General features: G+C 35.2%; 1 protein-coding gene across 2 annotated transcripts; it reads right to left on the reverse strand.

Moving 5' to 3' along the window:
* Positions 1-29,766: 29,766 nt before the first annotated feature.
* Positions 29,767-120,608, reverse strand: hsd17b4 (hydroxysteroid (17-beta) dehydrogenase 4). 2 transcript variants are annotated; one of them, XM_015367376.2, is made up of 24 exons: positions 120,473-120,608; positions 118,317-118,370; positions 116,394-116,501; positions 115,832-115,891; positions 114,212-114,233; positions 110,761-110,807; positions 107,626-107,710; positions 106,503-106,690; positions 88,845-88,936; positions 82,686-82,710; positions 81,435-81,563; positions 74,199-74,305; positions 72,432-72,668; positions 70,735-70,786; positions 70,102-70,173; positions 67,602-67,705; positions 61,062-61,127; positions 52,864-52,933; positions 51,570-51,676; positions 48,892-48,978; positions 48,158-48,241; positions 45,356-45,494; positions 32,897-33,024; positions 29,767-32,331 (listed from the first exon to the last, which is right to left on the reverse strand). In XM_015367376.2, the coding sequence occupies exons 1-24, from the start codon at positions 120,525-120,527 to the stop codon at positions 32,242-32,244; spliced, it is 2,208 nt and encodes a 735-aa protein (XP_015222862.1). In that variant the 5' UTR covers positions 120,528-120,608; the 3' UTR covers positions 29,767-32,241. The 2 variants fall into 2 exon arrangements, with proteins under 2 accessions (XP_015222862.1, XP_015222853.1); XM_015367367.2 differs by lacking the exon at positions 120,473-120,608 and adding an exon at positions 119,898-120,428.
* Between the last annotated feature and the right edge of the window lie 1,288 nt (positions 120,609-121,896).

Genomic DNA, 121,896 nt, shown 5'->3' on the forward strand with positions numbered 1-121,896 from the left:
TCTGAATTCTAAAACTTTACTAGTTACAGGCAGGAGGAAGGTTTTTCTGTCCCATCTGACTTTTCATTGAATGACCACTGTGCTTTACATCATTCATGTGGGTCAAAATCATATCTTGTTTTGTTGTGTAGCTCTAATTTCTTGAGGATTCTGTTACATTTTGTAATGAGAGTGAAATTGTGAACATCTCACTTTGATTAAAATGCAATCTATTTCTCATTTATTTTGCTCATTCATCCACCCGATATACAAATGCTGCAGTCTATGAACATAGCGGGGTGGTGACTTGAGCGCACGCAGGGGGAGAGAGTGCCAACTGTTCAATTACAGTTTTGTGACCATGAGCAGTTCCATAGGGATGCTCTAAAGGCTGCCAGATATCCTTTTTTTAGTTTTATCAAGAAGGGTCTCAATAATCTTAGTCTTTTTTCCAGCATTTATATAATGCTTAAGCCAGTTAATAAGTCTTACTACCTCCCCCCCTCCCCCCAACTGTAGTGTTGATGCATTTTTTTCACAGCAAAATGTACAATATTAATAATCAGCTGCTGAGCTCACCTTCTGCAATCATGTCAGCTACACCCACGCACACTTCTTTGAGCACACAGGTCTGAGCTTTTTTTTTATTTTATTGCCGTAGATGCTATTTATGTGACTGAGCAGGTAGCTAAAATGAGACCTAGAACCTGTGATTTGGACTGCTTTCCTATCGTCCTACTCAAATCTGGTTTCTCAGCTGTTTGTCTTTTTGTTACAAACCTCATCAATGGGTCCATGAAGTCTAGCCTTGTACCATTTAGCTTAAGATCTGCAGCTAAACATAAAGATCTACAGCTATATAAAAATATAGGCTTGACCCTAAAAAACTGATCAATGCAGTCCTATTTTCAACTAATAAACATTACCACTTAATGTTTTTACAAAGACAAGACAAGATGTTTGTTTGTGCCTTGCGATAGAGTGGCATCCCAACCAGGGTATATCCTGCCATACACCCATAGCTTGCCAGGAAAGGCTCCATATCCCCTGGGACCTGTGTATTGGATAAAGCAGTAAGAAAATGAATGGATAGATTCTGCCTTGAGGGCACAGTGATGTTGTTAACATTGCGGCCCTGGGTTCAATTACAAACTTGAAGTGCTATCTGTGTGAGTTGGTCCTGGTGGGAGTGTGTGCATGTCTCTGTCCATATGTGCCCTGCGATGGACTAGCCTCCTATTCAGATGCCACCTCGTATCCATTGCTTGCCTGTAGAGGCTCTGGCTCCCCATGCAACCCTGTGTTGAATAATGCCGTTAGAAGATGGAAGGATGTTGCCTCTTGTCAGTTTTTTTTTGCCAGTATGGAGTGTGTTTTACTTTTATAATGGTAGCACAGTCATTATTTCATTGTACATAATATTAGATTTCTGCTCTTTACAGTTGTCTTCTACTTATTAAGATAGGGATGCAACAGAAGCTACACTGTGATGAGACTGAAAGAGATGGTTTCAGATCCATCTGGGATTCTTAACTCCCCAAATGAACAGATATACAAGAGTAAGTTCTGAGGATCCAGGGTCTTTCCCCTTTTTAACTTGCTATTCCCCTCCAGGAATAGAGCATTAATTCACAGATAAAAAGAAAATATCTTCCTCAGACTGCAAAATAAAAACAGACAAAGTCAATTAATATCTTTCTTCTTTTGCAGCATTCCAGTTCGGCTCTCTTTTCGGCAACTGACTAAAAAAGAAATGTTCTTATACAGTTCCCTTCAGAAATGTTGGGACAGCAAAGCCAAACTTATTAGCTTTGCCTTACAGTCAAGTATATTGATTCTTACATTGAGAGTATATGATAAATACATACATGTGATGACATTATAATCCACTGATTTCAAATGACAGTAAGTCAATTAAGAGTGTAGAGTCTGTATTTATCTGTATGTCACAATGAGGCAATAACTACAGTACATGAAGTCTGCAACCAACTGAATTTTCCAAACTCTTTGTACATGTCACGCCCGACATCCCTCCCTAGAGGGCGCTCCACTGCTCTCATTATTGTTCGTGTTATTTAGCTCTCCAGGTGTACCCTTTTAGTCTTATTATTTAAAGACCAGCTCCTCCAGTCCTCGGGGCTCATCATTAGGGAAAGATGTCGCGAGGCCCGCCTAGCACCAGGAAACCCTACGTCCGTCTCCTGAGGGCTTAGGCCTCATCCCTGACACCTCCCGCTTCCTGAGCCCGGGGTCTGGAGGATCTCGCCCCGTCACCCTTGGACCTCCATGTTTCGTTTGTCTGTGTGCTCCCCGTTCCCGGGGATTTTAACTTTGTCGCGTTCTAGGATGGATTTCCAGTTGATGGACTTTTGGACCGTGTTTTGACCTGCCCTTGGACCCGTTTGGATTTGGATGCTGTTTTGTCTTCCCCGTACACTGTCTCACTGACTGTCACTATTATTTTGTGCACTATTAAACCCCTGTGTGTTCCTTTTTACCACGCCTCCTGTTTTCTCCAGCTCTTACCGCATCGCATAGGGTCTTCTACAATATCTGACACGGATTCCAGTCCGTGTCCGTTACAGTACAGCTATTTGAGATACATTGCAGCAGCCACTTTGACTTATTGTTTATTCTTGGGGTGACTCTTCTTCTTCAGCGTGTACAACACAATCAATATGATTTAAATCTGGAGATTGACTTGTCAATAGAACACTAGACTTAAGATTCCACTTGTTTTCCCCCTGATGGACACCTTGGCTTAATTGGTCTAATGTTTGATTTCCTTGTCATGTGGCATGTTGAAGTGCTGCCCAGTAGGTACAGTATGGAAGTATTTTCTTCTACATACTCTAAGCAGAAAGAATGTAAACTTAATCATTGATTCTTAAATCCTCCTAACATCAGGTTCATCAACAAAAAAAGAAGTGTCAGTCCTTTCTACAGGTAACCATGAATAGTCAGGCCATGACTCTCAGGTGAAGTGGTGTTATTTGAAGCATCAAGTTTCCTTTCCACTACTTTTGGTACAGTATATTTGTATCCTGTTCTCATCTGTCTAGAAAGCTTTTTGCAAAAATCTCTTTAGTTCTCTTTGCACATTCAAACAAGTTCCGAAGTATAGTGGAAAGAGCTACATAGTTCAATGCCTGAGAGGGAAGAAAATGTCCAGGAGTCCGGACTGCATAGCAGTGCGGCAAAAAGGAAGCTATTACTGAAAAAATCCCAGGCAAATATGGGAAAGAGTTTGCAAAGGAACATCAAAGCATTTAAGTGATACTGCAAGCAAGGAAAAGGATATCGTTTCATCTGAAACAAAATTGGATTTTGTTGGTAAAGTGTTACTTCTGGCACAAATCCAAAACATGACTCAGTCAATACCATCCTTATAAACATGCTAGTGGCAACATTATGAAATCGGGCTACTTCTCATCAACAATGACAGGGAAACCTGTCAAGATTAAGGTGGAAATGGATGGAGCAGAGTACTGGCAAATCTTAGAGAAAAACTTGCTTCAGTCTGCTAAAACTTAAAAGAGAATAAAATTCACCTTTCTTCAGGAAAGTAGAAGTCCATAGCTACATTAAATAAGAGAAAAGTGAATGTGCTTGAGTGGTGAAGTCATAGTCCATGACTTGAATCCAATAGAAAATCTTTGGCGGGATTTGAAAATTGCTGTTCATCAATATTCCCAATCATACATAATTGAGTTTGAGCATATTTGCAAAGAAGAATGAGTGAAAATTGGCACATCCCAGTACAAAGTCGATAGACACATATCGTAAAAGAATTTTAATTGCAATTGTTGCCTAAGGTGCTGACTTACCTGTAGGTGTGTAAATGCTTACAGTATGCAATTGAATTTATATGTTTTGATTTTTGTTTTTGCAGGCATATAACTGCTTTCACCCACAAATGGGTTCTCTTTAAAATAATGTACTGTACACCTGTAGAAATGATTTATAACTCAGATTATTAACAAAGGATAGTACAAGAAAAACAGGACAAGTAGGGTAGCAGGCAGCAGGAATTCTAAACATGAACTTCTGTTCTCATATAGTGGTCAAGTAATCCCCCAATTATTAGATGCAGAATAAAAAAGTATCCATACATCCATTTTCTGACCATACATCCAATTGTGTGTTGCAGGGAAGCTGGAGCCTATCCTGGAAAGCAATGGTTGTAAGGCAGGATTCACTCTGGATAGGACACCTGTAGCGGCAAGGCTTATTAATAAGGCAGAATTAAGTGTTTCTGAGCTTTCCCAAATGAGGCCCCATTTCTCTGTTCATCTCTGTGGTGCAGCCACAGAGAAACTATTCCTGCAGGCTGATTTAAGGTTCCTTCGATAAGGTTTCCTAGGACAGCTCCCAAAGGGGGATGCACTTAGCTAAGCCTGGCTATCATGATCAATGGTCATCCATTGGTGCCTATCTGTCTAGGGAGTGCCAGTTGGACATCTGGACTGCATTCCTAAGTGTAAGGAGTAAGTGACTCATATCTCACCTTGATCAACCAATCAGGGACTTGTAGGGCCAAGTAACCCACGTGGGACTCTGATGCCCATGGAACTTTCAGCCAATCAATGAGCTGAAGTTCCTCCAGGTAAAAACAGGCAACACAGAGAGCCTGTGAGATTCAGAAGGGATTCAGTGGAGAATTCTATGGACTGTTCTAAAGGGAATTCAAAGGAGAATTCCAGGGAAGGACGGCCAAGGAGCAGAAGGCCAGAGGGCCAGAACTTTCCTTTGTTCTAAGAGTCTAGAGCGGAGGTTGCCAGAGAGTAACCAGAGGATCCACCCGAGGTTAGCACCAGCAGCAGACCTCGTGAACAGGTTGGAACTGTGGACAGCTGAATCACTATTCAGAACTAGCTCTTCATCAGGAACAAACTGGTCCTCTTCCTGACTTCCTGGGACCCACAGTCATCTTTTGTCCTGTGCACAAACTTTGCTAGTTAAAGCCAACACTAACTAGCCGGTCAGTGAGCATCAGCAGCGCACCGTCGCAAGCCGCACAGCACAGCCTGGCACGGAGCCAGAGAGCGCGGATTGGACAGCAACAAGCCTGCAACTGTTTCTTTGAGTCCGCAGGAGATCTGAATCCCCAGAGATTGGATGAGTATTCAACTTCAATGCATTACAGATCGAGAATTCAATTGTTATCCCAACCAGTTGATATCAATTTAATTCCTAAGAGTTATGTACTTGTTTTGAGTATCTAATGTAGAAGTTATAACCAAGTTCATTTATGAAACGGTCTAAATGAATGATATACTGAACGTATGTCCTCTTGATGTGTGTAACACTTCGTAACTGACTGAATAAATATCTTTTGTTTTCTGATAACCCTCTCGATAAGATCTGTTAGTTTATATGCATATTCTATGTATTAATAAATGTATCCTCATGTGTTAGTACCTGTGTGTTTGCGTTTGAGTTATATCGCATGGTTGGATTCTAAAGCCATCAAAAGAATCAACTTTGTGATTTACTGCTACAATTAATAATTGTCCCAGTAAATGCCCAAACCCTACAGAACTGGTGCCTTCAGAGAGCACACTACATTACATTTTGGCTATGGCAACGTTACACACCTGTCCATCTCAGAGCACACAGACAGACATAAACACACTCACACTAGGACAGGTATTTCCCAGAAGCCTACCAGTATGTGTTTGGACTATGGGAGTAAACTAGAGTGCAAGGAAGAAACCCATGCAGAAAAACCCTGCCCTAAACACAGCGAGAACATGCAAACCCCATGCAGTAAAAAGTAACAGGATTTATTAAAGTATTTTCTTTTTATTGCATGACACTGGTATCAATTCTGCTAATCTAATTAAGATGACCATTCTTTAAAAATAAGTACAGAGTGTACTGAGTTTGGTTTCTGTTTTTTCCACCAATCAGGAAGAATAACATTGTATTTAGTGCATTACTTTAAAACCTGGAGACAGCGCCTTCATTCACTTTAGAATAAATCAACCGATTTCTGCTCCAATTAGTAGTTCAAGGCAAGTTAAATCAATTTCATACTTTGCTGTTCAGTTTAATTCTTCCTCTGGTCCTTCCACTCACATTTAGCACCAGCATTTTTTTTTCTTTCATGCCCAACTCTTGTCAAGCAAAATAAATGGGTATTCAGAAAAGTTCACTTAACCCATTAATTGAATGTCTGCTCACCCTGCAACTATCCTTAAATCCTAGATTTAAATTCACACACTTTCTTCTGCATCAGCAGCACTAATTGTCAGCCCTACTTTCTTTTTAATTTGCTGAATAGACTATAGGGACTGTTGGATTTTTCATTAATATTGTCATTTTATGTTACACAATCTTGTACTTCTTACACTAATAGTAGTTACCTTATTCTAATAAGTACTATTTAATGTTTGCATTTGGAACTGACACACAATTGTGACCCATATTTTGTCTACATTGAGTTTATAATCGGCTACGGACATTTTTATCCTTTTGAAAAAGAATGTTGCAAATGAATATTTTTAATGTTTCAAAGTATTTTTATTATTGTTTTATTATTTTTTTATTTGATTATTGTGATTGCTGTGATACATTATGATCATTTAACTTCTTAAAGTGAATTACAGTTACATGAAGGGTTTAGAAAAGGAGGACCTTCTTTGTTCAAAGATCTGATTTCCTGGATGATAATCTGGATATATAGCATCAATACATGGTATGATCTAAATTGAGAGGAGTTCAATACTGTTGATAATAGTGGTTTTGCTATTTAAGAAAATCTTACAAAGTTTGCGAAAAACAAGCCTTGCCTTTATTAGGAAGCTAATAAAATGGGTAAAATGTGTACACTCCATCATAGCTACAGTAGTAATGAAATACACCTGGTAGCACCTACTATCCGTACATAATTTGTTGCTAGAACGATGCCAGTATTTAACAAAATAAACTACAGCTTTTAAAACCATCTGTGCAGTGTTCTATTACTAATGAAGTAACAGTAGAAATTTCCAATCCTGGTCCTGGAGGTTCCCACACTTCTTTTTAGCTATTTATATCACAGCTGTGCTCTCAGTTACATAGTCAAATGCTTAATTAAACAAATAATGTGGTTAATTTAAATTATTTGTTTTCATCTCTAAAACATTTTGGATGTTGCTTATTGCCTTTAATGGGTGAATTAAAATCTTCCACATTCAATTATGTTTTGAGCAAGTTCAATTAAGTAATATCCTCAGCTCGAGCAACAACCAGGAACCCCTGATTTACAGGGCCATTTGGCATGAGGCTTTGAGGATTACAGTGTGAAATAAGGACAAGTAATTACACATATCCTGAATTTACATTGGTTTTGGTTTCTGGCACTTTATACAAAGCAAATTTCTGAATAAAGGAAGACACAAAATAATGGATATTTTTCAGTTCCGAATGTATTAGAAAGAATTCAATAGATACTTTTATTAACATGCAACAGAATATCTTTAAACACTATTAAAGAAGCTTTACAGTACAGTTAATTTCACTGTTTCTAACACCATCATCACTAAGTTAAAGAATTTTTGCCTTCAAACCTAAATTCAGTGACTGTCAAAACCTTTTCTCATTGCTATTAATATCAGCCAATATAAACAAAAATAATTTCTGGTAATAGAAAAAAACTAAAAAACAATTTAAATCACTGTAGAATGATCCTCCATTGACGAAAGACATACAGTAACCGACATATAACCAAGCACTTCAATATAACTCTGGTGTATTTGTTCTGTACTTGTTATGACGCGGTTTGCTGCAGCCGAACAGAGAATCCACAAGCTGGGACTCTGTGGTTTACAGAGGGTGATGGAGTTTGCTGAGGAGTAGAGAGAACTGCTTGACCGACAGGATCTGGAGACAGGGTGGGAACAGGCAGTGAAGGACACCACAGGAAAAGTGCTGGCAGGACAGGATTCATGCAGGATTCTGACTTACAGTAGGGACATTTGGTCATAATCCTACAGATGGTAGTTTTGCACCATTAGCTCCTGTCAGAATTGCAGGAACACGTCATCAAGAGGGTAAAACGTACTTGTATCCAGACAGTCTAAACCCAGCTCATATTTCCTATTACCAGTAGGGTGAGTCACCACCCCATTTCAAAGTGAGAGACATTTTTTCTCAGTTTTTAGTTGGTAGAGGAGGATCTCAATATAGTTTTATGTTTATTATTATTATTGTTTTTTTTACATCTGTCTTTGTTTCTGTATAGGACATACAGTATAACCTTATTTCATTTGATATTCATCTGTTTATGCATATGTATAACATCAATTCCACTGGAATGTTGAGAGAGAAAGATATATTTTATGTTCCATTTGTCTAATATCAACATTGTACAGTATATTCATATTGTATGTTTTTTGTAAAAATATAAAGGTCTAAACTACACCAGAACCTCAAGCAGCAGATGGAGCCCTTATTGAACCCCCTTCAGCCAGAAAACAACTTCTTCAATGAAGAATACTTTTGAGCTTCTATGACATCATCTTGCACACAAGAAAGTGGCAAACAGCTCAAGGGATATTTGAGTTGTACGCCAGGCAACTTGGATCTGCTAAGGTCCTTATCCACAATCAGGGAGGTGTCTATCAGGGCCAATACTCCTCTATCTCCCTAAGATGGATGTGAGAGTAACTTCAGTGTGGCTGGACTCCTTTAGCTCAAGGAGAACAATACTAGACTCTGATAATTTTGAAACACATTGGCTACTGAAGCTGAATAATAGGTTTTGAAATTAACACTGTAAATAATACATGCTTTTGACTGTAAAAACAATAAAGATGAAAGTCAATTTACATACCTGTTAATTGCGGTTTGTCTACTTCAAATATACTGTATAGGATACCTTTAGTAGTTTAGAGGAAATATAAAAATCAGAAAATTGGAAACTAAAAAGCATTTTTCAAACAAGATTTCGCATTCATAAGATGTGATCTTTGTTTGTTATATGGCTTCTTGTGCTGTTATATTTATGGACAAAGGCTGTGAGAGGGTAAGTTTCCTGACATGTCTATTCCACTATCTCCACAAACCTTTGGTGAATGAGCTGTCTCTGGGCTCAATCACCTAACCAGTTGTAGGAAAATAATTGATCAGGTGAATGTTTAAAAAGCAAGAAACACCTGGGTCAGTCAGTTATAAGACATCTGGATACCAGAGAACCGCTACTCTATTTGAAATCACCAATCAGCCAAACGTTTCCGGAAAAAAATTCATATAGGAGCAAAAAATCACTCATCCTAAAGCTGTCTTGGGCCCCAGAATCCGGTGCTGAGTGTAAAAATTAACCTTTGAGGAAAGCTCTTTCAAATTTATTATATTCAATAACGTTTTGTTCCCACCTATGATCTGACCAGCTCAGTTTTGTGATACTATTACCGACACCAAGGCACCATCCGAGCAGCCAAAAGTTTCCATAAAAAATAAATTCATATAGGAGCAACAAATCACTCATCCTAAAGGTGTCTTGGGACCCAGAATCCAGCACTGAGCGTTAGAATTGCCAAAGTAGTTTGTGAATGCTAACCTTAACCCTAGCTGGGGCTTAAACTGAGAAGTCTCGCAATCTGACTATGAAGCCCTCCATTTATCGCATTTTCACATGTTCCCCAAATGAAATTGGATGAATGCACGGCCTGTGTATGGTGCACGGCGCCTTCCAGGCAGCCAAAAGTTTCTGAAAAAAATAATTCCGATAGGAGCAAAAATTCACTCATCAGAATGCTGTCTTGGACTCCAAAATCCGATGCTGAGCATTAAAATTGGCTAAGTAGTGCGTACTGTAAATGCTAACCCTAGCTGGGGCTTCAACTGAGCAGTATCGCAATCTGTCTGTGAAGTCCTCCAGTCTTTGGATTGTCCCCAAAATGAAATTTTATGAGTGACAAACACTTTAAACCATTGAGAAAACCGCTATAAAATGTATTAGATTCAATAAAGTTTTATTCCACATTTTGATCCAACCAAGTCAGTTTTGCGATACAATTTCTGAACAGTGCACAGCACCATCCAGGCAGCCAAAAGTTTCCCCCATCCTAAAGCTGTCTGTCTTTAGTTTGTATTTTGTCTGCCACAAAATCCGGAGCTGTGGGTAAAAATTGTCAAAGTAGTGTATGATTTCTAAACCTAACCCTAGCTGGGGGTTCAACTGAGCAGTTTCATATCTGCTAAATCTGTCAATTTAGCCGAGAAGTCATCTGATTTGACATGTTCCCCAAACGAAATTGTATGAAGAAAGATCTCTCAAATGTATTAGATTTAATAACATTTTATTCCAGGTTTTAATCCGACCGAGTTGGTTTGTTGATACAATTACTGAAATGTGCACTGTGCCATCCAGGCAGCCAAACGTTTCTGGAAAAAAAATTCAGATAGGAGCAAAAAATCACCCATCCTAAAGCTGTTTTGGGCCTCAAAATCTGGTGTACAGTATCTCGAATGATAACCCTAACCCTAGCTCCAGTCAACAAATTTAATATGTTCCTCAAGACAAACAATATGTTTCTAAATCAATTAAATCCATTTATAATAGCTCTTGGAAATGTATCCTCTTCAATTATCTCTCTTCTTTAGGGAAATGTTGAGTCGAGTGAAAAATGCTCTATTAAAAGTTTTTAAATCAGTTTACATATTATGCCAAAGTAGGGATAGAGTTACAAGAACCATTGAATGTTGACAGCAGTTATACTTCTAGTTGCACTTTATATGACAAAATTAAGAGTTTTTACCTATTAGAAGAGGTTTTCTTAAATCATTTGATTTGGCTCAGTTTTGGAATACAATTATTAAATAGTAGAATATATACAATATATATACAAGCAGCCAAAAGACTTCGAAAAATAAAATTGCTGATAGGACCAAATTATCACTCTAAAGCTATCTTGGGCTATCCAAAATACAGCATTAAGCATCAAAAATGTCTAAGTAGTGTGGAAATGCTAAACCTAAACCTAGCTGGGATTTCAACTAAGCATTTCTGCCATCTGTCTCTGAAGCCCTCAATTCATCAGATTTGAAATGTTCCTCAAGCCAAGATCATTTGGGTATCAAAATCCAGCACTGAGTATAAAAAGTATCTATGGAGTATCTATGGAGTATGGGAATGCTAACCCTAACAGAAATTCTGCAATCTAGTTCAATTAGGTAGCTGTGTGAGCATACGTAGGCTGTAAAGGAACAAGTAAAGTTTTATTCCATGCTGAAAACAGAAGACAAAAAACAACATTTCAGCTGTCTTCGGCTGTCTCTGAAGCTCTCTAGTCATCAGGTTTGAAATGTTCCTCAAGCCAAACTACGTCTGTAAAACAATCAAATCCATTTTTAAAAGCTCTTGGCAATTTATCTTCTTCCATTATCTATCTGCTTTAGGCAAACATTTGGGTGAAAAATTTTGTATAAAAGGCACTTACAGTACATAAAAGATAAACATAACTTTGTGGGCATTTCTTTGAGTTTTTTTCATTTTATTTTTATTTTTTTCATTTTATTTTATTTCATTTTCATTTTACTTGTCGATACTTTTAAATCAGAGATAATTTTATAGAATCCATGCAGAACAGATGTATCAATTTGAAAATATTCTAAATAATCGTGTCTTCATAAACGAGGAATAAAGAGAGGTATTCTTTAGGTTCCCCTAATTCCTCCATATTCAAAAATATTAATCTCATGGATGAGAGAGAATCATAATTTACTGTAGCTGTTGTGTGTTATACTGTATATCTATTAATAGACTGTTGGTCTTATTTCATGCTGTGTTTTGATCTGAACACTTGTTTTGTAAGCCTCTCTGCTACTGTACAGTATATCGATAATATTTTTTTTCAAGTTTTTAACGATGTATGCTACTTTAATCTTTTATTACAAACTCACTCTAAGGCTACTTCATCAAATACAATGTGAATATTACACAACATGATTTCAATGTTATATTCTAGGTTGGAGTTTGTTAGGAGTTTCCGATGACATGTAACACATAAAAGTGTTCATTTTGAGCATTGATGTGTTTATTAAAATATATGTTTTAGAAATCTGTTTACATCATTTGTATACAACAAGATGGGACATTATTAAAAGGGGTTGAATACTCATACAACTCACTATGTATACTTTACAAACAATGTACAATGTAAAACTAATTGATGCATTTGATACTTTGTCAGGATGGTTTTATTTTTTTGACCTGTTAATCATTCCATCGAGTTTTACTTCCATATGGTTTCCCTTGTTTCTCCTGTTCTATATTCAGAAAGAGAGCAAGTCAAGCATATAGGTGAAGCTTCATTTTCCAAGCAAATGGACAGCGTAGGAAGAAACAGTAACTATGGAGTTCATTTGTGAGACCATCTGCATTAAGCCAACATTAAGATATTGCAAAGCTCTGAGTTCATTTAATAAAAGATTTAAAGCACAGCAAAGTTACCTCTGCAGGCACAGCAGCTATTGGTTTCAAAACTGAGTGTAGCTAGATGGGGAAAAATGTGTCTGCTCTCTATAAAAAATGACATTTTACAGTAGGTACACAATAACATAATTCAACTATTAAGAAAATATTTTTTCATCTGTACTTTGTATTAATTTTCTACTGTGAAGCAGGGAAAGTGTAGAGAATAACTGGTTACAATTATTGCAAAAGAGGGCAAAGAGACTGTGACTGTTCACAAAAACCTGAAAAGGCTTGACTATTTGATTCCAGGTAATTTTAATGTAATGTGAACCACTAATATATACTGTAGCTGTTTCAATCACTCATTAATTCAGAGCAGATTTTTTTATTGACCAAACAATTGCTAATTTATTATTATTTGCTAATGAGTTCCTTTAATTCAAAACTCCACAGTATTGTATGTTGAAATATAATAAAACACTGTGCTATATATCCACTTCTCCAAGATAATGTTTTCACGTTATCCAATGTTTTCCACAGATGGAACTTTTAGCAGGCAGAAAGGCATTACTTTTAAATCTTTTTTACTAATTTTACTATGTGATTATAGAGAATTTAAAAATATAATTTAGTGCTCAGCATGATCTTTGATTTAAATTGATTAAAAATAAATTATCTGAGTGTGTTTGACATGGAGTTTCTTAACTAACGTTTGGGAGGAATAACAACAGGCTATTTCACTCAGCTGTTTTAAATCACAATCATTACTGACTTTTGTTGCTGTATATTCAGCTCACAAACACCATTTCTTGCATTTGTGTTGCAGTCATTTTATATGGTGACTATGCTTCAAATAGTAAAGAAGAAAAGAGAAAATAAAATGTACGAAAAGAAATATTCTACATCTCTTGCTTGTTTCACACATTTTTCTTTTATACATAGACCATATTCCAAACTACAAAAACAGAAAGATATTTTGTCTTGTGCTTAATCCAACATGTGGACCATGCTCCTTCCTTAAAAACATCTGCTTGTGTCTTTGTGTAACTTTTCAAACTGAATGAAAAAACAACCCAAGACAGAATGAAACTTAGCTGTGTCCTCTTTAAAACATATTGCTCTTCACTAAAAATGAGCAGATCTCTTCAAAGAACTTGCAGACTTGAACAACAATCTCTCAGCAGCAGAATTAGCCCGTTGTTTTGTCTTCCTCAGCTCCCACATTGTTCCCACTGCATTTCCCATTACTGCAATCCCCGACATCAAAAACTGGAATCTAGCTAGGTTGCAAAGGACTTTCTCCAATCGTGGCATTCTCTTCCCAAAAGGAATGCACTGAAATTATTCTATCTCTCTGAGGTCCATAACAAACAAGCCCTGTCATCCAGTATGCTTTCACCTCCTTTGATGTCATCCAGAATGCCAATTACTAAAAGGATGCGTGGGTTGTTCTTTCTGCCACCCCCAGGACCTTCCATCCAAACTTGCCCACCCTGTTTCTGTTCCTCTTCACAGTGTAGCACCGTTTATCAAAAGATTTCTCTTCTATCCCTACTGCTTCCACTGTTCCTGCTACTGTACCTCTTGTTTTGCTCATTCTCCTGTTCATTAATTTAATCTATACTTTCTTTTGCTTGTTTCTTTGGCATTTTCTTTCAGTCCCTTCTGGCCCCTTCTGCACCTGAAGTCATCATTTTGGAACCTGATCTGTCTGGCGTCCTAACTCTGACTCAGTAATCCGGCGTCCTAAGCTTTAAATGTCTGCCTTCTCTTTTTAACATAATGTCAGCATTTCCTCCTGGAACCATACCTGGTATCCAGCATGGTCTAACACCTTTGGTGTCTTCAGCTCCGAGCTTCCTGCTGTTCCTGATGCCACCTCCTCGGCCCTGGGTCTGTCCGGGATTCTACCTCAGGCTCTGTCAACATTAGTTCAACTACAAATATTTTCTTTTTTTGAATTTGCCATTGTCACTGCTTTTGTTTGGAGGGACAGGGTGTCAATGAGAAACAAAAGAACATTATCAAAAGGCTTTATATCACAATATTTCATCATTATAGTTCATATTCCATTCTATTTGAATATTGGTGGTGCTCTGTCTTCAACAAAAATCTGGATTCCCAAATGAACAATTTCTTGTCACTTATTTGGTGCTGTCTTCTCAGCAGCTCACAAAGGTATTCTTTAACACTTTAGAAAATGTCACTGGTCTTCAGAAGCATACATCTGATGCATTTCTGGCATCCTTATGCAAGCATGCAGCTTTCATACTGCGCCTGTATGTTCCATCTGTCTCTGCTTCTGCATCAGTGGTTTAAAGGTTTCTTTTTGTTTGTTTTGGAGATTCTGAGCCACCCTGAAACTAAATAGGTAAAGCAAAAACCTATTCTAGTTAAATACTCATTATACACTTAGCAATATCTTTATTTTGCATGAAATGATAGTTAAAAACATCTTTCAAATATATATTTAGTTCCCTGCAGTGTCATATCACTATAGACATGAAATATATAATTATGAAATCTATTATCACTGTATGCCATTTCAGAATAATTGAAAATGAAACAATTACACCTAAGCATAACACACAAACTTTCAGATCCCAAACTATTCAAATAATTGAGCTATTTCAACATCACCCATATTCTGGGTGTTTTGCCTAGTCAATGCACAAAGATAAGTTGCCAATAAAAAGTTGAGAGCCTCTATCCATTTCTTGCTGAAGATTTGAGGATGTATTCATGATGGCACCATGAATTAGTGATGGCCACAGATGGCACAAGTAATATATGTTTCCGTATAGTTAATACTGAATTGACAAAGTAATGCTTTTAATAGAATATAAAATATAATCAGGATATGGACTGCTCTTATCACTTTTTTCTGTTTTGTGTCATAAATGTCTCACTCCTTATGTCTCAGATGACTTCACACATTTGGATTTTGCATTACAATATTCATCAAGATTGTTTCATAATAAAACTGAATTCAGGTTTGAAATCCATTTCAAATATTAACTAGTTAGAACATAATGCTGCGTCTCACTTTTCCATTTTTCATTTATTATTAATTTTGAGTTTTTTTATAATTATAATAATTTTGTTGTTTCACACAAGAGCAATGTGGTATGCATGAAGGGATGTGCACTATGACATTTTCTACATGTTGTTCTAGACAAATTGCAATCTCTTAATGATACTCAAACATAAGTATCACTTAGCATTATGCAAAAAATAATATTTAGGAGAGTTTCGGTATATTGCTTAACAGATCTAAAGGTAACCTTCATAGTAATTGTTACACTTTAGGAATAATAACCATACATGAAGTCACTGAAAAGAACAGTTTTGCATTCCCTCATAACATTTTCATCTGGTAAGTTTTGTAAATTTTCTCTCAGATTTGTTGATTTATGACAATACATTTCTACTTAATGTACTTTAGGACACAGAGCACCAAATAATTTATCTCAACTTACTGTATCTGGAGTGGTTACGGCAGGATGAAAATATCAGAGTTTTAGGAATAACAGTTGATCCATTATTCTGCTTCACTTGAGGGGGTGCGCCTAGGCAGCCTTTAACAATTATAGACAGTAGTGGAAATGTTGAGAAAGCACTCACAAAGGACTGAACAATGTATTGTGTTACAAGTCGGCTTGGTCAAGCAAAACAGTTACACTTTGAAAATGGAAGGCTTAATTCTTAATATTTAAAGAGTACATTTGCCATTGGTGCCTCCAGAGTATTTTCTAAAATAGATGACAGCTTACCATCTTAAACAGGAGTGTGACATAATCCAAAAGTTGATTTTGAAAACGTTGTGTACATTTGGGCTGATGGAAAGTATTGTCTGCAGACTTTATCTGCAAAAGGCATGTTTTCAAATTATTACAGAGAGGAGGTACTTTCTTGTCAAAATCTCGCCTAGTCTTAATGCTAAAATAAATGATTAATCAAGGCGTTTGAAATGCATCTTTAATATTGTAACCTCTATTAGAATTGTTAAAAACTTCTCTTGGGGGAACTTTTTTTAATATGCAACTTTTTATCACTAGCAAGCACTAAAATAATTTTGCCTCTGAAACTCATTTCTATACAGTACCTCACAGCACACACCATTACCTACATCAATCATGGTATGTTACTTCGCTAATCGAACTGTTAACTGACATTACCATCATATTAGTGTAGCTTGCTGAAAAAGAAATTTAGTGCTATTGTACAGACATATGTCTATGACTTCAACATTGTCTATATGAAAAAGAGCCTCATTAATCAAAGAAAAGCAGTAATTAAAAGAGGATATAAAAACGATTCCACAATTTACTGTAAAAGCAAATCAAGCTGAGTACTTAAGATAATAATAATTTCTTTCTTACTACTGTATATATTTATTGGTCAGCATGGTAACATGGAAATTGGTACTACTAGGACAAAGATATTGGATATTTTTTCTTTTCAAAGGACATTTTTGATACACTGACAGCTTCAAAACAAGCATCTTATTCTTTCTTTACTTTTTCTGTACGTACAAAGTTTTTATTTTGGGAACTTATTTTTCTTAATGTATAAATGGTGATTGAATATGTTTTGAATTTTTAATGCTTAAGCAATATTCTCAAAGGGAAACTGTTACAGGTCTCCAGGAGTAAGAGGATGATCCTCTGCAGAGCGGGTGCCCGTGTCTGTAAGTCATAAATCCAAAGTCCAAGCCAAAAGTCCAAAAAAAGCAACAATCCAAAACACCCGAGCCGGAACCTGATCCAAAGTCGTAAACCAAGAGCAAAAAGAAGTTCAGAAGGTCCATGGTCTATGCCTTCTTAAAGGAGCTGTGAGGGAAGCCTGACATATAACAGAAACTTTGTGAATAGATGATACTAATAGCAGTTTTGCCATCTACTATATTTAATAACTGAGTGTTTGTGCTACTGTTACACTTCAAGTGGCAAGTTGGAAGTGGACAGCAGAAGACAGTTTGTGGAAGAATGTTGGGTAGGCCTTTAGACAGTAATGAATTAAAAACACTTTTATTTAAATCATGTATTATTAATGCATGAAAAATAAAATGTTATTTAATTATTATCAAAATGGTTTGAGCAGACCTATCCTTATAGTTGTCTTTTCAATGAAATCTTTTGAAAACAAAATCTTATTTATATTGGTACTAATTATATCATATGGCATGATGGGTCTTGTGCATACTGATGTGAGATATCACCATGCTTCAACTATCATCAACCAGTCCAGCATATTACAAGATCATGGACCTAGGGCACCATGTTGTTTTGGTTAATGCTCGATTTTTAAAAAAAGCTTCAAAGAGAGGAAAGGAAAAAAAATGTTAATCAACCTGGTTTACCAATAAAATGTATGTATTATTGCTGAGGGATAAAAGTAATATAATTTCCTTTGAAATGTACTGATATCACCAATCTGCTATTTTTATACTGTGGGCCCCACAGTGTTTGAACAGCAAAATTACAGTAACAAAGGAATGATCTTACTATCATTTAAACTATTGAGGTCCCTATCCATTCACCCAGTAAGTACCAGGGATTGTTGTGCAGCAAGCTGAGTATATACCCATCTGTCCCACTCTTGGTACAATTTTGGAAAATACCAGTAAAAGTTGAAGACATTTGCCTCAATTGCATTACTGATTGTGGACTATGGGGCATGCTGTGGGGTATGACAAAAGTCCTTTACCATTTCAGCCACAGCCACCCAGGAGTCTCACAAGTTTTCAAATATAAACTTAAAATAATCCTTTTGATAACGTTTAATGATGAGTTAGTGAGTTGCTCTGCCTAATGTTTTCAGGAGATTAAATCTGCATTTTCAATTTCTGTTTTTCTAGAATAGAAAGACAGGCGTTTTGTTTAGTCTGATGATTGCTGATATAATGGGACATGATCAATGAAATAGAATGTCTTTCTCCATCTGTCCATTTCCTAACCACTTCTTCCTACTCAGGGTTGCAGGGGAGTCGAAGGCTATTTTGGGGAGTAATGGGAACAAGGCAGGGTACGCTCTGGATGGGACACCATTCCATTAAAGGGCAGACACACAGACAGCTAACTAATTGCAATGTGATTTGTCAAAACTAAAAATATACTTTATAGGCAGCAAATCTTACAAGGAGTATCCATCTGCAGCTTGAACATGAAGGTATGTTGTCCTGTACTTCTAGATGTCATTGCAGGATATACACAGACAGAAACATGCACATATTCACACAAGGGCCAAACTATCCAAAAGCCAATTAGCATACCAGTATGTGGAAGGAAGCCCCCATGAACATAGCGAGAATATACAAAGTCCACACAACTAGCAGCCGAGGCCTGGAACTGAACAACCGCTGCACCATGCTGCCTGGTGGGTCTTTTTATTCTTTAAAAACCACTATCATTAAGTAGTTAAACATTTTTTAAATTCTACATAATTCAATAAATGACCTTAAATTAATACTTCAGTGCTGTTTAATTACCCACTTAAGAACATCAATAAAAGTTACTGACTTTGAGGATTTTGTTTTAAAAAAAGGATCCTTTTCATGAATACAGAAAAAAAATGTTTCTATTAAGATAATGAGATCATGGGTTTCAGGGCTATGCCCTCTGATCTTAGATCTTGATCATCCAAACATAAGTAATCTACCTTTTTAAACGATTCAAATACAAAGGTATATGAAACAGGCAGTACAACTGAAAGTAATCATTTTAGACACTTGAAATGCCAATTTTGGAAAAGCAGACATACAGTAATATTAGAAAGTAGCATTGTACTGTAAGTAGCAGCAGGTAGACGTTTAGAAATTTGAACTTTAAATGTCAAGCAGCTTTAGTGAAGACAGAACATTTGAACTTTTTGGCAACTTCAAGCAATAAATATGTCATTAATTTTAATCAAACCTAGTGAGTGAAGTATTAAATAAGTTTAAATTGTATTGCAAATTACTATAAAGATACAAACTACCTTACGTTTAAAAAATGGAATGTTAATGGGAGAAAAAAATGGTTTTTAATATCATCTATGGATACCCAACCATCTACGGAGACCCTAATTACTGAGAATTGAGAATATTTGACCCTTAAATCAAATATGAAGGATGGCTGTGTGTCTGTGTCTTTGGTCATTGTGTTTTAAAAATACAGTTTGGAATTAGTGTGAACATTATATTCTACAATATGATTATGAACTAGTAATGAATTATCCCTGGCCCTGTCCTTCTTTCATAACCACTTATGCATTCAAGTTAAACCCAGACATAAGCAGAAGATTAGTATTTGAATAAAACATGCACAGTTATATGTCTCTCAGATGAAACACATTTAGAAAGCATCTGGAAGTGCTGGAGTAGCATTAATATCATAAGCTAAGAAGCTGCATTGTCAGCTACGTTTTGTTTTTTTAAATAGCCCTAAACACGTAGATTATGTTCAGACAAACACATCTACTGTACGTATGGTGTCTTATAGCTTAGAGCACTACTGTTTCTCTCTATACATAGAGGAAGTATGATATACTTTACATTTATAACAATATTATAATCTACAGTATAATTTGGTTTTATTTAGAAACAAAAACAATGCTTCATATATTCTAAATCTGAGAAAATCTGTGTTTTTTGTTATGATATTCATCATTTAGATTTTCTTTATTATGGCAGTACAGCTTTACGGGCTTCATTGCTAAGATGTTTATTCTATGGGCATGTATTTAAATTGCAGGATTTAGGTGGGGGTACATATTTGCTTCAGGCAAGGATCTACAGAGAAATTCAAAAAACATTTGAACTACAATGAAAACCACAAGAATCCAAAACTGCAAGGGAAATAATTAAGGAGTAAAAAAGAGAGCCCAAGGGAAAAACAAAATTCAAAGGACTGCGAAATAAAGTGCCTGTACCTAAATGCCAGGGGTGTTCAGTATAAAATGCAGGAAATAGAACGTGCCACATTAGCATGTGACTATGATATTAATTGAAGTCACAGAAACATGTACAGTAAGTGAAAGTCATGGTGAACAGTACAGCATTAGGGGGTATGCAATTATATATTCAGGAGAGACAGGAATGCGGGGGTGGGGGTGTAGTGCTGTATGTACATCAGTAAATATTCAGTCTTGTGGGTGAATGAAGGGTAGGAGGATCTATACAGGTCAGATTTATAAAAAAAGACATAGTTATTGTCATCAGTTAATTTGACTGGGGCTTGCATTCACACAGACATTTGTCATCATTGTTTTCATTTTAGTGAAGCAACCTGGGTAAAGTGCCTTTCCCAATGTTTCGCAGCAGGATTTCAAACCACAAACTTCCAGAGCCCTAACCAAGACTCACACTGCTGCCTCAGTTTTAATGTTAGTAGTGTGCTACAGACCAACACGTTATAATGCAGCCTTATGCCTTGATATTAGGAATGGGAAAAGGCAGTTATGAGATGTTTTAATTTGTATCACATATATTAGGGAATGGACATCAAAAGCTGAAAATGAAATGTGAGACATGGTAAATGATTCTATTTGTCAGGGCACAGACAAGATGGAATGCCTGCTAGTCAAAACTCTTCAGACTCACATGGTAATAAATAATAAGGAACAGAGGTTTGAGAAAGCCAATGATTAGAATACTGTATTTACTGAAATATATTTAGAAGCTGTATAGTTAGAAAGCAAAAAAAGGTTATACGGTAATTTCAGGAAAGCAGACCTTAAAGGAATGAAAGGTTTCGGAAGAGCAGAATGGGACACAATAAATATAGAATCAGTAAAGATTAAATAGGAACATTGTAAAGAACCAAAGGACAGAAAAGATTTATTCCAAAAGTAAATTACAGTCTAGAAAGCAGTGATCCAAATGGTTTAAGAGATCAATAAAAATAGAGGGAAAATTGATTATTAACTATAAATAGAACAACAAATAAAAAAGGAGTACAAGACTTTGCAAGCACGTCAAAGTCATTAATAAAGGCATAAAGAAAGGAAATTCTATTGCAGTTTGAGCACAGTGTTAAAATAGTTAGCTCTTGTTTATGTACTACAAGAAGAAAATGAATAGTAAAGAAAAATAGTCTCACGGCATAGAGTCTTAGAGGTCTTAATGAATTCTAAATCCATTTTGTCTTCTAAAATAATTTTTTACAAGAATTAAATGGAAAAGGAAATGTCTATTAATGGTATGCAATGAGTCATTGTATTTACTTAGGAAGAAAAAGGCAACATGCCTGAGGAATTAGCAAGTATAGTTATTAGTATAGAAGTAGTAGTAGTGTCTATACCCATTATTATAGAGAGAGAAAAGCAAATAATTAGTGGAAGAACAGTTAACATTTATCACATTTATAAACAATTCTGTTGTCTAATCATATTAAGACGATTATTTAATTATGTCTCCTCTTAGATGTTAGTTCCATCAACACATAAATCCCTGTTCAGAAAATTGGCTGAATGAAGTACAGGGTAATTATTGTTATGAAAGATGCATTCATTGTTCAAATATATATATATGCACTAACACTTTTCCATCAGCTCAGCCTCAGGTCAAACGTATTCAGTACTGTCAACTATTTCTTTGTTATTTACAATATACAGTGTATACTTTCAGTAAATGTCAGTCCTAAGTAGCAATAATAATATGAATTAAGCAATATATAGACATTATAAAGTAATGGATTATGGCTCTGCTTCAAGTTTGAAATACACAGCTGTTGAAAAAAATATCTGCTTTGGTAAGAGGTGGGGCAAAGATAGCAACCAGATCATGAGAAGAGAATCACTTTAAAAACTAGAAACCTTATAGTTTACTCTGTTTAACATCATGTAACAACATAATATTTTAATATGACAAAACAGCTTTGAAAAATTAGAATACCATGCTTTGATATCATTTTTATTATAGAAATTGATTTTATTGTTTTTTTTTAGTCTTAAGATTATATAAGGATTAGATTCAGAATTGTATAATTGTTTAAAAGTTGTTTAAAAGTGATTATTAAATGTATAGAACTCACATAATTGATTGGTTATGGAGGTTTTCAAAGTGCAGAGTATTTTAGGTTTTCTCTTGTAGAATATTTTTAAAGTACTAAAAATGGAACAACTTTTGTTTTTAAATTAATCAATGATCTATTTACATATTCCTACATTTGAGTGTGCAACCACATTTGTTTATGTTGACTTGTTTCATGTTAAGGCTGAGGTGACACGAGAAACAAATGTTGTTCCATAAAGACTTTTAGCTCTTTGGACTTCTTCTGGTGGTTGGCATACAGTACATTTTTTTCTTCTACAATGTTACAACATTACCTTTTGTTTTGTTTTTATCTTGTACTGAGTCCAGATTATGTTCCACATAAAGTAGACCTGCATAGAAAGACCCTAAATGTAAATGGAAAAGCAAATGAAAACATTACTGATGTGTATAATCAGAACCTGGGTATACAGTGCCTTGCGAAAGTATTCGGCCCCCTTGAACTTTTCAACCTTTTGCCACATTTCAGGCTTCAAACATAAAGATATAAATTTTTTATTTTATGTGAAGAATCACCAACAAGTGGGACACAATTGTGAAGTGGAACGAAATCTATTGGATTTTTGAAACTTTTTTAACTAATAAAAAAATGAAAAGTGGGGCGTGCAAAATTATTCGGCCCCCTTGCGTTAATACTTTGTAGAGCCACCTTTTGCTGCGATTACAGCTGCAAGTCGCTTGGGGTATGTCTCTATCAGTTTTGCACATCGAGAGACTGAAATTCTTGCCCATTCTTCCTTGCAAAACAGCTCGAGCTCAGTGAGGTTGGATGGAGAGCGTTTGTGAACAGCAGTTTTCAGCTCTTTCCACAGATTCTCGATTGGATTCAGGTCTGGACTTTGACTTGGCCATTCAAACACCTGGATACGTTTATTTGTGAACCATTCCTTTGTAGATTTTGCTGTATGTTTGGGATCATTGTCTTGTTGGAAGATAAATCTCCGTCCCAGTTTCAGGTCTTTTGCAGACTCCAACAGGTTTTCATCCAGAATGGTCCTGTATTTGGCTGCATCCATCTTCCCCTCAATTTTAACCATCTTCCCTGTCCCTGCTGAAGAAAAGCAGGCCCAAACCATGATGCTGCCACCACCATGTTTGACAGTGGGGATGGTGTGTTGAGGGTGATGAGCTGTGTTGCTTTTACGCCAAACATATCGTTTTGCATTGTGGCCAAAAAGTTCGATTTTGGTTTCATCTGACCAGAGCACCTTCTTCCACATGTTTGGGGTGTCTCCCAGGTGGTTTGTGGCAAACTTTAGACGTGACTTTTTATGGATATCTTTGAGAAATGGCTTTCTTCTTGCCACTCTTCCATAAAGGCCAGATTTGTGCAGTGTAAGACTGATTGTTGTCCTATGGACAGACTCTCCCACCTCAGCTGTAGTTCTCTGCAGTTCATCCAGAGTGATCATGGGCCTCTTGGCTGCATCTCTGATCAGTCTTCTCCTTGTCTGAGCTGAAAGTTTAGAGGGACGGCCAGGTCTTGGTAGATTTGCAGTGGTCTGATACTCCTTCCATTTCAAGATGATCGCTTGCACAGTGCTCCTTGGGATGTTTGAAGCTTGGGAAATCTTTTTGTATCCAAATCCGGCTTTAAACTTCTCCACAACAGTATTACGGACCTGCCTGGTGTGTTCCTTGGTCTTCATGATGCTCTCTGCGCTTTCAACAGAACCTTGAGACTATCACAGAGCAGGTGCATTTATACAGAGACTTGATTACACACAGGTGGATTCTATTTATCACCATCAGTCATTTAGGACAACATTGGATCATTCAGAGATCCTCGCTGAACTTCTGGAGTGAGTTTGCTGCACTGAAAGTAAAGGGGCCGAATAATTTTGCACGCCCCACTTTTCATTTTTTTATTAGTTAAAAAAGTTTCAAAAATCCAATAGATTTCGTTCCACTTCACAATTGTGTCCCACTTGTTGGTGATTCTTCACATAAAATAAAAAAATTATATCTTTATGTTTGAAGCCTGAAATGTGGCAAAAGGTTGAAAAGTTCAAGGGGGCCGAATACTTTCGCAAGGCACTGTACAGGTACAGTTTAGAAAACAAAGATGTTTAAAAAGGCACACTTCTCAGCATGGTAGCCTTTCACTGTCTTCTTAACTAGCATTTATGAAACATTATGGCTGCACATCATCATGTATTTATTTTTTACAGATTGAGATTAAGGTCTATATAATGTCAGGAACCGTAACCTCTAATTTTATTTTCCTTCAGTCTTCTTCAAAAGGAGAACCGGTTAACTTGTGGCCTAACTTCTAACACCTGTTTGATTGGCTTGAAAATATGTTATTTTCAGTTCTCTTTTGTCAAAATAATTTGCTGTTGCCAGGAGTTCTTCTATCTGTTGCCAATTCAGTAGTCGACATGGTGCACAACAAATGAGAAACACCTGTCTGATTCATGTTGAAAACAGTGGAAAAAAAGGTTAATTGGGTCCTCAGTCTTCCACAAGCAACACAAGGGTACCCAGTGCTTGTTAATGAAACACTGTAAGGGCAATATTGCTTGAAATGAGTCAATAGTAGCCTTACATTTAATCCTAGGTATTTCTGCTGAATTCCCTCCAGATAAAATAGTTTGTGTCTAATAAGCTGTTTTATGTGTCACCAATTATTAACCTAGCTAATAAAGTGTCTACATACATTCATCAAAATCCACAGGAAAGTCACACTCTGTAAATGACTTCTATGTCGACATTAGTTACATTTAATGATTAGATCATAATATAAATGTGTCTTGGACCATGTAATGAAATAAGGAACAATCTTTAAATTCAGTTGTATATATTTAGGCCAAGGATAGAGAATTTCTAAAAGCCTCTTTTTTAACATAAATTGCACTGTTGCCATTGAGTTGATAATATATGCAACTTAAATCCTATATAAAACCTGTTTACTGGAAAACCAATAGGTCATTACAAGGCTAAGACCACACTGGAGTCATGTACTGTATAACTCATAACAGATAAACTACTATCTTAAATGACGGTCTTTAGAAAAAATGATCTTTTAGATAATATAAAAATGTAGTGAAGCTACAAAAGAGAAGATATATAGTACATATACAAAAATAGTTTCGTAGTCCAAAATATTACAAAAGAGCAAATTCTTTTGGTTTACAATCTTCGGGATGCTGGCTATAAAACCAAGCTGTGAATAAGCTAATTCTGAGCTCTAATTTTACTGAAAATGTGAAAAAAATAATAATCCAAAAGCAATAAATATAAGTCCTATTTTACCATGCTATTTTACTAAACAACAGCTTAACAGTACAAACAAGGATTTTTTTAAAGTATATTCTAATATAGTCCTATGCAATAGTATTTAATTCCTGATGGCAACACCCCCACAAGACAAAAGGGGGCACGATATGTCATACTTATAAAAAGTGATTTATATTGCTTTAAACGTGTACATTATAATTTGATAACTCAGATGTTTAAAAATGGCTCTAGTCAAAAACAGTCTTAATCCACCTCAGAGTACCTCCCCACTGCTATACATAAATATAAGGCTATGGATTGAGATTTTTATTTGTGTTCATTATAAAGGCGATTGCACTTTACACTTTACAAGAATCCAATTTAAAGGGTTCTGCATGGATACCTTTACGTTTAAAATACTGTCAGTAAAAAGTCTGACATTTTTATTGCACAATATTTTAAACAGCCAAAAAACGTCTTTAAAAACTTAACATTGACAAATTACACTGGTTATTCATTTCCTTTAACTGAAGAACAAACAGATGTGAAACCTTTTATGAGTCGTGCATTTGCAATCGTTATGTTCTTTGTATTGACACATTCTTATTTTTCATTTTTTTAATATGTAATATTCACCTGGTTTCTCTAAGAGATCTATCAAGTTAGGTTGAATATCAATGTGTTGTATTTAGTTTAAGCTTTCAAGCAAAATTGAATTCTGTTATTAGTTGTGTAAAAATAGCAAGTCTTTGATGTTTTCAGGTGTAATGACAGCACATCATGGCTAAATGTTCTAAATTGACAGATATGTGCCAGCCATTTGTAGCTATTGTATGGAAAAGAGAAAACATTTCCAGAGAATAAGCGCTATTTTATTATGAACAACACCAGCGCTGTTGAAACAGAGACATGAATAATGTGATATCTTTAGATTCTTAGTCTGGTCTGAAAACTAGATTTTGAATGTCTAGTTGAAAAAAAATTGTGGGGAAGCAAGTGCCTTCAAGGATATTTAACAGTTACTAAAAAGCTCTGTAATTACCATGTTTGTATTGAATATGTGCAAAAATCAGAATTTCTCTTAATCTAGTTAAAAGATTAACTGAGAGGACATTTGTTAAGGTTTTGAAAATATCCATCACAGTTCGAATGAAACATCTTTTAAGTGCCCCCCCCAAAAAAAAGAACCTACAGAATTGTGAAATGCTGTATTGCTCAGCAACAAACAACAATTAAGCATTTTCAGACCAGTACACAAACCTCAGCAATCCAAGTTTTCAAGTTCTGCATCTGACATCACACATGGTATACTGCACATCTGAAGTCAATGCCTTGTATGACCACAGTTAGCATTTACGACTGCAAGGTACTTGCTCCTTTTAGTATCACTCTGCTGTTGGACATCTGGTATGTTTTCCCTAATGTTGATCAGCAACTTGCATACAGTACATCTGGAAGCATCTGGGATGGGTTAACTAGTTGCAAAAATGGTGGCATTAATATGGCAACAGATTTGGAGATTTGGAGAATTATCTGACCATAGAAATCTGGTGGTTTATTGTGAAAGATATCAGGACATGCAATTGGTTCTTCTCCAGTGCAAGCTCTTCTGCTTGTGCTGTCAAAAATTAAAACTTTATAACACAAAGAACAGACACAAAACAGCCTTTCAACATCAATGGTCCAAACTGGCAACCAACTGACAATGCCACAGTCCCTGAATCATAGACATTCACGTCACTAGAGGACTGATAGGATTTCACAATATGTGCATCCCTGGCCCTTTTCAGTGCATTTCTCAATGTGACACACATGCAAACTGTACAGATCCCACCAAAGATTTGTAAAAGATTAAAATATTTGTTATGATTCAGGAACAATGCCCTCTCTAGACACTTTGGATGCACTTTCTAGGACACAGAGACTATCCACTTACCATCTGTTATTTTTTATAAATTTAGAAAGGATTTAGAAAAATCCTTCACTTTTAAAGTACTTGCTGGGAAGTAAATTACCAGTGCTTCTTAAGATGTCACTTTCCAAGTATGCAGATATTTTTTTAATTGTGTCAGCCATCTGTTTTCAAAAGCTCCAGTGGCTGCACTAACAGCAGTCTGGGGCTAGCATTGGTTGCCCCATCTTAAACTGACTTCAAGTAGTCGGAACGTCCTCATCATTTTTCATAATGATTTCTCTTCTTGTCATAACATAGAATGGCACATTTTAAATGGTTTTGTGATTTCATAATAAAAAGGTAAAAGGAGTGCAAAAACAGTTGCATAATTTAGAATTACTTTCTGAAGTGTTTCAACACAGACTGTATGCTATTTTAATAATAATCCATTTATCAAATGTCAGAGAAGTTCACAATATTCACAAAGCTATAAGTTAAAATCCACTTTGAATGAAACAGGAAAATGCTTTATACATAAATAAGGAACAAGTAGATGGTAATTTCATCCTGAACAACAGCAAATAAAAGAAAATAGTTTGGCTGTGTTGACTTCTTCCATTGCTTTTAAGTAATGACTCAACTTCTACTTCTTTTCTTTTTGCAATTTACATACCAATACTCATGACTATATGAATAAACAATACTTTTATAATATAATGTTGGGGAAAAGGTAAGATTAATGCAAAACCAAAGTTTGAACTAATCAAATAGTCAAACATGCACTTTGCTTATACAGTATTTGACTTCACAGAGAGCCAAAGTTCTCGTAAAATTTTTATTGAGCACCAATTAAAAGTGCTGAATGTGGAAAAATACAACAAAAGTGACTAAAGAATATCAAGCTTCATAACTTCGAAAGCTAGTTTAAATAGCTTTCAGACACCACAACAATTTTAGTCTCATCAATGTTATCATATACTGTATATAGTATAATATGGCTCAAAACAAAATATCAAATCAAATGAGCTAATTTAGTTCCCACTATAAGATACTTCAGGGCAAGAATGAGCCTTACCTGAATTGATATGGCTTCTCAAAGGAATGGAATTTCAAGGCCTTTTTTTTACATTAAATTTGCTCAATGTCCTGGGCAATTGGCTTCTGATCTCTGCCTTCAACTGCACTTTCTGCATGGAGACTGGGTTCATTTTGCCTCAGGCAGTTTTATTTTCATTTTCCAATGCATAGATACAAACAAGCTTTTTAGAAGACAAAAAGGCAATTTGACCTCCCACAATTTACAATAAGAGCACTTGTTATGCAAACACAAGATTGTAACAATTGATTAACTAGGATAACGAATGATTTGCAATAAGTAGTGATGAGGCACTTACAACTTCATATTCCTAAAAGCTCACATTAATAATGCAAAAGCATTTACATACGCACAAGTGCAGCATCAGTTTTTTAAATATTTCTTGTTCATACCTACTGGCTTCATTGACGTTAAGATGAGAAATTCTTTGTTTTACTGCAGCTAATAAGAATGCTGGGTTATTGGGTTATTTCAGCTCTGGGGATTCAGGCTGTTCGTCATTCAGTCTCAGGTGTTGCAACATCAGTTTCCTTGTCCATTCAGGTGTTCGCTGCCTTACAGAGGTTAGCAGTGGCTTCGGGCTGCTGATGGCATTTGCTCATCTGGACCTGGTACTCTTGCAAAACAACAGCTGTATTACTTCAGCTGCAGGGTGTCAATCCCAGTTTGCTTTCATTAATGAGAGGAAGGATAATTTTTGTAACATTAGTACAGTTACACAATTCACAGCAAAAATAAAAATGGTGATGAGACAAACTGTGATGCTGGGTCGACAGCTGCACTCTTGAAATTATATAGAAGGGGTTTTGCACAGATAGCTAAGTCTTCTTAGAGGTCAGTCTATTTGTTGTGAGGGCATACTACAGTAAGTAGGGCAGATCAGCAAAACAACAATGGAGCCACACCAGTGGGACTGCCAGTCAGAGTAAGGTGTTCTAGAATTTAGCCCATATTTGTTTGATGAGTAGAGATAGAGTCCATTTTATTAAAGTTAATTTGCTGCTCAGTTAACTTTACATAAATATTAAGACAGTCTAAAATTCATATAAGTTTATGAATGTAGAGCAGTTATATTCATTAGGAGCAAGCATGTGTTGTAGTTTTTTTAAAATGAAAAAATATTCACAAAAACAGGGGTGAGCATGTGTTTTAATCAAAGCTGGTTTTAATACGGTCTTGTTTTCATCTCCCAAGGATTCATTACATGAGTTTCCAGCACAGATGAGAACATCCTGACCTGACCTGAACCCTAAGATAGTTTGATTCATATTATTGATTACAGCATTTATCTGTGATGTCAATGCAAATTAGGATATAAAAAATAAATCACTTAACCACACAGGTCCTTTGATGATACTAGTACATCTTTATTTAACCCAGAACATTGTGCTAACAATTAAAATAAAAGCAGCGATTTTCCTTAACTTGTCAACCTCATGTTCTTTTGAAAGCACCATTCCTCTAAAAGTGTCACTAGAGTTGTGAGGGAATAACTCAATAATTAAAAAGCCTTTCAATGTAATTTAAAAGAGCTTGTATAGCTTTGAAATCCCTTATCGTGCAATAAACAGACAGGTAATTTGTTCAATCTTTTTTGGGGGGAAAAGACTAACATAGCTTATATGTGAGCAGAGAAACCAGGTATTATACATTTTCATTAATGTCTTTTTTCATAAATGTCTTATATTTGGAGGGACCAAGTAATGCTTTCAACCAAATGACACCAAAATATGTTTTGAGGTGTATAACCTTTACTTTTTGTCAACATTTAATTGGAAATATGTCTTAAAGATTTTTCAGACTGGGAATATTCAAGTGCACATTTTTTTAATCAAAAAGCTTACCCCTACATGGAAGTAAGAAAAACATTTATTTAAAGTGCAGGGATGTTGACTTTTTTGACACCTGCTCTTCTAGAATTAGTTTCAAAATACTTCAACAGTATTATGGGTGTATCATCAATGCTCTAGATACAGAAAACAGAAGGGTTACAGAAACTTCTCCCAAACATGTTGCAGATTTTTGTGTCTCCATAGGTATATTAAATCTGGGTAAGCAGAGAATGAAATCTTTATTTTTACCAAACTTTCACTTACAAATTTATAATTTAAACATTAACTCTCTATTTAAAATTGTTATCGGACATACAGTATCGAAAAACTATGGAAGGGAATGATAAGTATTTTTTAGTTCTTCTATTTTTGTCTTCTCACTTAATAAAATTAATGTGAAAATGTGAAATAACTAGCCTGACAATGACAGAGCAGCTCATGACCCACTGTATTACGAGAAAGCGTTTTGTTGTAACAAGTGGCATACCTCGTGCCACTCAACACTGTGTTACTCCACTTAACAGAAATCTTTCTGCAACACGTCTTTGCCATACACCACAAAGTATGCCATTTCAACTTACTCACTTGGAAAATGGAAAGTTACAAATTATTTCATAAAGTACTTACAAAAGAAAGATTAAATCGTGGTATTCTGTGAAGTTTGGAATTCAGACTGAGAACTGCTTACAATAAATGAAATGCATTGCACATAACTCAATTCCTTTCTTCACATTTCATTGATATACAGTATAGGAGATGATTGAGAAACACTAAAACACATACATGTATAGTAGCTTACTTATATTAAGTGGAATATGACTAGGATGACTAGTTGGCCTTTCTGCCTCACAGGTCTTGTGTCCTAGCTTTGAGGCAGCTCACAGCTACTCAAATGGGTGTCTTGTTTGATTACTTACATGTGGTTTCTCTGGGTGTGCCTTTCTAACTACTGTATGTTAGCTAATTGGTGAATTGTCCCTGTATGTGTGTTCATTTGCCATGTGATGAGTTGGTGTCTTATCCAGGCTATCATTTGAAACAGGTACCTCTACAGGATGAAGTGACTGTGGAAAATGGTTAGTCACAAGGACATATTGATCCTTCCAGCCTTTAAGAGCTTCCAGCTTTAAGGAATTATTTCCTTTATTATATGGTGCTCGGCATACCATAAAGGGAAATACTGATTATAAAAACCTAGATTAAAGTTGCTTCTTTGAAAAAGATTCTTATTCAAGTATGTCAAACTTATTGAGGTCAATGAGATGACTAAAGGAGAGCATCAAGACCTTTAAAATCGTCATTATATAGTAGTGATTCATCTTTTATTATTTCCTTTGCTCTGCTCTTAAGATCTCAGATGGCAACATGTTCATACATGAAAAAGGTCAGGGCAGACTGAATATTTGATAAAGCTCAGCAGAAGACCATTTACTGTATATTTAGATCTGTCTTTATTATTTATATTTAATACACACTTATATGATTATTCTTAATGATTCAAAGAAAAAAGAAATTTGTTCACATGGAATTGGGGTTAAATATATAATGGGCATATTCCAGATTAGTGAAACCATTTTAACAGTATAATTGACTAAATGTTTCTTTCATCAGAGGAATTATTTTTATCACATTTTTAGAAACTATAGTATTAAGATTGTAATGCTTTAAAGGGGTGGGCTAAATACCTATTAGAAAACCAGTACAGTTACTCATGTGTTAGAAAAGAATAGAGATCAGTGACAGATCCTCAATCAGCAGTTTCACTCCTGTAGTCATGACGTGGGTTCACAGTTTTGCATAATCCTTCAGGATGGCTTCCAATTTTTGACTTAGCATAATGTTACCTTTCATCTTCAACTTTCCAGCAAAAAACGCCTGACACAAGAAAAGATATCAATATTAAGTATTTTAATTTGACCCATCTTTACAATTTTAATTCAATGCAAGGTGATGTGCTATTTTCCTTTGCTACGAAATGATTAAAAATGGAATATTGGATTCCATTCCTTCCAAAATGATGATTTCCTTTTTATGATGATACATATTGAATTATTTCTTCATCTTTATTTCTTAAACTACCTAAATTTACCAAAGGGTTTAATCTTTTTTTCAAGTTTGGTCATTACTCTCAATAAACACAGCAATAAAGCAAGAAAAAATTATACAGTGACACATACCAATGGGCCAAGTACATACCAAGTACTTTTTTCAAGTACTTGTACATGATGTTCGTGTACAAAGGCCTACTTAAATGTTGTTTCCCCAACACAACTTGTGTTGTGGCTTTCAACCTAATATTTACATTCATTTTGGATTTTATTATGTTTTATGTAACATAACATTTCAGAAAACCCTAAACAAAACTCCTATCATTCTAATTGTAAGTTGTGTTCTACAGTACTCTTTGATGAAGACTAGATGTGAATGGATTAGTTTTTACCTTTTGCGGATTTAGTTTCCCCTGAACCACCTCCATGAAGTCCTCATCTGAGAGAGTGAACGTCACATCAGCTTTATTCTGTGATGCTCCTTTGTACAATGACCCTGATCCACTCTTCAGATCAATGGCTATTAAGGAACAAATAAGGCCACAGAATTATTAGTCTTTCTGGTTTTAGGTGTTGTTCCCCAGCAAACCTATAACATTCCAGCTCACGTCTTGAAATTAAGAGGAGTTTTTTTGTATAGGAACAAAAAAACATTATTTTTCGATTTACTAACAGATACAAAAACTGCTTGCAAACACGGGTTTTAACAGCTTAGTCCTCATTAATGCAATTACAATTACAAATAGTTAATGTAATATGGTGTGCCCAGAAGTCAACAGAAAAATTAGTGTTCCACTGTTATTTGTTTTTTTACTTGAGAACAGAGCTCTGTATGCCTGATTTGCCTGCTAAAACTAGTATTTCTAAATCTAATTTGTTGTGAACACATTGTAATGTGTTTCAGGTTATAAACATATTAAATATATATATATATCAGTTTTAAGCAACATTGACAAAGACATATTGACAAACATTAGGTATTACCAAAGGTGTTCTAATCTTATAAATATCATAAATGAAGACAAAAAATCTTTCCATGTTACAAAATAGTAATCATAACACAGTTCACCCAGCTTGAAATCTTTGACAAACTGTTAAGATCGTTCGTACAGTACACATACCCAAATGAAAAAAATAACCAAACAAAAACACAGATTACCCTATGCCTTTAATTACTATACTTATGTTTGGACTGAGAAATAAGCTTTGTCTGATTTAGTTAAGCGTCACCATATTTTTAGAGTAGGTTCTATTATAGGTTCTGTTTTATTAGGTTCTATATCTATTTACTGATCCCTTTATAAAACTTGTCTGTTTCTGTACATGGAAAACTTACGTTCAGATAAATCTCCAATTTAGATAGGAGAAGTCAACATGCTCTAGTCATGAATTCTACTAAACTTTTGAGTTCCGCATCCTTTTTCCTCAGTTAACATTTATTTTTACCTTTTACAAAACCAAAGTAAACAGGCAAATTAATTTATATTACTCTCTTAAATATGGATTCTTAAACATGAAGAGTCCTTCATGAGGAAAGTAATACATCGGAAACATGACTGAGATTTTATTTTATTCCATCCCCAGTAGCATTTGAATGGCTAAAGACTGCCACGGTAATCAGAAATATTCAAGGATTGTATTCTTGTCACTCAGTGCACTGATTCTAGCATCACAAAATGAGCGAGCATGTAATCAAAGATGTCAGGCATTCAAACTGAAGAAATAAACATTTGAGTCAACCAAAGCAATTAATATATGAGGAACCTAAAGTTACTGTTGCTATGTGACCATCACAGTACAACTTAAGTTTACACATTGTCAAATCATTAAAGATTTGTGCCCTGTATTTTTATCTTTGTTTCCACTTACTGAACTTTGTTTTTTCTTATCTCTCACTGCAGCTTTCTTAAGTAGGTACATGCCTTAATTCCTGCGGCTCTCACGAGCAGCAGAGTCTGATCTTTGGAAAAAAGTACATCTCTAAATTGAAGTCATACAAGTTTCTTCTTTGTTTCTTTTTCTTTAAAAACTATGCTATGTTGAAATGCCCTAAAGCGCAACATGGGCTTTCACTGCTGAGACCAGGTTTGAATCTAAAAAATGGGAGTTCTAATTTTGTTGGTCGCTAATGTCACTGCTCTGAGGAAAAGCAGTCATGTATAAAATTCATTTTGCATTTCAATTCTAGAATCAAAGCCGCTTGGTCTGTCATGCACACAGAATGCAAGAGTTTCAAACTGCTTATGTCTCCCTTGAAAATGACTGTACCAATCCTATGATGAATTGTGAGATATTGTGTTTTTTTTCTGTGACAAGTCTTTTGCTGTGCTCTGTAATCATAAGCACATCAGGGTTACCAGAAGCAACATGACTGCTGTGAAACTGTTCATGAAATTCTATTTAGCGATATTTATTAAAGTGGGAGTTCAACTAAGGACCAAGCCGGAAATCTTTATGACATGCAATTAGTTCTGCTCTGTTTTCCAATATAACAGAATCTACAGGGTGGCACAGAGCAGATTTTATCTGGGCAATATTATATCAGTTGACAGTTGATTGTGACTAGATGGCTGCACAAAATAGGTAGGAACTTGGCAGGTTTTAATCAGCCAGGGTATGGTCTCTATGTGGTGCAATAGCAAATGCTGTGGTTTGCTAAATATCCTTGAGTGTTTTCAGTGGTTTGGCTTCCATATTTGTTTTAATTGCTCTTGAGATGTTTTACTTAAGCCCAATGACAATGGTCCTGTACCTAATTGGGTTTCCACTGGTACTGGTTTCCTTGAGAACACCTCTTATCCATCCTACATCGTTGAAATAAATGGTATGCAAATCAGCCATGCATACATCTTTCTCTGTTCTATGCAGATTACCCAGTTCTTGTTCCATTTTTATTTCAGAACATTAAGCAAAAATTGTCATTCACATATAAATGTGGTGAACCATATTGGTCTCTGTTGAAGTTTGGTTCAGCCACTTTCCCGACTGGGATCATCACTCCAGCTGAGAATATCAACACACTGAATGTGTTCTCCCTCCTGTGACTTAAAGGGGAGATGCAACACTATCTTTATATTTCAACATTATTAATGAGTGCATTTCAACCCACAATTAAAGTAAAATGTACACAGTAATGTGTAAAACCTTCAATTTACACCACAAAATAGACCACATTTTCTGTGATTCAGAATGAGGCCAAACACATCCGGTGATGTGTAGTGCTTCTCTTGTGAAGAGAGTTGATACAGATGCAGCCATTCAAAATGGGTGAGGTATTTTGCGGCATACTGCGACACGCCCACCGGGGTATCACGCGGTATCACGTGTGTCACGTGACTAGCTATCCAGCGTCGCCTTGTAAAACCGCCAGGGGGAGCTTAACCTCTCATGTACAGCATTCGAGCCTTTAATTTTGAACTATGTATTACAGCATGTTAATCATCAGTCATTCAAATGTTGGTATATTTTATGAAAGCAAGATTGCTCAGTTGGACAAAAGTACACAACCTACCTTTATCAGAAATATTTATGCATCAAAGCCTTTACTGAAGATATTACTAATAGTATTAATAATGGATGACTTTGGACAAGCTGTATACTCAAAGTATAATTTCTTTAGCACATTTGTACAAGCACTTGGAATCTGTCCAAGCCATACTTTGTCAGGCATTTTGTTTTACTTCAACGGGCATAAAAACTTCCTTGCTTTTAACAGGGCGTTTCATAATTTCTAACTACGAAAATGATTTAAAATGCGACACCTATCATGAAAAGAAAAAAATACACACCAGTATTCCATTTCTCCCTAAACATTGTAAGCTTCGAAGTCTTTAACTAACGTGATACCGGAGTCAACAAGCATACTTTTAGAATTTGATTAAAAGGGAATATAATATGGAATCGCGTATCTCAAGAATTTAATAACGGTATGATTATATCCGTGTACTGCGGCAGGGCTGTGTAGGGCTGTTTCGCCTGCCTGCTTATGCGAGCTGTCTTGTAGCCTACTGGTCTAGGTGCGTGACTACCAACTGGCAGGTTGTGTGTTCGAATCCAGCTGGTGATGGACCTTTCAGTTTTATTTATTTATTTTTTAATCGCGTAACATAAACATATTACCGTATGCAAACTGTACTGTATACAATATGTATATGTATATTTAATGTCTTAACTGTGCCCGTTTAAGTATTGAATATTCATATCTAATTTTACCACTGAAGGGAAATCTTAACATAAACATACAGTATATGGCTGGTCTCAGTACTTTAAAGAAAAAAATACACACCAGTATTCCATTTCTCCCTAAACATTGTAAGCTTCGAATGAAACCACTAAATAAAGACATAAATATAGAAATCTTAAGATTTGTTTTATTTAATGTTGGTAGCAGGATGAACTGTCAGAGTGTATATTTTGTCGCAAAGTTGCTACAAGATGTTAACAGTGAAAAAGGTATTTAGAAATGAGTTATTTCAAGATGAAATAGAAAACATACACGAAACATGGTTTCATTATGACCAGAATCGGTCTTGAGATATTTTTAACTTGATTTACAGTATTTGAGAGGTATGTCTTAACACCGATACTACAGTGCTTAAGTACTGCTCACGTATATGTTTCTAGGTTTATATTATGCATTTCATACGGTCAAATTACTTTTGAGCAACTAATAAGAAGCTCGAAACGGTATGCGTTTTAGTTTCGTTTTGTGCTGGAACCCGTGGATTGATTAGAGATATCAAGTACATACAAGTCATTTTTTAAATGTTGTAGTTTGTCTTGAAAAAATGTTACGAGTACATCATCTATCAACAATTACACAGGTTCTGTTTCCATATTGCGGATTTTGGTTAGGTACAGTATTATCAAATCCAGTGGCGCTGTGTGTTACTTTACTGACTCCCAATCTGTAATTGAAACCTGTCAAACCGGTTTAATTCGTCACAGCCAGCACTCTTCAGGTATGAGGGTCTTCTGCTCAGAATGAAACGCTAAAATGGTAGTGGGGGCAGGGTGTGTGGGAACAGGTTTGTTCTTCACACCTGAAACATTTTCTCTGAAAGGATTTTCTTCGCAGTTTAACCGATCTTGTTACAGCATGTTACAGTTTACTATTATTAACCATATTAATTTTAAGTGCTTAATGTAAAATCTTGTAAAAATATATTTTCATTGTTCAAATATACATTAATATATTAAGTCTGACTATCATATAATAAGTTAAATACAAAACTAAAGAAAAAATAGGGTTAAATATAATTCAAAATATTTTGCTAACAATGTTAACTGTTTATGAATAATAAAATGTATTAACTAAGGAGTAGGATGGCACAGTTGTTAGTATGTTTTTTGTTTTGTTTCTTTTTCATAAATACAACAGTAGTACCTGATGTCTCAGTGGCTTTCAAAATTAAATTATGCATGCAAACCTGTGAACTAGAAAGATAACTAAGATTTTAATACTAATTAAATGACCGCGGGCACTTTCCACCCCCTCTACATTCTCAGAGTAGAACAGACTAACCTTCTAATGAAAGACAGTCCACCCCCCACGGACAGGAAAAGTGCCCACAGGCACTTAAACTTAATATGGTCAGTAACAGTAAACAGTAACATGGTAAGAAGGAGCACGTACAAACATTTTCGAAATAACCACATGTAAGACTCTGATGCTTAAAATGTTTAGGGACAAAGTGGAATACTGGTGTGTATTTTTTCTTTAAACTACCAATACCAGCCATATACAGTCTGTAACGTAGGGATTTCTATATGTCTTTATTTAGTGTTTACATTAGTGACAAAGGCTAAACTTTTAGCTTCAGTAACGTGTACATATCTCCCCTTTTTATAAAACGACTTGGTTGAAAACTGTTCCAGAGCCACTGTTGTTTCATCAGTGAAAAGTACATCATGAAATGCCTCTCCCTGTTCAATCCACTGGAAAAAAGAAAAGGAGCATAAAGCTTCTGATGGTCATAAACGATATTCATTTAGGAGCAGCATCAGAGGTATGTTTTTAACTGCACTGCATTGGAGAGAATACCATAGTGTGTTTTTTTTTTTACTCCCTGGCGGAAACTGGCTTCCAGAAGAATCAGTATGGCTCAGAGATTAAATAAAACTTCACAGACATTAACGAAGAGCATAACGCGTGTACTGTATACACTGCAAGTACAACCCAACTCTCTGCAGGAGTGCTGGCTGTGACGAATTGAACCGGTTTCACGGGTATATTCAAAGTAGGAGGCGAGATTTCCAGCGAAAGACACCCCCCCCCCAAAAAAAAACCCAGTAAATACAGTACTTACTAGTTAAAGGCTAGGCTCCCGACTACGGCGAAAGGAACCCTTCTTTCATTAGAAGACAATGAACATATTTTAGCCCTGAATAAATTAAAATATAAAATACATTTTTCCAAGAAAGTTTAGCCTTTGTCACTAATGAAACCACTTAATAAAGACATAAATAGAAAAATCTTAAGATTTTTAAAATACATGACTTTGCTAAAATTTATTTGAAAATAAAAACAATTACAACCGCCAGGGGAGAGAGAGAACAGGGGAGGGATGTTGGTTTTGCATAAGGGGCAGGGCTATGGAAATTAGGTATGTTTGGGAATGTGTAGTTACATGTTCTGGCTGTTTGTGAATTATCGTTGTTGAGTATGGAGTGTTGAGGTATTGATTTTGTGTAATGCTTTATGTTGAAAATTGAGGTGGATTTTGTTTATGATAAACAGGATAAACTGGGATGGGAGGAAGGTTTGGTTTTGCATAAGGGGCGGGATTATGATAATTGGAGGACTTTGCGAGTGTAAAATGGTTTGATTATTTGATTTTGTATTGTGGTTGTTATCTATGTTTTTGGTTGGTATTATGTTTATATGGTTGTTTTTGTTGGTTGGTTGTTATTATGGTTATTAATAATACGATCTATAGTTGAAATCTGAGCCTAAATAAAAAGAAAAAGCAAGTGATTAGGTTTATGAGCAATCTAATTACTTATTCGTTTAAAAAGCTATATAAAATAAAGTTTATTATTAATTTGCTGGACAGAGCGGTGAACATTATTATGCATAAGACAAAGATAACGATCCTGATCAGTTTAGAAATCTGTGTACGCTGTAAGGTTTTTACTTCTTAAACTTTTAAAATACACGTTTTGAATAGAAAGAAATCCTCTTCCTGGTAGTGTGTATAGCACGCCAGCACGTCTTTTTTCTCCAATCAGAGGGGTGTCAGATAGTGTCAGCCAATCACCATTCTGCGTTGGGTAGCAACGGGTGACTGTTCTCAGGCGGAAGATGTAAACAGCTTAATGTTCGTGTTAAATAAATTTTTAAAATTAAAATTCATTCTATACAGCAATCGCATATTTAGGTACAGTTTCATAAAACTTTCATGCTTAAAATGTTTAGGGAGAAATGGAAGACTGGTGTGTATTTTTTCTTTAAACTACCAAGACCAGCCATACACAGTACAGTTTACATACATACAGTAATGTTTATGTTCCTAAATTAATATCCTTTATGACCTTCAAATGCGTTATGCTCCTCTTCTTTTTATGCTCAGCTACTAAAATTTCCCTTTAGTGGTAAAATCCATATAAATATTCAAAACTAAGCGGATTAAAATGTGCACAGTAAAGACATTAAATGATTAAATCTTTGCACTACCAACCAATGCACCACGAGTGCCCCTGTCGGTCATTTTGGGCCAGCCAATCACTTGCCCTGCGGTACCCTCCGGTGCCCCGCGGTGGCTTGTGGGTAGGTTACCGTACCGCGGGTTTTTACCGTGCATTTTGAATGGCTGCATCTGTATTACTCTCAACTTTGAAACGATTTCAACGACAGATACTTCTTGTTAACTTTGCACACAGATCTGCATTTCTGCAGTGAAACGTCTGCTGGACAACCTGTACTTAAACGTTCATATATCGCATTGCATTAGTCATTACAGTGACTAGTGAGCACATAATTAACACATAATAGTCACAATATAATTTGCACAAACTCTTGCTCTCGCCTGTGGTGAGACCAGAGGTTTGCTACAAAATGGAGACCATATAGTACTTTCACAAAGTTCACAATTTTGTGCTTCATTTGGAATTTGTAAAATTTGGCAAATACCATCAATTAATTTATTTTGCTCCAGAAATGTAATAACTGGTCTGAGAAATCGGGACTGCAGCTCTCCTTCAACTGTTCTCTTTTCAGAATGAGCGTGGGATATGATAAAGGACTGATGGCCTGACATTGCCACTAATGTGAACGTGGTAGTGTTCAGCCAGGATGACTGATGATTCTTAACTGGGAGTTCGGAATAAAGAAAATCATCAATGCTAAACATTTATAAAAAAATATTTGTAAAAGTAATAATTAATGTACACCGCAAATGTTTCAGTATCCATTGGCATAAAGTAATAAAAATAATAATTCCTCAAACGAGAAAATAAAGCTGAAGAGAAATACAAATCTCCTGTGTACTGTATATATTTTATTGCAGGAATGGTATAAAGCAGGACTTTAAAATTGATTCGCCAAGACTTATTATTTAGTAAACCACTGATGAAAGTGGCCATTAATATCTCCCTGGGGTCTCATATCTCTTCCCACAGCATCTTGTGTTATGTGTTTGCTGATTCCACTAAAATCCTATTTGAATAAATACTCATGTCAAGACAAGCTTCCTTCTGCCGCACCTTGAACAACATACTGTATATCTTTATTCACTACTTCCTTAACAACTATTCTACACAGTTTCCAATCTAGGCTCAGAGACCTCCTGCCTTAGCCACACCCCCTGCCAATGCTTTCCTTCCAATCAAAGTAATGAAGAACATAACTTCTTTATACCTCTTCTCTTATCATCTTTTCCCCTCACTGTTCACATAGAACCTTAATGCTTTACTGACTGCCTCCATTCAATTCTTGAGTGAACCCTGGTTCTACTTTACCACTTTCTCAAGCACACTATCCCTACTAATATTCAGTTTCTTATCTCTCTGAACAGGGCACAGTCTTTCTGCCTTATGTCAGACTATCTGCAGCGTCATACCACCACCTTTCACCTACTTTCAGAGCACGTTCATTCTCCATCCTTGTTCCTCACTGACGGCATGATCTACGCACGGAAACCAGGGCACGAATTGGATTGTTCAGGATTAGTACAGTGAATTGTACAGATCAGGAGAAGGGTATAAAATAAATTCAAAGAAACTGAATATCCCCTTGACCACGGAACTACTTAATGGAATGTCTATTGTATCACTCATACACTACTTAATCAGACCATTAGTCCGTCTAAAAGAGCGACTGGGCAATGAGGAAACTGGTTAGGAATGCCACCATGTCTTTGAAAAAGCTAGAGTTCAACAGCTGAAATAGGAGAAAATGCTCATAGGTCAACACTATCTTAGTCACTCAACAAAGCCCGCCTCTATGATACTGAAAAAAAAAACACCTAAAATACCAGTAATAAACAATAATATCAGTTTACAACAAAGCGGTGAAGCGATTCTGCAGAAACATGTGGCAAAAGGTATTGTGGTCAGACAAGACAGAATTGGATCTTTTTTATCTAAAATAAAAACATAAAGTCTGTTTAATGATGTGCAATCGAACACTGTCCATGTTACAAAGCTTAATCTCATCAGCATGGACTGGGAAGCTTTCCAAGATTGAGTTTTGACTCAGGGTGTGACTACTTGCAATCAACATTTTAAATTTGGATTTACTTTTTCTAATTATTGCTGACATTTAATTCTATTAACCTATGAAAGTGTTTACACCATCATTTGTATTCCAACAAAATGGGAAAAACAGAGGGATGCAATTATCGACACTATGATCGCAAATTCAGTATTACACACCATGTCAAATACCCATAAATATTGCTGTTTAAAGCTCATATGAGTAGAAATCCAACTGTTCATTAAAAAGCGTCTCTCCAAAGAATCCCTTAGTTCGACACTTCAACTCTGCTCTAAACCAAGAGTCAGCTGCAGTAATTAGTGTAATACTATAGAAAAGATCCAGACTGTATAATTTTCATACTGTGGTGATGGAGTATTGTCGCTTTAAGTAAATGGTGCTCTTGCTGCCTTCAGTAGCTAAATTTCACATCGACAAATTTAATGGAAGCATTTTTGAATATGTGGGAATATATAAATATACAACCACCTAAATGTACTGTAAGACAGACTATACTGTAAATGAAAGCCATGTTTGATTTATGACCTCTAAAATTCTCTTTGGTGAATATAACACTTGCAAAAGCAATGTATGCATCTAAATTCTAAAACGGCCTGACACATTTTACACACAAAAGACTTCTTCTGAATAGATATGCTGCCACTAGAGAATGGAGCAAGAAAATGACAGAATACTTTAACTACAACAAAGTCTGCTGCGCTGCTACAATCAGATCATTTAATGCAGAGCATGTCCCTGAGAAAATCTTTATAGTGGAGTTAATCAAATGAACGTGAATGACATTGTGCAGCTTACTGCCTTCTTACAATCTTAAACTGAAATGGAATTTTTATTGCTCAACTGTTGGACATGTTGGGAGATATGAACAGGCACCACTATAAACATGATGCATTTAAGTGCATGTAAGAGGAGAAACACCTTTTAAATGGAATTGTGAGTTCCAGCTTTTTATTATTCTGTCTTCCCAGAGTTTATGCTGATCTTAAAGACGAGAGAATAGGTTTCTTCATGCATACTTTACATTATAGATAAATTAGTGTTCAACTGATGAACACTGAAAATGTAGTGTTCTGCAAAAACTACGTGTATTTACTTTCAGGTTCACCTGAAAAACAGCTTTTTTTAAAATTAAAAAATAAAAAAAAATGTAAAGACCTCACTCCTTGTTATTTTCTAGTCGGTAAAATAGACTCCAACTATATGCTTTGATCTCAAATATCTAATAGTTTCTTGGCATAAGGACAAATTAATGCAACTGAACTACCATTTCAAAACTTTACTTTTAAGAAAAACTATGGTGAGTACAAACTAGAATACTTTTTGTTATTGTAACTAAAATGCATTATACATATGCTGTATGAAGATTTTAAGCTACCTTTGAAAATATTATGTGTATTTAATTCTACCAGTCACAATTTCTTTCCCCTATTGAACCCTTTAATACGTTTTTACAACACAAATCCTTTCTTTCCCATACCATATTAATTTCTGTTGAATTAGAATTCCAAAATCTTGACTCATAAGTACACAGATTCAATATCTAGATTGCAGAGTTTATTGCTGCTCAGCTTTGCTGGTTTAAGGTAAACTCATTTCACTGTACACCTGCTATTATTTGTGTATTACTTCTACCCTGCATTTAATCATTTTCAGTCTGCCTCTGACGCTGATGCCTAACTCAAGGATATTAGCTGCAGATGCCACGGATGTACCTGTCACATAAGACAGTAATGAGCTAGAAGGAATCACATTGTTCCTTGGAATGTCAATTTCCGTAGTCCAATGAAGGCACCATGCAGAAAAGAGGTGATGTGTCAAAGATTAAAATATTAGATGGCACAGCAGAGTGGAGAGACTCGCTAACATGCCAGGTAAGACACAAGGAGATTAAACAATGTCACTGCGAAATCTGTGAGCAGCATCTTATGGAAGATGAAAAACAATGAGTCTATCAACAGACAACAAGACTGGCCAGCACTCAATAAAATAAAAGGTAGATATTTTGCATGTGTCAAATCTTATATTACCTATTCACAAGTGTCCTTATATTACCTATAAAAGTGTCCAAAGAATCTGGAAGAGACCTTATCCTTCTCTATGTTCACTGTGTATATGTTTGTGTACACTGTATACGCACAAACAAAACTATAAACCTGTGGTGCTTCTCTGTAATATTTAATTTTGGCCACAGTGCTTAAGACAGTTATTCAAAATATTAATACAGCATCTATAACTTCAGTAAGTCATCTAGATGCAGTGCTAAACAAATTTCAAAATCTATTTTTAGTCAAAACCATCATTTTATGGTGGCCCTGTGATTTTTTGGTCATTTGGTCATTTTTTGGTTATTATTGTGGAGCAGCTTCATGTTTCTCACCTGACCTTCTAACAGCTCAGAGTCTCTCCTTATTAGTAGAAATTAGTTAACCAGTCACATTTGTACAGGATACCAAATTAGGAGAAGTTGCAAACACTTTAAAAGCAGAGAGTTACATTAAAAAAGTTAGATAAAATTCAAGAATGGGCAAACAGCTCTGACAGCCTGGTAGAACATATACCTTGCAGCCATCAGTTTTTAATGGTGACCATACAAGACATTGAGTTTAAGACTTGCATTTACAAACACCATGTGATGACTTAGAACTTGTTGACTTCAGTTATTAAGATACTGTATATGAAGGCTTCATCCATCACTGATTATATTACTTTGTGTTGTTCGAATAGTGAGCTGTGTCAAGCATGTATAGGCTACTAAGGAACAAGTAAATCATTATTTCATTCTAAAAGGTGAAGAAAAGAAACGCTATATTTTGGCTGTGGAGCCTTCAAATCTTTCCCACTCTCCCTCACACCTGAAAAAGGCTCCACAGCCAAAACATAGTGTCTCTTTTCTTCATCTTTTTCTTCACTACATGGAATCAATCTTTACCCGTTCTTATGCAAATTACTTTACTGTACAATTCTTGTGGACCCAGTAATACAAAACTTTGCTATCCCACGCAGTTTTTTTTTTCTAGGCAAGAAGGAATGCACATAATTCTTAAATTCTATACACCTAACTAAAATTTCACAATACTAAAATCACATAAAGAAATGTATAAAGAATCTGTCTTGTCAATAGCTTTACATTACTTACTCCACATTGCAGCAGTATTTCCACCTTTAGTGATCTCCCACTGAAAGACTGCATTTACTTTTTTCACCAGATCTTTCCCTACTTCATTAATGCGTCGCCCAATCTCAGCAAAGACAAGGTCACTCTGAAGCCCCACAGCCTAGAAAGAATTTAAATATATACAGAAAATGGTTAAAGTCTAGGTGATGCACAAGGTCTAGACACATGTTTCCAATTGCAATAGAATTATTACTTCAACTAGGCACTTCATTTTAAAATGGCAAAGGTGTGTATGAGTTTAAAAAGAATTTCTAAACACATTGACAGTCAATAAGATTGCTTTTTTTAAACCTATAACTCAGCAGGAATTATTCATACATTTTTTATTTATATGAATTTCTATTTTTTATCTTCCGCCACAAACTTTTCTCATAAAATAAACCCTTATTCCAAAAGTTAACTGCATGTCTTCAGAGAAGAGAATTATGTTGTATCTCATTTGAACCAGCCAAACAATTATAAATCTTTAGTTAACCACTTCCACACATTACTGTAGGGATTACAAAATGTTTTTAAGTCTCCCTCCTGTTTTCCTCTCCACATAATAATAGCCATTTGAGCTGAAATGTTTGTTTCATGTGTCTATATGGCTTTTTTCAAACCTGTTTTTATTATTTATGATTTATTGTAAATTCCAAATGTTTTGACTCCACTGTTTCAACCAAAGCTATTGATCTGCAGTTGGCCAGAAATAAGCTTCTCAAAGATATGAGTACTACTTAAGCCTACATGAACAACTTTTTTACCTATTAGGCTTAGAACTGTCCCTTAATAACATTATTAATTATTCAAATAAGAATCACATAAGATTTAATAAACTGCTGCAATTGTCTCTCATAAAAAACAGGAACTGATATATCTAAGGAGAGAAGAAACAAAATATTAATTTAACCATCCTTTTAGGTGTTATTTATTGGAGTCCACATTTGAATTTTATGATTTCAGTATTACTGTTTTTATTTGGATTGACATTTTACGGTAAATCATCAGCAGCAAGGGAGACAAAAAAATATTACTGGAAATTTGAAAGTACCACTTGTTTCTTTTTTCAACTTTGGTCTTGTTTGCAGAATTACTCATTTGTCTGCATCCTGTGATAGTGGCATCTTGTTGAGAAAAATAAATTCCTGCATTGTCTCTCATGAAATACCACGTGAAAGCTAATATATCATTATAGAGTATGTTCTTCCAAGCATCCTTTTCCTTACAACTCACTTACACACTCTGATTACTCCAGCGAATTCGACAATGTGGATTTATTAGGGTTGCTGTACTTGTATCCTGCTAGAAAATAGTCATTTCTTGATAGATTCTTAGCCATTTCTTAAATAATGTTTCCATTATTTCAGGTCAAACTGTATATTCCTCTTTGTTTTTCAATGTGATAAAGATTATTTGGGTCAAAGCAAAGATACATTTCTTCAATTAGAAAGAAAAACAACAAATTTTAAAGCTTGTGTGCTTACCAGTTTACCAGTCCACTAAACTCACATTAATTCATTTCATTATAGATAAACTTGACAGATGTATGAAAAACATATTGTAACCAGTATAAATATGCTCAAGGAGATGATCAGGACTGAGTTGATAATGACAGATGTCAAAGTATTACAAATGAGATGACATGATACCTAGAGCTAATGCAGGTGTATTAGCTAATTGGGAAAGAGGAATATTTTTATACAGAAAGTTTGCAATAAATTTCTACCAAAACGTCATCACATATTTTTTGAATGTGCCAGATGAAAGATACAGTCACTCATTCATAGTTTCAGAAATATTTTTACTTTCTTCCCTTAGCCTACAGTATGTACCCTACATGTTGCATTCATCAGCAATTTTATATGGATTATAATTATGCAAGAAAAAATGTTGACAGCAATGAAATAACAGGGGTGTACTGTACTGACTCTATGGAGGAAAACACATGAGTAAAAACTAAAAATCGATATGATTATGAATCCTTAAGTATTTGCATTATTGGTTTAAATATACTGCACGATGTGTTCTGAGGTTTAAAGTGATAAATGTAATTTCAACCTTATCTAAAAGTCTGGCCCTCAAACAGAAGGTTGACTCTTGAGTCTATACCAAGGTGTTATAAATAGGACATCTGGCCATTATGTACAGTGAGACACAAACCACAGGAAACATAAAATGGAACTTATATGCATTTAAAAGGGAGAACAAGAGGCACTTCTCTATCTAAAGAGTTGTGCGAATATTGAACAAGCTACACCCAATTGAAACATTGGCTATCTTCAAGGAATGTCTGGATTAACTCCTGGAATTAATAACTTACTAACTTTAACAAATGGACTACTTTGTTTCTAACCCTTGTTATATTGATCAATACAGGTTACTGGAATCTACCTTTAAGGTCCAGCAGGTCAGCATAATATATTCAAGGTCTTAGGTCTTACAAACAAGGATGATAGCCCTGAAGAAGTATATAAAGTTCTCAAAATGGCGATGCTTTAATTACATAAATAATTTCTATATATTTTTGCTAGAGCATATATTTGAAACAAGATCCAAAGTGTTTTACTTTCAGAGAGAGGATTCTGTATTAACCTTTACTTCAGTTTTGCCTGTTTTGGATGCTAAGTCATGCCCACATTCTATAGTTTACAGGCTAAATAAAATAAGATAACCATTTTATGATTGGTAAAGTAGAGTGAAGTATTTTTAACTTTTATAAAGTGTTCAATTAATATAGGCTGAGCGTAAATAATTGTAATTGGGAAATAAGTCAATTCTTACCACAGAAGGTTTCTTTCCTTCCTCCAAAGTATCTCTGAGATCTACATAAGCCTCAGACAGAACCAGTTCTCCAGTTTCTTTCACCTAAAGAAAAAAAACAAAGTATACAAAAGTTGAGCATGAGCTTATAATTCTTTCACCATCACCACTGCTAATTCAATAACTTAATAGTAGCATTTTTAACAATGGAACTGAAAGTAACTCTTACCGGTACAATTATGTGTATAGAAAATGGACCCCAGATTCAAAACATAAATTATTATGACTTACTATGGCAATTTAAGCATATATGCGCTTTAAAAGTCAAGGTCAATATCTTTATGAGGTCAGGATTGTGGGGAGACATCTGATTGATTAATATATTTAACAACGCAGGTAATGTGCAACAACACTGCATACACTCGCTATAGATGTTACAATGTGATTTTACCCTCTCATTTTTCATCTGTAGCTGCATTAAACAGATCTCGAAAACTCTAGAATTGTTGTGCTGTTTACAATGTAACCACAGTAAAGCACTTCACTCATTTGTAAATCAAGAAATATAGTGCATAACAAAACAAACGTGTGATTTTACACAGCATATATACAGTATATTGCATCTTAGTAATACATTTAAATAAAGAATTTAAAGGCAACTGTTCAAATAAGATAGTAATATGATATTATTACATTACTACATTATTATTATTTAACCATGGACTTCTATTTCAAGAACACAGCTATGTCCTCACCTTGCACTGAAAATGGATTCGATTCCCTTCTTTCCACATTTCAGTTTGTAAGGACTGTCCAGGAATCACAGGCTTTACAAATCGCACCTAAGAAGTAGAAAAATCTAATTATGAACTATCAATCAAGTACCAAGAATAAAATTTAATTGTTCTAACTAGATTGTACAATTTCATAGAAACAAAGGTACAAATGGCAGGATTCTGTCCGGCTCATTTGGCTGCTAAGAGCTTTTTGATGCAAAGATCTAACCCAGCTGCTAGATTACCTGTCATTATTAATATTGCTAGTTTGGCTGCTCCAGACATTCACTGTTGTGTAGAGAAGTGCATCCTGTTCTCAAATCTAAATGCTCTTCTCATTATTGTCCATGAGTCTCATGTTAACTGCTGAATTTACTGAAGGCTGACTACAAAGTTTACCAAAGTGTCTCAGTTTACTATAGCTGAAAGAACTAGAATATAAAATGCTGCCAAAGCTGAGAGAAACATCTCGCAGATTTTAAAACTTGTTCATTTTTGTTTTATTGCAATATACAGCTAGTACTTTTTGACAAATAATTACAATGCCATTGTAGTGACACCATAGGTAGCATATGGCAAAATGAGGTTCCTTTATAAACACCTGCTTTAGAATCTCACCTTTATGTTGCAGCAATACTTTATATGCCAACATGGGGTCATCACATACGTGGGGAAATTCACTGAGCTCATTTAAAAAAAAATGTTTGGCCAATTTACTCCAAACGTGGTATTAAAATTAGTCAAAATGGGGCTCTTGATTAAACTGTGATGGAGCCTGGTTGCCATTTATTTCTCAAACTTCACCAACTTAACCAATTTTGCAACAAACTATAAACTCACTGACATACTTGACTGGTTTCATTACACTAAATCAGCTTCAGGTTTTTTTATTTCACCTATTGCAGTGATACTTTTTACATCCAGAACAAGTTATCAAGCCCAAACGTGGTACAGATCATTACATCTTATTAGTTTACTCCCGGTTCATTCACACCATTAAAGTACTGTAGGTACTGATTTGCTTGTAAGTCTTGAAAACTGTAATATACTTTTTACCCTGTAAGTACTGCTTTATACTATAAAATAGCCATACAGGTAGAAAACAATGCAGTTTGGGTGAAAGTAATCCACGATGTTTTATAATCTCGAAAACATTCCTAAAGTGTAACTTTGAATACATTTATTACCTTTTGGATTCAAGTGAGGGCACATTAAAAAAACATTGGAAGATATTTTACTTTTAGATTTTATTTTTTTTCTAAAAATCATTTCTGTATTTCAGCTTATACACCTGGTGTAAGCGAAAAGCATAATGTGCCACAGATTGACTGCATAGAGTGAGATACATTATGCTATCTATTCTGAAAGAAATAATGCTCTATCCCAGAGGAAGAAAACCTTTCTGTCAGCAAAAACTGGCTTTTTTGTTTAATAGATCCCACATTTACAGACGTGAAAAGCATAGCTTTGTCCCCATGAAAACACAAGACAAGTAGCCCAATTATACATGGTACCCTGGTCTTTATATGTGCACATCATCACAGCTGTTGGGAAGAACTATTAATCTAACAACAAGCAACTGACCAGGTAATATTTTACTACCAATAGAGAAAAACAAAAATTACAATTTTTTGGTATTATGATATTTTTTGGTTGTTTCCACTACTGAATACCAAACATTCTGAAAGAGGATTTTACAGTACCATCTTAGGAAAACAGCAAAGGTCTCCTTTCTTTTCAATATTCCTGTACTTTCTTAAGCTTCCACTTTCATTATTGTCTAGAGTATCAAATACCCATCACTTGAACTGGAAAGTAAATAACATAAAATGTAGAAGTACAAACTCTGATCTCAACAAAACATTCTGAGCAAATTCCACCTGCTCTTGTATATCTACAAAAGTTGTCCCTCATAAAATTGTCTTGCTGTACTTCAGCAAGGGCACTGAAAAATACTAGAACTTTAACTTATTTAACAATATTAGGTACATGAACTAATAAATCCATACTGCAACAAACATGAGTTTAAATGTTTTGACTGTTCATGCTAAACCCCACCAAGTCCTAATTAAATTTATTTCTAGGTCAATTAGAGAGGCTATCAAAAGAATGACCCCACCACCTTGGACTTGTTTCACATTTTATTGTGTTACAATATGAAATTCATAATTCAGACCCTCCTAAATTCATTAAAAATATAAGTGATTTAATAACTTGGTCATTAAAGATCCAATGGCACCATTCAAGAAGGTAGGGTAAAGAAGTCCTTTAATCATGGCTAAATTCCAATTCAGGCATTCACAAAGAAACTGGATTTTCTAAAGAACTCCCTTATTCAAGTGGTGAAGTTTTTTCTCACTTCTCCATCTAATCAGCTATGTTGTGGTGCTTATGCCTCGCAATTATGGATGGTGCAATTCAGAGGTGGAAAAAGGAGGTCACTCCTTATATGTAAAGTGCTTTTGGATCCTTCAAGGTGAAATGATGAATTAATAAAATAAATGAAAGAAATTATTACTTTCTCAATTGTGATAAAAAGCAGTATAATTGGATTATACCACGGCTTATCAATATCATTCCTGCTATATTCCTGTGGAGTTAACAGCACAAGTCTATTTTATAAACACTTTTTATATTTAGATGTAGAAGTCTCTTACCTTGATTGATTTGAATTTGGAGACATCATTATTTGCATAGTGCTTCAGTACATGTCTTGCAGCAAATCCAAAGGAGCATAGTCCATGTAGAATAGGCTTTTTGAATCCTAAACCAAAATGATAAAACAGCAAGACTTGCTTAGAAAATTTGAAACAAACAAAAGACTATGCATGACCTATTATCTTAATACTTCTCTTACATATATACAGATCCAGCTGTATGTGTGACCAACTATCTTAGTACTTGCCTTACATATATAAAGAATATATAGGTGCCATCTAGAATGTGTGTCACAATTCTCACTAGTGGAAAGCACCCTGCATTCATGTTTTTGTCTCAGTCTAATAACCATATTTTGTGAAAATCTAAAATATTGTATATGTTGAATATACAAATAAAATACTGTACAATGCCTAGCTATTTTTTTAAAATTTAATGTGGCTGAACAGTTTTATTTCTGAAAAGGAGATTGCATGCCTTGAATGGAGCCTGGATTACGTGTTCCTTTGCATCCTACGCATGTCGTTGCAGCTACCTACTTAAGTTATATAAATACTTATAAAAAAACAAATCTAGACAGGACCTGCAGGACCCAAGAAGCAGAACAATGGATTTCTGGGAGGAAAAGTTCTGGCTGACAGTGGAAAGAGTGGGCCATCTAGGTTTACATTTTAGGGTTAATTTTCAGAAACTAAAAAAATGAAAAATACCGAGGCAAACTGTCACAGTGGCACAGGACACAAGTACAGCTAGTGAGCCGCTGCATTAGTTTGAAGCAATTTTATGCAGTATACACTAAATTGAATAGAAACATGGATAAAATTAGTCAGGATAACTTCTGGTTCCTGATCCTACCTTTTCACTTAAGGTACCTTTTTCACTACTACAGAGTAGTGCAGTCCTGCAATTGACAACTCGGAAAATAACAATAAGGTGCCACACGTCACCTCTGTCTACTACGGTGTCTACCCCTGCACACCTGTGGACACCTCACGTATTGTAGATGGCTGCATCTGTTTATGATATTGCACTTTTCCACTTGGTATATTTTAAGCTTTGAAACAACATCCAGTAGCAACATGTTAATTGTTTCTACAATTTCATGAATCTATAGTTCAAAGAAAAAAAAAATTCTCATATAATAAATAAAACCCAGCACTCCTCAATGAAATAGTGTAACCAAAAATTGGTGTATTATGATCTGAAATATTCATACACAGTCAACTCAGTACTGTATTACAAATATACCTGCTGATTTCCCTCTCAAAAACAACACCATCACCAGCTCCTTACCTCCCATGGCTGCAAAATTCGGATCGATGTGCAAAGGGTTCCAGTCTCCGCTGAGTCTGTACAAAGCCGCCTTTTGTAGAGAAAATAAAATATCAATTTTATTTTCAGACATTTTAACAACAACTCAATCCTTCATAGAATGGTGACAGCAAAAAAAATGGATCTTTACATTGCATCTGTTCTTTAGAAGTTTATTACCTACAGTATATTTTATTTTAAATAACTTGTACTTATACATAGAATGCATATACAGTCATTCAGAAGCGTAGATATTTTTTATAAAGGCTAGATACATTTACAAATTTGGGCTGTGTCAATAATTGACAATTGGACAGAAGGTGCTATTCAGGTGGGTTTGTAGTTGTGTGAACTTGCCCGGTAATGCAAAACGAACCCCTGTGGCTTGTCTGACAGGTGTGAGCTTGTAAAGACATCAGCTGTATCTGTTCTTTGTTCAGTTGAACATCACGTCTAGTAGTGCTCTCTTTTTCACCATGCTTTGGAGAATCCTGGTCACCTCTGACTAGTTTCAAGACCCAGGCTCAAACTCCCAAACACCAGGCAAGAGAGTTCAATATGCTCTTAGAGCACACCTTAGATCTAAAACTTAAAAGTGTTCCTTCTTTTCACCATTTATTTTATCATCTATCTGACATGTTTTTCTTTGTATTACTAATTCATTTTAAAGATTTAAAATTTGTCTTTTGACTGTTTTATATGTAAACTTCAATGTTAATCATTATATCACAAAGTTATTTCAGGTTGCTTTTCACCTTGCGATATTACCATCTCTCCAGTGAAGACATCTTGTGAACCTAAGGAATGGTGATGTCTTACAACCTTGCTCACACTGCCATACTATATTACTTAACAAGCAACAGTTTTGTTTTGATTGCAAAAATCAAAGTATTAAAACTATATGCAGTATTTTTAAATATAAAACAGTATTTTATATTTTATACTATTTTATTCTAGTTTTATACTATACAAATCTCAAAAAGGTTATCACGTTTCAAGAATCATCATCCCTTCTTTATTCAAGATAAATGTAATCAGAGGCTTGGCTGATCTATGTGTAACATTTGTGATCTAGTTCCAACCAAGGGATCTACCAGCATCTATGAGCTCTATGACAGCAGCCGCGAGACATGACATGGAATGATCTGCTGTGCGCAATGAGCTGAAGGTATACACAGCAATGCAATGAAGAGACAGGCTTTAGGGTTATTCCTTTTGACATATTGGAAAACACACCAAGACTCATTGCCTTTGATGGAACAACAGTCTCGTTGTTTCTCTTTTTTGTGACAGCAATATCATTTGAGTGATCATTCAAAGAGAGTAAACATCAAAGCACCATAACTGAACAAGAGCACATAAAAATAATGTTACAGAAAGTTGAAGCATACATTTAATGTGATCTTAATATTCAATCTATTAATTTATGATTCTTCTTCTAGTGTTTAATATTTTACTCTTACCAACGACAGTAAGAATTGTTTACTGCCGATCTTTCTATATTTCTAATTTACCATTTTTAAGAGATTCCAATTTTAACATATTCAATTACACATAATTTTCACCGTGAGTGAAATTTCTGAAAAAAAAGACTGACTGAAAAAACAACTGATTCTTGCCCATTCCACAGTCCTCCCTATATTTTAATAATACTGTTTCATTCTTAGAAAAAAAAAAACACCTGCTAGGAAGCTCTTGTAACTATAAAAACAAAAAGCAATGCTTAAGAGACCAAGGCAATAATCTAGATTACCATAACCAAGAAATAAAAAGATTTGTATTGCCACAACCAAATGTAATAGAAAACAAATTATGGGAATAATATAAATTTACAAAAACACACTATAACAATAATACCCAAGAGTAAAATTGTCAAAGACAAGACATCTTATCAAGACATGATAAGAAAGCTAGAGAAATACACAAAAGTGTTAAATCTAAAAGGAAAATAAAGCAAAGGCAAAATCTGAGCAATAACAATAGAACATTTTTTTTTCTAATCAAAATTGTATTAGACCAAAACATGACTGAGCAAATAGTGGACATTAACTCCTTGCTAGATCAAATCTAAAGTATATGGTATTACTGCAAGGCTTCCAGTATGCTTAGAACTGAGTGTTTAGAAAAATTATTACATTAATATTTCTCTTGTTATAAATTGCAAATGGAACTAAATTATTGTGAGTGCGCTGCTTAGGAATGCTTGTAAGGTGTTCTGGCTCACTGGCACACACCAAGACAACATACATTAGGTCCATCATGACACCTCCAGTGAAGAATCAATGCTTCTCCATCTACAACTCCAAGCCTAGGCTAGAGGTCACCTGTTATTATAAATCTGCTGAATTGCGCCAAAAGGATCCATTAATGAGGAAACTGCTACTTGGCATTGGATCAACCACCATCAATCACCAACCATGATGATCTGACTTAAAAACTGCACACACTTGACAGGTGACTAATTGTGTAACTGTGCACTGCACTGCACTGCAACTAGAACACATTCAGCTGAAAGTAACCCAGAATTCTGTCAAAAACGTTCTCCACAACAAGGGACATTTTGTGTTGAGCACCCAATTGTAATTTCACCTGTTCAAAAACATAATACAGTTGGACTTTGTTGACACCCCTGAATATCAACAAATATTCAATATAGCCGCTACAAAATATAGATGAAAAGAACTTTGAAGTTTCTCCCCATTTGAGGCTTGACCTGCAGCCACAGAGCCAATGGACAAAGACTGGATATACTGTGACCAGATTTACATATGTCATTAGAGCTGTGCCTGGGTAAGCATTCTGTTTTTTATTTTATTAATAAAATTGCAATATGCATTGTGTGTGTGTTTGTTGCCATTTTTTTCTGATTAGGTGACTCCTAGCAGTGATAAGGTACTCCTAGGATTTACTGTATCAATTTCTAATTATTCCAGCATATTCAAATAATAAATTCTGTACAATTGGAAACAATGTCAAAGGAGTAAAACTTATGTGCTAATTTTGCCATTCCACTGACCTCATACTCTTTCAAATTCTGTACAGTAAACTTGAAAAATTTGTTTGTTAACATATTAATAATTTTTGACAAAAAACATGTACAGTATGTGCCACATCTCAATATATTTTTACCAGATTACCAAATAGGAAGTTAGCTTTAATAAAACAAATATGCAAATATCTTCATTCTTGTCAGTGTAAACTTAAATAATGGAAATTACATGACCAAATTACTGAAATCAGAGGAAATTTGAGACCAAATAGCCACTGACTAACTTTATCTAAGTTAAAATGCAAAATTTCCAAACCAAAGATACAGCAAGGTTCTTGGTTGTAATAAATGTGTTCAGAAAGAAAAACGAAAGCCTAGCAAGGCTGGGTTCTAAGGAACCTCACAACAGACAGGCCCTTGTCTAGTATGGGACTTTTTCACTAAATCTACTAAAAAACTTTACAAAGGGTGTATTGCAATAAAATAAAGACAGTGTATTAACTGTGAATAGCCCCACAGTTATTTAGCATGCATCTCTGTGTTAAGCTAGTACTCAAGTTAAAAATGTATTGCAATGAACATGGCAGCTTAATGTAGTATTGAGGTGTGTGGTAGAATATGCAGGGTAAATTGGGTAAGAATTTTCACAATTGTAAGAATCTAAAATAACTGCTTCTGCACTGTAGATGATTCTGGAGCACCTTTATATTGATAAAGGAGATTTAGTTTTACTATATTAACAAATAAACACATACCCCATTATCCAAACCTAATTCGTTACTGAAAAATTTGTTTGGAAGGCGGGAGATCGTAAATCGTAAATAAAAATTCCATTATTTCTTATAGGGAAAATTCCATCCTGTTTCGACCTGAAGACAAGTTCACTCAAAAATCATTCTAAACGTATAACACCATACAGGCCATAACAGAAAGCTTAGTGAACTATGCCGTTCTACTCAAATAAACTATCTATAGCGGTAAAATAATGAATGTCATATTTACATTTTTTATTCTTTCGTAATAGATCGCTTTCCAAGCATACGATGTGCGAACGTTGTCGACTATTATGCTAAAATTGACAAGAAAAATAAAAAGACCTAGTCAGAATTAAATAAAAATACGTGAGACAAGCAAACAAACAAACAAACAACTCACTTGCTTGTAGAAGAAAAGGTTGTTGCATGAGGAGGAGATGGTGGTTAGTTATCGGAATGCAATAGTGAAAAGGACAAATCGGAGTGAAAGGGAAATTCGCAGTGGACTGTGTCCATTTCTTCGGCCTCTTCAATTTCTTTGCGGATAGCCTTCTTTTGAGAAACACTGCCTATAGCTCCTTATAGAGTGCATCTATGGTCATGGTTACTCTGGAACCTTGCTTGTGACATTGACCTCTCATTAAGGTGAAAGAGAAAATGGCCTATTAGCTCCTCTAAGAGGGCAGAGAAGCTCACCGTTTTTCTGGAGCACTTATAGAAATCAGTTGATGGTCTTTCAAAAATATTCTTGTCAGTGAAAAGCTACATGTCATCTTAGCTACTGATGGTCAGTGCCTGCTGCTATTCTTTTATGATAAAATGTTGTTTTATATGCGGACAAACACAAGTGAAGTGGTCCATTGTTTTCTTTAGAATGCTTCTTATATAAAGCTTTGTGCCGTGAAGCAACAATTTCCATATTCCATTTGCCTATCAATGTTAGAAATGGTAGAAATGTTGTAATATCTTAGACCAGACGTTACCCCTCTTAAAATACTTAAATGTGTTCATAAATTGTTCTTGAAAGTCAGAGTCAGTCTTTTTAGATCTGAAATTATTTTGACTGAACAAAAATTCCATTAAAGACTATTCTAAATCTATGGAAATGTTATAAAAGGATTAAGCTGTAATTCAGCAAATATGCACCATTGTCACAAATGGAGTTTAATCCAATAAACCCTAAGTAATTATTTTGCTGATTTGTTTATCTTCCAGGGCTGAGATTTCTGGCAAATAAATTATTTATACACTTAACTGTCTCTGTAGGCATTACAACCAAGCATATTAAATACATTTACTTTTGTGTAACACAGAAAACGCACAATGAATCAAGACTTCTTGTTGTCCCCACACCCGTTCTACTTCTGTACACGAGCCACAATTGTCCAGAGGTTAGCCTGGTTTCCATAGCATTTAGTGAACAGAGAGAAAATGAATGGGTGACCAGTTTATCACAGAGCCTACCACACCAACAGACAATATTTTGTCCAGTCACAGAGACTCACACTAACAAATAATGTTTGCTCCAGTCCAAACAACTGTGTCAATCACGGTGAAAAACTTTAAACAAAGTACAATAGCAGTGTCTGCTATCAAATCCACCAGTTATAAGCCCAGAGACTTAACCACAATGCTATGCTTTCCCTTCTGTAAATATAACAAATTGCAATATGGCCTAATACAGACTGTCTTATTAATTTAAAAAAGGACCATTAACATATCACAGCCTGACATTGATGCAAACACAGCTTTTCTATATAACCTTTTTTAAAATGTCTGTACTGCTCTAAAGTCTTAATCATACTGATGAATTTTGATGATTATACTGTAATCATCAAAATAACCCTGTGACTATAAATGACACTTATTGTGTAAGAAACAAAGGAAAAATATGATTGCAAAACATTATCTGTATCATAGTTCATATACTCGCCTTGCAGCTAATCAAAGTCATTAATGACAAATTTCTGTGACAAAGAGACCAGTGAGCTGCACGAAGAGTAAAACATTAGAAATGTTATTTTATACAGAAGAAACAACTTTGAAATTCAGGCTACATAGATGCCAGTGAGAAATGATTATATATCAAGTACAAAAAGTAGCATAACAGCCAGTCAACAAAGGTCCATTATCATACTTATCATACAGAAGCAGAGGTAAATTGTGCATTTTAATGGAGACAGTGCAGAGATATATGGAGAGTGGGGACAGCTCAACCAGCACAAATGGTTGAAGCTGTATTTCAGTGAGTTTTTTGTCATTTAAAAAGAAAATATTATGTCTGACAAAGAGAGAACACCATGTAAAATAAAATTACTACTTTGCTAAGAAGACATAAATGTTTTCCTGAAAAGTTTATATAGATGCATTTAAAGCAGAAAGGGTACAAATGAAAAGAACTGTATTCTTTTGTGCATTTGTGCTTCATCTGCTTTTAATGTGCAAAGCTACAACTGCTTAAAGGTACATAAGCAATTAGCTTTAAGATTTCAAAATACTTTGGAGCAGTAGAAGACTTGCGTAATACTAATTGATCCAAGTGTAACAAAAAATGAGAGGTGCCCTTAATTACATCATGCTTCTTGTTCTTCAAAGTGAGATACCCCCTTATGCTTTGAATTACAAAAAGTTAATTATGTATTTTGTGTATTCTATTCAATCTATGCACTTAGTGGCCTTGATTTAAAGGAATCTCTTAATTTTGTAAGATTAACGATATTTGGTGTTTTTGTAATTTGAATACATAGAGTGACAGGTATGTCAAAACTATCTTTTGGAATCATTCATATACATCATCTAATGTATATGAGTTGAATTATTTAGATTTATAACAAAACATAATTTAGGCGGAGCAGTGGCTCTGTGGCTAAGGATCTGCACCTGTGTGGCTAGAAGGTTGCTGGTTCAAATCTCGCAGCCAGCAGAGGAATCCTACTCCGTTGGGCTCCTGAGCAAGGCTCTTAACCCCAACTGCTCCAGGGGCGCCGTACAATGGCAGACCCTGCGGTCTGACCCCAGGCTCTCTCCCTATCTGTGTGTCTCATGGAGAACAAGCTGGGGTATGCGAAAAGATCATTTTAATGCAAGAAATTGTAAAGGTTTAATAAAGTGATGTTATTATTATTATTAATTTACACAAGGTGGGGTTAACTCTCTGTCTGAAAGGATAAAAATGTACTCATATCTTTTTCAGTGTAGAGCTAAACTCTGTTTGTTCTTTACCTAGGTTCCTTTAGTCCCTTTAGTGCCATTTTTCTGATGTTCTAAACGTTTAAATTAAATTAAATTTAGTTTTTTTATTCCATACAGTACATCTTAGCAGGAACACCATGGTATTAGGCTAACACTTTAATACAAACCAAGGTGGTTTCAGTGAAATAAGTGGTCAAAGTGAACATTACACTGAGCAAGCTGTGTTCGATGCATACTGTAGCTCTGAAGCACACTTTAATAAGGCGCTACATTACCAAACAACAGAACTGGATCGTGCAGATTTCATCTCTTCAGGAGAGAGGATGCAGTAAGTAATCATTCAACTAAAAACACTCTCTTCCCAGATAGTCCAGTTACACGGCAAGAGAAACTAAACAATGGCATAGTGTTAATGTAGTACAATCATTACTTCATCTTTATTCACAAAAACTCATAAATGCAGGAAAGAAATTCCAAACTGATGGCAGACTAGTATTTCAAAAGGGATAATGAGGATAGCAGTATCTACTGAATGTGATACCATGTTCACAAAAGAACAATGCAATTCTGCAATTTCCCTCACGGGATCAATAAAGTATCTATCTATCTAATGCTCATGACAAGGCAGGGAAGTACGCACATTACATACACCTGCACCCCCTATCCATAAATTAATTAATGTTTGTAATTATGATCTTGGTATCTATAATTCCTTTTTGTTTTAATATGCAGTGAAATTTGAATGCAATTCAGTTAGTGTTTAACTATATTTCAACAATGGACATTACTTTCCTAATTTGATTTTCTCTTCATGAAGTCACTATCCAGGGGGCATAGTTTTTTTCTGCAATGCAGAGAGACCTCATTTTGCTTCCTGTTTTGAGCCCAGCAGGAAGTTCCAAAATTGTTTTTTTCAAAGCTAGACACAAAGAATATTTTTTGGTGCGCTTTATTAAAAGTGATGTCTGAGTCCCACTTTTGACATTAACATTTTTGGTAAGCAAATATGTATGGTGTGCTAAATGTGATTCCCCTTATTTAAAACCTTGACAATAAATCAATAATGAATTCCTGCATTTTTTACAAACATATTTAATGTTTGACCTTACTTTAGTGATATCTACAGAAGAGAAAATACTTCTAGAAATGCCAATAATGCCCCAGAGTCTCACAATCTGTGTTCAGCTTAGAAGCATAACCAAGCTAAACAGCTGACGCTAATGAAAAATGATGGCAGACGCTACCTGGTCTTTGTTCGTTTCTTCTGTAATCACAGAATCCGGGGGTCTGTTTGGTGGTCTAACTGTACCCTGCAGAAAAACACAAATACTATGATTCACAATAAAGAACTGGAGGAAAAAATAAGTTAGAGCCAAGAAAGAAAAAGACTGAACATGCTCAAAATCACAACAGATCTACACTGTACCAATGGACTAATGCTACATTAAAACATTACTTTAAAAGTAACATTTTTCTGTACACAGTTTTGATTAAAAATGCAGGTATGATAGCTATAGCTTGCATTTTTTATATCGTTTTTAACCAAACAGAACAAAAGCATAGCACTGTGGCTTTTCTGTAGGAACATGACATATGAGAAGCCAGGCATTTCTCCTAGGGGACAAAGAACTTTATTACTTCAATACAAATATTCAGCACGATGGAAAGAGTTTCACTTGTATCCGCAAAAAAAAAAACAGGCCTTTGCTTTAAAAACCCTCAGAGGCAAATTGAAATACTTGTCCTTTTGTACATACACAAATGCTTTCAGTATTCCAACTACATACAGTTTGATGTAAAGTATCTCGATCAATGTCAAACATTATCCAGCTTTGATCTCAGCTTTATCACTGAAATCCCATCAAAAACAGATCCAGTGTAATTAAAGCAGATGTCCACAGAAGACAAATTGAATGCACATTATGAACATGTTTTTGTAAGTGTTTTCTGGCAGTGGTCAAATTAAAATACTTAAATTAGATAATGTTGATTAAATGAGACTAAGTGATTTATTAATTTGTAGTGTACATCAAATATAAATTATATTAAATTGCACATCTGAAGACCTTCAGTTTATACAGAACGAATTACAGTACATAGAAAAAAATATGTGGAGAGAAAGTGATTTGGAGACTGTAATTTCAAATCTCATTTTAAAAACAATGGACAAGAGAACTGTGCTATCTATTAATTAAATAATAAAATGAAATGTTTGTACAGAGTAAAAAGCCTTAGAGGCATCGTAGAACATTGTCAGATCCCACAAGTTATACTGCAATGAATTCTGCAGCAGTACATTTAGGGAAAAAACATGTATAATTGTTAGATTTCTGTATAGTTTCCTTTTTATTACTTCTGTGACTTAGCAAAGGAATTAGCTAAGTTTCCTCTGTAGCAGACAAGAATATTAAATTCTTTTTTATCCACGTTTGACATGTAACGGTAACTGAATTAATTTAAATGGTTCACTTCCAAAGTCAAAGGTATATTCACAGCACATAGAAGCAAGGAAACATCTTGAGCAGGACAGTAGCATTTTGATGTAAAATCTATCCATTTGTACAGTAGCTAAGTTATGTTTACTTGTTTATTATTATTTTACATTATTAACTAATATAGCATGTAGTTTGACAAGTCCCATTTTAAATCAAAGAGAATGTTGGCTAAAACATACTGCTACCTAAGTGGTCATCCTCATTGAACGTGGATCGAAAAAAATGAAGCCTCATTGCAGCATAAAGCCAAGTATCAGAAAAAAAGTCTCTACACAAATTAGGAGGTAAATGTGCTTGCGTTAAATGTAACGTATCTTTAAAATTAGCTAATTCCTTTTCCAAAAGTAATTTTGGTTGAAACAAAGCTTCATTTTTAGTGAGGCAAATTCCATTTCCAAAATAAAATCACCAAAAGAACATACAGTATAGTACTGAACAATGGTTTGGCTATTCCATTGAAAACGATAATATTCTTTAAAATACTGTATAATTTTAGCAATCAAGCATGTGATGCATGTTTGTACGTGCTTTTCTCTTCTAACTGATTCTCACACGTTAATCATGGTCATGAAGCATGACTGTATTTTCTGTATTTTATACCAAAAGTCTTGTAAAACAATCCACAAAGAGTTTGAGGAAAGGACTCATTAATTTCTTATTCAAAAATTCAAATGTGGTATGGTCAAATGCATATAACAAGTTTGTATTGGTTCATATTTAATTCCAACGTGGTTATATAAATAATAAATAATCCAAACTTTTGCAGAGTAACATATTTGCCTTGAGAAACTGTCTCATATGTTTTTTTTTTGTTTCATCTACCTATCTTGGATGTAGCACTAGAGAAATAAATTAAAAGAAGCAAAAATGTGTTTGCTCTAGAGCCATCCTATCATGAATTACTCTGTGAATTTCACCTAGGAACAATGTACATAAATACTGTACATGTAAATATTAACTAAATAGAATGCTTGTAATCAGTACAGACTTTTTTATTGAAACAAAAACAAAAATTAACCTTGACTAGAAAAATTGCTTCTGAGCATTCAAATTAAAAATGTTCTGCTTGATATACTGTATATCTTTGTATAAACAAATGTAACTATGAAATATTGTCCAAGTAGTCAGCAGCAATTAAAGCAGCCTTTTTCAGCCTTTTTTTTGTTAGCTCATGCCAGCCTTAAGCTATAAACCCACAGAGGCACACCTCCTACCTTTCCAAAAAATCCTATATGCTTGAGCTACTGAACAGGGACACCTCATGTTGAAATTATGGTTTCTTATTACTGGTATAAGAATTGTGGTGCATGTACATTCTTGCCTCTAGTTTTGATCCACCACTGCCATCTTACAACATTATATGCATCTGAAACGCTACATAAAATCTCTGTTTGGCATGCGATGAAATATATTACTGTGCTTATGACCTCAAATAGTCATACTGCATGACAAACTGTGCAAATATCCTTTTCCTTTCAACTAGCATGAGCTTAAAAATGTTTGATGTCAAACATTGTACTAATACTTTTTAATGTTTAATACTTTAAAAGAAAGTAAACATACCAGAAAATAAATTCACAGAAATAGGAGTAAAAAATAGGAGCACTGAGAAAACATGGCAGCGAGCATGAAATCAGAAAGCAAGAATCATTTTGTGGACAGTTTTGAAAAAGATCTTTAACAATATAATTCATGTATTCAGAATAATCTATAGGCTACAGAAGTATGTCACTTCTAGATTCTGGACCCAGGGATAATTCAGTATTTAGAGTATACTGGTTTAAAATTCTGGAAGGGGGAAATCTTTACACCTCGCACTGCATACATATGAAGAACAATGTTGTATTGTAAAGCCTTATAAGCATGTCTCGGGAATCCCACTTACAGTAAAAAAGCACTCTTTAATTGCAAGTTGAGTCTTACTTAATGTCCAATACAAATTCAATTATATTGCTTTTTTCCCACTTAGTATCTAACATCATTATCTCAATGAGCAGCAATTACTAATTACTGATATCATATACAGTACTATTTTATTATAATGTAATTTATCATTTGTTAGGGTTTGAGACAGTATCCTCTGTATTTATTATTTCAATGGCAATAATGAAAATAACTCTGTCCTACACTACAATACTCTATTTGTATAGGGGTTTGCATCTGTAAAGGACTGCTATAAACAAAAGTATACTGCAATGACTGGGGATACACTTTGGTTAGCTGTTACACTAAAATGTTCAGCTTTTTTTCATGGGTTTATGTGTCTAGCTCTTGCAGTTAAGATACAATGCCTCCATATTTTCTTACTGCCTGGTTTTTTTCCCCCCAAAAGCCATTAAGATAAGAAATTTGATCATTAAGGTCAAAGGTCAAGAAGGCATGAATGGAGAAAATGTAATGTTCTATGGTCCTTCTCAGGCTTTCAATCAGACAGTACAACTTAGAGAGATGAGCAAGTGAATTAGTGCTTTAGAAAAGCAGGGTGCATTCAAAGGAGGACACCAAAGGATGGGATGAAAAAATCATTGAGAGACCAGATAAGTACTAATTAGTCACACAGGATGATATGACTCCTTCGGGGAAATATTGCCCATGTAATACAGCCTCTGCTCATTCAGGAGGGATTAATGTTTTACTGAGTGAATGAAGACAGCATGTAATCGTGGTATGACTCACTCTGCAGGAGGCAGAAATTGGGCAAGTGATATAGTACCTGTCAATGGCTGCATCTGCTAATACTGCTATTGCCATGAGGAAGCATCTCATTAAAACACTTTGCCATCCAGTTTCATTTTCTTGCTGATAAATGCACTACAAATGGGTTAATAGGGCTATTGTCATAAAAAGAGAAGTGTTATCATGTTATTTAAATATTTAAAGCTTATGTCTGCTATTAATAATCATATTTGATTGATGCCATTTGTGCTGCATTATACTGAGAGCATTTCAAGCCAGCAGAAAAAGCAGGATCATTCGGTCAAAGCCTGCAGCCCAAGCACAGAATAAATCCCATAGCCTAGAGGTTACTGCTATGAATTCAAGTCATGGCAGTGATCAGGAGATCCCTGTAGCAGTAATTGGCCAACTGTGATCAGGTCTGTGTAATATGGAAACACTGACAGATATCTGGCTTACTGTTCCTGGCCAACATCCTGCAGGACTTAAAGTTATAAGTAAAGAGCAGTGCCTCTCCTCAGGACAATAAAAATGGTGTATTGCTCATATTTTAACATCACAGTGTACAAAAAAAAGAGAGTCACAGCTTTTCATGTTTTTTGCAATGTAAAAAACATGAAAATGTAAATGACATTATATCCTTAGAGGCAAAAAATACACATCAAAAGAGTGCTGGAGCCAAGTTATTTGCTTTTTTTCTCATGCATGTATGTACAGTACTAATAATTCAAATCTGAATACCTTTTTTTATACTTTGTGAAAATTATACTCCATTACCAATTTTCCAATTTTTTTCAACACAAGAGTCCCAGCGAAAAAAACAAACAAACAAACAAACAAACAAACAAACGGTGTGGATATTTATCTCAATAACAAGTGTGAGAAACAAAGAACAAGCTATAGACTGCAATCTAGAGGCTGACTGAATAGTAAAAGATTCCCACAGACAAAAAGAGAGTGTAAGACCTCGATTATACTGTGCGTGTCAAAGTAACTAAGTTTTAGGATCCACTAAGTACAATCAGAGATGCATTCACTGTTCTGTTGAGGGATCTCTCTTTGCCATAAGGTCATAATTTGTGGCTGACATATTAAGATATGTCAGATATATGCAAATCATGGAAGCAAAATTAGTAAAAACAATTTTGGTAGACAGGTCCAAAGATCTTCTGATAATTCAATAATAATATGCATTTATAGATGCATTAGTACAGGAATAGCAATCTCTTCAGTTATTCATGATAATTTTGTAAAGAGTAACTACGAACCCCAGTACTTAACGAAAACTAAAAAAATGTTGTACGAGAATTAAGTAGAAGGTAATTAACTTAAAAAACATAACTGGTCGGTCCTTGTTTGATCTTATATTTATACGTTTTAAACTTTTTCCTGCATTTGGTTTTATAAGAAATAAGAACTGAGGTCATCTTTCAAAGTCTTTGGATGCAGGAATATAAGTATCCCAAGGCAGGATATGTCACTGTGAAAATGATTCAAGCAAATAAACAAATTCTTTATTACAGTGCTATAAAAAATAGTATTGACTCAGAACTCAATGTGCTTTGTCCTCTGGGTGTAGCCAATAAGCCTGGTGTCACACAAAATGAGTAATAATAAGGTCTAATAAAATTAGACATAAAAAACACTGTGTGGGCAACAAACAAATAACCAATAGCTTGCACAGAAATAACAAAATACAGGAGGAAAAAAATGTACATCACCTTCTCCCACTTGCTGGATTAGAGCTTTGTCATATAAAAAACTCAAAACTACACTGTAGGTTTTTAAAATATTAAAAATAAATATAAAAAAAACAATAATCTTTATATTAGCAACCATGTTTTCATATGCTGAATTTTTTGTGGCCTTTAAACCTGAAATAACTTTTTACTACAATAAGCAATATTTACTTTTTTTCAGAAAAAGATTAGCTGTAGGTACAGTACAGTAAGTACAGCGATATAGATTTAAGGATAGCACATTATGTGTGAACAGAAGTTTAATTTGAATGTTAATCTGTTTTATTTTAGTGTAATTCCATACATACTTTGATTATCTTAGAATAAAATTCAGGAGGAAAAAAATGTACACCAGCGTTTTGGGAAGCCATCTTTAAAGGCTCAACAGGGACTCGGCCTCTTGAGCCAAAGGGAAATCTCCCTTCAGCCCAGCAGCTGTGGGCCCTGCTATTCACAGGGGAGGGCGGTGACATCGCTGCTCTGGTAAGCCAGCTCAGCTCTCGCAAGCAATGGAGGCTGTATGCGTTACACTCTCCCCCCCTTAACTCGCCATCCTCGGCGAAGGGCTATCCCACCCCGCCTCTCACACCAATGTAACGCCACGGGGTTCACGTGGGCGCCCTCGCCGCCGCCACATCAGGTCGTCCCCCCACCGTCGGGGACCCGAACCCGGGCCTCAGGCTTCACTCAAGAGGCTGGGTCCCTGTTGCACGGGCAAAATACATGCTTTTACACCAGCCACACTTACATTGTTCTTGTGGGGACAAAATTCTCTATTATATAACATTTTGCCAAAATGTCATTACTTTCTTGTTCCCAACCCTGGAATTATACAATTTGTTATTATATAGCAATCAAATATGCTCTGTGGTACCTTGACTTTCTCCGAAGTCCTCTTCCCTCCAAAGCCTCCTGCTCCCACAACGAACATGGAGAACTGATTGTAGCACACAAGCTCTTGACCATTGTATGTGTGGACTGAAAATATAGATTGAATCATCAGTGAGAGTGCAAGTTACATCACCACATTACACAAAGGTAAGAAAAAGCTTCTGATGTACAAACTGAATAGCCTCTCATTTTTAACAATTTGTCCCTGCTATTTACATGCTTCTGTAAAGTTTATACAAAGCAACAATTTTGCTTGACAAAAATGAAAGCTAACAGACAACATAATATAAGTATATATTATATATGTATATGACTTATGGCTTGCTATTAGTTATTTTGTGGAAAAAAAACTAGACTTGAATTTATGTCAACAGTTTGCTGACCTACTGAGGAACTGCTTTCTTGGAGAAACGTTCACACATTTGTTTTCCTTTATCATTTACTACTGTTCTCCAAGCCATTAATCTCAATATATACAGTAACAAAATAAAAGAGATGCTGTAATCCCCTAGGGTCTCTAATAATAAAATTATTAAGTACAATATAATACAGGTACAAGAAAAATCTAAAAACCTGAACAGTTTAACCCAACTCAATCTTTTCTGAAAGTCCTCACATGTCTTTTTGAGCGAACATTGCTGGAGAATGAAAGAGAATCTGCTTCTTTCCATTGCATAAATCTATGCCGTACATTTATTGAAAAACCTCTATCTTAGAAAAATCTGCCAAGGCCACCAGGACTGGCTTTGAAGATATAAGACATATGAAAAGCATACCCCAAAAGATCAAATTTTAATGGTCCTAATATTTAAATCACTTTTATCTAAAATTATATAATTTATACTTTACTGTAGCTGTTCTGTTATTAGCTTTAGGATTGCCTTGAGGACATTTTAAATAAAAAGCTAATAGTTAAGTCTCAAAGAAAGCATCAAAAATGTAATGAAGTGAAAAAAATGTTACATTTAAGTAAAAGCAGAATAGTGAAAATGAAAAGAATATTTTTGGAAGAAAAGAAAAAATAGAAGTGGTTCCACTTAAGGCTTCTGCAACTGGTGAAAAAGAATTGATAAAACCCTAAAGGTAATCAGGGTCTCTAGCATTAACTGTCACAGCATGTTTCCTGCCATGGAGAGGACAATTTATAAATTTCCTGAGAGCAGATTTAAACCTTCATATTTCACCAATATTAGGTTATTGATATAAATGTTCAAAATGTAATTTCAGTCCATTTCTTAATTTATTATATACTGTGACTGAATCTCCTATTTTGCAAACTTAATTTCAGGATACTCCTCAAATTAGGTAATATGACCCCAGATTGTAAAGAGACAGCTATTTTGCAAGTTTTTAACTTGAAATACATATACATTACATAACAGTAAATTAAATTAATAGTAAACTCTACAGTATCAGATACTGAATTTATCATTATGCACTAACTCTTATTAACCATACGCTGATCATCAGAAAAAATATTTAAACAATGATTATCCTAACAAATGTTGACAATCTCACTTTCTTGGGTGCTGATGAAAACAGACTATTGTCTTTTCATTTAACCCAAATCTGTTCTGCCTTCTTCTGTCATAGGATGTTATTCATGCCAAAAGGGTAATCAATTTTTGTCAACATTTTGAAAAGCAAGTCACAAAACGTACAGGAATGAAACTTGAGTTGACAGCTGGAACCACAACATCCATTTAGAAGCTATGGACATAGCTTTGAAATTTTCGTCTAATCTGACTATCAATAATTTGCTAGGTTTATAAAAGATACATTTGAGATGACTATTTTTGTAATCAAAGTATCTTGCTTCAGGCTGTAAAAATGGTGTTGATTAAATTGGTCTATTGGAAACAAACAGAATTAACAAAGCCTAATGCAACAATAAACCCTTTGGATTCTTTTTAAATGCTTAAGCATTTCCTAATGATCACACTCTATCCATGTAAATTTTGCAAACAATATAAATGATAGCTAACAAGATCTAAGCCCCAGGAGTGAGGCTAGAACATCCCTAGAACATGTTCTAGCCTCCCTGAATTGGCTCCCAGTGCTACATTAGATTGAATTTAAGATCCTTTTTTGACCTAAAAAGCACTAAACACTCAAGTCTCTTTCCTACCTCAAATACTGAACTACTACTCTTCATCTTGACCACTCCACTCTTTACATTTTACCTTGCTGTGTATCCTCATGACAAAATGCTCAGGGCATTCTACCAAAATTCACATGTGGATAGCTCCAAAACTATAGGAGCATTTAACTGAACAAGATTTTATAAAAGAAAATGTATTGGATGTTTATATTCAATGCTACAAGTTAATTTTTTCTTCAGGTTGGAATGTATTAAAGGGGATCTTTTAATAGTGAGGACAAAACTAAAACAACGTGGCGTCATCAGTTAGAAATCGAAATACATTACAGTAAATCAGATAATTTGAGGACTGGATCTTAAATTCTGAAAAAAAAAAGCTCACCATCCAAGATTATGAGCGCTCCAGACCCCTTATCCAAGACATCAACAACTGTAGCTTGAGAAGTCAGTTTTCCTGTATTTGCATATAAGCATTAGTAAATAACTGTTTGAAACAAATAAACAGTTGTAAGTCAGTAAGCAGTTGTCTTGCCAACAGAAGTAAACAAGACAAGTAAACATTAAAAGTACTCATATATTAAAAACATCTTCTGATAATAATCTCCAGCAAATACATATTCCTAGAATTAAATGTGCCAAATGGCCTGCTATCCTTTATATATTTTGTCATGATTCTATATAATAATAAATAATAATAAATAGCACATATTATCTAATTCAAAAGAGATTATCTAGTATCAAAATTAATTTAAAAATGCTCCGTTTCCAGAATCATTACTGGCAAATACAAAAAAACAAATGCAGAAGCCATTTAGTAAGAGCATCACATGCGGACAAATAATGTATTTTAAAAGTGTAGCAAATAAAATTTATTAAAAAAACAGCATCAAATGAGATGTAAATACAGAGTGAAATTCTATTTTGCTTTTCCTTTTTTAAAGATCTTTTTTTAAAGAACTTTACAAAAAATACTCCTGAGATAAGAATATTTCAGATAGGTTTTGACGATTCATACCCGAGGTTGGCAATGACGTAAACAACTCCAGATACTGTTCTCCATGTAAAAGCTGATAGAAGAAAAAAACACAGGAAGAATACTTAAAGGACAGAAATGCTATTCTGTTTTCATATGTATCCTATCTTCATATGACTTTACATTTCAAAGGAACATTCAATACAAATACCTTTACAAATTCACGATGAATTACAAATAACAGTTTCATAACAAGTCATATGACATTTCACAATTGAATAAACCTATAGAAAAATGTTATAATAAATAAAGCCCTGAGAACTAAGTAAAGGATGTTACACTGGATAATGAAAAAGGAATACATTACATACAAGTTACTACTTTTGAACTAATGCTATTTAGCATATTCAGTAGGAAATGGTCTATTCACCCAATATGATAGAAATGGAACAACTGAAAATGTTTGATCTAATGTTTGCATTGGCAGCTGTGTTTTACACGTGTTTTAAAAAGCATTGATGTGATGTGTCGTTATAATTAGTTAAGATGTGTCACTTTTTTCATTTTCTGGACCATAGTCCAAGTAACTCTGGCAGAAGAAGAATGGCTTGATGGCGCATGTCTGTAATGTGTGCATGCTGTCTTTATCCCTCATGTTAATATAAAGACAACAGCACAACCCATATGGATTAACAGCTGAGCATCCTAAATATCATCCTAAATAAAACTGCTGATGATGAAAAAATACTCCATTGTTGACTAGGAATTTGTAAATTCCTTAACATTTTTTTTCATATTCGTGGTACACGTGCTCACGTGGTACATGTGGTACATGGTATTTTCTCCAAAATTTGGAATTCATCTTTAAGAACCACATTAAGAACTCAAAGAAGGCGATAATAGTATATCTTAGTCAGAACAGAAAACTACGTTTAAGTGTAGAAGTGTTTTTACCTAGACCTAGAACAGATGACACGTCATTGCACAAAGAGTTGTGGGGTTGTGGAACAAGCTAACCAATTATGTTACTCGAACCCTTTTAAGAAATTTTAAGAAATGACTGAACAAATTAGCTGCTAACTACCAAACAGCCTACCTTTCATATGTTGAATACAAAATGTCTACCTATGATACACAAACAAGTGGTCCTTTTTTTATATAAAAGTAAACAATAAACACTGAATTGAATTTATTATTTCTGCAATATCAAGCAATCTAAAAAAACACTGCAGATGTATTATGTAATTACTATTTATTGCATTTAGCTGTACAAATTAAATTCAAAAGCTGCTGTCTTGAAAAGACTTTCTTTTTGTTCACTCTTTGAAGCACAGACGTGGAAGTGCCGAGGGACAAAATTCAAAGAGTTATTTACCTAAACCGTAATCTTTCAAAGCAGAAAAGAAGTGGAATAACAATGAAGTGGGATTTTAAAGCAATTATTTTAATAAAATAATTTAAGTGTCGAAAAGATGTGCCACCTCGCATTCACAAGCATCAAATATTAAAATGTATTTATTTCAAAATACTACTTAGTTCACTCAAATGACTTAAAATGACCAATTGCATTTGTCAATTGTAAAAAGTCAGTACAAAAGTATTTGTTTTGTTTTTAAGCTCATTATGTTCCTCCTACAACTTGCATTTTCTCTGCAGAAGGAGAGGTTTTTTTTGTTTCTTCTACATATTGAGACACATTTTATTTATTTATTTTACAAAGATATAATATTTTTTCTTACCTTTGTGTAGTCAAAATTTAATCCTGGAATAGAACTAAGGCTACCATCCATCATGGAGGGCTGTGATGCTATTACTCCAAAGGTAGGAAGACAACTGAAATCCTCATGGCCTTCATACAAAAACTTCAGATAATCTGGATCTTTGGTTGACATACCAACTCCAAGAGCATAAAGAATACACTGGGTGTGAGAGTAGGTGAAGCCAACTTCGGTCAACTTCTGACCAATCGCCATAAGCTGAAGATGAAAAACATTTTCAAACTATTGTATTGGATTCACATCTTCATTATGTGTTGGAACAAAATGTATTGTCATTCTGTCAGGGCAAGAGGATGAAACAGAAAGCTTAAAAGTATGAAAAATACAAAGTGATAAAAATGACCTTTTGAAATATTGCCCCCCAAGGAAAAATGACACCTTTTGGCTTTATAAAATTGCTTTATCTAGAAAATCTTGCTTTTTTTTCTTTCTTAAAACCATCACTCTTTAAGACATATATCCACAGAAAACACATTTTCCTCAGACAGCCTAGATATTTCTACTGAATCCTTAAAATAGAAATTAATATGAATTCATATTATTGCTCCTGGGCAGAACCTGAGTGTTACACAATACAAACTCAACAAAATTATATATAGCCGCCAAAGATAACTACTACTTGAGTTATAAAGTTGAGGCTACTTGCTACACAAAGCAAAACTCTGCAAAACCAGACGTCATAAGAAAAAAAACTACATACAGTATCTCTTTGCTGGTTCACCTATATACACATGCATATTCATTTACTGTCCCTGTGCTATTGTGTGGCATAGAAGGTTAGCATGCTGGCATGCTAAAAAAGAAATGCCACTCCTCCTCCTCCTCACTCTTGACCTCCCGTCGGCATGGAACAGGTTGAAGAGTGACTCATCCATGAAGAGAACCTGATGCCACTGCTGACGAGTCCGTTCTAGCCTCTGCCTGGCCCAAGCCAGTTGGGTGTGACGTCTAGGAGGTGTGAGCAGAGGGCCTCTGACAGGTCCCCTTCTTCTAAGGGCAGCAGCATGGAGCTTCAGTGTCCTGTCACTGATGCAGACATTGTGTCTGCTGGCATTTTCAGCAGAAACGATCTCTCAGATGGACCAATGTGATGTGTCGATCCTACTGTGGTGTGGTCACTCGAGGGTGACTGAGTCTTGGATGGTCATCTGTCCTGCTGGTCTGCTTTTTCTTGCAGTGACCTAAGCTTTGAATTAAGGCCTTTTTAAAGGTGACCTGATCAGGCATTGTTCCACCTGGACCTAGTTGGGTAAAAGTACTCCTAACAGGCTTGTGATTGGGGAGTTGCAATGCCTCACTGTACAAGCTGTATTGCTAGTCAGAGGGCTTAAAACAAATTGACAACTTTTTGTGAAAGTACATAAGGTATAACTATAGTATTCTCATTCCAGAAAATGTTGCATTTCTTTTTTCAATCAGTATACATCTATTTCAAAAAGCATGACTAAGAATTGTGATGGACTTTGGCCCTTTATTAACAATTTAAAAGAAGTTGTCATGTATGCCTTTTAGACATGTCCGGTCTAGTTCTTACTCATTAGCAACACTTTCAAACCTTCATAAAAACATTAAAACCCAAACATGGTCACAAAGTACCCATAGGTTCATTAATTTTAACTGTAAAAAACACTGCTACTTGTATGCTACTTTTTGAGGTCCTATAAAGACAGACATGAAGCTATTTCCTTGACAGACAGATTTATAATGTTGTCTTTGTACAGTACTCACTGGATTAATTCCTGAAGAATTAGTGGATATACCATTGGAAGGATTTTGTGATATTCCTGCTCCAGCATCAATTTTTGACAGCGTCTCAATCAGAGTACTTAATGATTCTGTAAAACATAAATGTGTTTTTGCAACATTAAAAGACTAAAAGCAACAAAAGAGAAATTAGAGTAATTTAGGAAAGATTATAGAAATAGATAAATATCACCAACTCTCAAACCAGCTAAGCAGCAGCACAATTTTATTTTTTTACTATATTTCAAAATTTGGTGACTGTATAGCTGTGTGGAGTTCAAAACTAAGGTTACCAACTAAGTGCATATACTGTATAAAACATTAAATGGTTTTTAAAACTGTCTGCAGAAGAAAAGCCTGACCTGGTAAAAAAAAAGTCAGAGCTAAAAAAATGTTTCCTGTGATTTGACAGTTGGAGAATCAACTGTGAGTGGATGGATAAAAGATGAAAAGGACTCCAGAGAATTCAATCACAAAGGCCACTTAGCAGAGAAGATGCTTTATGAAACTAAAAATGAATGATTACTTTCCCAATTAACCTGAGAAAAATGTCTAATGAAGCAAGTATTTTTGTTTTATACTATTGTATTTGAATGAAACTAATGTCGTCCAATTATTTCAGTGCAGTACAGTTACCCATAAATTTACAGCAACATCCCATAATTGCCCATTCACATCTATAAAACTAATACAATGTGTATTTAAATGCTTATTTGGGTTACAAAATTAACTATCATGTTACCTTCTGGATATATTTTTATACATAAAAGCCAATTTACCTGGTACTCATGACAAACCAAGTGGGTGATTATATTTCACAGTAAAGCTCTTTTATGGGTCTCATTAAGTCATAGTCTTTGCAGATTTATACTGGAGCTTGTCACCCACAGTATAGTGAGAATGCGGTCTATGCCACAAAAATGTTAATTATCTTGATATTGTAATTTTAAGTTTTGGATTTACATGATTTTGTCCATCTTTTTTATTTATAAACAACCTCGCAGTGCATCACATACATTTGAAAATGCCGTACATTGCTTTATATGGAAAAGTGTTTTACAGCCCTTTTTCAGGATTACTTTGAATTTTTGCTAATTTTTAAGTTTATTTTAAAACACAGAATTAATGCCACTTTGATTCTATAAAAAATATTTTCTAATTGGTATTAGTCCCTATAAACTACATAAAACTATAAACACTATAAAGTGTAATTTAATTATAGTGTTGTGCATCATTAAACTTATTTCAACTAATTGAATCCAAAGTTGTATAAGGAATAATTCAGGAAATTATTTATGATAAATATCATGCATGTAAATTCAGTACACATCCAGGAAAGGAAAATAAAGAATCTAGACACTGTTGTAAAATAGAACTATATTCACTGAATTAAACTCAACAGTCAGACACAATGGAATACAACCCTGTCAAAAGCTGCAAATTCAACTGTGGTCCCAGCTCAACAAATCCTTTTAGTAGTCCATCTATATTCAGGCACAGTATTTAAAGGTGCAGTAATGTAAGTGAAATGATCCAAATGGGTCTAGGACAGGGGTTGACCAACACAGAAAGAAAAAACATCTTGAATTTCAGTTAGGAGTAAGAATAGAATAACTTTCAAAAAAGCATATCTTTCAGATTACAGAAACATCAATAAATCAGCAAAACCTTCCTGTAATGAAAAGCTGTGGGGGCACACTTGCTCTAGCATAGGAAACATAGCCCTCTTTACTGTGTGAAAATATAATGGTTCAGTTCCTATAAACACCTCATTTCCTCCATGAGAGTATCTGCAGTGATTCAGTGACAGAAGCTGCTGGTTGGAAAATGAAAATATTTTTATATTCCACTGACAGGCTGAGAAAGCCATAATAAAACAAACTCAACCTGCAAGCCTATTGTCTCAGAAAAGGTGACTAGCTTCTGAATTATTTAAATCCCAAAGGCGACATGTTTGGTACACTACCAACTTAAAGGTATCTCAGAGATACCACAGTACTCACGGCTGGCTGTGCTGAAGCAGTGATGAAAAGGCAGAATAACCTGAAAAGAATATTTATCAAAACGTTTGAGATGCTGAATATCTGCCCTAGTGGGACATTATCTAAATAATGCAGATTTTTTATATTGCAAAGTTACTTAATGGTCAAGCCTATACAATACAAAGAAATAATCAGACTGCTTAGAACTCATCTAGCTACGGTAATTACATTTTTTATCAGAAACTGGCGACTAATTAAGAAAATACATAAAAGCACCAGGTTTTTTGCCTAGGGAATATGTAAATTACTGGAGATCAGGTGTAAAAGAAAAAGAAATATAGTCAAAGAAATGCATTAAATACAATGTAGAGAGTCATAAGTATAAGAAGTATAAGCCATCATAAGAAAAAAAGTGATTTTTTTTCCAAAACAAAAATTATGTTACTTTGTTTTAGGGCAAAATTCACACTATTTTCAGATGTTAAAAATGCTTTTCACAATATGGAAGTTATGCATTGATAGGACTTCTGTTTTTCTTTTTTCAAAATTAATCATATACAAAACACAGAACATGACTTTCTATGCAAATAGTAAATGAAACAACAAGAAAATACAGATAATAGGCTCTACTCCTTCAGTACTATTCATCACATCACTGTACATCACAAAGGATTTACAAATTGATCACTAGGCATTGCATAGGACTAGTGCCCCTATTGCAGGCAAACCTTATCTTCTCATTAACTCACAAGCCATGTCTTTTGACATTACAGTTTCGGAAAGAATTCAAAGTGCAATTCAAATCACTTATGAAGTCACACTCTATGGTGTTTAAACTCTTTTTAAAGAGTTTTAAGATCTTCTAGACCAGGAGTGTCAAACATACAACAAACAACAAGGCCAACTTCAGCCCATGGGGCATGTGTAGTCAGCATCTCAACTGGGATTCACCTTGTCTGAGCTTGAACAGCCCACACATCTAGCTAATCAAATTTTTATCAGAAACTGGTGAAATTACTGTAACAGTTTGCATACACTGCAGTCCCTGTGGTTCTCCACCTCTATCCAAGTGTAGTTTCATTTTGGCATGTCTTTGTGATAAAATGGTTGGGAAAATAAACCTGTACACACACTTTCTCTAAACTCCTCCACGTTTAAAAGAAACTGCAGCAGCTGAACCACCACTGGTCTCACTGACCCTGTGCCTATTGAGGTCTTTTATTATCTCAAAATAAGATTTAGCAATAAGGGCCTTTTAACTGTGTATCAAAGAACTGAAAAGAATGCTGTGCAATTCAAGAGAAGTGGAGAAATTTTATTTTTTCGCAGAAGTGAACAGAAAGCCAGAAGTGTTAATCAGTTCCCCCAGGCAGAGTTTACAGGTAATGCTGATCACTAATCCCACAATCCATTTAATCACACTTCCTTCCTCAATGTTCATAACGCAAGATTTCATATAATGAAAACGCAATTAGCACTACTTTACCTGTGAAAGCTTACAGCCTGTTCCAAATCTCTGGAAAATCACCCAACATTACTCAAACTTTACCCTAACATTACTGAACTGTCAAAATAAGAACAAGACATTTAAAAGTGTATGATAGCTCATTAGTTCAGGTGGGTAGCTGCGTCAGCATGCGTAGGCTGCAAAGGAACAAGTAATAGGTTTATTCCATGCTGAAAAAAAGAAGAGAGAAAAAACACAACGTTTCGGCCGTGGAGCCTTCATCAGGTGTGATAGCTCATTAGCCCATTTAACTACAATGCAATACCATAGTGGTACCATAATCAAATAGATAAAATGTTGTTGAGTCATACTGGGTGTGTTCTTTGAGATCTCGATTGAGAGACACGTTGCCTCAGTAACCACAGGGAGTGGTTAAGAGCAAGCCGAATACTTCCCTGAGAGATCAAGCAGAATTTAGTCCCGAGTATGCTGCAGATGTGAGGGTGTGACCATCGCGGTTCCACATGGGCTCGTGGGCTTACTTGATTACTTATCAAAGTGAAGAAAAGTTGCTATAGAGAATAAATTATTTCCCAATATGCACACTTGTGTTCTTGTGCCCTTCATATGTGCATTCTCGTTCAAGTCTGCAAGGGCTTAGGGTGTCCCATTAAGAGATTTGGAGATTAGAGATTTAAAGGGACAGCAGCCTCCGGGTTGGTGGTCGGGAGCAAGGAATATGTAAATCACTGAAGATGCGAGGCTCCTAGCAAGAGTGTCATCAGGGTAAAGCTCGTCGGGCCAGGGGAACTTCAAGGAAGGGCTCGGTAAGATGAGGCACCCCAGGCAGGACCGTGGCGTGGTTGTGGTAGAGACTCTGGGCCTGGGATTCCACGAGGGGTGGGCCCAGATTTCTCAGAGTATGTGACGCTGCGCGTCTGGGTTACCCTGAGTGGAAGCCAATGTCAACACCACTCTCAAAGCGCATGTTCAGATGCGAAAAGGTTTCCCCAGCAAGCTAAAAGGGCAATATCTGGTAAATACTTTAAACTCGCAAACACTTTTGAATCCTTTATATCACTTTACATTTTACAACCAGTGAATGCTTTGTTGGAGATTGTAAAATAAAATTTGTATAGCAGACATTCATAGCTGTGCAGTTATTTCTGTGAATTGCTGAACAACATTATTTTCAACAGAACAGAGATTTACATGGTGGACAATTATTACAGCTATGATATTTTAAATAATTATAGTTAATAATGTTAAAACAACATCCCATACTCATAGGGTAATGGGTATGTTTTGCTAAATTGGCACCTAGAATCAGATGGTTGCTGATTGCATTTTAAAGAGAGGTATGAAATTATAAAATAAATAAAAACCATGAAACACTACAAATAAATAATACTATGCATATATGTAGGTTGTGCCTACTATTTTGGTCATTTTATGGCCTGCCTGAAGCACATTTAAATTTAATTTGTTTTGCTGTGGAAAATGGGTTTTATACCCCTGGACTAGACATTTTAAAGCTTTACTGAGTGTACAATACAGATATGCATGTTAAGTAAGTCCATAGCCAGTAACCACATTACACTTGGAAAGAAATCATTCTTACAGAAACTAAATTACTTAATTATGCTTTGAACTTTTTAAAAGTTTGGAAAAAGGAAAAGAAACTTCTAGTAAAGTAGAAAAACGTTAAACTACTGCATTTTATGTCCTGGAAACTTATTTAAATTCACATTACACAGCAACATTCCAAGTCACAGCAGGACTGCATATTATAGAAGTCCTCTGGGTACGTATTTGTCTTTGGTCTAACTTTGAAGTTTGGTAAGGTCTTATTCCAATTCCATGTAATCAGATTTAACCTGAACTATTTGTCAATAATATCCTCAAAGGCTGAAATTACGAAAAAGCTATGTGAATGCACTAACATTACTATACCCATCAAATCTAAAAAATGGCTTTCCTAATGTGCTTTTACGGTGAGAAAAAAATGCCTCTGGCCTAAAATTCCCAATGTGAAAGAAGAAGAAGATATAAAAGGAAGTTAATAATTACTGTTAGAGGAAAGATTTCAGTACTACTGAATACAAATCATAATTCTATTGAGTTAATGGTTGTATTAATTTGTAATTTTGTATTAAATGTAAAAAGGGAATACTTTTAAACCATAGACAGAGGTCTATACTTACCACTTGGAATCTATACTCTTTACTCAAGTGAGTCAAATGATGGAAACAGAACATGTAATGCAAATCAACTGCAGACATTGTCTATATCATACTAGTAGCTTATTTAACCAAACACCAGAAAGAGTAATAACATTAATATAACTAAATTTTACTTAAATAAATAAAAACTACCCACATCACTAATGTTGCTATATAAATCATGGGGTACATTTAAGAAATTTGTGTCCTAAATATCATTGATACTTTCGTAGTCATAACAATTTACGATACATCTCATAAATGAGATTACAAATGAAATTGACAAATTTAGGTAACATAGGTATTGCTGTTACTTGTATTGAAATGCAAGCCAACATAAAGTATGTCAGTAGTAACTGTGTATGCGGTTATGAAGTCTTGCAATCACAGCGATGAAAACCTTTCTACCCTTGCTTCTAATTTATCTTAAAAACACAGGGTTCAAATATTAATTCAGAGGCATCGGAAAAATACTGGAAAAAACACTTGCCTACAGGAAGTTACAACAAGCATTTAATATATACACCATTAAAATTTTTATTTGTATGTGCACAGCTCCCAGGATGGTGAAATGTGCTTTGTCAATCAACAGTGCATTAAAGGGGAAATAAGGCTGGTGTTCCACACATACAAGAAAGGTTAATACAAAATCCCAGCAAGTGTCATAGTCAAACAGCTCCAGGAACAATTCCATCTTCTGTGGCTACTATTTCAACTTGGCTCACTAAGCTTCAAGGACAGGTCCTAAGGAATGTTTGTCTGGCAAGATGCTAGACAAGCCTTAAAGACCTCAAGGTCCTCCTTATCTGTGTCTGCTTCAGCTGCCACCTTGACAAGCTGACCCGACCTGGAATGATCAAGAACACCTCTAGACTCTTCCAACATTCATGTCAGATGGTGAACTGCTGGCTGAATGCAGCCACACTGGTATAGTTCTTTGCCTACAAAAGTCTCTCAATGCTAAAACAGCATTACGAAATGTCTGGCAGTCAACTGTTATAAGAGGAGCTTCATTATGCAGGCTCACGGCTATAAGTTTGCCAGCCAATATAAAAAGATAAATACAAAAATATATATATAGTGCACTAAATCAGCACTCAATTAGGCTGGAAGGTGGCCTTCATGGCTTAATCCCTTAACTTAATTCCATGACTAACTACCACAGGCATGTAGCTGCATTACTTACTCTCACTGCCAAAACAACCACTCAGTTATTTGATTAGGGCGGGCACCTCCAACACCTTCAAAATGCAGAGGTATTCTTTTTTTGGGCTCCTTAAACTTAGAAAGTCACAGGCCAGTCAGTTTCTGATACTACTGTGTTTTATTTTGGTTTCTAAACCCTTTGGTTCTATGCTAGATTTGTAAGAAAATAATTTAATACCACATGAAGACACTGACACCTGCATACCCACGACTCTATGATCTCTTAGTAAATGTGATGGACAGTTACAGATCATCAGCTCAGAGCTGGCTTTAGGACTGTAAAACAGATATGAGTACTTGCTATGGATCAATCAATCTAGACAACACATAATGGAAGAAAATGCAGAAAGCTAGGGCTCTTTACCTTGGACACTTGCAGGTTTGTCTGCATCACGGAAGTCACAGATCTCTTTCCATTTGTTCTGCACTGCCTCAGGAGTCATTTTCTGATTTTTCTGCCTGACAATGCTGCCTTTCGTTCTCTCCCAGCGCACTGATTACAGGAAAAAAATAGGAAATTGCTGACTCAGGTCATGCACTTAGAAAAACAACGAAAGAAAAAAATAGATCTTTCTCAGAAGCAATTCTAAAATACACATACAAAAACTTATTTTTTATTTTAGAGAAATGATAATGCATGTCTTTTCAATATTGAAGTTATATTAAATCAGATTATGTGCCTTCTTCCACATACTAGAATTACATTATTTGAGTTAGGAGTAATATAGTATTTTATTATGCTGAGACATTTTTTATTAAATATTTATAAAAATATTATATCAGTCAGTTTTAAAAATAAAACCAATTTCAATTGGTTAAAAATCACAATGAACAGGTTTATGTTTAAGTAACACTGAATAAAATTATAAGCAGGGATTCAAAAAAGTGTTAGGTTTGCAAGCTCGCTATTCTAAAAAAAACTGCCTATCTATTGTTCAGATAATGTAAAGTACAATAATGTACCATTGTGTGAACCTAGTGACTGAAAAATTCAATTGACTTGGCGATGTATGAATACAGTCCACATTCCTCTGATCAATGTTCTACATTGTATGTTGATATATACAGACAATTATCTCCATTATTCCATGGACAATCTGCGTATTTTGTTTTTCTTTTTTTAACCTGATTTTTACTAACTAGACTGTGCTGGAGACAAGGTACTCAGATTCACTTAGGCACTTCACTGAAATACTCACAGGAATAATCAGGCCTATATGACAAATTTTGAATTATATCACTACTTTACAAGTGTAATCAATCTTCCTTTTCCTTTCTAAACCAAAGATCTGTCTTGAAATATGACTTCAGAATAATGAATAAATTGTGACAATTGCACTCTTTTGTATTGTAATCATGGGAAGCAGCATGAGCTATTGAAATATCAGATATTATTCATGTGCCTAGGTAATGATCAATGATACAATGGAAAAAAAGTGTACTGGTTTCCGAATGGCATGCCTGTCATGTGGTGTAACACACAGATTAAGTTCAGGTTAAGCCTAAAGTGCCAAACAATGTAATATAATAAGCCTCAATCCAAATACAGCACACACCTTGTCTCACAATATCACTCATCTGTTATAGAACTATTTAACAAAATACATTCACTTACATTTACCAATCCAACCAGCTCCCACCTATAAAAAGAGAAATAAAAAGAGAAAAAATGAGAAATACTGTAATAAATGCACTGCAAGATACACTGATTTAACACTCTAACACTACATAACACTATTTAATATTATACCATTTAACAATATACACTTCAGAAAATTTTACGCAGTAAATCATTTATTGTTGATTAAATATAGTCTCTGTGCTCATGTCTATAAAATGATGGGCATCAGGCTCCTGGTTAGGAACATAACTCCCAACTGTAACATGATTTCTAAAGGAAAATCATATTTGCCTTTCCTTTCAACCTACAATGCCTTATCATAAAATTTTTTGAGTAAAAATTAAGTTAGAAACTTCAGTTCAGTTTTCTCAGCTACACTCAGTTATACAGAAGACAGGACTTGACAGGAGAGACCTGTTGGCAATGGATCCAGGAACTCTTGACCCCAGAACCATGGTTAAGAAAACCAAGAAGCATCTTCTTATAGTATCTAGAAGGCCTCAACAGTACAAAACACACTTTGCTGTGATGACGCACTAGGAGTAAAGTCGTGGCCTTCTTTTGCACAGATCCACTTGCTGAGGAATTTTATTATCATCTCAAGGACAGTCTGGAGAATGAGCTTTTCACTTATATTAAAGTTGTCTACACCATTCAGTTTACTTTCAGAATTTGAAGCGGACAAAGAGCTGCTGCTCTGCTCTGTCATCTACCGGCAAAGACAATCAGTGACACACATTCAGCAGGTGACAGTATCAGAACCTCTACTGCATCTGGACAAAACAGAAGGACAGAAGCTGCAGATCAAACCTGCATATTGCTGGTCAGCAGGAATGCACCAAGGGAGATGATCTTATTAACCTTTTTATTTGCTGTATATATACTTAAATGTTTAACCTCATGGGTCACCACCAGGATCACTGAATTTAAAAGGGAGCATCATTTAAAGAAGTTTCAAAATGACTCTTAGAAATCAACTAATTATTCTCTTAGTAAATTATTTTTTCTCTCTGAACTCACAGATCTCTCCTTGTTAGGATTGCTGATGTACAATTAAGTACAGCTGACAGCACGTGTCTTGTGCTGTGAATTTAGTGACACCTGTCACATACAAAATAAATTGTCTAAACTAATCTAAACTAATCATTTATCCTTTGAATCTGACAGCTGTGACAGCTATTCTGTCCTTTAGTCCTATTCAGTCACAATATTCAGTTTTCCTTAACTAAGTATTAGAATTTTCTCTAATCTGTAGCACATTTCTAAAAGAATAAGCCTGAGGTCCTGAATAAAATTAATGCAGAGTGGATTTTGTGGCCTTATTTACAGGCTATACTACATGGTAAAATTTCCATTATTAAAATAAAAAAAATAGCTCCTGCATTACATATTTTCCATGATCTTCATTTCACTTAATCCCAATCAATATTCAGAACAAGTTATAATTAATTTCATTCACAATGTGTTAAGTGTACAAGGGTTTGGGTGATGGACTTTCAGAATTCAAATATTCAGATTGCTATTATGTTTTCCATTGAGGTTATTTAGTGTCCTTTTTTTCTCAGAATGAAAAGGATTTCAGCACGTAAAGCATTTCAACCAAGCAGTAATAAACAAATACATGATTTTTATCAAAGTGTCCAAACTTTGAATCTACCTATGCATAAAGTGATAAGGAGAGCTCCCTTTTATTAATGTTTTATTTTGTGAAACGCATAATTATATAAATGAACAAAATGTTCTATTGAAATAAACATTTCCGTTACGTTAATAACAAATAAGGGCTAAAGTTTTAAACCTATAAATGTGGCATTTTTGATGAAATCATATGCCAATTCTTCAACAGAGAAATTGTCACAGTTTAGCCCTCTTCTTATAAAAAAAAATAGATCTTAGAATATCCCATCCATACTTAACTGTCAATAACCCATCACTGAACTTTAAACATAAACACTGAAAGTTTTAATTGTTGTGATACATATCTCTTTTAACACAAAATGCTGTTTTTTATAACCAGTTTCATGTTGTTACCACACAATAATCAAGGTAGTAACTGTATTAAGAGCAGGCGAGTTAAAAATAAAAAAAACAACATCAAAGAAAGTCATTATAAATAGTCAAGACCAAAAGCTGATGAGAGTTAGTGACATGGAAAAAAGGCCACATCATGCTGTGAATATCAATTAATATTCACAACAGGGCTGGGGCTTAATGTACCTTCATGGACAACCAGTAGATATAGAAAAAAACTGATATTATAAAGCTGGCGCAACTAACCTTGACAAACTAACCTTCCTCTTCACAGCTTTAGAGGATCCACTACACTCAATACTACAATATTACACCTTAACAGGAAAGTTTAAATAAATATTATTTGGGACTTTTTTTTACACAAATGTCTCCATCAAGGCACCTTTAAGAGTACACTAACATAAGTAACACCACTTTACAAATATTGACACAGACACAGAATATCAATAAAAAATAACTATGAAATTATCGTTTCAAAACAAAATGTTTCATTTTTGCACATTTTTCACAATTCAAACACAAACTACAAAGCATGTATTTTTTTAAAACATTTTTCAACAAAGCTGACAATTTCATATCTAATGAGTGGAGAGACTAGCATTCTACTCCACTAGCTGCATTTGATAATAATAAATAATAATAATTGCTTAAACTTATATAGCGCTTTTCTGGACACTCCCCTCAAAAGCGCTTTACAGGTAATGGGGACTCCCCTCTACCATCACCAATGTGAGGCATCTACCTGGATGATGCGACGGCAGCCAAAGTGCACCAGAACGCTCACCACACATCAGCTATCAGTGGGGAGAACAGAGTGATGAAGCCAGTTCATAGATGGGGATTATTAGGAGTTCATGACTGGTAAGGGCCAATGGGAAGGACGACGCCATCACTATCCTGGGGCATTAGGACCCACATAGACCACAGGGTGAGCGTCCCCTACAGGCCCCTCTACAACCTCTTCCAGCAAAAACCTTAGTTTTTCCCAGGAGGTGTCCCATTCAGGTACTGACCAGGCTCACACTAGCTCAGCTTTAGTGGGTTGCTAATTGTGAGTTGCAGGGTAATATGGCTGCTGGCCACTGTGAAATATCATGAAAAGTGTGTGAAATGTAAAGAATCCACTTCACCTTTATCATAGAAACATTATATATCTAGCTGGAGCAGTTGGAATAACTTCTCTTTTAACCACTTTGTAGGATTTTTACAATCATACTTGAACTGACAAAGCTAAATAAAGCTTTGTGCTTTTTGATTTTCACATTCAACATGCAGTGTGTTTCATAGAATCTGCATAGAAAGACTCCAACAGAAAATTTGCAGATGCAAGGATATCTCTCCACCGTGTTGCTCATATTTTGTCATAGAAGGATGCATGGTATCACCCTTTTTTTCCCCTTTTCTCTTTCTTACCTCATCTTATCTTATATGGTGTGTTTCTGGACTGTTGCTTGACACGTAATAATTTACTCACATCTTAATTAACTAAGGTAAACCAATTTAAACTTTTTAATTGCCTTGATCACAGGATCTGGACCCCTACACCTCAGCAAACATCCCCTTTACTTTGTAACTGGAAATGTTTACACTGCCAGGTGTTATACACTTTATCTCTAAGAGGCACTTTCTGACATTCAGATGATTGAGACTAGTTTATACTTTGCGGTTTTTCCATTTAATGCAAAGATGGCAGATGGCAGCGATAAAAGAAGAAAAATAACTTCCACACAACCTTTTAAGAACCAAACATAGGCAGGCACAGTTAGCCTCAACAATACCTCTAGGGCTCTCAGCTTCCTACAATTGATCTACTGGCTACATGGAAGTCTTACTGACATTTTTTAAATACTATTAATGTAACCACTAGGTACTCAAGCAACTCTCTGGCAATGGGGAAAATGGTTGAATAATTCATATAAAATGTAGCAAAAGCTAGGTTTCTTGGTTAAATGAATGTAATCACAGTGCAGAAAATGAAAATTGTTCTGCAAGTACATGAAAGGCAGGCCCAAAAGAACAAAGGCCAAAATAATTGGCCAAACGTTAGCTAAAAAAGGTTATGATTTAAGTGAAGTAAATTAACTTAAATTTAATAACTTTCATCCACCTCCCTGCAGCTATTTTAAATAATGTTAATATTTTAGGCTTCAGCATCAACAGTGAGAAACTAATGCAGAATAATTTACTCATATCGCAAAGTCACGCAGGTGCCATCACGTACAGTATTTCCAGCAATCTCATTTGCTGCATCTCATGCAGAAAATGCCTAGCCGTTTACATTGGTGAGACAGGAAGAAGTCTGGCAGACCATTTCAGGGAACATGTCAGAGCTGTGCGGATCAAAGATCTCTCCAAACCGACTGTTCCCCATTTCCATCACCTCTGATAGCCATGATCTTTCTCAACTCTATGAATGCCTCTTCATAGAGCTTTGTCAGAACTCCTATTGCAGAAAGATATCCAAGACCAAAATGATCCTTAAACTTGGACCACACCACCCCCCTTCTATAAACGACAGACTCATCTCCGTTTAAATCTATTAATTTGCAGTTCCACAACTGCCAATTAGTTTGGCGTTCCACAACGTTCCTTCTGTTCTTACTCATTTCTCACTTGCTTTATGCACATTTCCTCACTGCTCCACCCTTCTTACCTACTCTGTCTTTTGTTCTCCTATGCCTTGTTTATCTACTACTTTCCTTCTTTTCCCCACAGAAGACCCCACAGTTTCTTTTCTTTACCCTTCTGTGTGGAATGAACCTTTACATGTTTCTTTACAGCCTATGCATGCTGACACAGCTACTGTACCTACACAAATGTCTTCACAGAGCAAGATATCAGGAGAAAAAAATGAAAGTATCTGATGTAGTATGACTGCAATTTCCTTTATTTAAATTTAATTTAATTTTATTTCCTTAAAATGAATCTATAGTATTTAAAAAGCAAAATCATAATGAAGGTCAATATCTTCCAAATCTTTTTCAAAGCCAAATGTAGGACATGCAGGTATTTCTATCTGTTAATAAAGAAAATATAATGGTTTATAGTTAATACTGCATCCCCAATCACAACAAAACATTTTTTTCCAGCCTACTAACAAATAGATCAAACAACTTACCTGTAAATGTAACTTATAAAATAGGAACACTGTTGTAATATAACCTTGAGCTTTAGTGAGGGAGATATTACATCATCCACTAATTTAATAAAGTACTTTCCGAAACCTCCATCAGTTAAGGAAGCATCTACACACTCTTTTTTATACTATCTATTGGTACTTGGCTCTGAAATGTGGTCCAGATTATATATGCTCAAAAAATACAGTTGTTTACTTATTGTCTATGTAGAATGACATAGAAAGAGTAAAAATAAAGAAGTAGAATGAAAACATAGGGATTAAACAAACATTAGAATTTTATCTGAACGCCAAAATGTATATTTTACAGTGCACATTTGTTAGAACAATGTCCTTGTTCTACAATTTGCATAAGATGCAAGAAAACTCATTTCATTAGCATTATGTCTTTCTAATTAGCATACATATTTACCCAGTTAACATCAGAGTAACCACTGGAAATTTCCAGAGAGTTTGAGGTGAGCAGATGTCTGTGCTTGGACACATTCCTGAGCTTTAATTAGTTTTATGAATAATTCTGAATAACAATTATATATTAAATCACCTGTTCTAGAAAGAATATTCATGATAAAACTAAAACATTTGTCTGAATCTCTTTATACTAAATGACATTACAATAAAAATGTCAGGAAGCAAATAAGTTGAAAAAAGGCCATTACAAGTCAAAATGTAAACAGATCTGAAGAATAAGCATATATATAAAACAGTAAATCCATATGGTAATTTATCAATTTTGCCACAGTTTTTCCAAGTTTGTTTTGCTCTCTTCGTTGATGTGCTTTGCTTTATTTTGCAATTTACATAATGGCTTATTTGGCCTTACTGCACTCCAAGGTGCTTTTTGGCACAGTATAACCTAGTAAGTGTTTACAGGAGAGCCAAAAACAAAATAAAGGATTTTGGCACTGCAGAACAGGGCATTAAGATGTCTTTAATATGTCTGGCTTATTGTCAAGGACAAATATGTTATTTTCTTATCTCCTTACCTCAAAGACACTACCATTTTCTTGGCAGCTCTCGTGGCACAACCAAAGCACAAGAGGAGCAACATATTCAGCCTTGAGGGATGCCAAAAGATCTAGGCAGTAAAAACAACAGAAAAAAACAAGAGTTTAAGAGTGTAATTAACAGTAGTATTGTCCACCTATAGCAAAGTTATACCTAATATAGTTTTTATCACACATCTAACATCACACAGGCAAAAGCTAGACTGTTTCACACTACAGGACTCTCCATGACTTCTAGTCGGAGAGCATGTCAAATTTAATGACTGTAGTTGCTGAATCTTGCTGCCTTTTCTGTCCTAGAGGGAGTTAAATTATACTGTATAACTAGGAATCTCAGGGGGTGACTTATTACACGATTCCCTCACAACTTTTCATCACGGTTCCAAATCTTGTATTGCATCGTGAAAGTACCACGAGGACGCCTAATTTTGGCAGCCAATCAACGTGGAGCACAACGGAATAAGAGGAGGAGAACCGCACAAAAGTAAACAAACAACAAACACAAAAATGACAAACACGAAACATCGAACAGACATCTGTGCTGGCTCCAAAGTTCGACGAGCCTCTGCTCCATTTGCACAGTCCAAAACACTTGCTTTCCTTTTTTCCTTGCAGCTGCATTGTATGCATTGTACTTCCGGTTGAGCGCTCGTCGGCTGTTGACTGTCGCAGACACAAGAGCCTACACCTATGACTTGAGACTCACTACGAGAAAATCAAACTTGATTTTATCGTAGCGAGTCACAGAGTCATAGGGGCTATTAAGAGCGCTATGACTGAGTCTCTGGGGGTGTCACACTACACAACTGACGGTAACGGGCACATGCTGCAACTCTCTACAACTCGCTGTGATTTCCTTACGATTATGTAAATGAGGGCTACGACTGAAAATCCTAGGAAAAGTCGTGTAGTGTGACAGCATCTTAATCCCAAACATGCTTGTGATGCCACCCTTTGTTCTTACTGCCTAATCCACTGTTAACAAATATATAGTTAGATGTTTTGATTGCATAATCCAAACTTTTAGCAACATAATCCACTCTTTCACCAACATGGTCCATACAATCTAAATCTGTTAATCAAAACCAAAACAACAACTTAATTTTGTAATAGATTAGAAGCATATAGAACACAATTTATTATAGTTAACTGTAGTACAACAATCATCATCAACCAATTTGTTATTGGTTAAAAGTGTAACCATTGTTAAACTGTTACATTTTAAATGTAGTAGGTATACACAGTATAATGTGAAATTGAAAAGTGCAGAATATGTCATAATTCAGTTTCCTCAGTGCAATCTTTTACAGCAGTAGTATTTTGTCTTGGTTTTTTACAAAACCAACCTTAAGATTTAAGAAAAGTTCTTTATTTTCATCATATTTCAAATACATTTCCAACCCATCCACTTTTCGCTCATATACTGTCTGAAGACTGCTCATTAGCAAAGCAATTAAATGCTTCATCTGTAAGTGGTTCAACAAAGCATAAACCTCACACATAAGTATTTTCTTGTGTATAATTAATTAACAGCATGCAAAAGCTGTGATTTATACTGCTGATTAAACGCTTGACATGGTTTATCCCTTACAGAATTGGCTAATAGAAAACAGATAAGCTTTCAGATAGTACAGATAAGGGGTGTATATTCAAATTGGGGTGATATGTACTGGGACCACTGTAATTACTTATTTATATCAATGATTGAGATTTATGCAAAGTAAGTAAACTTGTCAAGTTTACAGAATACCAAAATAGGAGATTTAGAAATTTAAATTAAAGATTGCGCATACTCTTAGCAGATGATGTTTAATGTAGACAACTGCAGAATTGTATATGCTGGTAGCAAAAACAAACTATAGATACCAAATGGGAAATGCTGATCTTAAGGAGACTAAGTAAAGGGTGTTCATGATGTGTAAACAGGCAGTAGGGTCAGAAAAAAATGGAGATCTTTGTCTGAAACACATTCCCTAGAATGCAATGTAGAATGAGTTGCTGCCCTCAATTATCTGACCAACTCTGAGAAGATGGTTGGTCAGATAATAATTTAAAAAATAAGGGAGCAGAAGCTTCCAGGGTATAATCTGCTGTCAGGAGAGAAATTCACCATAGGGAAGATGAATGTGAAGGAAGTGACCCACCAAAACATCAGGGAACTAAGGACATGTGTGTTTTGGAGAAGTATCTGAGATACATACAATGTTTTTGGAGAAATACACTTCTGGTGTGTATTTATGACAGATTGACAATAGGCTAACGGATGTGATTTTCTTGATAGAATAAAAACTAAATGGAAAAGACAGGCAATACAAGGACAGCTAAGAACTGTCTGCTAAAGTCCTCCCTAAAATGTCTCTAAATGGTCAGAATTTGATGAATGATAGCTATTAGTTCCTATTACATCAACTTTTTTGCCTGCCAGGTCAGTTTTAAAACTTACGGGGGCCTTCGGCAGCCTTTATTTTTGCTTACTATACTTTCCACATGGATTTACACGGGAAAGTTCTACTCTACAAAAGTTACTTTTTCAAAGGTGAGGAATCTCGTCTTTTGGTGAATTTTTGCTTTTGCCTTTTGCTAGAGAATCAATTATTACTGATGGACTTTGGACCTTCTCTAAAATGAAAGGCTAGATATACAGTTGCAAGAAAAAGTGTTGTGAACCTTTTGGAATTACCTGGATTTCTGCATTAATTACTCATAAAAGTGTGGTTTGATCTTCAACAAAGTCACAATAATAGATAAACACAATTAGCTTAAACTAATAACACACAAACAGTTGTACTTCTTCTTGTCAATACTGAACACATCGTTTAAACATTCAAATCAAAGTTTATTTATCAAATGCACAACAATACAGCAGTAGCATGCAGCAGTAGTTGCTGGCAATGAAATTTCTTTTCTATGAGCTCACCGGGGGGGATAAAAATCAAAAAAGTTACAACAGAAGGTTACATAATAATACATAATAGTACAATAGAAATTGAAAAAAAATAAACTCAGACAATACTCAATATGAATAGAGCTGTTATGTGTCCGTGGAGTATGCAATATATTATGTCCTAGTAGTGCAGTATGATGAATACAATGAAAACTGTGTGTCCATGTAGCCATTACGGGTGATTTGCTAAAGGAGCTGCAGATTGGCTGTTCAGCAGTCTTATTGCCTGGAAGTTGAAGCTGTTCCGTAATCTGTTGGACTTTGACCGAATGCTTCGGTACCATTCACCAGATGGTAGGGGGGAAAACAGTTTGTGACTGGGATGGGTGGGGTACTTGAGAATGGACCTGGACTTCTTAAGACTTCTAGCTGAGTAGATATCCTGGATGTTTGGTAGCTCACAGACGGTAATGAACTGTGCTGACTTCACCACCCTCTGCAGTACTTTGCGATCCCATGCGGAGCAGTTCCCATACCAGGCAGTGATGCAACCAGTGAGGATGCTCTCAACAGTGCACCTGTAGAAGTTGGCCTGGATATGTATTGGCATGCCAAACGTCTTTAGCCTGTGAAGAAAGAATACCCGCTGCCGTGCTGTTTGTGTGGTGGGTCCAGGTTAAGTGCTCCGTGATGTTAACTCCCAGGAACCTAAACTGCTGACCCTCTCCACTGCAGTCCCATTGATATACTGTAGATAGGTGTGTGATCTCCTCCCTGGTGTTTCCTATAGTCCACAATCATCTGGAAAAAGAATGTGAACCCTTGTATTTAGTAACTGGTAGAACCTTCTTTAGCAACAATAACCTCTACCAAACGTTGTCTGTAGCTGCTGATGAGACTTGCACAATGGTTAGGAGGAATTTTAGACCATTCCTCCTTACAAAAGTGTTTCAGTCCATTGATATTTCTGGGATTCCTTGCGTGAACAGCTCTCTTCTGGTCATGCCACAGCATCTCAATTGGGTTGAGTTCTGGACTCTGACTTGGCCATTCCAGAAGATGAATTTTCTTCTGTTTAAGCCATTCTGTTGTTGATTTACTCCTGTCTTTCGGGTCATTGTCTTGTTGTATCAACCAACTTTTAAGCTTCAGGTGACATTCTCCTGTAAAATTTATTGATACAATTTTGAATTCATTGTTCCCTCTATATTAGCAAGCAGTCTAGGCCCTGAGGCAGCAAAGCACCACTAAACCATGATGCCCCCTCCACCAAGCTTCACGGTTGGGATGAAGTTTTGGTGTGCAGTGATTTTTTTCCTCCAAACATAGCATTGCACGTTTCTGCCAAAGAATTCAACTTTTGTCTCATCCGTCCACAGAACATTGTCCCAGAAGACCACCCAGGTGGTCTTTTGCAAACTTGAGATGTGCAGCAATGTTTTTCTTGGAGAGCAGTGGTTTCTTCTATGGTGTCCTTCCATTAACACCATTCCTGTTCAGTGTTTTTCTTATAGTGGACACATGAACACTCTTGCCGTGATCTTTGCAGGACACCCACTCCTAGGGAGAGTAGCAACCGTACTGAATTTCCTCCATTTGCTGACAATTTGTCTGTGGATTGATGAATGCCCAGGCCAATGCTTTTGTAGCCTTTTCCAGCTTTATACATCTCTACAATTCTTCTTCTAAGGTCCTTTGATATTTCTTTTCATCAGGGCATGGTTCACATGAACAGCTCTTTCTTGAGAAGAGCAGACTCTGTCAGTAACAAACCTTTGTTTGCCTTTTTTATAGGGCAGGGCACCTCCAACCCACACCTCCAATCTCATCTCACTGATTGGAACACCTGACTCCAATTAGCTTTTGGAGAAGTCATTATCCTAGAGGTTCACATACTTTTTCCAACCTAGACTGTGAATGACAGTGAAGAAATACAATTGTTTGTGTGTCTTAGTTTAAGCAGATTGTGTTGGTCTATTATTGTGACTTTGATGAAGATCAGACCACATTTTTACTAGTAATTAATGCAGAAATCTAGGTAATTCCAAAGGGTTCACAAACTTTTCTTGCAACTGTACCTTCAGAAATAATTAACTTTATGCTGTTGTATCTGGATACACTGCTGAAAAGATTAAGTTGTCCTATTTGTTGTGATGTACACAGTGTTGTGTTTTGATTTTGCTGGTCAAAATATTTATAATACCTCCGTTGTGCGGTTTCAGTCTGAAGTGTTGTTGTCGGAATTATGCTTTTTTTATTACGAAATAGTAAAAAGAAATGTGTTAAGAGGAAAGTGAAGATCAATTGCATTTGTGATATTTTGAGAAATGGTTAAAAAAATGTAGTTTTTAGTGATGGAAAGTGTAGCGTTAGAAGTAAATTGACACTCATAGTCAGAGAGGCCTACTATGGAGTTATAACTATATATTATAACTCTCTAGAATATTGTCTGAATACAGTTACAAAATAACACTGTTATATAATATATTATATATTAAAATATTCATTCTCTAGAAAAGAATACAAATATATTCTTAGTAACAAATAAAGGTCTATTCCATGCTGAAAAAAGAAGAAAAGAAACACAATGTTTCAGCTGTGGAGCCTTCTTCAGGTGTGAAGGATAGAGGAAAACTGACAGTAGATAAAGCATGGGAGAACAAAAGCCGAGAATTGGAGAGGGGGTGGGAGCAGGAGAAAAGCAGAATGGACACTGAGGTGGTGTGAAGTCAAGAGGGGTGAAGAGAAATGTGAAGTCAAAACCTACATGCTACATCAACTGCAGATTTTCCTCTCTTCTCTTACACCTGAAGGAGGCTCCACAGCCGAAATGTTGAGTTTCTTTTCTTCTTTTTACAGCATGGAATAAACCTTTACTTTTTCCTTTGCAACCTACACATGTTGACACAGCTACCTACTTGAACTTCAAATATATTCTTAGTCTTAAAGGGAAACTGCAGTCCCAATTTCTCAGACCGATTATTAAATCCTGGAAAAAAAAATAATTGATGAAACTGTCAAATGTTACGAATACTGAAATAAGCACAACATTGTGAACTTTGTGAAAGTATTGCATGGTTGCATGTTGTTGCAAACTGCTGGTCTTGACATATTCAAGAGTAAAAGTAAAACCAGCCCCTCCTGCTCACCAGTCACTATAATGACTAATGTAATACAATGTACAACCCAATAGATTTCCTCAGAATCAACAGTGAAATACAAATCAAAGGAAACAAATGGCAATTATGTGGAAGTGCATTTAAAACCAAGAACATGAGGCCCTTCCTTTTGTTTTTGTTTTTAGATGCAGATGTGTTTTTAGATGTTTTTAGATTGTGTTTTCATGTTTTTTGTGTACTGTTGGTCTACAGTCTTTTGATTACAGTCCAAATGGAAAGTACAGACAGTGCATAATATGTATAGTAATAAATCTGTGTACAGCACACTACGCGACTACGTTTGTGTACAGCAGCTTGAAGAAATATTTTGGTGTAACTGGTTCATCCATTTCTAAGCTTTATGTGAGGTACTTCATTTATTCCATGGCTATAATCATTCCTAGTAATTCGGTGAATTAGGTGGGTATTTTTACTGAGGCAGTTTACCAGATATATTGAATTATTTTCAAATTAGTAGAAACTGAGTGCCGGTACAGACCTCTGGAGGTTCACAGCTGTACTGCAATGCTAAAAGCAATCTAGGGAAAAAACAATTTTAAACCTAAAAGAAATAATGTTACAATCTTAACTAGGAATCAAGTAAAACATGTCTAACAATAAAGGAGAAACAGAACAATTTATCCCGAAGGTTATCCCTTCATAACTTGAGAAACAAAAACTGTTAAGTTATAAAAACTGAGTTGAGGTTATACAGCCCAAGTGCATAATTGAACACTTTTGTAAGGCAGCTTCTTTAAATAGACTGGTGTGCCATTTCAAAACAGAACACTGTGCATTAAACTAATGGCTTATACCTTCCACAAAATAACATAATTAGCAGTCATTTCCTAGAGTTCATAGAAAATGATACAGCAAAGGAGAAGCTTAATGTACGCACAATTATTCTGAATTATCTGATTGCACAAAAAAAGCATAGGAGTCTGGGTGTATCTAGTTTATTGAAAAGCTGTCCTTGGTCGTTCAAACAAAACTTGCAGGGAGGCTCAGTACATCGTGGTCCCAGAGAGCTGACCTTGCACATGAAAAAGATATTCACTCAAAGCACATCTTTTCTGCGAAGAAAGTAAATTATGAAGCAAGATAAAATGTAAGAAAAGCTCAGCAAGGGGGACTTTGGTTGTTGGTTTGCAGTGAAATTAAACAGGAAATTATTATGGATTGTTCCCTTCACACAGCTAGATCCTAATTATGAGATTCACTGAAAAGACAGTGGCTTCTCTGGTTTTGCTGCACCCTTTCCAGGACTAAACGTATTAAAAAGAAAATGATTACATGACATATAACTGAATGCTTTTACAGTCATATATCTGTGAAATGTAAGAGACAATTAAATTGTAAACGTTTTCCCATAGTTTATCATAGACAATTTAGGGTAAAACAAAGTTTAACTTTTTAAAAATTGAAAAATGAAGAAACCCTGTAAGTTAACAGCTTTCTAAGTGGCACAGCCTAGAAACAAATTATCAGTGATCAACTTCATTTAACTGGCACTGATTCAGCATAATCACTAAGCATGGCCAAGCATAAATACTTGAGTGAACTGTTCTGTAACTCAACTTCCCTAATAGGCCCATTAAAAAAATGATCCTTTCAGGACAGTATTGAAAGCACAATGACAAATCTTGGCATGCACCAGTTTTTCTCTGTAATTGCACAGCTTCTACACCCATCATCCCTTTAATCAGTGCTGATATATTAGAGTACTCCTAAGGTAAAATACTTATTGGCAGGGTCAAACTTAAAAGAACTGTATCTGTCACATTACTACAGTGTAATCACAATTATAGATGACTGGCGTAAAAGTAATGATGATTACTTTCTATTGATACATTTTTATCATACAAGAACACAGAAGGACATAGGGAATACAGGTTTGCATTTAATAATTCAGATATTCAACATAACTGCAACATAGGTAACATCATACAAATAGCATTCCAGGAAAAATTAATGTTCTGAACACTAACGTATGGGAAATGCCTTACTAAATGTGAAATTGCATACCTCACCTATCGATTTAAAAAATAACTGCAGCATCTTACATTATACAACTATTATACTCTTTTAGTAAGATGTACAGTAGGCTATACCAGTAATCATAAAGGAGTGTCCATGATTATACGATACATAGCTTTCTTCTGTATTAAGCTTAAAAACGTAATTCTTCCCCTACCTTTGAGCACCCCTTCTCCTGCACTCAAAACTCAGACTCTGAGTTTTGACAGTCTGTCAGCTGTTATTTTTTAATTTACTAGAGAAAATAATTTACTGAGCATCAAAACTATCATCAACACATCACTATATTAATACATACAGCATATAATTAGAAAAATAAGATGTACAAATCTTTTATTAATCTAAATGATGATAATACTGGTATAAAATATTACTTAAAATTGAGTCATTTGATTTTTAATTGATCATTCATGACTGAACATGATGCACTCAAGTGACTATCTGTTGCATCAACACAGGTTTAGAGGCGATTTAACATGTTGTATTTTAAGCCCAGTGAAACAAAGAAAAACACTGGAAGGAACCAAAATGCCCTGCTAATAAAGAGAACAACACCTACAGGCCAATCAGTTTGTTGGAAACTTGACTGAAATAATGCACCCTCTCTCACCATCAGAGTCTAGAGCCAAACACATTTTATCATTGATAGGCCACAATCTGGGAAATCATGAGTCAGTGCAACTCTCCAAGATGGACCCATCATCACAGTATGACGGACTAGAAAGGAGAGCTTTAGTCACTACAAACCCCACTTGTGATGGCAATCTAACTGCAAGGCACTGCACTGATCAAGCCCTGGGATCTTTCCTGTTGGTTCACCCAGATACAACAATATTCCAGCAGGATGTGCATCATGAAAAAACAGTTTTCTTGTGCGCTGAAAATGGGGCTGTGATGCTGTGAATTCCCCATCTGCAAGACTTGAGACCCATTGGACACTTGTGAGATGAGCCATTCTGATATGTGGCATCTTGGGCTCATTGCCCAGGGAACAGACAGTTGTCTAAGCTCTTCAACAGAAATGGGAAGGACTCCCAGAGAATGACATGTGCATCCTGATGCAAAGCATGTCCTGGAAATGTAGTTTGTATAACAGGCCAAGCCATGATTTTCATTACAAACCCTCTGTTGGTGACAAATGTTAATCAGCAAGATCAATTCAGCTATAACACAGCATATAGCTGAAATATTCCTGATATTTCAATAAGAATCCAGGGCAACTACTTCAAAAATATTTCATTCATTTTAATAGTATTCTGAACCTGTTGAAGTTAAAAGTGATGTTTCTTATGAATTTAACTTTACTGCTTACTAAGTGCACAATTTATAGCAAGATGAAGCTTTAAAAAGGTGCAGTAATCTAACAGTATAAATTCTGATGTGTACAGTTTTGAAAATTGTCATACAACTATTTAAAAAACAATTAAATAAAAGAATTGAGTCCTGCATATTGTTAGTATTATTTTAACTAAATCAAGCCCTTCCTACATTCAAACACCAATTCTTCAATAGCAGACTTTTTAAAAAAAAGACTGATTGACAAGTACATCACTGCATCTATATTTGCAAACTAATATAGTCAAACAGCAAAGGATTCTCTGCTAGTTCACCCTAATCTTTGCAAATTCAGTTTTGGCATGCATAATCCCACCTGCATTTCATCGTTGAACTAGGTGGTATTGAGGTGAAAATCCCCAATAAAACAAAATAAACCGATCAGATCTGAAAACAAGGGTGCAAAAAACATGAACTCTTACAAAGTGAATAAGAGTTTGAAATATTTACAATATTTGTGTATGCTTATTCAACCTTTTTAAAATATAAGTTTGTATTGCTTTTGTGAAGTATGACATACATGTACACAAATTCCCAACAGTGTAAATAGAATTATTTTGTTCCACAAAAAATAATCTGTCAAGAAATTTGATTATACAGATCCCATCTCTTTTTTTAATTTCCCTTTTACTTAAGGAACCAGCCTAATATAAAGCAGGCAAAGAATGATTTATTTGAACGATATACAGCAAGCACAAACTGTGTTCTTAGCATATTTCATTAGTAAACCCAAGTAAAATTGCTTCAGATCCTGATTGTTGTTAAGCTGGTGTCAGTAGGTCAGCCAGCTCTCTGTATTACTCCATTTTAAATCGCAAAGTGCTTGATGGCAAAATTATAATGAAATGAAATTCGCCATCTACTATTTTATCATCTGTAATGAAACAACAACAATCCATTTAGGGAGAAAAGTTTTAAGTGAAACCTGAGTGACCCCATGTAAGGTTTAAAAATATATTTTCACATTTCAGTTTGTTTTACATTCCTTGATAACTAAAAAAACTGTCCTTGGACATTCTCAGTGAAGGATTCTTTTCATGAAATGCAGAAAGTAACACATACAGAAAACACAGACTTTCATAAATGTGGCATACCATCTTCATATCTACATGAGGCTGAAAATCGGGATAGCTGGAATGATTCATTACTAAAGAAATGCACGATCCAATGAAGAATTAATGCTCTTCTGCTTTCAGATATCCATCTAGTTCACATGGAATAGCAGACGTTTTCAGTTAAATATATGTATCCTGGCAGCATACTTTCATTTTAAAAGTTTGTTTGACCCTTGTTTGAAAAATGGTTTACTTCACATTACAAAACTGAAAATTTAAATGCTACGGACACTTGCAGTCCAGAGAGGACCTCTTTTCCAGGCTTCAGAAAAAGTGTTATGAAAAGGTCCTGAAGGTGCACACTAAAACCAGTGCAGTGTAGTTTTTACCGTTGTGCTGTAATTTAGCTCCCATAACCACATGCCCATTTACAACAGCCATAACGATATTTCCAGAATCTTTACAACAACTATTTATATTGTGACAGCATCTTTCTCCCATACTCCCCTCCCCTAATAAGACAGAGAGCCAAGGAGTAGATTATTAAAATGCACTGATTAGTTTACTAGAAAGCCTCAAAGGCATCTTGTAATTAATTTAATCTTTTCAGCTTCTGCAGGTATTAGATGAGATGAGAAACTATAGATTTGATTGAGGCCTTTAAAATGGTAAAGGGCACAACAGGATTATTTTCCATCAGTTTAAAGTTAGTAGAACCAAGGAACAGAAACATGATATTATGGATCTCAAACATCAATAAAAGGGATACTATCCAAACCAAACCCAAATGTGGCAGAAAATGTTCAAATGCACATCAGTCCTATCAGACAAGTATTTCCAAGGGTGGCATCCTAATTCTTCAAAGAAACAAACAAAAAAAAAATCATGCCAAACAATTTATCTTAATATTTTGAAAAAAAACTGATCTACATTTTCTAACAGCTTCATCCAGTAGACTTCATTATGAAAATTAATGTAAACGTGTTAACAAAGAAACCCTGCCGTTTTGCTTAAGCTAAAGTTCTAGATTCTTTTAAAAAACAGATGATCAAAATCCTTGGATGAATAGCTACTAACTACAAAATGGGATAGTTGGTTAAAATATGTACTTTTTTAAGCAGAAAACAAATAAGCATTCTTAAAAATTAGTAAATTATACATGAACACCAGTTACGTTATGTTCAGGCTAGAAATGTGATGCTAAATCATCTACTTCCATGCCCACAATGAAGTAATCTGTCAAACTTCATACACCACGAAAACTTTGTCTAAACCAATTACATTGCCATAATTATTAATGTGCAGTCAGCATGGTGACAGAGGTATTTTAAGAAACACTTTTTTGTGGTTAAAATGTGGATCACTTTAATATCCAACACCGTTAATTGACCATATCTAATGAATCTGTGACTTTAAATAATTAAAAAAAATTAACAATGAATCATGAAACTACTGTATGTAAAGAGACTATTTTCAAAGCAACCTCCAATTTGAAAAGCAGCTTAAAAAACATTGCAAAGATAACTAAAGGATATTCATGTCCATTTAACTGTAAATTCTGAATGCATTTCCATGGAAACTATGCCTTTATTCTTCAACTCAAATAAGACTTCAAACAAGTGTATGATGGGTTGCATGTTACTAAGATTATCATTAATATCCTTGGCAAACCATTTATTACATACTTCACGGATATTTCAATGTACTGTATTCACTTTTGCCATTTTAGATAAATTACAATTCAAATGAAAAGAAATTACACAAGATGCCTATGAGGCTTTTCAGAACAATTAAGTTCATACCTACCGCTTTCGAAAATTATATCACGATTTACATGAAGCAAGAATTGAAGGAACTTTTTTTAATTTTGTTCGTTTACATGATTAAAGCCTTCAGGTAATGATGACTGTACTTGCAAGACTGCTTCCTTCTGAGGGCTTCGTAAAGTAAAACCAGAGAAAAGAGGCATTGTTATTTTGATTTGTTCACAAACACAGCCTATAGAAAGTCTACACACCCCTTTTCAAAGTAACACATTTTGTGGCCTAACAGGCTGAAATCAAGACACATCAAACCAGAATTTATTTTGCCTTTATTTACACATTGTAACATACAACCTCGAAGTGAAAAACAAATGTTCAAACATTTTGAAAAGTTATTACAAAATAAAAATTTTGAAAAATGGGTTGGAGAACTTACCAATGTAAAATATTTTCCAATGTTGGGCTATTCCTTCTTACAGAACTATTCAAGCCTAGTCAAATTATGAGGGGACCACTGATGGACTGCAACCTTCAAGTCATTCCACAGCTTTTCAATTTGATTAAGGTCAGGGCTCTGAGGCCTCTCGAGGACATTTACCTTTTTGTTATTTAGGAACTCCACTGTTGCACTGGCTGTGTCTTTTGGGTTGTCTGTAAAACGTCTCAATCATTTACAGAATACTATGTTTTGCTCATCTCAGGATTGGTTACAACCAGTCAAAACAGCAGCAAGTAGCCTGAACTGAGCACGAATGGCCCTTTATGTTAGAAAAAAAGATTTTATGATTAAACCCTTTGATTTAAAAAAATGCATGTAACAGTACACAGCCTTCTAAGTTCTAACATTTCTTCAGTTATAAGCAAGTAATTGACACCAACACATACAGTATACAGTATAAATATGTGTGGGTGTTAAATACCCTGATCAAAGAAAATTACAAAAAACTGTTGTGACAAAAATTAAGCAAAAATGTTAATTAATAATAATTAGGCCATTTTGAGTGAAATCAATTTCGAGTTGACCTCAACCCTTTTGGTTATAATGAAAATTGCCATACAGCTCTGCCCATGGAAGAAATGGTTAGACTGTAATTTCTGAGCGACAAGCCATTCTGGGTCACACTGACCTATTTTGAAGCCTCATAAGGCCTAAACTCCATTTGTGTTTTTTCCCAAATAAACATCAAAATAGTAGGCTATTCTCATTTCTGAATATTCCTTTTTATGTTCTGAGTTTCAGGGATTTACTATTTACTTGATAGAATCCTGAAAACTGTGCTATTATAAAACATTATACAACTAAAATGTCATGTTGACTATTTCCTAGGAATGTATTTCCATGTAGGTGAACCTCTGGAAAAATAGAGAGGAAATAATTAAACTCACCTATATAGAAATTATATCCTAAGAAACAGTCAATGTGGATATAAAAAGGATGGGTATACACAGAGCATGTGGTATATAGTTACTGTCTAATTTGTTTAAAATAAAGTTTTTTTAACAAGAAACAGTAACGGATACATACAGAGCACATAGTAAGGTGTATTTAGATTTTCAGAATTCTTTTGATAAAAGTTCTTCAAACAATTTCTTCTCAGAATGTATTCAAGGCAACACGAGTGTTTAAACTGAAAATTAATGGTTGAACAGAAAACAGAAAATACAGTGCCGCAGTACCACAGGACTCTTCTAAATTTATATCTATGATATAGATTCTGGTACAGGTAAAAAAAACTATTCATGTCTCTAGATTATACCAAAGTAGTGGGATAAGCAAATACTGAAGAAGCAAATTAAATGTAAACATATTATGCATGCAATACTGCATATATAGATAAGACCTATAGATAAGGAGCAGCTCCCAAATGGGGATGTGTCCAGCCATGCCTAGATATCAAGATCAATGGCCATTGCTGGCGCCTATCTGTCTGTGAGATTCTTAAGAACATCTGGATTGCAGTCCAAGATGTCAGAGGCCATTGTTACTCATCTCTCGCCTTGACCAACCAATCAGGAACCTGCAGGGCGTGGTAACCCCACATGGGTCTCAAATGCCTCACCTGTCTTTGTCCTGGATGAAAATACACTGCAGAGCTCAGAACTTCTCCGGCCATTTTCACATGAGACAATTGTGATGGACAGTGTTGTCTGTACAGGGACTGGAACCTTGTTTCAGCAAATCGTCGGCCCGGGGAATCCCCGTACAGATGCAGCCATTCAAAATACACAGTACAAACCAGCGGTACGGGAAAGCCACCGCAAGGCACCGTGGTAAGTGATTGGCTGGCCAAAATGACCGACAGGGGCACTCGTGGTGCATTGGTCGGTAGTGAAAAAATATTTAATCATTTTTTCAAAGAAATGTCACAGTACACGAATATAATCATATCATTATTAATTTCTTTAGATATGCGATTCCATATTATATTAGCAGAAAAGCTTAAAACAACCACTTTTTTACACGTTATTTCATATGTTAGTTAAAGACTTCGAAGCTTAAAATGTTTAGGAAGAAATTGAATACCGGTGTGTATTTTTTCTTTAAAGTACTGATTCCTGGAATCTGACTGGCTGACACCCTTCTGAAGTGGCTCCATAATATCTAGTATACGGAAAAGAAAGCTTTGATTTTATGAAAAATCAATTATGAAATTATGAAACGCTCTGTTAAAAGCAAGGAAGTTTTTATGTCCGTTGCAGTAAAAGAAAACGCCTGACAAAGTAGGACTTGGACAGATTCCAAGTGCTTGTACAAATATGCTAAAGAAATTAGCAAAAAAAGTAATTCCTTTATCGTATTGGCTAGCTAATGTCCTGTTTGTCAAAGAAAAAACTAAAAGTATTTTCGTTTAAAATGATGGTTAGAAAGAATGTGGACCAGCGTAATACTTTGAGTTTACAGCTTGTCCAAAGTCATTCATTATTAATACTATTAGTAATATCTTCGGTAAAGGCTTTGATGTATAAATATTTCTGATAAAGGTAGGTTGTGTACTTTTGTCCAAATGAGCAATCTTGCTTTCATAAAATATACCAACTTTTTAATGACTGATGATTAACATGCTGTAATACACAGTTTAAATTTAAAAGCTCAAATGCTGTACATGAGAGGTTAAGCTTTATTGGCTCCTCCTGGCAGTTTTACAAGATGATTCCAGATACTTTCCGGCATGACGTCAAATGATGCGATATACCGCGTGATACTGCGTTTTGATGAGACACGCCCACCGGGGTATACCGCGAAACCGGGGTATACCCCACCCATTTTGAATGGCTGCATCTGTATGTAAGAATTAAATTTGTTAGCCGCCAACGCGGACACTTTGCTTGATCACCAAAGTATACGTTTGGACTATTGTCAACAATCTGAATAGGTTTTATTCAGCACTAGCTCTACGCAGGAAGCAAACCAAGTTTCTTCCCCCAAAAGAGTGACTTGAGGTGGTCACCCTCTGTGCATAGAGACTTTTTAGCTGGACTACTAGTAGGTCCCCGAGAGAGACACCGTCTTGCATCACTGAGAAATCTCTCCCCTTTATTTTTTTTTCTGCAACTCTGAACTGCACTAGGACTAGCACCAACTCAACATCGCGCCAATTGGATGCTGCCGCAACAGAGCTGCGAGCTGGTCTATTGTGTCTGTGCCCTGGGAATCACGAATCCATATCTGGATAAGTAACCCAATATTCTAGATTTCTCAACAAGGGTTAATATCAATTTAATTCGAATGAGTAACGCATTTACTTATGAGTAGCTAATGTAGAATTCATATTCATGAGACTGATTAACGAAACTGTATAGCTGAATGGTATACTGAATGCATATTCCTTGTTTGTATCTCTTCGTGTTTTGCATCTCTTCATGATTATATACCTTGCATTCTGATAACCCTCAGAGTAAGATCTGCCATCTGTATCCAGGATGACTTTTATAAGTTTTATATGCACAGTTCATGTATTAATAAATGTATCTCGTGTACTGAATCCATGTGTGTGCGCTGCTGACGATTAATAGCCAAAAGAGTACCCTCTTGGTTTACTGCTAAAATTAATAAGTTGTCCCACTAAATTCACATAAATCCTACAGCTGAATGGCCTCCTCTCTTTTACAATTAATAATAATCATTGCTGACACTCAAATCAAAGCGCTTTACAGGTAATGGGGACTCCCCTCCACCACTATCAACATGCAGCCCCACCTGGATGATGCGACGGCAGCCATAGTGCGCCAGAACGCTCACCACACATCAGCTTTCAGTGGGGAGAAGAGCAGAGTAATGAAGCCAATTCATAGATGGGGATTATTAGGAGGCCGAGATTGGTAAGGGCCAATTGGCCAGGACGCCGGGGTTACACCCCTACACGTTTTGAAAAATGCCCTGGGATTTTTAATGACCACAGAGAGTCAGGACCTCGGTTTTACATCTCATCCGAAGGACGGCGCCTGCTTATTTTCCACACTTGACAAAAGCTGATAAATACTTTAATCTTTGGAATTGTATTTCGTTAACTGGTCTATATACTGTAATTACATACGGTGAACCATTACTATTTATTGAGGGATATACAAAAACTAAAAGGTTATCTCAGTTTTAGAGATAAATGCTGCTGTATCAGAGACATTTCAGTAGTGCACAGGTCATCTGAATTAACACATACCCAACATTTGTACAAAGCATAACATGGGCTAAATAGAAGAGTTTTACATTTTCATCTAGTGCCTGAAAAGGTTTTTACAACCATCAATACCTTTCTGACCAGTTCAAAAGCTGATGTGAGCTGTTGTCACTGATATGAGTATGGAAGAATATTAGGTCTTAAATTTATAAACTTTTTCTGCATAGTATTAAGCTAGTTGTATTGTAACAGCATGGGAAAACAACCAAGCAGAATGCTTCACAATGCATAACAGCAAATTTTTCCTTAGGAATAAGATGCATATGGCACATTAAAATCCTGAATGAGCATGATTAAATAATCCGGAAACATAACATTCCCTTTGTAAACTTTTATGTTGTATTGCAAAACAACATCTGGCCATAATAGAAGAAGAAAGTCAATTGCATTAATGAACGTATAGTATATACAGTATGTTACAATATATACAACAGAACTCTGTGCTTTTCCTAAAATATAACTGCAATATTTTGGTTACATTTGTCTCCGAAATCAGACAAAAGAAAAAATTAAAATACAGCAAAAAATGTTATGATGTCCAGTTTAGTTTTCCTTGCTTGACTTATTGAAACTTAACCATTAACTGAAACTGATGTCAAGTTGAAGAGCAAGCTTGTGGTATGATGACCACAGAAACTATCAACAAATAAAATTATCTACTTTGTAAAAAAAAATCACATTTAACAGAATTAAAGAAATAATAACTGACAATAGAAAAACATTACCAACCTGGTGGCATGACAGTTTGTGTCAGCCTGGATGCTGCGGTTGGCGCAATAGTGTTACAGCGGATGTTGTATTTCTTCCCCTCAATAGCCAGTGTGTTCGAAAGCCCCACAAGGCCCAGCTTTGCTGCACTGTAGTTTGCTTGACCAAAATTTCCATATATTCCAGCAGCAGAGGAAGTCATAATAATTCTAAACACAGAAAAGAAGAAAAATAATAGAATCTAGATGTTTTCTTCTGTTATAGCCCTCGAATTATTGATTTGACATTAAAATATTTTCAATACATTTATCACATTATCTATATGCACGATCGATATTTCAAAATATAAAGTTATATAATAAGTATTTGTTTTGAACTTGAACTTTATTACCATATGTAACCGGTACTGGTACAATGGAATTCTTACTTACAGAAAGTCTCTCGATTGTAAAACAAGTGTAAAAAACAAAACAAAGTGCAACAGTGCATCAAGACAATATACAAACAAACAGTAGACAATGTACAAGTAAACATGTAGACAGTTTGAATGTAAACAATACAGACGTTTTACTACTGAAACCAGTATAATACTGTTTTATTATTTGCTGGAGACACCATTATCAGATGATTGTACGTATGGCTAACAAAGTGTTAAATTCTAGTAGTGTGTGTGAACGGAGGTCATATACAGTAGTTGCATATCATGTTTGAATAAGTTTAAAAATGCCTTTAAATTTATATCCATAAGTTGACTTTGCTAACTGAGTCTTTTTAAAAATGTTCTTTTAAAAAGTGGTCTACGATTGTTAAATAATCAAATTAATTAGAACACTTAGGTAGCAATCACTTCATGAGTATTTAAGTATAAAAGCCTAGGGCTAAATTTAAGCTCTGTAGATGCTGTGTGTGGTTGTTACCAATTACAAACCAACTGTGTAAAAGAATCCCTCTTCCCCTCTTAGCGGAGAAAGATTATTTTAACTTAGCAAACATTAGTCTAGCACATCCTTGCATTTGTATTTAATAATTTAATCAGTCTTTCGACAAACACTAAGCTAATCATTTCACACACTAACACAACTTGTTTCCAACTGTTGGTTTAAATTAAAATTTGAAATGAATTTGTTCTCTAGAACAAAATTACCTTCCAAACATCTGTTTTTTCATGTGCTCCCATGCAGCTCTAGTAACCAGGAAAGAACCTCTTAAGTGTACTCTGTGAATCAAATCTGAAAATGAAGGAAACCCTTTAGAGATCAAGTCAATCAAGGGAACACCAAAGACAATCAGCAGGTTGTGTAAAGAAAATTCATAACTTTTAAAAACAGCATTTCCAAATCATATTAAAACCAGGTATATTTTCAGAGATTTTCCTTCATTCACATTTTATGACAACATTTTAACACTGCCTAAAAGTTAACATCATTACACACACAACTTTGAGGTCAAACACATCCATAAGGACATTTCCTTACAACATAAAAACAACATAAATTAATGACAATCCCCTCCTTAAATTACTTACAAAGCAAGTACGACAGAAACCGTAAGATGTACCATCAACATCAGAAAATGGCATAACTATGTTTGAAACTGGCCATATTATCAAATACAAACAGTGTGTTGCCAGTTCTCAGGTTTTGTGAACCTTGATCAACTGCACCAGGAGTTACAAAAATATCAGCAGATAATTCTGGAACAAACAAAAATGATTAATATTCAAGGTCAAATTCTGAACTGAAGTACAAACTGTAACAAAAGCTATAATCTTAGAAATAATAGAAAATATGTATTACTTGGAACATTATTACCAGTGGTTGTTTATTACACATTAGTTATCTTTATGGCCAAATGTGGGTTTTTAAAAGGATTCTGTTCATTATTTGATGTTTCAATGAGAACATTAGGACTTAGGGCATTTTTCTGTATTGACGGTTCACACATCCAATAGGGGAATAAGACACGTTGCATCTGGTTTTGAAAGTTTCATTACAGGCCATTTACTATTTCTCATGTTCTGAAAAAAGAATTTAATCTAAAGAACTGAACATCATTGATTGTTCTGTGTCTCCATCCATGGATTGAATCATTTCACATACAAGTGTACACAGCATAATAAGAATGTGAAAATACCAAATAAATAAAAAATCTACAGTATATAGGATGTATATGCACATATACCTTAAAACACAAAGAGTCTGAATTTTGATTCTGTGTGCACAATGTTTTATACAATCTCAAAAAAACACATTACAGGATATGTTAAATGCTAATTTATAGTTTTTTTTGTTAATCAGGACTCCCTTTTTCTGATTGCTCCACCTCCCATTTGCATTGATTGCTACAGATAATCCTGGCACTTTTTTTTGGCCATTCAGTAAGAATTTTGGCTGGGTATATCTTTTTAATACCTTTCTCAAAGTATTCCAATGGGACTAAGGTTAAGTAACAAAGGAGCCCAGGACATTAACTGCAAATTCCACCACCCTCCTTTCCGCTAGACAGAGAATGGTGAAAATGTTGCACGGTAGGTATGATTTACAAAAACAAAATATTGATCTATAAACCATCTTCCTAAAGATACAGTATAAAAATATTAGATCAATCATAACATGATTCTACCATGTAACGACAGAAGGCACACACACAAAGTGTTCTGTCTTAATAAAAACAAAAGTTAGACAGGAACAGATCTTTGTCCTTTGTTGAACATTTCTAAGAATTCATTTAACTTTGCCAACTTAAAAAAAAATGAACATGGCTTAAAAGCATTGCTTTTAAGCTTCACATGAGCCTCAAAGCTGAGAAAGCAGAATTCCCTGACCACACTGTCCTGTCATGAAAACTGACAAACTTATAAGGATGGGTTTCCCTTCAATTGTTTTTTTTTTCTTGTGGGACATCTTCTAGCATGAATGGTTATTGCTCATGCATTTTTCAAGACTGTAAAGCTGGAAGACAGCTGATAGGGAAATTACCGTTTATCCCCTCGAACTTTAGCCAGCTTGCCAATATTCTACAGTCCAGAAAGAACAAAAAAACGACATAGCTAGGGGTATATATTAAGCAGGTGGTGCTCTGTCTTTTTTTTGTAGGATTCCCTGCTCTTATTTACATACAGTATGAAGTTCCATACTGCCATCTAGTGCAACCTATACCTTTGACTGAATATACATATGTTATAGAAATGGAAGATTGAGTGCATTTGCAAACAAGAGGCAGAAGATTCCAGCTCATCCCAAAAGTGAAATACACACAAATATTAAAAAATGCCATAAATATGAGGCTTCACCAGTTATTGGAACATACAGTGTAGTATCCTTTACCTGGGGCAAGTTCATGGTTTATCCTTCTAAGGTGGTGAAAGTTTCAAAGTGTAATTTCTTTGTTACATATCTCATAAAATATCATTTTTCTTTTACAGAAAGTGTACAGTATATGTACTACAAGACAAAGATCTTTGGTGTTTGTATTATTTTTTATAAGTAGTTGCGTTTGTTCCAATTGCTTCTCTAGCTCCTGTCTGTAAGTCTTATTACTGTTGTCCATGTTTAACATGCACAAAGTACAAGGTATATTACTTTGATTTAAAAAATAGTCTATATCTAGTGGTTATACAACAGGGAATACGAATAGACTAAACCCTGAGGCAATATGTTTCCCCTTTGTTCTCTATTGTGATAACCTTCAATGCTATAATGGGTACATAGGCTTCGGGGCTTTTAATGCACTGATGTAATTAGATTTTAGCTGTCATGATATAATAATCAAACACCTAACTTTAGGCAATGGTATTCTTAGAGCCAATGTTAGTTTCAAATGTTGTTTAATGTTCTACATATAATAAATAGAAAGCCCTTCACAGTTTTTTACAGATATTTAATAGACATTCAATAACTGCATTGAAATTACCTACTACTATTGCAACTAAGTTGTTTTAAAGAAAGTTAAATTCAAATACTGCAATAAAGAAAAACAATGTGCATTTTGTACATGTACAATAAATATTTCCAAAACATATATATATATCTATCAAACAGTAACATAGGGATATTAAAAGTGCCATTCCTGCCCGTTTTTCCATAATTATTATGAGAAACTTTTTTTATATATTTTTTATACATTTATAAAAAATATAGCTATTCTACAAATTCTGTTCTTCGTCCGTAAAGAACTGTATTGTCTTTGAGGAATTACAAATGAAACAAAATACATTTATGTTAATCCAGTGTCCTAATTAACAAACAGGGTAATTTTAATTTAATACACTAAAGCTCACCCCAGTCTACATCACTGGTTCTGGCAAATGAGCGATCTCGCAATATCCTAAAAAAAAAGAAAGAATAAGAAAGTTAATTGTATATAAGCCCAGGGGTATTCACCTGCTTTCATTTTATTTATTAACTGTGCTCAATTAGTTTGGGCGAGCAAGATAAAATAAGGATTCATGAATTTCTTAACTTTCCTGTGCAGCATATTAATTGTGCATTTTCAAAAGAGAATACAGTCTGTCGGTGTAATATTATGTATATTTAAGATAAATAGATAAACAAAAAAACAGTTTCACTAGACAACTGTCAAGTGCAAAAATCAAGAAAATAAAACACATGTAGTACAGAAGGAGTATTTTTTTTAACAAATGTTTTTTGTACTGCTCCAGGAAAGTACAATTTACATGTGACTATTTAACATTTGTTTAATTAAATCACCCAGCAAAACCATTATAAGGTGAATTTCCCTAAGCGTTGAACTGACGAGCATACCAGTCATAGTACTGAAGAAATTAGTCATTCTACAGATGTCGCCGGGTACGTTATGGACTTACATTTAATCATTCGAATAGGCACTAATACAGTATGTCAGGCTGTCACCCTCTATTATTTTACAATGGTGTATTTTGTCTTCTGAGGGGAAAATACCATTTTTCTCTGTATGTTTATATTGTACAGATCCGATTAACACAGAAGAATATACATGAATAGATCAGACAGGGATGACTTAACAGAAGTGTATTTGTATTTTGTGACCTACATTGTAACTTTTTCTCCTCTATAAAGTTATTACTTATTTTAAAAAGAGAGTGCAGAATACCAATGAAATAACACAATTAAGGGTTAAGTGCACTAAAACAACAGGACCAATGACATTGATTCTATATGTCTGATGTTAACGCTTAAAGACAGCTTATATTTAATCATATTTAACTGTGCCTACTGTTAATTGATAACTTAAAATGTCGATAAACATAAAATATAAGATGATTTTGTGTGTTGCATACTAATTATACCAACATAGTTTGTGGAATAGCCATTTTACATACATACATTTTAGCCAATACAGGCTAGAAAACAACAAGGGCACACAGAAAGCTCATATAAGCTTCTTGTTTAGTGGCTTCAAAATGTATAATTAGGCCAAGTTGGGGGATTTTAAAGAGTCCTCTGCAACTATTCACAAAGAGGAATCTTTACCTAAAGATATGGCCTAAGTGTTCTCCTGGGGCGAGCTATACATAGGCAGGATAACAAGTTAAACAGGCAGATATCTTATATTTGAAGAAAGATAACCTCAGATACAGTCTCATTATCCTGTCTAGAGAAACAGTTCTCATAATAGTCTAGTAGTTTTAGAGAGCAGACTGCCCCATGGAGGATTTTGTTGTTCACAAGCCCTCATTACCTACCTGAAACCGCTGTGTCTTTTAGCTTGCAGTAATGTAATGGGACCAGTGTGGGTTGATTTAGATTGTAGAAGTCCTTTGTACGTAACTTGTAAATAGTCATTTACGTGTGTATGTGTCAGCATGTAATGAAGTATTGTAGGTATTTTTTTCTTTTACATTAGTGCTTTGTCATTGCTCTGCCATTTCACTGTGACGGAGAAACAAAAATAACCCCCTGATCCGAATACATTTCTGACTACAGGGAGTGTTTTATCCAGTATTTTAAATTGGTAGAAGATATTTTTTTTTACCTTTACATCAAAACAGGCAGCTCCCTAATAACATGGTAACGTTTAAATATTTTCTAATAAATATAAACACATCAAGTGATGTGCTACACTGCATTTAAAATCACAGCTTTGCACGATTTTTCAAATTATTACCTTATAGCATTTAAAAGAAAGACACACGTTGTTTTTTCTCATCGTGTAAAACAACAAAGCAAATATTTACCACATAAATTATACATTTATGGTATACTAAAAACTCTCTTAAAATCCTCCTTTTTAAACATGTATTATTGCATTCAGCTTTTGCTGTAAAATAAACAATTATTTTTGATAATTATGAACATTAGAAAGTTTCTAATGACTACATATTTTTCAGCCTTGTACAAATCTAAAAACACTTAAAGCACCATCAATCCCATCCCATTTTTTGTGTCATATTGCGATTCACACAACAGACACTAGTACTGTTGGATATGTCATCTATTTTTGTTTTAAATAGCTGTTTTGCTTTTTTCTTGCCCTCTGTTCCTAGATGTTCTGTGTGCTGGTGTTTCACTCTTCCCTCTTTGATTTTACCCACCACAATCAAGTACTCTGGACTCAGTAGTGGGATGGGCTCTATCTTACGACATGATTGAGTTTTCGCTCCCTCTTTTTCTGGCATTTTCTAATAGTGACATAACATTGCATGAAAGGGCCAGGGGCCTTCCCCAGCCACAAATCTGGGACTACCGTCACTAAAACAGAGCCATTTTTCCTTGGAGGGTCCATTCTACGCAAAACGTATATGAAAAAGTAACACTAGTGATCATGACAGGATACTTAAGTATCTCATCTCAAAATGAACAGATACATTGTAAATGCATATTAGTGTTTTTTACAATTTATGGCTTCTACAAAAATGCCAAAACTCCAAGAAAGGCAAACAAAATATATTAAGAAATGTGTCAATACTACTAAATATATATGTACTTGACACTCCTAAAGAAGGATCTACAGCCAAAATATTGTTTCTTTTTTCTTTCAGCATGGAATCAACATGAACCTCTTCCTATGCAGCCCATGCGTTCTGACACAGCAAACCTGAGAACTTCTTTATATTATACTTTTTCAGTAAATTTACAAGGATTTCAGTGCCTATGTGCACCAACAATGTCCGAACAAATAATGATTGAACACAAATAAAGAAATAAAGCTAGCAAAGGAAATGTGGAAACAGGAGTAACGTCAAACACTCGTTAAAAGCCTGACTAAACAGGTTAGTCATTAGTCTAGATTTTAAAACTGTGAAAGAGTTTACATTCTTCAGATTGACAGGGTGTGAGCCCCAGATCTGGGGAGCAAGGCAAGGGAGTAATGAAAGAAGCTACGTATTGCTGGATTTGGTGTGTAAGTTAAGAGTAAAATTTGGAACTGAATGTGCTGGTGAACCGGGAGCTCGTGAAGAAATGTTAGAATTGGAGTGATGTGGTCACAGAGCCTTGAACACATTTCAAGTCAAGCTGCGTTTTGGAGTGTCTGAAGTTTGTTTAGGGTGTAAGTACAGTGAGCATGGTATAGGCTATGACGGTAATCCAGCCAAGATGTGAAGAAGACAGGATCGGGGTAAAAATGCGAAATAGAAAAAATATTCTGACATTCAATAAATTGTGGCATTTTACTGCTTCCTTCTGATCTTAGATATCTTAGCCAGGACCACAGCAAAGGTGTGAAAATATCTTAAACTAAACTTTTCATACTTGTGAAGTCTGTCAGATTCAGCAGATATATGAACTTACCCAGCATTATTAATCACAATATCTGAAAAACAAGACAAAGAAACAAAGACTGATTAGAAAAGAAAAACTCTGCAATACTTTGAAAAAAAAATCTGAAACTTTTTGTCCCAAATCATATTTCTTAAACTGACATATACAAATTGTCAAACAAATACATTAGGAGTCCTGATGCACCGACAGACTGGAAGACACCTGTGCATATCTGTGAACTACAGCTTAACACTATGTAATGTACTGTATATATTTTTTGATGAGGAACCAAGTTTAATTAGCAGAAGTACCATAAATAGCATACATTGTATTTACAACAAGCTCGACATTTTAAAAATCTAGTTTAGTCTATTAAATTTAAATATTATATAATAGTTAAACACTTTATATCTAGTCATAGCATCTCCTGTATAACACATACTAGTATCTAGTATCTTTTTCAAAAGAAGTATAAAATGAAACATTTAAAAAACATTCAGGCATTCACAGCATCTAATAATTAGGCAGCGCATATTTACTGGTGCTGTGCCTGAATGCTCATATTGTGTCACTCTAGAGCATACAGCTGTTGAAGAATGCCAAGTGAGACGCATGGCATCAGAGATATTGTGCAGGCTAAACAAAGTAACAAAATATATTTCTAACTGTTAACAGATAAAAAAAATTACACTGATGATCAAATAAAAATAATAGTAAAGCTCAGTAATGGAAACTTTAATGAGAACATAAATGTTTTGCCACTAATTGGGGAAAAGCACTAAATCTGCTGGGTACATACTGTTGATGTATGCCATTTAAGACTAACAAAGTGCAGATGTATGCATAGTATAAAATAAAACTTTAAAAAGCACAGGTGAGGCATGTGGTTTGATGGCTCAGTTATCAATAGGTAGCTGGCAGCACACTGCTAAAGTCATGCAAGTCTGACACTAGAGCAAAATGGGTATGAGGATATAAGTCATTGAAACCAATGTATTATCCGTTTAAAAAGTCAAATTAAAGAACAGTCTACCAGTAAATGCAAAAATGAAAAAATATAATTATTTCCCTGCAGTGGACGCATCTCAAGTTTCTGACCTTACAGAAATACTCAAAATGCTTTCCAACAAAACACTAAATATAATCCCAGAATAATCTCCTATCAGGAAGCAGTAGAACTGTAATGTTGATGGAATTAAACCCGTGTGTGGAAGTCTATAAACTAGGCAAAACATCTGTAACAAAGTTCATAGAATAAGATCACACAACAAAAAAAAATAAAATAAGGTGTGCAGTAGGAAATGCAGAAATCCTGCTGAAGAAAAACAACCTGCTGAAAACATATGTGGTCCCAGTGAAGCCTAAAGAAACTTACTTTTAGTTATTTCAAAGGTAATCTTTGTCTGAAAACCCAGACAGGAAGGTTTACATGTGCAGTAGCTTAGCCACACACAGGCTATCGCAGGGGATCAAAGGACAGGTTTTATATTGCTGAGACTCAACAGTGATTTCCAGTGATAAACTAAAACAGGTCACGGTGCATCAGCTTCAACTGCATTTGTGGCTTGTAAAAAAACATCTCAACAGTGGAAATGAGATTTGGCATTTCAGTTGGATATTACAAGATAAAATGAAATTTTTAAGCAATACCAATTCTCCCAAATGCATCCAGTGCTGACTGAACCACTTTATCTCCATTCTCCACTGAATCTGTGAAGGCAAAGTAGGATTTTCTTTCAGGTTTGTGCAAGTAAAAGATATCAAAAATACATTAATTTATAATTATTTATTATCCTACAAACAAAACTTCACAGGTATAAACATAATCTTTTGTAACTTTGGAAAGGCTCACAACCATTTTTTGTAATTCACAAGAGTCAAAACCAACAATGATATACCGTGACTTTAAGCCTATACATTTTAAATAGCTTTTGCATTTCCATTTTAGCAGTAAAGGTATTGAACAGAAATATGCCCAAGGAAGAATAAAAAGGCATGATGGTTTAATATATGTTTAAAAGAGAGGAAAAAACGCAATATTTTAAAATTCAATCTTCAATCTTATTAACTGTAAAAGTCATACAGTGGTATGATAAGAATGCATTATAACATTTTAAATACAGTCTTTACAGCAATACTGGGAACTCAAAGAAATTAACACTGTGTAGATGTGGGTATCCAGGAAATGTCAAAAGAAATAAAAGAAAATTACCATAATTTGCAACAGCTATGCCTCCTTTTGCTCTTATTTCCTCTACGACTTTGTCAGCTGCAGATGAACTTTTGCCCCCTCCCTTAATGTCACCTCCAAGGTCATTCACTAGAAGTGGAAAAGACATGTACATCTTAAAACAGATAATGGCCTGTTCGCTTATCATGCCGATATAGGTTTTGTCAACCTTATCATCTGAGCTTTCAAAGAACAATGCTGCCCCCTTGTGGCTATAAGGGAAATTGTACTTCACAATACCTGACTTAAAAAATTAATATTTACTGTATGGGCAAATTGTCTTGCCTTCTAATTTTACTTTACAGAAGCTTAATAACTCGAGAACATTGTTCTGCCATTTTTTGAAAACTGACTTCCGCATTATAGTGGAATCATACCTTCTTCCTACACTCACAGATCCCCATTTGTGTGTTTAATTGTAAATATGTCCAGTAAATATGGGCTCTTCTTCAACAGGAAATGGATATACTTTCACTACCATATCATCAAAAGAAGACAAGACAAAAAATAAAATTCTTTAATTGACCGGAACAGTCAATTTTGAATTAATTCATATATCACTGTAAATATAATGAAAGACTAACTAGTGCATTTATATTTAAGAATGCAGCATAATCTTAAAAGGGTTATTGAGCTATGTCATAAAACATTAAATGCTAATGCCAACCAATCAATTTATTTTGTGTATTGCTTTATGTAGTGTTAACATTTATGGTTATAGCAGAAACATGTTCCACAGACTAGAGACAAAAACTAAAATTTCCCAAATCGTGGAATACTGCTTCTTCTGAAATGATGTCACTCTCGGATGCACATATCGTCTTAACTCCCCAGTCCCACCCACATGATAACAACCCTCCATTTCCTGTTGAATATTTCAGAGAGGGTTATTTTGTGGGGCGGGGACTGGAGTTTAAGTTCAACAATTGACAACCTGAAGAAAAATGCTTATTACTGAAATGCGGTGTTTGGTGTTGGAAGAGTGGATGCCTCAACTTCTTTAGTAGTTGGAGAAGACTGATACTTAATGATAACAATGGTGTGCAATATGATAATTTTGCTATTTAAAGATGAAATGATAGAACAGCAACTGATTTTGTGAGTATGTATCTGACATAGGTGTGATTCCCTGATTAATATTAACCTCAATTAACAAAGTTTGCTTCAGAATGGAAATGTAGCCAATAGCAAAAAAAAAAGGACCACCTACAAACAACTACAAACAGCAAAGGTATAAGTTGGAAACGTAAGTTGGTGAATTCGTATTATGTTACGAATTCACAGGACCCTGAAACAATCAAAGGAATGCCAGATTGTAGAGGGATTCATCCATACTTCTGTGAAGGCTTATAAGTAAAAGCTGAACAGACTGACAATGTGACAACGATACCCTCCTCTGTGAGGTCATTCTCCACCAGAACAGGAAAATAATCTACATGAATGTGTTAAATGAAATGCTAAGTATGATCCATCTAAAATGTTTCAATAAAATGCTCCAATTGTCAATTATATCATAATGGATGCATATGGCCAATGGACTTAATGTAAGTGTATTCTGAGAACATATTAAAGGCTGTATAACTTTATCAGCTTACTTCAGCTTACTATAAACCATTTTCCTGAATGTTTGTCTCTGAAACAACCTAGAAACATCAGGCAGAGGAGAAAGGAACAATAACCTCTCCTTTAAGGACATGTTTCATTTTAATAGGATACAACCCCACAGCACGATGTACTATAAAAATATGCAGAATCTCTCACATGGCATTCATTTCATTTACATTCAAATTGGAATTCATCTGAAAACAATCTGATACAGCTAAATACTGACTCCAGAAATGCAAAAAGCATGTTGCATTGACCTCACATGATGTAGATTTTTCTTTGGATTAAATCCAGACCTACCCACGACACAGGCTCCCCTTTCACCAAAGGCTAATGCATATTCCCTTCCAAGTCCTATGGGACAAAAACAAATCATTAACTGTTTGCCTTGCAGAAATGTCTGAACTAAAAAGTTAAGAAAATACAGTATGAAAATTAACTCCCATCAATTCCATGCAGTAATACATATAGTATGTTAAAAGTACCTACTGCACACTGACATTTCAAATGAAGTTTTGTGTTCTGGTTTCAATCACTGCTGTCAGATTAATATTATATTTAGGAAAATGTTCCAAGTCAATATATCAAGCCAGTAAGCTTCTAACCATCCAATCCTTATAACCAACTGCTTTACAGCACAAACTGTAAGAAATACTGAACCAAATTCTTAATCAAGTACGCCTTTAGGAGAATAAACAGGTTCAAAGCTTTTTATATATCAAAATAATGCAATTCTACATGATCCTCCGCCATGTCCTTTGCAAGTACAGTATAACTTGTTCCAGCTTCTTTGCACTGACACCCTGTCAATTTCATGAAAATATTCAAATTATTGATGCTCACTCATTAAGGTTTGGAATAGTTGGAAAAGGCCCCTAACTATCTTAGTAAATAATCCTCTTATCATCTGAGCTTTCAAAGAACAATGCCTGACATGTCCTTTGAGCTTTTTGGACTCTGACTTTATTTCATCAGCAGCTTTCAAAAGGCAGCTGAAGGAATTATGTGTTATGGCTCACACAACACTACTAACAGTTCAGCAAGAGAAGCAGGTACTGTACAGTAAGTCTGGTATCTTCTTGATTCACTCCTCCAGCCCATCCTATGGGACTGAGGTCCATACCCTGAGGATGTTAGGCTCTGAGGTTTATTACCATGTAAGTCTATTCAATGTTTCCTGCAGATTTCCCTAATTGGTCTTTAACAGCTGCAATGCTTTCATTCTGGAGTCTACTTCATAGCACAGATTGAGACTGTGTGGTGTGAGGAAGTCAACCCACCTGTACAGATTTCAGTGTGTGTTAATTCCCAGACTTTTGAGAATATAAATGTGTTTTGTTTTTCTGTTCAAATGCTTCTTTAGAGAGCATTTTTGTTGAGTACCAGCTTTGTGGCAGTGACAGAAAATACTTTCAAAAGCCCTGTTGAATAAATTCATCTGGCCAAAGTCCACAAGGCATAAAAGTAAAAGAATGCTCTTTTAGACCATTTGCACACAATATTATTCTGTAACTTTTCCGTTATTCCTTCTCCTTTCCTCTTCTATTGAGGACAAACAGTAAAACGTTTATAGTTTTACAAATAAAAAAACATGTAATCAAGTAGTTTTGAGTACTTTATTACATGTTACTGATATTGCTATTGTGTAACTGTCTATTGTCTTATCTTCTGTCCAATTTATATACTGCACCTGAGTGACTACTGAGAAACACTTTTCATTATACTATGCACCTTTGTAAGTTTAATGACAATAAAGTTGAATTGAATTAGATAGTAAATCTAAGAAGCATTAAGTGTCATTAAGTTTCCTCGTGTTCGAGAAGTCTAGACCATTAGCTGATAAATCTTAAATTAATCCACAGTGTTTTTGCAGCTCCTTACCGACACTGAGACCATTTCTCATGATCCCCTTCGCCATAGATGCTCCATAGGACTGGTTTGCTCGGATCCTAAGTGTGCAGAGCTGGGCACCGATAACCATTGTGCTGTGTATTATGCAAGTTTTGCACTTTCACACAGTAACTGCAGTTCACCCAAGCGCCCTTTGTTCAGTATACTGAAATGCTCACCAGTTTAAGGACGGATCATCTTGAACGATCTCTTATTAATTTCCGTATGTAAATTACGTTTTTAACTAAAATCGCTAATTGCAAAAAAGAATAACCGAATAGAAGTTCGCAGTCCACAGCCCGAGGGCAGATAAAGATATTCACCTGCTAAGCTAGCAGCTATATTTAACATTAGACTTCAAAGGTATCTGTAGAACTACCGTAAAACTATGTTTCATTTAAAGGTTTATTATAACTGTTTCTAAACAAAGCATTTTTTTTTCTGATATGAGCACACTAATTTCTAATTTAGTAGTTTACCAACCTCCGAGCCTTCATTTTACAGTGCAACGTATAGGCCGCTAAGTACTAAGAATAACCACTATCTTTTTTGCGTAGCTTATTTACCTCCTCCAGCTCCTGTAACCAGAACCACCTTTCCATCGAATCTCAAAGACGACATTGTTACCTACACCGAGGTACTTAGCACACTGCCTCTGATGTACTTTTGTTCCGTCTTTCACAATCCAGGAAATAGCAAAGCTGAAGGCACACAAAGCATTGCATTTTGGGACCTGTAGTTTTTATGCAGGGAAGGTGATTTTAATCAGATGTGCTGAATAAGAGGAATAATGCAGATATGTGGGGGGAAAAAACTGCAGATACTATATCTCTTAGCTGTCATGGGAATATATGGGAATTCCTCTGGAGGAGCTGCATTCTGTTGTGGAAAAATTCCAATCCTCTCTGGTGATGCAGCCAGCAGCTACAGTATATCACCCTGCAACTCACAGCTGGCAACTCACTGAAGCTAGTTAGCAGCAGGTGTGAGCCTAGCAAGGTACCTGGATGGGAGAATTCCTGGGAAAAACTAAGTTTTCTGCTGGAAGAGGTGTTGGGGCCAATAGGGGGTGCTCACCTCGTGGTCTGTGTGGGTCTTAATGCCCCAGTAGTGATGGGGACACTAAGATATGATAGGATCATTTTATTAGCCATATACAATTTCTTGCATTAGGAATTTGTCTTTTACACATACCCCAGCTTGCTTTCCATGAGACACACAGGCACACGGACAGGGAGAGAGAAGTTTGGGGTCAGAGCACAGGGTCAGCCATTTATATGGCACCCCTGGAGAAGTTGAGGTTAAGGGCCTTGCTCAGGGGCCCAACGGACTATGAGTCCACTGATGGCCTTTAAACCGGCAACCTTCCAGCCACAGGTGCAGATCCTTAGCCACAGTGCCACTGCTCTGCCCCTTTTTTTACTACACTGTAAAAAGGTGTAGTAAAGATGAGATGTAAAACCAAGGTCCTGACTCTCTGTGCCCATTAAAACTGGTGTTTCTCAAAAAGAGTAGGTATGTTACGCTGGTGTCCTGGACACATTTTCAATTGGCCTTTAACAATCATGGCCTCCTAATAATCCCCATCTATGAACTGGCTTCATCACTCTGTTCTCTTCCCCACTGACAGTTGATGTGTGCTGAGTATTCTGGTGCACTACAGCTGCCATCGCATCATCCAGGTGGTGAGGTCCCCATTACCTGTAAAGTGCTTTAAGTGGAGTGTCCAGAAAAGCGCTATATAAGTGTAAGGAATGATTATAACCTGACATGGTGTTGTCATGATCCTCACCAGGATAAGTGGTACTGAAAATGGATGGGTAGTTACAGGATTTTTGGTCATTTTTCTGCCTCATACCTTTTCTTTCTTTCTCTCTTGTGTGTTGTACGCTGTAATTCAACCTCCTGTGAAACTAATTAAACACAATCCTCTGAATACATAATAGTAGTTGCCTCTCCCCTTGGCAGGGCCTAGGATGAAGAGTCTCTG

The sequence above is a fragment of the Lepisosteus oculatus genome, chromosome 3 (genome assembly GCF_040954835.1).
Source record: "Lepisosteus oculatus isolate fLepOcu1 chromosome 3, fLepOcu1.hap2, whole genome shotgun sequence".
Taxonomy (NCBI): Eukaryota; Metazoa; Chordata; class Actinopteri; order Semionotiformes; family Lepisosteidae; genus Lepisosteus; species Lepisosteus oculatus.

Coding starts and splice junctions, on each gene's coding strand:
- hsd17b4 (XM_015367367.2), bottom strand. CDS start 119,997: ATGGTTATCGGTGCCCAGCTCTGCACACTTAGGATCCGAGCAAACCAG. Junction 118,371..119,897: donor GAGAAATGGTCTCAGTGTCG/GTAAGGAGCTGC, acceptor TTTGTCCCATAG/GACTTGGAAGGGAATATGCA. Junction 72,669..74,198: donor ATTCTTCAGGAATTAATCCA/GTGAGTACTGTA, acceptor TTTCATCTTCAG/CTTATGGCGATTGGTCAGAA.